Below are 141140 nucleotides of genomic sequence, written 5' to 3'. Positions count from 1 at the left end.
GGAGCGAGACGCAGGCGCCTGCCTACAACAACAACAACGACAACAACAACAGCAACCGTAACAGCTAGCCCATGCAGTCTTGGCTCGTATCAATTGGCCAGCTGGAACCTCGGTTGCCACAAAGTCTGAGAGGCTGCGGCTGCTGTCGTCGGGGCGTATGAGTGACGCGACGATCGCTTGTTGCCTGTTTGGCCAGCGAACATAATCGTAAACAAATAAAATTATTGCTGCCGATCATGCACACAAATTTATGCACACAAACACACACACACACATAGTCATGGAGCCTACTTTGCACTAATTTTGTAGCCAAGCCTCGGCTGCTGCTGCTGCTGCTGCTGCTGCTGCTGTGGTCCACTCGACAAGGTGTTGCCGCAAGCTGTGTGTGAAATATGCAACAACAGCGTGAAAAACATGAAGGCAACTGCTCGGCTAGGCTCGACTCTGGCTCCAGCTCTGGCTTGACCACGCCACACAGCGGGAAATGTTGGCTGGATTTTCGCGTGTGCAGTTAACCAAAAAGTTGACTCGGAATATCGATGTGGATGTGGCTCTGGCTGTGGTTGCTGGAGTCCAGGCGAGGCTACAGCTGGAGCAGCTAATACCGGTAGTCGGGCCAGACAGCGACGAGCATTAGGCACAGTGTACCAAAAGCTATTGATAATCGAGAATATGAAGTAAGTAGGAATGAGAATGAGAATGTCTAGAGCATAGAGAAGGCATTATAAGTGTATTAAATATTAGAGCTTCGCATAGATATAATATATTTATGCACAATCAAGGATATTTGATAGAGACATAGGTATATATATATATTATTTACAATTTCAAATCGTATACTCTGCTGCAGTCAATAAGAACTGAACACGCTTACAATTCCCAACTGGCTTAGCTAACTTAACAGTTCGATTGTCTCTTCGATTTCTAGCCAACTCCATAGATTCTAACGCGCACCACAGTGCCTTCAAGGTGTCTGCTGTCATTGTGAGAGACTCTGGCTACATAGTAAAGCCAGAGCTGCAGTTCAAGCTGAAGCTGAAGCTGAAGCAGGAGTTGGAGCTGAAGTTGGAGCTGGAGTTGGAGTTGGAGTTGGAAGTCGCCGCGTGCTGTTTGGCAGTTAGACACGTTAGCGCGCGTCTGGGCAATTTTCGCGTTGGCCGCATGCTGATGATCATTATGTGGGCAATGTGGCTCGGATCTCGGCCAGGCTTGGCTTTGTCTGGCTCTGTCGGCCACTTGAAGACGTCGCTAATGAAGACTTAAGCATGACGTGTTGATAAAGATCTCTCGCACATGAGCATTGCCGTGGCGACTCTGACCAATGGTCAGTCATCATCAACATCATCATCATCATCATCGCCATCAGCTTGGTATTTATGCCACATATTAGCAAAAGTGTAATTTTTAGTTGCCTGGGCCGTTTGTTGTGCGCCGTGAAATGAGCTGATAAACGCGCCACTGGGCACACATATTCAGCCAGTTGTCTCTCTCTCCGTCTGTCCGTCTACCCGTCTGTTCCTCTGTCAGTCAGCTGTCCGAACAAATTTCCCAGGAGAGTGAGTGAGTGCTGCTCTACATTGCCAAAGGGGTTGTTGTTGCATTTGCACCCTCTTCTACGGCAAGGCGCGTATCAATGACCATCCCAAGCAACATTGACAGTTGTTATTGTTGTTGCTTGCCTGCTTGACTTGTTGTTGTTGCTGCTGTTGTTAGCTTTTAGCATAATTAAACGACACATGCCACAAAATGCACTGCTAAGGCTTAAGCCGTACCTCCGCTCAGCTCTTCAGCCGTGCCCCAAAACATCATCATCATTCGACACGGCATCCATATGTTCTATTAGTTCGCTCTCTGCATCGGCCGTATGGCCAAAAAAATGAAGGAAACTAGGAATGTGGGTTCCAAGTGAACATAAGGTTTCATTATGTTTTATTTTGCTGGTCCGTAGTTATCCCTGCTCCTGCCCTGCCCCTGCCCCTACCCCTACCGCTACCCCTGCCTCTTCTAATGCCATGCAAATGAGCATGGGACCTGATGGATTGGTTTTCAAACTCGGCTTTCGCTTTTCTGCGGCTTTGCCACTTTGGTTTCTTGAACAGTTTCCACGTTGATTGATGATCGCTCGCCATGTAAATTTTATTTTTTCTTTAATTAAAAATAAATATACAAAAAAAAAAAAAACACGCATACACTTATTAAGTCGACGCACAGGTGTGCCCGGGGCTTGTCTCTGGCCCTCTGCGCAAGGGTTATGGGGAGCGGCTCAGCGATAATGAATGATTTGCTTTTTGTTGCTTTTTGATTGATTTTCTGTGTGAAGTCTGAATGAAAACTATGTTCCTCTGACGCCCAGGGGCGTAATTCGCTTGCTATATTTTTTTTCCTGTTTATTTATAATGAGCTAGAGCTTAGCGCTCAGATTATAATGAATATTTGCAGATCATTTATCTTAAAAAGGGTTGAGCTCGAAAGATTTAGTTAGGGAACATGTAAAATATGAAATTGTTAATGTGTAGAGGGAGGTAGAGTTTTAATTTTAAATAAATAATTTAAAATTTTAAATAAAAAAAAAAATTTATAAATATAAAATGTAATAGATATAAATATAAAACTTGTTTTCAAAATATATATAAATTTATTTGTATTATTTTTATTCGTTCTCAATGAACAAACTTGCTGCTATACGAAGACTTTATTGGTATACTGTATATATCCTATATATACGAATTTTATGTCATCTAATATTTAACATTAAATGACTCAAATTGGACTAAATTTTATTAGATAATATAATATATGTAAATATTAAATATAATATATGTATTATTTAAATATTTTTAGACAATCCCCATCTATTCTATATGTGTATAATCTCTATATAACAAAATACATAATAAAAGTGCCCAAAAAAATATGAGAAAAACAAATTTAAATTGAAAATGAAATGAGAGAAAAAAAAAACAATTAAAATATTTGCAACGCCTCTGATTTTTAATGATGTTTTATTGTCTGCTTCGACGGCTAGACAAACACACACACACATGCACACACACTCAGATTGGTTGTAATATATACTCTTAGCAATGCGATGTGATGATGTTGATGATGATGATGACGATTTGCGACTAAATAATTGAATGCAGCTGGTTGGCGGTTGTCGCATTAAATTTAGGTGTCTCGAGATGGCGTCTGCAATTGGTAGACACTGTGACTGAGCCAACGACCGCGACAACTGACTGACTTACAGACTAGCAGACTAACAGACTGACTGATGGACTGCGGACTGTGGAGCGGCTGGTGGGGTAGGTGCGAAGAGGCAGCCAGCAAGTCGCGACAATAATAAATGAAGCGATTGCAAGTGTAACAGAACAATGACAGCAACAATTGCAGTGTTTGGCATTTGCCAACCGAAGCAGCAGCAGCAGCAGCAACTGTTGCAGTTGCCGTAGCCAAGGCAGACAAAGGTCTATTAATAATTTTTTTGTTTTTGGTGCAACACACAGCGATCGACGAGAGACAACGGCGCTGGCAACTAACGATCGACAACTGCAACGACAACTGCAGCAGCAACAGCAACGGCAACGGCAACTGATTTTGAGGCAGCAGACAGGCTGGCAATGCGTCGCGTTGGCTTTTCCAAAAATAAAAGCCAAACTAATGAGCCGGCAACATGCAATGCGGCAGCGACGACGACGCACGTGCAACACAAAGCACGACCAAAAAAAAAAACACACACACACATTCATACAAATAATTGATGGCCGCTTGCAATTGTTGCTGTTGTTGCTGCTGCTGTTGCTGATTGACGGCAACTGGCGACAAAAATCAGCATCTGATTGACAACTCAATTGCAACTGTATGCGTATGCGTGTGTGTGTGTGTGTTTGTGTTTGTTTTTGTTAATTGATCTTTCGGCTGTGCAACATTTCTCTGTGGCTGCCACAGCTGCAAGCTGGCAACTTGCGGCCCGATGATTTATTGCAACAAATGTTGCATGGAAACCATTCGAGTCCAAAATAGACAAACATGCATCTTTAACTTAATTTCCAATTGGAATTTCACCTCAAAATATCCATTTGTCATTGGCTCCTCCTGCTGCTGCTCCTGCTCCTGCTGGTGCTGCTGCTGCTGCCTCTGCTCCTCCCACTTTCTTCTCCAACCAGTCCCGCACAAATTGCAGTTGCTGTCGTCGCGTGTCTATTTCGATTGTCAAAATTGCTTTGCGGCTTCTGTTCGCGCTGACAGTTTATTATGTTTGACTATTTTGTCTGTTTGACTTTGGTGCGGGCAGCGCTGTATATTTTTACATACATAGTATATATATTTGTTTTTGCTAGAGATTTGGCCTAAGCATCCAGACAAATCGTTTCATCAGCGCGCTTGACCTCTAAACTTTAGCTGAAGATCATAGAGAAAGCAACCCAGGGGGCGGCAAACAATAAAAGCTGCAGCAATAGCTAAAAGTTTGAGATGCATATAAGTCGGTTGAAATATTACTGAAATAAATTTGTTAAATAAACAACAATATTAGTGAATTATTTATTATAATTTATAATATTATCAATTGCCATTCCTATAAATATATACAATATCTCTTAATCAGATCATCATTAAAAAATATTTGTTTTTACTGAAATATTTGATACTGGCTTGATACTGACTTGGTCGCTGCTCGCAGTTCCATAAGTAAAAGAGTAAGTGAAACATTTTAATATAAAGAATTATATTCATACAATTATATAACATAAATTAATGTCCTTAAGGGGACATAAATAATAAATAGTCTCAAAAAAAAAAAACAAAAAAAAAATTAAAAAATTAATTGAAACCTTCATGCTGAAATGAAACCCCAATTAATTAAGTTGAAATAATACAAATTAAATTAAATTAAAAAAATATAAATAAAAATACAAAAATAAAACTCTCATTTCCTCTATATGAATCACATTATGCATTGATCGCATTGGATCATTGATCCCATTGGATCCCACAGAACTCTCCACTCAGAGCTAAGCCCAAACGATTTACGATTTACTATTTACGTAAGCTGTTGCCATATTTGTAAATGCAGTTAGCAACATTTTGCCCCGTTTTGGCGCTCGTCTAGGCAAACAATTGCAACATATTGCCTCTGCAGCAACAGCGGCAGCAGCAGCGGCAACTGTTATCTAGACAGCAGCAACAACAACAACAGCAACAATAGTTGCCAATAAATAAACATAATTTCTGACAAAACGTTTTGGTAACAAGAGGCAGCAGGCGCATCTTCTTGGACTTTCCAAGTGCCACAATGCCACAAGAACTTGCCCCAACTGCGGCCCCTTTCGCCCTTTTCGCTGCTCCAATGAATTACAAGTGCAACAGCAACAGCAACAACAATGTTGTTTGCATGCTGCAGCTGCAATATTGCCGCTGGGCAATGTTGCTGTTGCTGCTGCTGTTGCTGTGGGCCATGTTGTTAGCTGACTGACCGGCTGGCTTGGCTTGGATCGGCTTGGCTTGGATCGGCTTGGATAACTTGGCTAGCTGGCAGGTGTTGCTCTCTCAATGCCTGACTGGCTGCATAATGAATTCATAGTGCACCCTCCCTCTCTACCTCCCTCCCCCCGCGCCCAGAGGCTATCCGGCCTGGGCATATTATGCACCCCAGAGCAATGCTAGATCCATGAGCAATATTTCATTCATACATATTGTCTGTATACAGCCGGCCACATGGCATTCGCATATTCAATCAGCGCCTCGTCTATGAAAAAAAAAATTTTATAAAAAAAAAATAAAGGCAAAACAGGTGCAATTTCTTGCCATTTTCTAATTATTTGCAGTTGAGGCGCTTTTATCGCTTTTCACTGGCACTAAAGCGCGCCATTTGCTATCTCAGCTTGATCATAAATTTCATTCCTCGTTTTTATTGCACAATTCTACACACTCGCTTGTTTATAAACAAATGCATTCATTGCAGTGGGCGGGCCATTGCGGCAACAGCAACGGCAGGGGGATGGGGATGCAGATGGGGATGGGGCAGCTGGGCATAACGGCAATGCAAACAGATTCAATTAGCGAAAATGTTATAAAAATTTGCCATAGTGCACCTGCAGTGCATCCACAACTGCAGAACACTAGCCATAACAACAACAACAACAACTTTAATAATAACAATAACAATAACAGCATCTGCCTCAATCAACAAAAAAAGTTAATAACATTACTCAAAGCGATTGAGAAATTTTAGGCGCCAGCTTTGTTTATTGAAGTAGAAGATGTGTGTGTGTGTGTGTATTATTGAGTGAATACAAACTCATATTGTACATTCTAGATAAAGTTTTACAAATATTTAATTAAGAAAAATTGCTCTTAAATTTTATCTTTATTTGAAAAAAGTCAAGAAAAACACAGGAAATATATAGAGTAAAATTTAGTTACCCAACCATTGATCTACATAAGATTAGACTAGGTTTTATAAAGCTTGCCAGAAATATGAAATATAGATCTAGATCTGCATGTATTTTCCTAGATATTAATCTATTGCACATGATCAAAGGAAGATATGGAATATAGATCTGCATTTATTTACCTATATACAATGAAACCCCTCTAGTCAAAGTATCAGATCAAAGTGAAGTACAAATACTTTTAGCTCTATATCAATAGCTACAAACACCTCAAGCTGCTTACTCAATAACCGAGAAGCGACTACAAAACTATTCAACATAACTCTTTCTATCCCTCTCCCATCTCCCTCTCTCAGTCTTCACGACTCTCGCTAACTTTTGTTGACATTCCATATTTGTATTTGGGTAAAATTTCAGCTCTCAGGCTGTCACGCATCATTGCACAACCTACAAAGGAGCTGTGGATAGAGCTGAACTGATGTGCCTTTCGCCAGGGCCACAACCTACGGCAGTCTCACGGCGGCCACCTGCCGCTAGATGGCGCTTGGCGCAGAATGTGGAGCCAATGGTGAAAGTGTGCGTTGGCATTGTCTCAGCGCTCTCAGCCATTTAAGGGGCGTTAGTCTTACAATTAGTTAGTGCCATTTAGACAAATTGCCGCCAAGCAACAACAGCAACAACAACAACAGCAGCAGCAACAACTATGCAAAAAGCTCAAAGTAAACGCCCCGCAATTAGACGAAGTGGACGTCAAAAGGAAAGGCCATTAGATGTGCATGCAGATGCCGAAGCTGATGCCAAAGCAGAGCTGCCGCTGCTGCTGCTGCTGCTGCTGCAGCTGTTATCGCAGTCAATCTGCATGCAACAACTGGCAGCAACTGCCTGCAACTGCAACACGACGAGGCCACTGGCCGCCTTGTAACTGTAACAAACTGGCGACGGCCCACGGCGTCTGCACGGCTCCAACACTTACGACCAGAAGGGGGGTGAGAGGAGAGCTGAGAGAACTGGCTAACTGGTATTTCCCAGCGGCTGACTAACCCAGCCGGCAACAACAGGTGGCCTGGCTAGCTGGCTAGCTGGCTACCTGTCCAAAACGTGCACCGGCTTAAACTGGAGCAGTTTTCCAATTGGCAGCGACGAGTTTTCCGAAGTGAAATGCAGCAAACGCCAACTCCAACTGCAACTGCAAGTGCAACTCCAATTGCAAGTGCAACTGCAACTGCGAATCGACTCCAGTCCATGTTGAGCGATGATGTATTTATGCTAAATTGCAAGTTAATTAATGTTGTCTTTTAATTCAAACGTTAAAGTGGCAAAATGTTTGTTGTTGTCTATTTTTATTTGTGAACTGCACAGCTGCTACTGAAAAATTGCAGCTGGAAAATGGCCAGGAAATTGGGCAGTTGCTGCAGAAAAAGGTTTCACAGGCGAGAGAAATATCAGCGGCAAAAAAAAGAAAAAAAAAGTAAAGGTAAATTTGAGTCTAGCTTCAAATTTATTTATGGAAATGAAGCCAATCATTTGCCAGCTGTCTGCTGACTTTTAGCAATAACTGTTATGCAAGAGCAAACACTCAATTTATGCTGAAGGTATAGTATAGGTATATATATCAATGTGTATATATTTCTATCACACTACTGAAAGTTCCATCATCACTCATAAATTACAGGGTATCTGCCAGCAACTAATAAAAATTGATGACTAACGTAATTAAATCTTTTCATTTTATATTCAGCTTTAATTATTTCTAGTCGCACATCTCAAGTAGTTGGCAAGCTTTAGGCCAAGTTAATTTGACATTAGCTTGTTTATTGTTTTAGTTATTATTAAATTATGTCCAAGTATTTCGCTGCTCAGTTTTGATTGCCTTTTGTGCCTTGAATTCGCTTGGCTATTTCTTTATTTTTTTTTTTCGTGGGCTTTTTATTTTGTTAATTTTTTATGAATGCCATAAATTATTGCATGAAATATTTGTGAAATGTTTCGGTTGAAAATATAAGAGACGGAAATTTCAGTTTGTGCGGCGCATTTTTGAATTGTTGTTAATTTGGCGCGCAGCTGCTGTCGATGTGTCTTTCATTGGCTGCCACAAAGCAGCAGCAACGGCAGCAGCGGCGGCAGCGGCAGCGGCAGCAGCAACAACAATTTGTGGCATGTATATTAAAAACTTGAAGTGTCAATTGTTGTGACAACTCAAAAACGCGTGAAAATATTGCAAATGAATGTCGGAGACGGACAGCGGGACAGAGAGACGGATAGATGGGCAGAGGACGGAGAGACGGACAAATGGACAGACGACGTCGGTCACAGGTGCGTATGAGTAACATTGAAAGGCGGCCAAGCAAACTAGTTGAGCTACATATAATGATATATATACACACATATACATACACACATACACATACACTCATATACATATATACATATGTATATCTGCTCTGCCATAAATCTGTTGGCCATTTAGCGTTCATCAATGTGAATGTGGTTAGTCATCGGACGGACGGACGGACGGACGGGCGGACAGACGGTCGGGCGGACAGTCAAATGAATTGCCGTCGGCCATTTTGAGCGAGCGCTTGCTGTAAATTTGTCAACTTTCGGCGGACGGACGATCGCACCTGCAGCTGCTGTGCTCATTTCACGGCGGCTGCCATTAGCTGCGGCCCGCTAATGGCCGCCCAGCAGACAACGCCCCACCAACAGCAGCGGCGGTGGCAGCAGCAACATGTGGCGCACAGCTGCAGCACACATCATTGACAGCATATTGGCCAGAGTTGCCACCCACTGCTGCAGGGCAATGCGGCGATGCTGCAATGCTGCGGCAATGGTGTCATCAGGAGGCAGCCGCGATTCCCTGCACTGCGGCCTGTCATTTAGGCTGCCGCATGTTGCATGTTGCACCTGTTTTCAATGCATTGCGCTTTATTGATTGCGCGCTATAGTCTTGAGACAGCAACTGTTGCTGTTGCAGTTGTTGCTGCTGTTGCTGTGGCAATTGCATTTGCATGCCACATTCCGCCCTCTCTTCCCTCTCGGTTGCCGCCTTGATTCGCGGTCATTGAGCCGCTGATTTGTAGCGTTTCTAAATTGTTTTTCATGTTCGATGGCAGCAGCAGCAGCAACAGCAGCAGCAGCAACAGCAACAGCAGCAGCAGCAACAGCAACAGCAGCTGCATAATGTGCACACTTTATGGAGCAGCATTTCGGTATGGGGCGTGGCACAAAATAGCACTCGATGACGTGGGCGAGCAGAGCAATCTGAGACCCAAGGGACTGACTAGCGATACGGGGCCACCAGCCAACGAACGAAGCCTGCGTCATCGAATTGCCACTAAAAGCAACAGCAACAGCAACAACAGCAACAGTTGCTGATAAGAGCGCACAAAGCGAGTACTCACAGTACTATAAATACCGCTATTCAAGTGCAAACAAATGAATTTTTGTATGGCAAGTTTATCAAACAGGCGCAACAGCGGAACCAGCAACATGACCAGAAATATTCGTTGGACCCAAGCGATCGAGGCGACGGCGGAAGCAGCGCCTTGGATAGCTGATTAGGCCGTTGGCCCGTTAGCCGTTAGCTTGTTGGCCGTTAGCCTAGTCTCGACTCGGCTCGGCTCGGCCAAAATGCCGAGTGCAACCAGTGCCCGAGTGGGCGTGGCCAATGCCCACCTGTTGAACAACATGCCAATATGACGATCTCCAGCGCATTAGGCATTTTTCTTTTTTTTTCATTTGCTCAGGTGTTATGCACTTGATTCCAGCGCGCTATCAGCGAAACGGCCATTGAACGCGCTCATATCTATATAGACATACAGACAAAGATATATGAGTACATATATATACGTGTGTGTGTGTATATATATAGCTGAGCTGAGCAGCCACAGCTGGGGGGTCCCAATGTACTCGTCGCATTATGGCCCAGGTAATTACTCAATCCAATTTGTTTGTGTGTGTGTGTGCTACGCTTTTGTTGTAGATAGTTTTATTTGCGCTTCAATTACCACAGCTTATGGCACACAGGTGACTAGCCAAAGGTGTGTGCATGTGTGTGTGTGTGTGTGAACACATACAAAATGGCGACAACTGCTGCTCTCTTGCCTTGATTCACTGTCGCATCTCAAAAGGCAATTAGTCATATTTATATATACATATATATATACACACCTATTTCCTAGTATACCTAGCTATATGAAATATAACTAGCGGACGGACGTACCGAACTGTACTAGATAATAAATGGATTGATTTGCACCCAAATCGGAAGTGTATAGATAATAAAATATTAATGGATTTTTGTGGCTTATTTGCGAATAGATAAATCGAAGTGAAGATATTTCGGAAACGGAACCGATAAAACAAAGGAAGCTTTTTATGATAGCATTAATTATAATTAATTAATTGAGACTTTTGATATGCGGATAGGGAGAGTTTTATTTATTTTGTTTTATATAGCTATGAATATGGAAGTAGGTTAGCAACTGATAATATAGGATAAATGCATGAGCAGTGTAAGCAGTGCAAGAAATATTAAATATAGGGGAATGAAAGAGAGGGAGAGAGTAAGAGTGAGAGAAACAGAGAAAGAGATGTAATTCTCTTCTGTTAATGTGTAAAATATCTTCAGTTACATACAAATCTTATAGCCCATATTTATGGTAAACATATAGACTTGCTATAATCTTTAAATCAGTACGTATCTTTCCACTAGAGACGTTGTCATAAGTATATATAAATATATAATACCTAATCAGAAGAACGAATGGAATCCAACCAGCCAGTTTCATCTAACTGTCTGCCTATTTATATGCTCTTGAAATCAACAACAAATATATATCGTTTTAATCATTTTTCATCCCATTCTCTTTTACATAAATATTCGATTGACTTGTAACTTGAAGATCTAGTCTGAAACATAATAAAACTTAATATCTAAGATGTTGAATCTCTCATTTCAAATAGTAATCTTTAGCTAAATCCGAAATCCTAAATCTTATAAATCTTATAGAGTTCTTAACTTTGAAACCAAAGTAAATGAGTTTATAGAAAGACCAAATTGGCCAGTATGGGGCGCCTGGGATACCCTGAATTATGGCTAGATATTCTGTAGCAATAATTCATCATCATCTATATATATTATAGTATATACACATGTATGAACTATATATACTATATTAAATATAGATGATGAATAATTGCCAAATGAACTCTAAATATTATTCAGGGTATGCCATAGTCAGGCAGTCCCTACGCTTACTCTCTCTCTCTCTCTCTCTTTCGCACTCTCTATATATACGTTTGCATGTGACATTACAGCTCATGTTATTTAGCTGCTGTCTCTATATATTTTGTAGTTTTTGCTGCTGCCAAAATGCCATTAACATATTTCACAATTTTCTAAGCGAACATCTGCCACCTGCGTGGAACTATTCACAAATTGTGAACGAGCGAACGCTTCAAATATGCATATACAAACATACATACATATATATATGAGTATATATAAATATATATGAGTATATATAAATATATATACTTTAAGCATTTAATGCGGATCAAAAAAAAAAAAAAAAATAGAGAGAAAGAAAGAAATGAAAACACAATTGATCAAATGGCTAACAGGTGTGCAAATGACAAATAGCAGGTGGGCATGGTGGGCGTGGCATAGCTAAATATTGTGCACTCGCAGATTTATGAACAACAACGCGAAGAGCTCTGGCAATTTGTGCGACAAATGGGCAAACAGACGTAATAATAACATCAGACGGCCGAGCCCAGCGAGCACTTAACAAAAGGGATCAAAAATTGTCGAAAGGGGGTGGGGTACTCAAGCACTCAGCACACATTTACACCCCTTGGCCAACTGTCGCTGGGGGTTGGCTTTTTGTATGACATCGAGTCAAGAGGTTTTGAATAAATTTAACACAAGTTATAAGGCAGATGATGAACTGCTTAACAGGGGGAGGGGGGTAGCTGTAGAGGTCTGCCAAGGGGGTGTTGAGCCGACAAATATTGTGTGTTCTCTGTGTTTGTGTGTGTGTGTGTGTTTGTTGAGTGTCGCGGCTTTTGTTTTGCAATTGGGCTGCTGTTTGCATTGCCTTAATTTGTGCCGTTCATAGGCCATTTGTTCCATTTTATGTCATCATCAGCGTTTCTCACAAAAATGCTGTCAGCTGCGAGCATGAGAGGGCCACACACACACAGACACACACACAGACACACACACAGACACACTCACACGTGTGCGAATTTGAATGGCATAGAAACTGTAAAAGTGGTATGAGCCAACGCTTTTTGGCCATGGCCGCAACGCGCAATGGCCCAACAGGTAACAACAGGTGTGCGGCGGGCCATGATTTGAATGGGCCAAGATCCAAGACGCTGACAGCGATGCCAACTGTTTGGCCAAAACCAAAAAAAAACAATAAAAAAAAGAGCCAAGCACTAAAAATTCATTTGGCCATTGGCATTGTCATAACGCATACGTCAAGTGGTGTGCGTGTGTGTGTGTGTGTGTGTATCCCCTTGCTTATTTAATGGCCAAGACGTGTTTAACACATTAACGTTAGCGCAAAACCTTTAAAACTGTGTGCTTTATATTTATAACCATTTTAATATTCCAACATTTTGCCAGCTGCCGGCGCAAAATCTTGGCTCAAATCAAAATGTAAAACTACAGCAACACGGCTAACCGGCAAACGGCAAATATATGCGCAACTATGTAACACAAAATATACAATAACAATAACAGTAACAACAACAACAACAACAACAACAACAGCAATAACTATTGTTAACAACTTGTTGTACAACTGAGTATTTGACTTTATGCTTTGCTTAATTGCTGTCAATCAGATTCGAATTGTCGATTTCGTTTGTGAGATGAATCGATTAGAGATCCTTAAAGACATTACTTTTATGGATTACTAAATAGACAAATCTGTTCTATGTGACAGTTAACTAAATGTGATTTAGTTATATATTTTATATATATCAATCATTTCATAAATGGAATTCAGGCAGCATTAGAAGACGTCTTTATAACTGATAACTCCAACTGTTATATATAACTCTCTTAGTAGATGATGATGATACTTCAACTGATATTTACAACTCTCCTAAATAGTTAGTGATGAGCAGCAATGATAAGCTCTTAAGATAAGACAACAAAATAGCCTATGAAAAAGTTAGTATGACGGAATTCATATGTAAGAAAAGATATGATGCTTAATTTGTTGCTAGGCATACAGCAATCTTAAAATGTTTAGCTTTATAAAAACACCAAAAAAAAAAAAAAAAAAAAAAAAATTCTAAATTTAAAAATTCTTCATTAGTATAAAGTTGGAAACTATTCTCTTCTTCTAGATAGGTTAATATTATCTACATGCAGCAATCAGTACATCAAAATTATCTTGAATCGTCGAACATTTTGCTTCTAGAATTTTCATTATTTTGATCTTTCATTTGATTTCTGACTTCATTGAATCTTTTCTTTATAATCTTAGACATACCAAAAATTATAAATTTAAGCTTTGCCTTATGAATATTGTATAACAGAGTCATAAATCTATGCTTCATTATCTCAAATAGAGTTGGGATTGTGGCTTGACCAGTTGATTATTTTATAAGATCTCAACTATTTAAAATAAGAAAATTCAACTTAAGATTTCAACTATCTAAAATTCAAAATCTTTACTAAACTATAAAAATATTCTATTTAAGATTTAAACTATGCAAAACCCTAAATCTTGACTTAATTATGAGAAAATATAACTTAACTTTCCTTAATATAGCCTTTAGCATCTATAAGAAACATACAAATCTAATATGGAATATAAAACCAAAATACATGAAGTATTTTATATAAGAAACCACTCCTCTAAAAATGTGATGCAATGTACAAAAATAATTTCATCAAACACTGAGCTAATAAGAAATGCATAATCACTCTAGAACATTTCAATCGATGCACCTTTCATTACGCTTGAGTAACAGCAAAACACTCGAAACATCGAAAATATCACGCTAGTGGTAAAACTCTTTAACTTCCGGCTCTCCCACGCCCCAAGGCAAAGCAGCCAAACGCCAAAGCGCCAAAGCGAATTCAATCAATGGCAAAGGCTATAAATTAATTGGAGCGACTATCAAAGAAAAATTATTTTCGATTAGTGCAAAACACCTGTTGACAAAACCGGCCCCAATGAAAAAAGCCAGTTTCGAAGACGCAAGCACAAATGTACCCAAAATAACGAAAAAGCTAAAAGCAAAAAAAAAAAAAAAAAAACAAAAATCAAAAACCAACACGAAGCCAGATAAAAAACAGATTAGAAATTCAAATGTTCAAACGACACGCTTGTAGCTTTTGCTCTACCACCGCCTCTACTCGCACCTGTACCTGTACCTGTATCTGTACCTGTATCTGTATCTATATTTGCACCCGTTCCCATTGCGTTATAACTGATGTCTATGTATGTATATTTATAGACGTCGCAATGCGTGCCCATTCGCGTCGACACCTGTGCCCACTTGGCCTTACCTGCCCATCTAATTGCACCTGGGCCGCCCTCAACCAACTTTAAGTGCAAAGCAATTCCAAATTATGAACAAAACGAGTGTGTAAACAATATTTTGTGGATTTTTCTATCGTTTTGCTGTTGTTGTTGTTATTATTGTTGTTGTTGCTTCACTATCAGTTTGCACTGACAGCTAAATAATAAAAAATAATAAAAATGAAAGGAATTTCAAACTTGATTCATAGGCCTGCCGTTAGTTATATCTATCTTGGGTGCACTCTAGGTGCCTCCGCACCCATTCAGCACCTTGGCACTCGTAGCTCCTCTTATCAGGCCACGCATTACGCCCGCACAGTTGCCGCTGCTGCTTATCAGAATGTGACCAGATGGCCAACCCACAACGAACCCAGTGCGAACCTCAAATCGTCAACGTCGTCGTCGTCGTCGTCTTGCTCGTAACAATGTTGTACTCCATAAGTAAAAACCACAAAACGTAGCAGACAGGCGCTTATCAGTGTGTATGTGTGCGTGTGAGTGTGTGTACTATTTGTGGGCTGACTGCTGCTGCTTCCCCATTCAGCCCCACTCGCCAGCCAACAGGTGGTTGCACCGAGGGCCCAAGGTTTTGCCATTAGTGATCGTAGCTTCTTATCTGCCGCACGCTTTCAGCATTATGTTATTTTGTGTTCTTTTTTTTGTTTTTGCTTTCCCTCTTTCGCGTGCTGCTGCATTTGTTTTTGCCATTTACGTGCGTTCATATTAAGTTTTTTTTCTGTTTTTTGTTTGCGCTTGTAATTAAGGTGATGAATTTATTGTAATCCCCTGCGCCCGCTGACGAGGGCTCCACACACATTGAATTGCGCCCGATATGGGTAGAGCAGGCTCGCATGCATGTCTCAAGTGCGCTATGTATACCCTGTAAATGGTAGAGCAGAAGAAGAATGATTGAAGGTGAAGAGCTGAGTTGAACTCTCTTTGGGCTAGCCTTATCTCATATATCAATTTGGAACTTTACGCTTTGCATGCATGTGCCGCATGTGTCAAAACATGTCACTTTTATAGAAGAACAACTGATGGTATATATATCATAAATGCCAAGTGGATATATAAGTATTAGAATAGATCAAGGAAGCCCAGTTCAAGCTAGGCTTTCAGCAAAGCAAAGTTTTGACATGCTTGCATGTTATATGCAGTCAAACTTTAATTATAAGTAACATGTCTCGAGAATAGTAATGTCATTCTATACCCTATCTATGTGAATAGTTATCTATATTGTCATAAGTACATATGTATATTTGTAAACTTATACTTAAACAGTGAATTCAGCTAGCTACAACTTCGCATGCCCTTGCCTGCATGCATGTGACATGCAGCACAATTTTAGTTATGCAATACATAGAACTTAAGTGTGCTTAGCTCAGCACATGCGCATGCCAAATTATAACATGCATAGGTATGCATATACGATAGGATTTATTCCTTTTGCACATGTATTAGTGTTCTTTCCCCTATCAAAGGGTCTGCTCTAGGCTAGACTATATACAGCTTTCGGCTGACCCAAAAGGACTTCAAATCGAAGTCCTCAGTAGCTAGAGAGATTGTATATTAATGTGTGATCAAATTACAGCGCATCTCTTAGTCATTTATTGCTCTCTACTCAGCTCGTACTTGCTTCATATATTTATTATAATTTTTTTTGCTGTATGATTACGAAAGAAAGTAAAATATAAAAATAAAAATAAAATTAAATAAGAAATTAATTGCACTCGCATGAATCTCAGTGTTGGGCGACGTTTTCAATTTTCGCCTTTTCGACAGCATTTCCATTGATTTTGTTTTAGCCGCACTCGAGCGGCTGTCCGAGTTGATAAAGTGAGAGCAACGCACATACAATTTATAGGGCTTTTAATTGATATCGAAGTGCGACCCGCCGCACCGCCAAACCAAACTTATCAATGAAAAATGAGCATCGGAATTTCCGACAGCGGACATCGAGCCCGAAATCGCGTTTCCCCGAAAATGATCTCAGGACATGCACTTAGTTGTATATCACAACTGAGCTTTGTATGTCATCTGAGTGGAGTTTTTTTTTTTTTTTTCAATTATTTTTTTTTTTTTATTAATTTATACTCTGTTCTGATTAAACGTTGGCCCAGCATCCTGGATATGGATGTAGATTTGGATGTGCATCTGTAGCGGATATACATACATACAAATGTGCGGCATGTCGCATGTCGCATGTCAATGTTCAGCTTTTTAGGTGGCGAAATTTGTGTGCGGTGTAGCACGAATGATTCGATTTATGGTATTGCCCGTAATTGATTCATTCACAGCACCGGGAGCCCAACAAAATTAATATTATTCTTATGCTAATTCTGATGCGATGCTGCGCGAAGATATATTGGAACAGCATTTAAGGCTGGCGAAGAACATTTTTATTATATTCTTATTTATTTGGTGAGCGTAAATGCTTTTATTTAATTAACCAAGACATTAATACTTTAAAGCGAAATCAGTGTTGGTAAACGAGCATATTTATACCCATAAATTTGTTGTGTTTAGTGTTGATAAACGACCAATTATAGCAATTCTATTGGTAGCCTAGGTTATCTAATAATTTAAATGTTTAGTGTTGGTAAACACAAAATTTTATGCTATTTCTAATCTAAAACTTTGCAGTGTTGGAAACCCCTAAATTATATAATAAATATTTGTAATCTTTAAACAACATATATTATGAAATAACTCTAGTGCACTTTAGTGTTGGTAAACAACATATTTTATTGCACTACACTAATCAGCTCCACCCAACCCACCTTCCAGTTTCCCCATGAACAAATGTAACCACATTAATACACATTTACATATATTATTCACTCTCATATCTTAATTGTTAGTGTTGTCTCTTTAAGGAAAAAAAAAAAAAAAAAAAAAACAGTGCTGTTAAGTCACATAACAGATCTTTCAATTACAACCAGCCGGAGAGCATTTAAAAAGCAATTCCATTGGGGCCTAAAAAAATAAATAATTAGTGGCCATTGCATAAAGATAAAAACTAAATTAGAGGCTAATTTTCTAGCTGACAGAGCTGGCCATAAAAAGCGAGTGGAACCAAATGCGAAAACTGGAGCAAGAGCCTAGCTAGACGACGACGGGGGGTAAGAGGTAGGTACTGGATGCGATTCGGCTATCGGGTAAATAACTCAATTGAAATGCCAACGGAACTGACACGCGGGCGACAAGAAATTGAAAAATTAAAATTGAAATTGCGCAAAGTAGACGCAAAAGAAAGAGATAGAGTGAGACGGTGAGAGAGAGAGGGACATAGACAAAAGAAACAATTGAAAAGGTTAGCTACCACAGCTCGTAAACTAATTAGAAAACGACAGCAGCAGCGGCTAATTGCTTGCAAACAAAAACAACATAAAAAAGGCTAAAAATAAAGCTAAAAACTAAAGCTGAATTTAGATTCATTTGAGGCCAGAAAGAGAGCGAACCAAACGAACGAGCAAGCCAGAGCGAGCGAGAGCCATCGAGCGGGAGCGAGCGAGAGAGCGAGAGAGCTGGCGAGCAGCTGGCGATTGGCGATTGGCGCAGGTGCAGGCCGAAAGCTTGGGACTGGCGCTTAGCTGACGTCGCAGCTAGGCGCACAGGTGGCTTACACAAGCTCAAGCCATGAGGTGAGGTGACTCAACAACAACAACAACAACAACAACTGCAACAACAACAGCAACAGCAACAATTATCGCAGTTGTGTTGGCAGGCGGCTCTGGTATTGATATTTGTTTGCTATTTGCCGCTTTGCATTAGCCGACATTTAAGCACGGCTATCGATTTAATTTGAACCCGTCGCATAAATTTCAAACGATTTTTTGTGGGTTCTTTTTTTTTTTTTGTTTTTTTTTTTTTTTTTTTTTGCTGCTCTCCAAAAGTTCCACCCGCGTGCATAGCAACCTCAGTTGGGGTTACAGTTGCCAAAATATCTAGGGTACTTCTAGTGCTGAGTAAAAAATTAAATACAAAATTAATACAAAATTTTGTATTTATATATTGTATACTAGTAGATAAGCTATAAATATGTAAATATGTAACCATCTGGTTATTTATAGTTATAGTTTAAATATTTGCTTATTGTTTTGTACAAGACAGATTGCAAATAAAAAATGTAAAAAAAAATATAAAAAAAAATATATATGTATTGTATTTATATTTATTATATTTACAATTTTTTTTTTTAATTGTATTCAGTCTTTAGTTCATATTTAAATCATTTCTGCTTCTATTCTCCTATATTTAATTTAATTTTCATAGACATTCATGGACATTCAATAAATATTTATCTTATTATGTTTGTTCACTGTTTTAATTATTCGTAACGCTTTATTCAATTTAATTCAACTTTTATATTCGATTTTGCTTCACTTCAACAATATTTCACTGTTTTTGTTTTCTTAAGCAGCGAATGTAGATATACATGAACAAATATTTTGATCATATCAGAGAGCAATAAATTTTATTGATCATTAATATATATGTACATATAGATATATGTATCTATACGATTAAAGTATTTATTCACATATCAAATATCAATTCAGCTTTCTTATATGCATTTTTAATGTTTATACACATTAAAACTTATGACTAATTTTGCTCACTGTTTGCCATATTCTTAAGCAAAAATCTCATTCATTCACTTTCAGTGCGTCGTTCCCTCTGCAGCATCAAGTCGTCACTGATTTCGCTCAGTGTTTGCTTTAGTTGGCATCCATATTTGAACAATTTGTTAACTGCACCTAGTCGCGAGTGCAGCAGCCTCTCGTAAATCTTGGCCCAGTCGGCAGGTTGACAGATTCGTTAGATTTTATACATAAGCGACGGCTGGCTGCCACTCCCCTCGCCTTCCCGGTGACCCTGCCCCTGCCTCTGCCGCTGCCTCTGTCCCCCTGTTGCCTGAGGCTAATTTGCGCTTTTTTGTTGCGTCAAATGTCGCCGAAATGTTGGCCACATGTAGTTATTGTTGTTGTTGTTGTTGTTGTTGCCATGCGCCATTTTCTGAAGTTTTTATGAGCGCAGAGATCAAAGTTCAGCAAGCCAAATTATATGACGGCGTGCGCTATATATCTACTATTTGTTGTAGGCGTTTATAACGCGTGTCTCGCAGACTGCCAATCGATGCGATTCGCCTCGATTCGATTCGATTTGTATCTGCAAAAGGCGGGCAGCCAATTAGGCAATACACAAACATAGACTCCAAACTTTCGAGAGTTATTTAAGCTATAATTGAATAGTCGTGTAACGGCTTACAGGCTACAAGCGAATGAATTATGTGCGAATGTATATATCTCTCTGATTATCTCTCTATCTGCCCATTGAGCCCCCGCTCTATATCTGTCTATCGTTCTCTCTCTCTCTCTTACTCTTCTTTTATGCTGTTTCTTTCTCTCTCTCTCTCTATCTCTCTGAGTCTCACTCTCTCTTTCTCATCCCCTCTCTCTCTTCCTCTATCTTTCATTTTGCTATTATTTCCATTCTCTCTCTCTCTCTAACTCTCTATAATTTCCTTTCTGTCTCTCTCTCTTTCTCACTCCCTATCACTTTCTCCCCTTCTTTAGCTTTAACTCTATATCTCTCTATCTTTCATTAACTCTATATCTCTCTATATTTCATTTCCTATTATTTAAATTTTTTTGAAATACTAAAGCACTGTAATACCCACCCTAATTGGGTAACCCAATATTATCTAAAATATGTTCAACGCCAACGACAGCAATGCAACTATATAAGATAAAAGTTGATCCTAAAGTCTCCAGAGTTATGTAATCCCTCTGAAAATCGGTCAACTACACTATGCCCAATGCCCAAGGAAAATCTGTACTCCGCTTCTGTCACACCTCGCATGAGTAATAACAACCGCAGTCAAGCTCAGTCAAGGTTTTGATACACCTCAGCTTCCGCTGGCAGCTGTCAAAGACAAATTGTTCAATTGGCCCCGCTCAAAAAAAAAGTAAACAAAAAAGTGAAGCGAGACGAACCACAAAGAGAAAAAAAAGCAAACAAACAAAAACGTGAAAAACCTATAAAAATAAAAATGTCCAAATGAAACTTGATGTTTCTTAAAGGCAACCTTCAAAATGAACATTCAAACGAACGTGCGATGCAGTTTTCCGCAATGCGATGCCGCCGCCGGCTGAGCGAGCGAGGGAGAGAGTGAGGCAGATGCTGCCAGCGTCAATGACAGACAGAGAGGAAGAGTGGGAGAGGGAGCAGAGCAGAGGGAGATGACGAGCAGCTAGAGACGAGTCGCGCAAGTTTTTGGGGCGTGGGTTGCAATCAACAACAACAAAAACAACAACAACACAGAGCTAACAAGCAGACGGCAGCAGGTGTGTGCCACAATTATTGACTGACTGATTGACTGACTGACGGACTGAGGGACAGACGAACAGAGAGTCGAATAGTCAGACAGATATGACATTGCAATGCCGTTTCATCGTAGACACACAAGCGAAATGGATTTTTAATTTTTTTGTTTTGCTAAGCTACTTAAAAGACAACAACAACAACGACAACAGCCATCGCAATAGCAACAATTGTGAATAGAAAACTAATATAAAATATGGAAAATTTTCAGTTCATATTTTTTGTTGTTTTGCGCAACAATAGATAAACAAAACAATTAAGGCACGTGCACAGCCAGAGCCGGATAGCCGGAGAGCCGGAGAGTCGGAGCGTCTCGTTCGGGGTTAAACCTCATCGATAGCCCTGAGCCGGACCGAACAACCTAATCAAAGTGTTATCTGGTCCAACAACCACCACCCCAAGGATCTAGACGTTTAGCTCAATCAAATTCTGTTTTACGCTCTTAACTGATGGCGAACACGTTTTAGCATTCAGCTGAGTCCGTGGGGAAATCTTGTGCCGCATCTTCCTGCCCGCTGCATAATTCATAAATGTGACGTAGTTTGGGGGATGTTGCATGGGCATGGCATGGGCCGTAGCAACACTTTTCGTTGCTATGCCATATGCCGCAAAGTGTTGCACGCGGCGTATGCGTAATTTAAGCCCTGCTTTAATTGAGTTGGCAACATGCAGCAGCACAACGGTGGTGCAACAGCGGGGCAACGGCGGGGCAACAGCTGGGCGACCATGGGGAATTATTAGGTTACAATTTGATGCCGAGTCGCCTGACGATTATGACAGATGGCTGCTGCTTGCTCTTGCTCTTGTTGTTGTTGTTGCTGGAGTGGCAGCTTCTCAAGTGCTTGGCTGCGCTTTTGGCATGTGGCATGCGGCCTGTGGCACGACAGGCGCGGCACTACGTCTGCCTCTCACAGCTCCAGCTTGAGCCTCAATTTCAGCTTGCTTTTTGCAGTCTCAGCCACATGTCATGATTGCTTTTTCGTCGTGGGTGTATGAGAGAGTGTGTGTGTGTGTGTGTTTGCTGTGTGTGTGTGAGTGAGTCATGGTACGTGCTACTGTGCAAAAAGTTATTAAATTTTTATATGCCGTATGTGCGCCTTTCTTTAAGCAGGTTTCCTCTGTTTTATTCCAGCCACTCCTTAATGGCTGCCTAAGTGGAGCAGCGACCGGGGCTGAGCTGAGGGGGGAGCCTTGTGAAGAAAAACAAAAAAGGGTTCACGTGTCGTACGTGGCCGCCATTAGCGTAAACATTTACGGATGCGTTCTTGAGTGCCAGCCAAATTGCTGGCAAAATTATACGAAATTTACTCAATGGGTCAACTAAATAAGTTGAATTTGCCAATTTTACACAAATGTTGTAAATTTTCCATTTAGCCAAAGGCAGTGGGTCGGGCACACAGAAGGGTGGGGGTGAGTGGATGAGTAGGCAAGACAAATAGAATCTGTGTGTGTTTTGTGACTTGAACCAAGGCAAAGTACAGTGGAATGAGCTGATCTGAAATGATTTTTAGGGTGGTTCAGGTAAAGAAGTAAAGAAGAAGATGTAGAATATTAGATATTAATTGTAAAATAAAAGCTGAACTCTGTCAAACTGCTTAAATGCTAAATACAATACTTTAAAATAAATTAAGTTTCGTTTCAATTTTTTTTTTTTTTTTTTATTTTTTTTTTTTTTAGTTCACAGTTCATTTCACGCTTCATCATCTTTTTAAGCTCATTAAAAACTCAATTACTATTTCAATTACCTATTTAAATTACTAACAACTCTCATATAGAGTTCCTGATCTCCCCATTTGACCTTGTAGAAAAATATATATGCCACAGCATAGTTTTTGTGCACTGATTGCCTGGCTGCTGCCCATGGTGGATGTCAAGTGACCCACTGGTCGGTACCAAAGCAAACAGAGCCACAGCCTTAGCCGCAGCCACACGGCCACACGGCCACAGCTGTAGTCGAGCGATATGATCAAAGTGAACAGACAGTTCGGCTTCCATATGTTGTTTGCCAGCCGCCAAATGGGAGGTGGCTGTGGGCGAGTGGTGTGGTGGGGTGTGGCACACACTGTGGACTGTCAGGTTGGGTGGGGACTGTGGTGCATCAACGTCAACAACATCATCATAAATGGCAATGCGATGCGATGCGATGCGATGCAGTGGGGCAACCTACTTACTGCACAGTTGCAGCTGCTGCAGCTAAAAGCATCAATCAATGGCTCAGCTTTGTCTATGCCACTGGCTGCCTGAGTGAGTCTGTTGCAATGAGAGCGCCATCTATTGGCAGCTGGCTGACACTAAACAATGATGTTCATGAGCAGCGAGATCAGTTCTCGCCTCGACGCTCTGCCACTCAATGAAATTTCCATTCAGCTTGACACGCGGCCTAATGAATTTCAATGAAACACACACACATGCACACTCAGACACTCTGTTAAATTTACGTAACGTTAAATTTCGTATAATGAACATCTGTGCAAACAGCGCTCAAATACACGTACACACCCCAGCCCCGGACACACTCTGGCCCTGGTCAGTTGAACTGCGCTTCTGCCGCAGCAGTAGGCAGTAGCACATCCGCATCTCATCTCGCTGCTGATAGTCGTCAGCATCATCATCATCATCTTTATGATCGTTATGAAGCATCCGTTGTGATCCAATTTTCACAGCTGGCCGTTTTGGCGTGCTAATGAAATCGAGCGCGTTTTTATTAGTTTTTATGGCATTTGTCAGCGCCGCGCACGGACGGACAAACAGTCGGACGGACGGACGAACACTCGAATGTATCGAGTACAAAAGTATCGAGTATAAACTGTATGCAATGCAGCTGTAATTGAATCGCGGCGTGTGGCTTAATTGAGTCCAAGACACACACACACAAAATCAACTGCAAAAAAAAAAAAAAAAAAACAACAGCAAAAATCAACAAAAAATCGAAACAACAACAAAGCCCACTGACAGACTTGTCCGTCAATTCGCCGCACGCTGTCCATTCGCCGTGGCCACCAGCGTCGATCGGCACTCAAAGATCAAGCCGGAGCCTCGCAAATTAGCTGAATGTGTCTCGATATCGCGATCTACATAGATCTTGGCGATCTCTGCTGTCGATCGCATGCAAATTTTCTAATTGTTATTAACAATTGCCGCTGGGCATAGTTAAGCAATTAAAAGACACCAGACGTAAATGCAGACGGTAATAAAAGCCGTTAGTTTTGCCTTTTTTGCTTTTGGCCGCTCGAACACAATTTGTCGGACTTTTGATTGGGCTGAGTAAAGAAAACTAAATGGCATGACGGACTATGTGGTGTAAGTTGTAACAGGCTGGGAATGGAGAGTGTATTTAAGATTATGTATTGTATTATAAAATAAAAAAAATTACTATTAACACATTAATTGCTCAACTGCTCTGATATTTTTCTTATTTTAAATAGAGCTTTAAATATACTATTATTATTATCAATTTATCCTAATTTAAAATAAAAAATAAAATTTAAAAAAAATAAATTTATATTATCTCGTTTATAGCATTTACTCCAATAAACTACTCTATTTCAGCGCAGGGTATTTCATAGTGACATCTTTACTTAGTTTTCTGTCTTTTTGCTTCTTTCTAGTTTGCTTTTCGATTGAGTTTTCGTTTTCGAATTAGCTGTGGATTATGTCATGCAATTAACAATGGCACATTGCGCATTGCCTTTGCTGCTGTTGTTGTTGTTGTTGTTGTAGCTACCGCATTTCGGCTTTGTCAGTGGCACGTTTTGCACTACGTTGCAAAACAAATGCTCGCACGGGCATTCGCATTCGCATTTGCCGTCGCACTCGCACTCACAGTCAGTTCGCTATTCGCATTCGCATTCGAATTCGCACTCGTTCTCAAATTTGGCTTGGAATGGCAATTGCAGTCGACGATGTGTTGCGTGCACTTTGTGAAGTTTTGTGGTTGCCATTTGTGCAGCTACCGTTGATTAACAGTTGTTATTGTTGTTGCTGTTGTTTGGTGCGGCATGTAATTAAGCAGCATTGACATGTCTAGTTCGAGTTCGAGTTCGAATTCGACAACTGAGCTCTGAGCAAATTGACGTAAGCGCATGCGTCAGCGTTGATTGATGCGGGCATTTATTATGCACAGCAGGAGTGAGAGAGTATGAAAGATAGAGCGGGGCGAAGAGAGAGGGTAGGTGTAACACGGTTCGGCAATCTGTGATCTCCGCAGCCGCCGGTAGAGCAAGTGAGCTCGACATCTGACTGGGCGTGACTTTGGCATTGTCGTCAGCTAATGCTAATGTTGTGTGACAAACGCACACTTGTGAGTGAGAGAGAGAGAGAGAGAGAGAGAGAGAGACTATGTGAGCATGCGAGTGTGTGTGTGTAAAGTTATGTCAAGGCTATTTGTAACAGCGCTATCATCAACACCATCTCATTGTCTGCCAGTGACACCTGTTGGCGAGAGTTGGCGATTCCAACTAGCTGAGGATAAGTACATATTTTAATTTGAAAGATATATTAAATATGTTATTATATTACATGTTTTACAAATAATATTGACTAAATGTGAATTGATTTGTATTTGGCACGCTGAATAATGTAAAAATTATGTGCAAAAATCTTAATATCAATTGACAGGCATATTAATTCCCAATGTACTTGTTTGTTATCTCTCAGAAATCAAATTTATGTAACAACTCCACATTCTTAATTAAAATGAGCTAAGCAAAATGTGAACAAAATGCGAAACGGCTTAATAACGAGTTGTTGCCTTATTAATATTCAATATAACATATACTATAGATATACATATATATATGAATATATTTAAATACCCTATAGAGAGATTGCTGATAATCAATATCCGTTTGAAGTGCGAGCTCTTCACACTTGCCACACTTTAGGGAGTGGTGCCACCACATCGCAATTAGTGTAAAAGATGTTGGCCAGATATCTACGATATGGAGAAATTCAGCTAGAACTAATACCACTAATTGGCCCAATTCTCACTTTTTTCTCCTGACAGAGACAGAGGGAGCCCACGCAGCTATCGAGGTGGAAACGGACCGGACAGCTCATAAATAAACAAAAAACTAAAAAAAAAAAAAAAAAACAGCAGCGTGCAACATGAGCAACAAGAAACAGAACAAGCTGGCAACATGGGTGTCAGACAGGCCGAGTAGGTTTTATATGCAGATGCGATCAAGACGACGCCTGCAGATCACGTTGCCAGTGGAGAGAACGGGGATGGGATGACTGCAGGGAGGAGAGAGGAGAGTGGAGAGTCGTTCCGGTACGTGTGAGCTGATATGTTGGGTGGTCTGTTCCAAATCAATTGCGGCCCTCCGTAGCAAAGCATAACGAAAGCAGCAGAGCGAGAGAGTGGGTGAGACAGGGTGAGAGAGAGAGAGGGAGAGAGAGAAGAGGGAAACGAAGCCCACAGGATGGGGCAGTGTTGTTTATTTTGCATAAATGTTGCCCCAAATATTGCAGCTGTAAACACATATAATGAATGCCAGCGATCGAAGCTCGATGATGATCAGCTTGGAGCTCTGCGACTTTTTGCTTCAATAAATATTTGTTTAAAGTTCCGCACTCCCTGGAGCAGAGGCTGAGGCAGTGGCAGTAGCAGAGGCAGGGGCAGGGGCAAGTGGCAACTGGAGAGCGGCAAGTGGCCGAGCGCTCTGCATGCGCCCACACACGCCCAGTCATTGTGGCTTGGAGTGGACCACCAAGCAAGATCGATGGATGTTGCAGCTGCTGCCGCAAATATGCTAAGTGCTCAGTTCGTCCTCTTCTTCTTCTTTCTCTTCCTCTGATTGTTGCTGTTGTTGTTGGCTCTTTCTGTAAACAATTGGGGGCAGACGAACTGCAAACATTTTATTGGCTACGCTTGTGCTGCTTCATTTTTATTGAGTTTACTTCAAACAGTCGGCACTCCACACTCCACAAGCCACATGCCGCAAGCCGCACGCCACTTCATAGTGCCACACAACGCCCACAGCCAACAGCCAACAGCCAGCAGCAGCAGCCGGCGCATCTCTTTTTTCAACACCTTCTTATAGGCTGCCACACATCTGCTGCCGAAGACGCCGATCGAGAAGTCTCTGCCATAAACAAGAAACTTTTCATAATTTCGATTCCACTTTGATTCCTTATCGATTAATTGTATACACACAGATACATACATACATGCATATGTATGTGCTATAAGAGGCATATACATATATGCATGATTAACATGTCTTGTGTAGTGGCTGCCCCTTCGTCAATGCGTGGCATGAAGTGCTGCCCTGTGTTGATGTTGTTGAAAATTCAACAACATACAAAAAACGTTTGCTGCCACTGCGATTTGTTTGGGTGGCATGTTCAGCCTCAGCCACAGCTGCTTGAAGCTGCCACAAAAAAAAACCTTTAAAAAAAATGAAAAAGCGGAAAATCGGAAATCTGGGCATCGTAGCTGTCGGCACAGCTCTGGCCATGTGCTTTATCCACGTTGTTGTTGATGTTTGGCTTCACTTTTTTCACTTTTGGCTGAATCATTTTTGACAGAGCTGTGAAATGTTTATAAGTAAATTTCCCGGCCAAAACAATCAAACGAAGTTGCCTTCATTAATAAAGAATATCTTTTTATTTCTGCTTAAAATTTACTCAAAGTCCAAAATATAATGTAGAGAAACAGAAGAGCTTTAAAGTTAATATAAGCTATGTTTATAGTATATGCAAATTTTAAAATTTAAATAAATAAATATTTCTGATAAAAATAAATTATTTAGTTGACTGTATAAAACTCATTTTAAAAGTTCTCCCAACAAAAAATCAAATGTTTTACATTTTACTCACAGTAAAAATATTTTAAACAACCTGTAACACACGCATTTTATAATAAATACGCTTCAAACCATCTTTTATGTTACTTTTATATGGTCAAATTATTTAAAAAAAAAAATAAAAATATTAGTCAACAGTGACCTGCTCCAGGTGAGGCTCGAACTCACAACCCCGGCATAGCTCATACACAATAGTACTGATTATAAGTACCGTGCGCTAACCAATTGCGCCACTGGAGCTGTTGCTCGATGTCTGCCAAATGCGCATCTAAAGCGGAGAGCCACTGAGAACTAGAATATTTGCTGAGCGAATTCTGACTCTCGCGCATTGCTCTCACTTTCGCTCTCTCGTTTTCTTACTCATTCTCAATCATTTTGTGGCACGCTGGTCGTGCGTGTGTTTGTGTTCTCGAGCATGTGTGTGTGGTTGTATGCATGACATTTGAAATTTTGTTAATGCCGTGTTAATTCGCCGCGGCAGCAAAGCTGATAAGAATGTATGCTTATATAAAATTCATTTTAAAACCGAATAAATTGAGTCACTGAGAGCATGTAGTGCCGGCTAATTGATGCAATAGACTATCGACAATCGGCAATCGGCATGACAACAATATTAATTATAAATATGTATTAATGCATTGAAAAGTGAAATTAGTTTAGTAACAGTTTTTACTTTCAATGGACCGGCGATCCAGCCCTTGCACAACTAAAGTAAACAATGTAAATTTTATGCTTTTCACTTTCGTTGCGAGAACAGGTGCAGGTTTAGCGGCGATTACGAAAAGCCCGTTAAAATTGCAGCGACATCAGATCCAGCTCCCAGCTCCAGTTGGCACAATGCGAAACGTTAAACAAAACAAAAACTGAAAAGAAAAAAAAAAGAATAAAACAAGAGCAAACAGCAACAAAAAAAACAGTTACAATTCGATTTCAAATGAATTGCAAAATGCAGCGAAAACAATAGAGTGTGCGGAAAAGTAGAGCGAGGGAGAGCGCGGCGAAGCGGGGCGAATAAGCTCAAGCTCAACTGTGCACTGTGTACCGAGCACGGCGATTACTGAGAAAATCAAGCTCGGAGTCAGTCAGGAAATGCAAATTGCGCTAATTACGTTGGGCATAAAGCGTTGCGATATTTACTGTTGTATGCGCTGTACTTGCTGTTGTTGTAAGTGTTATTGCCATAATCGTTTCTAACTGAATAAAAATAAAATGCAATGCAATGAACATAAAGTACCCTCACACACACACACACACTTCCATATGCATATGTATAGCTAAGTGCAACAACAACAGCAACAGCTGTGACAAATGACCATTGTATGACATTAATAATAATAATTTAATGCTGGAAAAACGATTTCGCAATGGAAAAAACTTAGCGAAGCGCGCAAAAGCCAAATCCCTTGTCATGTCATGCTGCAATTAAACAAAAGCAGAAAAAACACCGACGACAACAACAAAAACAATTATAAATGAAAAGCGACAACAGACAGTCGGACATTAAACAGTTAATAATACTAGCTGACAATTAATGATGTATGTAAAATGTGACCTCAAAAAAAATATATAGAAATAAAACTGTCTGTGCCACATCGCGTGGCGCCTTACACTTGTATAACTGTAAGCGTAAACGAAATCGAATTAGAGTCCAATCAGAAAACAGACACACACACACATACACGCGAGTCTAAGCGTCACATATCAGCTGCAATGTTTTTCCATTTCCAAGTTTCCATCTCCAGGCAGCAGCTTGTAGGTGGGCGGTGGGCGCGGCCGGTGACTGGCGCCAATGAAATCAAAACAACGATAGGAACAAAAACAATTCGAGGAAAAAACACCAAGCTCTACTATAAATAATAATAATAAACAATAACAACAAGACTCAACAACAAGATCTTAGAATATGAAATGAAACATTACAATATAACAATACTATATATAGCTAGATAAAGCAAGAAATCTTTAAATGGAATTAATGTTTATAGATACGATCGAAAATCAAGTTATTTTTAATCGAACTTTACTGTCTTTCAGCTGAACAAAAAAAAAATCCCCTTAAAATTCGCAGAAATTTGTATTAAATGCTTTTAAAGGAATATCATTGCAATCTATATTTTTTTTTAAAAAATTATACTAATGCTCTATGAATAGATCATAAATTAGGTCTAACAATATAAACCGTAAAATGGAATTAAAATTTTATAGCCGAATACAAAGAACTTTTTGTTTGGCATCAAAATAAAAATTTCATTAATACAAATTTTAATTTTAATAGAAATTTATACATATTTATAAAAACCATTATGAATATAAATAAAACGCAATTACTAATATAAATAAATATTAAATTATCAAGTCATTAAAATTTGAAATTCAGACTTTAACGCTCTAAAAATACTTACACGATATTTATCTTTAAACAAAAACGTATTCAGCTGTGCTTTTATTTATTTTGTCAAAATGTGCTTTTAAACCAATTTTAAAATTATTTATTAATCGCTCTTTGTTTTTTCACGTATGTATTATATGAGTCATAAAAACTTATCTTAAAATTGCTGTTTATCAATGAAATCATTTAAGCAACAGCGCCCTCTTTTGTCTGTCTCTCGCATTACTTCTTATCAATTCCAATTGCAGTTCCAGCGTGGAAATTAAGATAACTTCCAAGCCCACGCTGCACAGCGACTGATGAACGTAACTTTACTCATGCATGCTCACATGAATACATACATACATATATATGTACACAGTACGTACAAACACATATTTGTATGTATGGGTCACCCAAAACCCAGCTATGTAGCTTAATCTCTTTGAAGTACTGCATTAAGATTAGACCTTGTTTTTATTGTCTTAGCCACTTGCATGCCTATCATTGTTGTTGTTGTTGTTGTTATTTGCTTATCAGCTGCAGCCGCCGCTGCTGCTCCTACTGCTTACTGCACTTGTAGCGCCACTTTCGGTTTTATTTGCTAACGCTGCAGTTCGAGTTCGAGTTCGACTTCGACTCTCCAAGTTCGCTTGACTTGAATCACGGCGAAATTGTTGCTGTGCTGGAAATGAAGATTCATTGTGTTGTTGACACAGCTGCAGTTGCTTTTGCGCTGTTGAACTTTGCAATGTTTGCGCTGGCAACGACTTTTACCTCAGGGCCAGCCTTCGCTGCCCACTTCATCATCATCGTTCCAGCCGCAGGCACTCTATGAAGGCGAAAACAAAGCAACAAAACTAACGTAAAATGAGCTTTGGGAGAACACGCCTGCGTAGCTAGCTCGTTTTGCTTGGATGCTCTTTCGCTCTGTCGCCCCCGCATGGCAACTGTCTCGCTCGCTCGCACGCATACGCACATCTACACGCACTCGCACACAGTTACAGCAGACACTTTGCATGCTATTTGTTTCGTTTATTTGACTTTCTCATTAACTTTTGCTTACTCTGCGTCGCTCGGCTCTTCTTTTTTTTTCTTCTCTTATATTTTGTTGTTTTTGTTTAACTGAAAGTTGCCGCAAGATTTGTATGCGCACCTGATCAAACTTCACGTTCACGTCATTTTCATTTTGCCGGCTTGTGGGAATTATTTTGTTGATCTTGTGATTTGCCAAGTTTACACGCGTATTAGTATGTGTATTTGTATGTATGTGTGAGAGTGTGTGTGCTGGTATGTGTGTAAATATTTGTTACGCCTAAGCTTAGGCCTAGACTTTGAGCCTAGACTTTGAGCCTAGACGCAGGTGCCGCAATTAAAGTCTATTAAGCTGAATTTATAACTTGCAGCCGCAATGGTTATAAATTAAAAAATTTAGTCAAATTAGCGCAGCGACGACTGCAGCCGCGTAAGTCACTTTAAAAAAGTGCAAAGCAAGGCGTCTAGCGGCCCCAACGAGTGCGAGTGCGAGTGCGAGTGCGAAGGCGAGTGCATTGCAGGTGTTTGAACTCAAATGTCAGCCAAATGTCGACGCGTCGCTGAGGCGAATGCTAAGGCAATGGCGAACGGGGCGAATTCGGGGGATGGGCTAAATAATTGGGCGACAGACGCTGACGTTGCTTCGCCGCTGCTGCTGCTGCTGCTGCTGGCAGTAAACATAAAATTTGCGAATGGCGATCGCACGGCGCGTGCAATGCGAAATGCAAAACAAACAGTTTTTCGATATCACACCTACATACCCACAAACACACACGCACACACACACCCAATGTGAACAATTGAATGCGTTCAGGAGTAAAAGTATGTCACACTCACACACACGCACGCTTGCATACAAGCGCGCAGCGCCAGAGCGTGAAAGCTCTCTTGAGAGAGCACAACTGGAAAGCAGCAAAGGTCTACATTCCAATTGGGGTGCAGCAGCCGAAGGGCGTTGACATTTCGAGGGCAAAAGCAACATGAACAGTGACTCTCAGCAATCTCTCTCTCTCTCTCTATCTCTGTCTGTCTCTGTTTCGCTCTCCCTCTGTTATGGATTGCAATTTCCAGTGTCAGTTTCCAGTGCGCTGATTTGTGCCTGTCGGTTGGCCAATTTTTGTCTGTGCGCCGCATTTGAATTTCAGTTTCGTCAACTTAATCAAAACGGCGGCCCAGTTGGCGCTGACGCTGACGTCGGCGCCGGCGCTGGCAAAACGAGCTGGTGACAAATCTGCAACTGCAGCGACAGCGGCTGCGGCAGTGGCAGCGACAGCCGTACCCATTGTGTTGCACCGCCTGCCACGGCATCTGCATGTGGGCGTCGTTTTGCGGACGCCGATTTTGAATTTGATTTTTGGGCCTGCCTCATGTGTTCCGTGGCGATGGTGGGTCAAATGCCTGGCCAAAAGGGTGTGACGTTTGTTTCATTTTATTTGGTTTTGTTGTTGTTTTTCTTTTTTTTTTTTTTTTTTTTTTTTTTTTTTTTTTTGGTGACTGTCTTTGGCTTCGACATCGAATTCGAATTTCGAGCTGCGGCTCCGTGTGGCCGCATGTGGGCTTAATTTATTTTGACTTTTGGCCATTTAGCTTGAGATTTATCTGGCCTAAACTATGCGCCGAGCCAACAGCAACAATGACAACATTTCGGAGTCGCCTGTTGACGCGTGGATTTAATGTGCCAAATGCGAACTGCGAGCGGCTGTTCGCTCAGCCTGTTAACGGATTAGAGCCTGGGTGGGTCTCCATCTGGCACCATAAACCATTTCTTGACACGCCCGTCAAATTGAGTTGTCACCCATAAGAAACAGCTCTCAGTTCTCAGTTCTCTGTTCTCGGTTGTCTGTTGTTCATGTTCTAGGGATTAGCGATAAGGGAATCATTCCAGACCCATACAACAGCTCATAAACTCTGCATTATTTATCATAAATTTCCAGTCTGTGTGCGTCAGCAGACGGAACTGCAAAGGTTGGTTGTGATTTTGGCTAAAATAAATCAAATATTCAAATTTTTTGGCTATTCATGGAATATTTCTTCAGTCATTGGAATTTTTGTCTAAATGGAAAAGTTTGCTTAGTTTTTATAGTTTTTTAAATGGAATATCTAAAATCTAGGTAAAGTAAGCTCACTCAACGTCTTTCTCATGCGCTCTATCTGTTCATCAGATTCTATATGTTTTATACTAATATAATGAATATTTTATATCTACGAAATATCAACATACGATAACTACTTAGATAAGCCCTTAAATTATAGTCCTGGAATATTCCATGTAATATAAGTTAGGTTAGATTTCTTGAATCATTCCAGTGGTTCTTCATGTCAGCTGAAGTTATTTAAAAAATCCATATATGTAAATTCAATATAACATCTGCTTTCCATCATTTGTTAACTCTTTTTCACAACTCATAAAGTAAACAACCATTTTTGTCGCATTTCCCTTCCATTTCAACTCAAGTGCCTTAAACTCTTCAAGTCTTCCAGTCTGGAAATCTGGCATTTTTCAAACAACAAAAAATTGCTGACAACTTGTGTATCCGCTGTCTGTTTGTTGGGCTCTGGTTGTTTATGCAGCTAACTGCGGGTGCGTCTAATGGTTCAATCAGCGGCAAATTTTCCAATCAGTTCCCACATTAATTATGCCACAATTAAAAGACGACTACGAATAGGCCGGAGTCTGCAGAGTTTGGGCGCGGGAATTCCACTTGAATGGCTGTCAATAGGGCGAACAATGCGCCACTTGAAGTAGGCACAGCAGTAGAAGAAGCAAAAGAGAGAGATAGAGAGAGAGAGTGAGAGAGAGAGATCTTGAACCAAAATGGACCCTTAACCCGCATTTGTGAGCAGCTATTGACGCCCTCGCTTTCTACTCCTCTCTCCCTCGCTCTCGCTCTGTCTCTCTCACTCTGTCCCTGTCATTGTCTCTGCTGTTGACCTCCAGCGTGGACAAATGCCCACACAGCTGTGTAGCTCTGCTGGCTGCTCTGCTCCGGTCTGCAAAGTGTTTGCAAACTGTGCACAGAGAGGCGGCTAATTTCGTAGAAATCACAGAGCGTGATAGACAGAGAGCGAGCGAGCGAGAGAGAGAGAGAGAGAGGTAAAGTAGAGGCAGACAGACAAGAGCAGCGTCAGCAATTGGACTGGGAACGGGTGGGCATTGTCAGCGTTACGCATTTCCTCTCAGGTGTGCCGATCTGTCCGTCCGTTCGTCCGTCGGTCCGTCTGTCCGCCCGTCCGCCCGTCCGTCTGTCTGTGTCGGTGCCAAACAAAAGCGTTAAAAAGTAGGTGCAGCTGGGGCAGCGGCCGTTGCGGCTGCGGCGGGATCGCAATCGGGATTAATGAGCAACAGTCGCAGACAACAGCAACAACAACAATAACAACAGCTACAAAGTGAGTGGGAAAATGGAAAGGCCGCTCATTGAGCAAACAAACAGCAAATAAGCAACATGTAAGAGAACCATGTGAGCGACAATATGCATAACGTTTAAATACCCTGTAAAATATGAAATATGTATGCATACCTATATAGAGTATATACGTATATGTATAAATATATATGAAATGAAGTATATACATATATTATATAGTTCCATGTATTTAATTTATATACATATATTATGTATGCTTCTATGCGATTCTCAGTAAAATGAGGAAATTCAACATATGTATGTGGATGGCGCTATAACAGGAATGAACATTAGATCAAAGAATATTGCTATAGTTAGAATAGAGAACTATAGAATGAATTGATAGACAAATGGAAGATTCCAGATGAAGTAACTACTAATAGAGTTCAAAGAGAGTCACCTATCCACGCTATCCAGTCAATCTGTGCCAAGTGTAAATCTCTACTTACAACAAATCTCAACATTTGTAACTAGAACACCCAACTGCATTCGATTACAGGGTATCATTACAGCAAAGCCGTGTCGCTGACTGAGCTGCGGCTGCTGGCTGTTAGCTGGTTGACTGAGGTGAGCTGGTGGTGCGACTGGGACTGAGCTGGTGGCTAATGATGCCGCTGCTACGTGACGTTCGTTGCCAAGTGGCAGCAAAAGAATTGTTTCTGATATTTTTTCTCATTATGAATTGTGCCATTCTGTGGCAGACGTCGCAGCGTTTGTCGTCATGACTGCAATCGCCTTATCTGCCACTGACTCTTACTCTCTCCCCCCCTCTCTCTCTCTCTCTCTCTCTCTCTCACTGTCTCTCACTCTTTATCTTCATCTGTATCTGTAGCTGCAACGCACCTCGTTTTCCGGCTTACGGTAAAGTCTGTTGACTTAGCCGAAAATAAAATGAGAGATAAGAAAATTGCCGAGTGTAGGGCGGCTATAATAGGCGGGGCAAGCGGCATCTTGCATGTTGAGTGTTGCATGTTGCATGTGGATGTGTGGCAGGCCGCTTCTGTTTTTGCTCAGCTTTTTTTTTCCATATCCGTCATTTAATTGACGGCTCGAGGACTTTTCACAATAAATCATAAAGCCACGATGATTTGTTTGCAATTTAAATGCAAATAGCGACCACCCAACTAGCAGGAGGAAGAAGAAGACTCCGCTGGTGCAGAGCAGCAGAGGCATTGCAAAATTATAACTTAATTTCGAGCAACGAAAATGTTGGCAATCGCTCGAATTGCACCAGAAATCGCCTCGAGCGACAACTGGAGCGGGGTACGACGCGAGAAGCGGGGGGCGGGCGACGATGAATGTGGCCAAAAGTGGAAGCCACACAATGCGAGCCAATGCGACCACGGGGCATGATTTGTCTTCAAAATCAACTCACAGACCAAAGCTAACGAAAAAAAAAAAAACTCTCAACTTGGAACAGAAATGAATGCGAAATTCGAGATTTGCGAATCGATTCCCAATGATCGACCGATCGAATGAGCTGTAGCTAAGATTGAAGAGATTGAAATGGACAGAGATTATGATTAAGTATGTTGCAAAATGCTAAAAATTTATCAAATGTATAAGGGGTTTGCTATGGTGGTTATCGATTAATATCGATTTATTTTATCTCAAATAATACAGTTAGCTATAATTAATGTGTTAATCATCGAACTTGGATGACATCAGCATAAGTTCAATCAATAGTTCTATGAATATTTTCCACTCTAAGTTATCGATAGCAATTTTTAGTCTGTTAAAGAATCAACATGCTTAGCTAGTTGCTTCTTTTTAGACTAAGAAGAATATTGATATGTATTTTTATAATAATTATAATTTTAATAGCATTTTTATGGCTGTTTTCCATATGAAAAATAAGTTATCGATTAATAATAAGCATAATTCTTATCGCTCTGGCCTATCGTTTGTCGACTTAGGTACATTAATATTTAACTATTCTTAGCTAAACTTAAAGAATCACAGATTAACTATTTTTTAGCATTAGCTGTAAATATTATCGATATACGCATAAAATTAGGTTGACCAGAAAAAAGTGAACTTTCAAGTGATCTAACTTTAGCCCTAAACTGACAAGAACATAGCTCAATATTCGTTTCAATAAAACTATCACTACAATTATATGTATGTATGTATGTAAGAACTCTAAGGTATTTCAGGCTATCTTTGCTCTCAGTCCAATCCACCCTGCAGTTGGCGTGTAGGGCATTTGGGCAAAGGCCTGACTAAGCCCTGGCTGTAAGGGCAATTCCAAGAAACGCATTGCTTTGTTTGACGTCTCCGGCTGTGGGTCTCAGTCAGCCGTTGGCAGATCAAGCTACACTCCAGGGCCCCAACCAAAGCCGAGCCCCAAATATTAATAAAAGTCGTCATCGTCCAAAGGAAGCGCAGTCGAGCCCAAAAAATACAAACGAAAGACCAAACCACAAAGCACACAAAAAATAAAAAAAAAAAGGCAGCCGAAAGAATGAGAAAAAAAAGTTATGCCACGCCGGTGTTCAACAAATTTCAATCTCGGCTCAAAGGCAAAGGCAAAAAGGCGGCCAGCAAGCAAAAGAAGCAGCGGCCACAGAGGCTGGGGTTGGGGCAGCGGTAGGGGCAGCTTTGGAGGCAATGGAGACTGCTTTTGGGGCAAGATGCACGTGCAGCATTGAAATGCGCAGCGCGTTGTGCCCAAAGGATCTGCGCTAAATAAAAAGCAGGCAAGCGAGACAGACGACCGAAGAAAGAGAGTCGAAGAGAGAGAGCGAGAGAGGAGCAGAGGGAGCGGCAAGGAAGTCGAAATGAATTGAAAGAATTCCTTGCGGGGCAGAAACGTCGACGGGCAACGCGTCTCGACGCTGATCAAACGCAAAGATAGCCACAGCCGGGCAGACAAAGTACAGGGTATACAGGGGAGGAGGAGGAGCAGGAGACGGTGCACAGGGTATCACAGGGGTATCTGGATTTGAGGCTTGGTCATTCGTTTTGACCAAAATGCGCCTAAGAATTTCTGTGGCTTCGTCTGCGCCTGCGCCTTTTGATTTCACAGCGTCCTCTTCAAAGAAGGCTTCACTGTGTCTGTGTGTGTGTGTATGAATAGTTTTTGGTTGAATTTAATTTTTTTTTTTTATATTCATTTTTTTTTTTTTTTTTTTTGGGCTTTTTCAAGGCTTTTGTCGTTTGCCTTTGTTCTGGCAAGCGAGCTGAGGACGGCCACATTATATTACGATTTGAATTTCAGATTGAGTTTTAATAGCACCAGCAGCCACACCGCCACAGTGAAGTGGAGAGCGAAACCACACCTGCATTTGATGTGGTTCTGTGTTACTTTTCGCAGTTCTGTTGCAACTGCTGCACACCTTCCCCCCTTCTCTCTCTCTATCTCTCGCTCTCCATCTATCTGCACTGCAATCTTGTTTTCTCGCTCTCTTTTTTTGGGCGCGTAGATCAGCTGCCACCGCCTCTTGCCACTTGCCTCTCGGCGCTCTGCTGCAACATTTCTGGGGTGTGAAATTTGCTCATAAAAGTAAAAAAAATAAAAATAAGCAAAATAAAATTCAATTTCACGCTTTTTTATTAATTGGCCCAGTCGAGTCGAGTCGAGCTTTAGCATCGGCGTTAATGAGATTTTTGCACAGCGATTATGAGGCCCAATCCTCAATCTGCAGTCCCCAATACCCCATCTCTCTCCTCTCTCTCTCTTCTGTTCCTCAAGCTGAGCGCAATTGAGCTCTTTTAGAGTTTGCCGACTGGGCTTGTTATTGCGCTTGGTGGATCCATTGATAGCGCTGCGCTAATTAGACAGCTGACAGCACGTTTATCACAGGGTATAGATTACATATATATAGCGAGAGAGGGTATACAATTCTACATAGTTACATGTATACATTCGATAAGTGAGCTATTTGCATTAAGGCTAAGGCAATTCTTAAAAAAAGTAGACATGAGCCTTGAGGCTAGGCTAGGCTAAACTCTAATAGGGTCTATTCAAGAATTTGGTAAAAGAATATAAAAAAGAAATTTTGATAAATATCATAAATTCTTATATAATATATAATTTTAATTATAATAAATAATTGAATAAAATGCCAACAAAAAATTAATTTTCTTATTAAAATGCATAATTATTATCAAATTTTATTTTTTAAATTAATTTTTACTTTAAATAAATTAATTTAAAATATGCTAAATTCAGAATGAATATTTTTAATATTTATAAAAAATTTAGTAAGCTAAAAATACAACATAAAATAATATTTGAAAATGTTTAATCATAAGTGTATACATCTAAAAATTCATTTATATGATATATACATGTATATAAAATATAAATAATTATTTTAAAATAAATATTATCAAATATTATTTGTATTCTAAAATAGAAATAATTCATATTATAAAATATTAATATTTTTTTTTAGATTACATATTATCAAATATTATTTATTATATGAGATTTAATCTGAATGTCATTTTTGTCATTAAAAATAAATAATTCAGTTAAACGTTTTTGATTTTTTTCTTGTGGCCATAAAAATGGCGTGTGTCAAAATGCAAATGAAATAGAATTGTGCATAATTCTTATCAGCGACGGCAATTGAATTGTTTTGGCCAGCGGCTCTGACTAATGCGCCACCAAAGTTGCTATGATTGATATGCGATATGCAAGTTGCAACTGCAACTGCAACGCGCTGCATGCCGCACGCTGCACGCAAAACAAAAGACAGCCGCAGCAGCTGCAAAACGAGGCAAAGCCAAAGCGACTTTGATAAATGCCATCCCACGCCTAGGCCAAGCCACAGCCTGCAACTGGCTGCGACTCCGGCTGTGGCATGCTGCAAAAAGCCATTTTGTTAGCCGCGTTTCATTCATTTTCATTTCGGTTTTGGTTTTTACTTTTTATTTTTATTTTTTTCGCGTTTTGCTAATTGATTCATTGATCTTGGCGATAGACCGCGCTCGTTAAATAATTCTTGCAGTCATTTGCACACCTGCCCCTCTCTCCTCCTCCTTCTCCTCCTCCGGCTTTACCTGTTGGCAGCGTCCAGTTTGTGGCCGTCAATTGTGCACAAAGACATTATTAGAGCCGTCTAAGGAATTCAATTCCATTTCCATTGTGTGCAGTGGGCTTGGTTACAGTTGCTGCTGCTGCTGCTACAGCTACAACAGCAACAGTTGCTGCTGCTGCTGCTGCTGCAATTTGTTAAATTGACAAAAACTGTGCGATAAAACATTGCGCGTTATTAAATTCAATAAATTTTCGTTACGTTTTCGTTATCGCCGCCACGAGATCAGCAAATACAAATTCTATTTAAGATACAATCCACAATTTTGTGATCGATAACCATGTTAATTGCCCGCAACGGGGCGTGGCCGGCGGACTCATGAAAAGGCAGTCGAGAGACAACATCGAACCAAGTTGTCAGTTGGCCAAGTTAGCCAAATCAACAGAGAGACAGAGAGAGAGAGTCTCAGAAGAAGCCGCCAAACATTTGTCTTTAGGCTTTTGCCAGCCCCCTCCCCTTTCCCCTCCTTTCTTGACTGGCCAAAATAAAGGCAGTTGACAGTTGCCTCAATTCGCGTATAATTTACGATAATGCGCTGCGCTTTGATTTAGGTATTGCCGTGCAGCCTGCACTCAGTTCGTGTGTACCACTTCCAGTTCCAGTTCCAGTTCGCAGTACCAGTTCCAAGTACTTGACTAACTTACGAGCTGCGCAGCTTGATCTGTCTGCGTTTGTCTGATGGACGCACTTAAATGCGCTGCAAATTTATGTTGACATTCAGTTGACACACACACACACACTGAGCACACACACACACTCGCAGTTGTCTCTGCTGTGCCGTCCCACCTTTTGCCATTTGTTTATGACTAGCTGCCTAATTATTTTATATGGCTGCCGCATATTCACACATGCCACCAATGGTTGCGGCGCTCTTGTGGCATCGTTGGCGTTGGGTGCGCCAAAATAGACAACAACAGCAACAACAGCAGCAGCAGCAATAGTTGCTGCCAAAAAATGGCAATATTCGCGGCGCCGTTTGCTGTCGATATGAAAATTTGTTTGCCATAAATATTGTTTTTCACGCGCCGCGCAGTAGCTGCGGCCGCATGCAGATGCAACAGCGGCAACAGCAGCAGCAGCAGCTGGCAACGCCAACGCTGCCGCCTCCTCCTTGTCATTGGCTCTGTGATCCGCAGCTCGGCGGATCAGCATTTTGGCCACATTGTTGTCAAACGTCAGCGCCCAAAAGAAAACCTGAAGCTAAAAAAAAAAAAATTTAAAAAATCGCATCCAGCAATTGGCAACTGGCAATTGGCAGCTCCTATAAATATTTGCGCTCTGCTGCATAACATTCAATTTTTTGTTTTTTCTCTTTTTTTTGCATTTTCCGTTTTCCATTTTATTTTTGTTTTTCCTTCCTCTTATTTGCCGCATAATTTATTTAACGCTTTTCGCAATTTATTGCGCATATTTTTATGGGCTTTAATGAAGTTGACTTTTATTTTGCATATTTTGACCAATTATTAGCTGCAAGATTAAGTATCCGGATTTCTTGTGTGATTTATAATTCAATTAACCCATCAATATGGCAACAATGTTGCATTACAATCAAAGATTTAGCTATAGAGTATTGGATATATACGTAGGTGGATAGCTAGATAAATGTAGATAAATAATGGATATGTGGATAAGTAAACGAGATATGGAGATAAAAGAGTAGACTTTTGAAGGTAGATAAGTATATATTGGTAAATAGATCGATACATAGATGGATATGTATGTATATATAGATAAAGATAGATCTAGGTACATGCTCACCTTAATAGACAGATCTAGCTGATCTCAGATCTCAGACAGGATTTTGACAATTGGATAAACAGGTATATGAGGTATAAGCTACTTCTCTTCAAATAAAAAAGACTAACACTGTCAAATTGATATCGATTCATATATCTTATGATATATAACATATATATCTTTTCCAGTATTCAATCTATTGAATATAGCTTAAAGGTAATGAAAATATCTCAAATATATTTAATATACCTATCCTACATTCTTTATCACCCATTCACTCTTAAAGATAAATTTACTATGGCTAAGATACAATGCAAACTTTCCTGTAAATGTTTCAGATACATTAGCCATCTTTTAGATATTATTCAAATTTATCAGATCTCTTTGAATATACATTTAATATATCTTAGATACAATGAAAACTGTTCATATAATGCCAAAGCTAAATTCCATAAATATTGCAATCAATATGTACCTCTCATATATCATTAAAGTTCATTTAATATATCTTAAACTTTTCATAAAATGCCAAAGAGACATTTCAGAGAGATCTGCAATGGAAAAACCTCTCAGCAGCTGCTTAAGATACAATTTTCGATTGTTTAGATACAAAGTTTAAGATGCAATTTTTCAAGCTTTTATCTTTTTACGCCTTCTCAGTTTTCATTTTCGTTTGGCATGTGAAGTGTTGGCAGACAGGAGCCGTTGCAAGCGATCTTAATCAGCGCCTTTTGGCAGCGGCAGTGGCAACATGTGGCATGCCACACAGCACAGTCTGTTCCACTGTTTGAAGTATGTGCTTCCGCAGCAGCGGCTGGCTTTCGATCAAATGTCTGAGTTGCCGTTGCCAATGCAATTGTTGCTGCCGCACCTAGCCATTGTTGTTGTCGTTCCACTGGAAGCTGAAAGCTGAAAGCTGGAAGACTGAGGGCCACTGCTGCGGCTGTCATTAGGCAAACATGTGCGGCTGTGCCGGCTGCAGTTGCCACAAAAGAAGGTGACGCAGCTGAAATCAATGCGCTGACCAATTGCCACACATGCAACATGGCACACATGGCGCATAGAGCAGTGGCAAGCGGCGCCCATTTGCTGCCTGCGACATACATACATGGGGCATGAGGCATGCTGAGCGCGACAGCTGCTGGCCCAAAAGCTTCCGCCAGCTGATGTTGCCGCTTCCGATGCAGAAACTACGCATAACCGATAGATACACATGTCCAATATATGTGCAACATGTGCACTTGCACCTGACTCAAAATGCCGCCCCATCAGTGCTGCCTGGTGGTTTCACCTGGTGGTGGTACTCCGCCGCCCCCTTTACGGCTACGCTTCGGTTTCGATTTCCTAACACAGTCAAGAAAGTCAAAAGCTGAAAACTCAACTCGCTGCCGCTGCTGCTGCGGCTGCTTCAATTACACAAAGTCATGCAGAGTTCCAGCTGGAACCAGGCCCCCTCCACTTGCCCGGCCCCTCAACTCATTCCACTGCGCTGCAGCTGAAAACCCACGAAAGTTGCCGAGCCGTGTCCGCGTTGCTATTGCTGTTGTTGTTGTTGTTGTTGTTTCTGGCGTTGGTGTCTGACTTTGTTTTAGTTTTTTGCTGCTGCTGCTGCTTAGCAAAACAGGTGCGTTTGCGTTTTGCAGGTGTTTCCCAAAAGCCACCACCAGCAACAACAGCAGCAGCAGCAGCAGCACTTGGACTCGGCTCGACTTCGACTTCGACTTCGATTTCAGCTTCTGCTCGAACCCCTTCCACTATGTCTATGTCTATGTCTCTCTCTTGCTCTCTATGTGTGTGTGTGTGCTTTGCTGTCTCGCGCTGTTTAGTAGTTACGCTTTACCGCTAGTTGCACAAATTGCCGCCCGCCGTGCTGCTCAGCTCAGCTCAGCTCGGCTCGGCTCGGCAACCAGCAACTGGCGCCAGTTGCTCATGCGCTTTGTGTTTCGTGTGAAAATCACAATTAAATGCAATTTTTATGCGCACCTACAAAGACGTCGTCGTTGGCTGTCGCTTCGGCTGCCGTCGCTGCCGCCTTCGGCTCCGCTTTCCCATTTTGCTAGCTGTGCGCAGCAGCTTCGGCTTTTCGACTCTTCGGCCTCGGCTTCGGCAATGCTGAGCTGAGAGTCGTTCGGCTCGGCTCAGCTGTCAGCTGCGCTGTTCGAAATGTCAGCTTGACAATTATTATGTCAAAAATTGTTTTTGTTTCTGTTTGCCTTTTTTCAACGTTTTTCGCCGGCTGCGCAGCCGCAGCTGTTGACTGTTACACGAGTTTTTATGGTAATTCAAGTTTCACTGATTTCACGTTCCATGTCGCACCCAAAAAACAAAAAACACAAAAAGACAAAAACATAATAAACCACAGCGGCAAATGGGTGAAAATCGAGCTAGGCGCGCTAATTGCCAAACGTCGGAGCAAGCGCTATAGTTGCTGCTGTAATCGTTGCTTGAGTCGCAGCGTTCCAGAGACATGTCCATTGGAAGCCATTGGAAGCTGTTGCGGGCTCGAGCGCGAGCTTCGTGTTGGCATTGCAGAATGCACAAAAAAACAATTAGCGCATACCAGAGAGAACGCACCACAATGTGGGGGAAACAATTGCAGCCACAATGCATGTGAAACAAAAGCGCAGAGATACCCTGTAATGTTTTAAAGGGGTATGTTGGGGTATATAAGTTAATTAGAATATATAGTTTATATGTACATACATGGATGCATTTGAAATTTGAAGCCTTTTATAAGTCTCTGACACAAATACATATTTATATTTATCGCTATTCTGTACTCTTCAAATTTTAATCAAATATCAGTAATAACAAGAACTGCTAACCTAATCCTTACTTACACAAACGTATTTCCTCTTTCCTCCTCTTTCTAGCTACTTCTAGAAATCACTTATAACTCTACCGCATACAAATGTGAAGTACAGGGTAACTCCAAGTCACGCATTGACAGTTGACTGCGTTTGATTTGGTTTGCGGGCAGCCAAACTGACATTTGAATGGGGCGACTGGCACCGAGTGGCCCCACTCTCAGTTTCCAGTCTCCAGTCTCTGCCTCAGTCGCAGCCCCCAAGGCAATTGGTCAATTGCTTTGTAAGCTGCAATCATTAACGCTAATAGGCGACGGCGACGGCGACGCAGACGCAGATGCTGACGCTGGCAGCGACGTCAGCAACTGTGAGGCAGCTGCACTCTTCTGGCTCAGTCTGCGTCTCAGCCTCAGCTGTGGGTAAAAACCCAAAATTCGAAAAATTTCTCGAAAGAGAATTTCTTTATATATATCATTTTTGCACACGTGCAACTGCAGTTGGGCGTCTACCTGAGGCTGTGGCTGGGAAACCCTTAATGGGCAGCGGCAGCGGAGACAATGACAATGCGTGAGAAAACTCGTTCGAGCGCATTATCTATGTGTGTGTGTGTGCTAGAGTGCTACCCTAACGGTAGTTGTTACGTTGCACTTGTTTACATGGGAAATGGGTTTTCACATCGTTAAGCCAACAGTCGTTTGTTTTCCACATAATTTCGCCGCCCAGGTAGCCAATAATTGGAAGTTTTCCGAGAAAAATCCGTAACAAAACTAAAATCAAACAAATTGCACTTTGAATAGTATTTTTAAGTAATTTATTTTGTAATATCTATAATTCATTTTTTGTTGCTTCTCTTTTCTTGCATCATGTTACATCATGTTTGGGAAAATGTGGTATGCCCGATTAGAAAATGTTAAAATCAAATAAAAATTAATTCATTTTGTTTGCTTTTCTTTTTTTTTATAATTAATTATTTTCGAAAAAATATATATTTTAAAACGCATAATTATGCTAAATAAAAAACACTTTGTACAAAGTATGCTACAGATCACAGAACATAAATATATTTATATATTTATTAATATTATTATTATTATTATTCAAGAGTTAAAAAGGAGGAAAACTTTTTGCTGTCGCTTAAACTAAATGATAAGAAAATTGTTCCTTGAGGTTTTTTCCATGTGTGTGTATAAATAAATGAAATAATAATAGGATAAAAATTTCTAGTTTGCTTTTGTTATGTATTTAAAATTAATAGGAAAATATTTAATTGAGAAAATGAGAATGAAAATTTTTGCTTTATTTTTTAGTTTTATTGCTGTTGTTTATTTTTTTTATTTTTTTATTTATTTTTTTTGCTTTGCATCTTATTATTCGTAAAATTATTAACATGATTTTCTTCTTTCAATTAAACCAAAAACTAAATATATAGAAAACAAAAATTATTCAGTTTTTCATTTCATTTTATCAAAGGAAAAATTAAATTGTTTAAAGCTTTGCCAAGTTTTTCTTTTCTTCTTCTTCATTCGTCTGCTACGTCTGCATCTTCTTCTACTTCTTAACTGCTGCTAATAGTTAAATGTTAAACGTTAAATGTTAATAATAATAATGTATTAGTGCTTACATTTTGTTTTTAATGCTATTTAGGTTTTGTTTTGTTTTTATAGCTAAACTCTTTCAATGTATTGGTGTGAAATGCTTTTACAGCCACACGCCCTGTGTCTGTGTGGGGATGAGGGTGTGTGGCTGCAGTGTCTATGTATTTGTAGATATAATTAATTCATTTTTCATTGATGTTATTGTTATTGTTTGCTTGTTGTATGTTGTTGTTGTTTGTGGAGATCTTCACACGAGTTGGTTTCTGAGTGGAGTTGAGTTTTGAGTGGAGCTGACTGTACTACACTGCGACTAACATTAATTAATATGATTTCTATAGCTTTAAATGTTTAGTATTAGTTGTAGGTGTTGATACTGCTGCCGCGGCCTCTGCTGCTGTCGGCTGCTTTACGATTGCCTGCTGTCCTTTTCGCCGCTGAATTGCTGCAATGAGAATAAGCGAGAGAGCGAAAATTAGTCAAATTTGAAAAATATAAGTATTCTTTATAAATGTATGTGTATGTGTATATCGACGTACATATAAGTGTGAGCAGTAGAGGCAGATGCAAGCAAAGCCTTAGTGTATAAGTGTATGCATGTGTGCTTAAGGCGAAGTCTCAAGTATAAGAATTGCGTATCAGTGTATGCATATGAGGCTTGAGGCGAAAGTCGTAGTATAAGTGTATGCCTGACTTGCACAACAAATCACGAATTATCAATTAATTTGCCGTTGTTTTCGTTCTTTATTTTACAGCTCTTCTTCTTGCTTTCTTACTTGTCTCGTTTGTTTACGAAGCGCTCGAGCTTCGTGTGCAATTTGTTGCTGCTTTTTTATTATTTATTTTTATTTTATTGCTCGGACAGAGAGACGTATCAGGAGAAGGGCCAAAGAAGAGGCGCCAACTGAGCGCCAGCGCAAGACTAAGAAAATCAAATGAGCTTGTAGGAGAAGTTGTTGTTGTTGTTGCGTCTTCTAATGTCGTTGCCTGTTATGTTGACTGACCGCAGTGCTTTGTCGGCTACTAGAAGGAGAGGGACAGACGTAGAGAAGGAAGTAGGGCAACGTCAGGGGTGCGCACAATGTAGAAAGCGACCGACTGGCGACTGGCGCACAGCTGCGCGGCGCGAAAAAGTACAAAAAAAGAACAGCAACAGCAAAGCAACACAGCAATAGCAGCAGCAACAACAACTACGTAACGAGAACATTTTGAACACGTGCATTTCTTCTTACGTCTTATACATACATACATATGCGCATATGAATGTACACACACATGCGTGTGTGTGTTTTTTCTTTTTTCGCTGCTGCTGTGCCTTTACGAAGGAATTTGTTGTTTTGCAGCCAGCAGAGTGACACATCATAACAGACCCACACACACAAAGCAGTAGTCGTGGAGAGGGTGGAGAGTAGAAGGGCGGCGAGTCTGAGGCGTGGGCAGCATGTCTCAATCTCAGTGCAGATGTTTTGCTTGCTTGCTTGTTTTTTTATTTTTTTTTTTCATTTGCCAGAGCAACACAGCCGTTCATAAGGCCTGAATGACCGACTAATTGTGCTGTGGGGTTTTTTACTTAAATACTTTTCTACACGAACAAAAAGATGCAAATGCATAATTAATCAACTGCACAAAAACAAATGCCACCAAAGAAGTGTGAAAGAGGGAGAGGGTAAAGATGGGAAATTTTATTGGAATTGTTTGAGCACGAATTGTGAAGAAATACATACATACATACATGCATGCATATACAAATACATCAGATTCATAACCTGTTGTACAATTTTTGTATTATTTTTTATACTTTTTATATATTTTTGTTTTTGCCAACATCATTTATAATCAATGCTGCTGCGGGCGGGCAATGAGAAATGCCAAAAACTGCGCTAATGAAGTAAGCAACAAAGTAACAGCAGCAAGAAGAAGAAGCAGAAGAAGAAGGCGTAAACAGACACACAGAAATAACTGAAACGGAGGCTGACGGATGATTCTCCAATTCTCCAAATGTCGAAGTCAAGCTTAAAGCTGCGTTAGCCTCAGTGCGTGTGACTGTATATAATATGTATGCATGTGTGTGTGAGTGTTTAGTTGCTTACAAACACACACATATGAAATAAATTTAAGTATCTGCAGGTGTTCATTTAAAACATCACAGACAGCAACAAAATGGAAGAAGAGAGGAAGACAAAAAAAAAGGCCGCGAGAAAAAAACACAAAATTAACAGCTACGCCGCAGTCGCGGTCGCAGCTACAACAAAAGAAAGAAAGAAACGGCGACAGCGAAAAATATGTGAAATGTCTACAAAAACAAAATGAAATTGTGCGAGATTTATTATTGTAGTAGTAGCTGTTGTTGTTGCTGTTGCAGCGAAAAGAAAGCAAGGCGAAAGAATGTAAATTTCGCACACTCACACACAAGCGCATGCAAATAAAATGAATTATATTTTTAAGGCGAGAAATGTAAATGCCGACAAACGAACAAACGGACGGCCGAAACGTCCTTACGCTGCTTAGCAGCAAATGAGGTCACAAAAACAACAATGCAAAAAAGTCGCGCTATCGCCGCTTGCTTAATTCGCTTGCATGTGTAAATTTTGTTCGATGTTTTCATTTTGTCTCTTTATTTTTGTTTTTTGGGACGACGTCAAAGCTGCGACATTTCATTTGCAATGCAAATTCAAAGCAGAAACAGAAAACCCAATGTGGGTGGGTGGGGACGCAGGCGCCCAACTTACCGTCGCTAAACTGTTGGGCAGCGGCTGCTGCTGCTGCTGTTGGGGCGCCGGTGCTGCCGCTGTTGCGGACGCCAGCGTTGTTGCTGTGGCTGCGGCTGTTGGCAGAATTGTGTTGGGACTCTGACGATCGGCGAGCGGCAGGCGGGCGGCAGCGGGACTAGAGATTTTGGCTAGCTGCTCCTGCTCGGCGGCCAGGCGCTGGGCCAATACATCATCGGCTGCGTCGAGATCCATCTCATCGCTCTCATCCTCATCTTCGGAGCCGCCGGCAGCTGCTGCTGCGGCGACGCCACTCAAAGCGGCAGCAGCATCGAAATTATTGATCTCCGGATGGGTTTCCAGCTCCGTTTGCAGATCGCAGATGTAGTCGATGACGTGCTGGATGATTTCCAGTTTGGAGAGTTTGCGGTTCTTCGGCATGAACGGCACCAGGTCTTTCAGCTTCGAGAGATACATCTTCATTTCGGCATTCTCGCCGTCGCCGCGATGCGGTGGATGGCGGGCGATGCGGCCATTAGGATTCATTGCCGGCATCGAGGCACCTGTTTGGCAAACGGCCGTCAAGGACTTCATTTTTGAGATGATCGCTTTACGCTCTTTGAGTAGAATTTTGGCGGCTTTTTACACGGCTTTTACCGGTTACTTGCGAGGTTTCAATAAATCGAAGTTAACTTCTTTCAAAATTCAACTTTGATGTGTTTTGGTTTAGCTGCGAGTTTTGTTTGACTTTGATTTTTTTTTGTTTATTTAAATTTTTGTTTTTCCACTTTACACGCACTTTTTGCCCTGTTGTTGCATTTGCATTTGAATTTGACTTTGATCAACAAAACAAAACACTTTAATCCAGCGTGTTTTCTATTGCATTTGTTGTCGAGTGTTGCTCAATTTTGCGTTTGCTATGGGTTAAATTTATTTGATTTCTTTATTATTCTTTTCTTCTTGCGCGGAGAAGCAACAACCTCTAACGAACACGATAAATTTCTATTTGGATGTGAGAGCGAGCCGAGTGTCGCTTTTATACCCGTGAAAGAGCCGAACGTCGAGTACTTCGTGTGTAACAGATACGAAGACGACGCTCGCTCTCGTGCTAACGCTCTCACTCTCCGCTCTCTCTGACCAAACAAAATCAACCAACCACCAACAGAGTCAGCAGAAAACTCGTTCCACGCAGCAAAGAGGGGAAACGCATTGTCATTTTTTTCCCCTTAAAATATAGTTTATATTTATTAAATATATACATATATAATTATTTCTTATTAAGTACAATATACAAAGTTCTTAAAATTTCTAATAAAATTATTTCTTATGATAAACTTTGCAATCAGCCCTCTCGAAGAGTGAAAATACGAACGTTCACACGAGCGCGAACAAAATGGCTCCGCCTATCGCAGAGCGGGAGAGTGAGAGAGCACCAGAGCTGCGTTGGAAAATTTCTGTGGATATAAAAGGGGCAATGGTGTGTAGAGCCTGACCACAGGATCTCAAACAGTTGGAGAGTAATTCCGTGTCGAATTGAAGTCAATCTCAGTTGTGGCTCTCATGTTGGCGGGGTAATTCAGAGGTGAGATGTGTAGAGCAGCAGCAACTGTATGTAGAGTCGCATCTGTGTATTATGAATGCTGAAAGGGGCAATGCGCCACCTTGTGGATGTTGTTGAATTGAGATGGATAAATAAATGTTGACTGATAAATGTGTGAGTTTTAATATGTGTGAGTTTTAATAAGTGGAGTGCAAATATATACATGTATGTATCTGCAAAAAGTCTTTACGGATTGAGCTGTTTCCCCAGCTTCCAACAGCTTAAAGTTGAGGTGCCAGCTCTCAACTCTGTGTAGAGTCCATTTGGCTTCCACTTAAATGCCACAACGCTCAACATTTGTGGAAATTGTGGATGCTACAACTTCTGTAGAATTTCCCCAGCTTCCACAACTGTGCTGCGATTGGTCGGCTGCAATGCATGCACTCTCTGGATCTACATTTCACTCAGCAACTCTCGCAATCATACTCTCCCTCTCTGCACATACGATGTGATTTTGTGAATGAAAAAGATTCAAAGTATGAGAAGTTATATTCTTTCTTTCTTCGTGGCTTATCTTAATTTGGGTTTATGGTATCAGCGACCAGATACATTCATCTCTCTGTGTATGTGTGTATGAGTTGCCCCGTCTCTCTTGACTCCGCTCCCACATAGTAGAACAACTTGTAGGGTTTCTGCTGGGCATGAAATCACGATCATATTACACGAGACCACGAACCACAACGACAATGACAACGACGACGAAGGCGACAACGACGCCAGTCGAGTGTTTGATTTGTGTTTGTATTTGACTGTGGATGTTGATGTGGATTTGAGACTGCCGCCCATTGAGGAAATGTGAGGGAAATGCTCATTGAAAGTGAGGCCTGTTTGTGAAAAATGACACGTCTGGCAATAGTCTGCGTTCCACTGCAGTGGAGCACTTCAAGAGCTAATTGAAGCGCAGCATTCATTCACTAAAAGGCAAGAGTGAGCGAGACGCATTACTCTCCAAAAATTATATTCATTGACTCAAATTAGCGCCAATCAGAGAAAGAGCGCGAGGGGAGCATCTGGAAGGAAACTGTAATCTTCGCTGTGGAATTTCGCGCGAATTTCCAAGTAAGGCAACGAAGGTGTTGCATGAAATACACAAGAAACCGTGTCGAAAATCTAAACTGCAATAATTAAAAAAAAAAAATGGAAAACATAAAAAATGCTAGCAAAAAATAATATAACCAAGCCAACAAACAGTTCAAATTTCCAGCAAAAATACCGATCATAATTTTATGACTTCGCCAAGAGTTTTTTTTGCCTCTGCCTCCTCTGCTGCCAGGCGGGCAGGACTTGCTTTACGACTCTTTAGTGTTTCGCATGAATGACAAATGAGCAGCGACGAAGACGACGCAAGCAGATGCAACAGGTTAAGCACAGAGTGGAAGCAGACTGGAAGTGGCAACGGGCAGGGGACAGTCGGGGGAATAGAACTTGCGATGCAAAGCGTTGCGATCACATGTCAATCAGTAGACCTAGAGCTGAAGCCAGAGCTGTTGCTGAAGCTGAAGCTGGGAGTCTGGCTAGACGGAGCAGGGGCAAGAGGCACCTTGCTAGATGGCGTTGCAGATATGCATGCCGCATGCCGCGTGCATAGCATGTCGAAATCCAATACGCGTCACTCAACCAGTGTCCGCGTCTAGGCCATTAAAAAGAAAACCTGAAGGGTGACAACCCCACCTCTCCTCCGCGTAAATTCCCCTCGCACTGCTGCCGTCCCTTTCTAGCTTGTTGACATGCTGCATACGCGAATCTCATTAATGAATTCGGCGCGACAATTTCTGCGCTAGCCGTTTGTTTCATTTCATTTTTGTTTCATTCTTTGACTTATTTTTAGCTTCACACATATGTGTGACTATCTGAGTGTGTGTGTTGGTGCACCTCTCTCCTTTCCCAACTGGCATTCAGCATATCATTTGGCGACTTTTCGCTGTAGCCTTGTCGCTCGCATCCGGCCTTTGGTTGTTATGGTAACTGAATACTAATTCAAGCAGTCAAAGCGCTTCCAATAAGCGGCACTCGTAGAGCTTTTGTTTATTTTGTCTGTTTGCGCAAAAAAAAAAAAGAGACAAAATCAACAACAATCAGCAGCAATGCGTGGGAATGAGAACTTCAACTGGAATGGCCTTTTTGCTTTGTTTACGCAAATGCGTGAGCATGACAGCGGGACGGAGAGAGTGAGAGAGGGAACGTTATGTAGAGTTAGCTTCACTTGTGCTAATGTGCGCATTGGTATGCGTTGGAGCATCTGCTGAGTAACTCGCTCATTGAAAAGCTTCCATGTTGGAAAGCAATTGTTTGATTGTTTTTTTTGTCGTCTTTCCAATTGTAAGTTGATCAGTTATTCAATCAAGGACAGATGACGAAGTGTTGCGGCATTGTAACCGAATTGTAATTGTAAGAAAACAGAGCTGTGAATATGAGCTGAAAATGCTTCGTATGTAAATTAAATTGAAAATGTTAACAAGCTCAAGTGTATTAGCAGATCAGAAGCAAACAAACTGAATTGATTATTGTTATTAATGAGTTAACCACTAAATGGCTGCTAATTTACCTAAATGTAAATACGCATTAGTCAGGCGTCTCCATTTATCCTAGAAGCCACAGAGACAGCAACGAGAACAACAGCAGCAACATAATGGAAAGGGAAATGCAGCCGCACATGGAACAAATGGGACTGGAAGCCAAATAAAAGTCGACACATTGTGAAACGGAGCTCACTCCAAATGTTTGAAACAGCGAGGATCAGGCGAGCAGTTGTCTCTGTGTGTGTATGAGTGTGTGTGTGTGAGTGCGAGTGTGTGACAAATGTCAATGGCATTGCAGAAGGCAGAAGGCAAATGAACTGCTGTCAAAATAACCCCTGCCTATTATAAAAGGACGGCGACAAAAAGGCGCACAAAGGACGCGTCGCGCTATTTGTAAAGCTGCCAAAGGATATCGATGAAAATGTGCAGCCGTCACACAGAAACACACACACAGAGAGAGAGAGAGACAGAGAGAGAGAGAGAAAGAGAGGGAGAGCAAGAGCGAGTGTGCGGCAACCAGGTGAACAGATCAGATGCGATTAGGGATTATTATGCTATTACGCAGGATACGATTAACAATGCCAGCAAGGATAACAACTGCGCCGCACGCCGCGGCATATGCTACAACATTTTTTCTCGCCAGTCGGCCAGAGGGTTGCAGGGGGTGAGGGGCTGGTAGCAGGGAAATATATTTAGGCAAATGTGCGCAGCCGCCTCGATTCTCACTATTTTTGCTACCCTAATTGAGTGAGAAAACGCAGCAGCGAGAGAGAGGGTCCTGCAAGCGTCCTGCGGACGTACTGCGTCCTGTATTGCATCTGCACCATTTATGTTATTTTTTTTTTCTTTCGTTGGCCGGCTGCCGTTATTTGTATTGCATTTTTACCGTTGCGCTGCAGCCGCTGCGTATCGAGTGGCGGCCAATGACTGCGAGCAGCGGACCAACGGGCCACCGGGCTTTTAATACCCTGTTAACTAGTGCATGGGCGCACATACTTGGGGTAGTTTACTTTGGCAGTGTGTTTGCTAGAACTGAGCGTGTTTGAGAGGCAATCAAATTTGAGATAATTGATGAATATTTCAGCTATCTCATTTTAAATGCCCTGTAAACAAGAGATATTTTATGGGAATTACTATGGATAACTAGGCATGTAATACCCTGTAAGTTAATTAGTCTAGTCTATAGTCACAGTTTAGCATATTTCTCTCATTACACATACTCTACATAAACAAGTTCTATCACGCCTCATTTGCATAGCTCACATATTTTTACAGGGTATCTTCGAGCACATCATTTGCGTACACTTCAGCGTGTTGTTTATAGGTGAGCTGCTGGCGTGTTAATTGGGAGCAGCTGGGCGTTGGATGAATATCCTGTCAACGTGGCAGGACTAATATCTATGTGGCATGTGGCATGCGGTTCGTCCTTGCATTATGCAGCGCCGCCGGCTGTGCCAGACGCTGTCTAGACACGGCTAACGAGCTGGCTGAGAGAGGCAGAGCTAGCTGAGTTCTAGATGCTGCGCAGATTTAGCTAAGCAAAAAAAAAAAAAAAGGGGGAGAAGAATAATAACTGAGTCATTTAGCTGTTGCGACTTCATTAGCCGCCGTCGCGACGACTCAACAGGTAGCGAGCAGGTCGATTGGGCACAAATATTATTGCCACAAGCCACTTGGCCAAAGCCAATCACAACATCGGCAACAACAACAACAACTGAAGAGATTTTCGCACAAAAAGGCCACAGCAGGTGGTCCTTAGACGAAGGATTCGATCCTGTGAGCTCGTCAATTTGTCGCCAGTTGCTAATTGCCAGCTACCCAAAATATGAGTAGGCAAACCTCTCGATCAGCTTAGCTAGCTTACATATACATAGATGCATATGTACATCCATGTATATCTGTCTACATCTATATGATGGATGATGTTTGCATAGTGGATGCACCTTTCAGCTCAGCTAAGCCGACATTTGATCTCTGAAGGCGATTCGCTTGCACTTTTGCTTCTCTATTTTTAACTCAAAACCAAAAACCACAAAAATTCGAAAACTGAAACCTGAGACGGGGCGCAGCTCAATTTTATCAGATAAGCCAAGAAGTTAATCCGTTCATTTGGCCAGCCATTATAACAAAATTGTCGAGATTGAATTGTGTTATGTTTGTTTTTTATTTCGATAGCTTGCAATACAAAATATCTCTAGAAGACAGATAGAGAGAGAGAGAGAGATGCTTGCTGTACTTAGGCTTATTGCTCTCTTATCAGGGATTAGAACCCGTATTTCCATTGATCTCTATTTGCCTCTCGCTTTGATTTGTGTAATTTTATCAACTTCTTTTAGATATAATGAAATATACATATGTTTTACAATATTTACATTTATTATTATATTACATAAATATGATAGATATAATAGGTATATGTATAAATAGATGTATATATATTCACATGGATATGATTGGATATATATATTGATATATACATAAATACATACATATATAGATATAGATATATATAGATTTCTTTATCTTTCTCAGCCTCTCTCTCCCTGTCTCTCACTTCCTTCTCCATTTCTTCTTGATATTTTTGTAAATCTCAGGAATTCCATACGTTTTTCCCATGTTTCCCATATGAAGAAAGCATTTTTCTCAAGCCCACATAAATCGTATGATTGTGTGCATGCCACAGTCTATTGCGGATGCGGGCAATCTCTGCCTCTTTCGCTACCTCCCTCTAACGCTCTCCCTTTCTCTGTTCATGTAGATTTGGTTTATCAGCAGCAGACGCGAACTTGCAACTTGCGACTCGCGACGCCTAGTGACACATGCGGCACGGCGCAGATAAGAGGCTCCGACTGTGGCACAGCTGCCCGAGGCATTCGACGCACATGTCCGCCATGTCGCTGGCTTGCCGTGTTGTACTTAACACAAAAGTTCAGCTGCATTCGTTGCCCGCTTTTTGGGGTTAAAAATCTTGTGAAAAAACGCAAATGCCGAATGCCATAAAAATGATGCGGCAATTGCCAAGCGAGCTGCTAGCCGGCTGTCGACGCTCGACGCTCGACGTTCGAGTACCGATCTCAATCGAAGACCATGCCCCTGCCTCTGTTCATGACTTCTGTTGCCGGCTGTGTGGCATGTGTGAAACAAAGCCACATATGTATGTCTGTGGCAAAGGCAAACGGGGGCAACCAGGGTAGGCCGTACGCAGAAGCAGGCAGAAAAAACCGAACGTCCTTGCCGGCAGACCGCAGCAGCAGCAGCAGCAGCAACAGCAGCCGCGGCAGCGGCAGGAAGCGCCGCCTGTGCCCAATCATAAAAACTTGAAAGAGTCACAGTTGCAACACGATTGCCACGTGTGCTGAATTTCCGCGCAAACGAGGAAAAACTGCGGAAAACTGCGGCACAAACATTTCAAATGTGGCAGCAGTTGTCGTTGCCGCTGCCGCTGCCACTACCATTGCCATTGGCATTGCCACATTGATGATGATCAACACGCTGTGCCGCATATGTCGCACGCAGCAACTGCAACCAGGCCCCGGGGGCAGCTGTTCGCAAACGGTAGCTGGCTGGCAACTTTCTATGCCCCTTGCAATCAAATTGCAACAGCAACGGCAACAGCAGCAGCCGCAGCCGCAGCAGCAACATCAACAACAGCTGCCAATGGCAAAGATCGAGACGGGATCTGGACTATGCGGCGGTCCGCTTGACTTTCATTAGCATTTCTAACGGCCACGCAGCTGCCAGCAGTTGTAAATGAAACTCTGCTCTACTGCTTGATCTACTGCGTAAGCACATATACAGATACATGCATACATACATATGTCTGTATGTACATATTGCTGCTGGACTTGGCACAGTGGCAATTGCTTTATAATAAAAATCTTCGACTCACTGATTTATCTTAAAGTTCCATAAAAAAGTAACATAAAAAATTAGTTAATAGTATTTTCAATTTTTATTAGATCGTTATGAAGACTCTGAATACAGTTAGTAAATATACATATATACATATATCTGATCATATAATAATATATTTAAATACCAATCACACTTCATTTTTAAAGCCAATTTGTAGTTAAATTTCCAGAGATGTAGATATAAAAGTTTAAATAATATCCATTTCTTGAATTTAAAATTGAATTGCGAATGGGCTTTCAAAATAAAGGAGCTTCAGTTTAATTTGTCGAAATTGTACAAACTTAAAGAAGAGATATTCAATTAATCAGCAATGTATAGATAATAATATTTATTCTTATAAACATTTTTTCGTTTGCCATTTCAAATCATTAATCTAAATACTTTAATTTATTTGAGCTAATTCAAAATTATTCGCCCTAGCTTCATTAATTATTTTATTAGCCTAGCAGCCTAAGCAATCAATAGAAATTATTTACCTTTCTCTATATTTGAAAAATATTTTTTAAGGTTTATATATATTTTTGTAAGTCTTATATTCTGTTTATACTATGTATTAAATCTTTTTATTAGTCTCTCGAATTTGATTCTCATATTTGTCGCTCATATTTATAAAGTAAACACTGTGCGAATTGCCAGCAACTGTTGCTGTTGCTATTGCTGTGACTGTTGTTGGTGAAATCAACAAAATTTTGAGCCATGGAGCAGCTGGTGACCGATCTGTCGATCAGTCCAACTGTCCAACTGTCTGGCTGTCCAGCTGTCCAGCTGTTTGGCTGTCTGACTGTCGATTGGCTTTGGGTCCGTTGCATTTGCGTTGTAAATATTTTTAATTGCTATTGGAATTTCTTCGTGTGCGCCTCATGGACACATCTTTCAATTGAAGCCGCAGCTGGAGTCGTGTGGGTTGGCGAACTGTAACACAGCGGCAACGGCAGCAGCAGCAGCAACAGTCGCAGTTGCAGCACTTGTTGCAGGTCCGGTTGATCGAGCTGCAGTTGCTGCATGGCGCATTGCCAAACTGCATTTGGCATTGGCAACATGTTGCTATAGTTGCTGTTGCCATGGCTGTGGCTCTTGCTGCTGCTGTTGTTGCTGCTGCTGTTGCATGACAAGTCATTGGCAAATGTTGCTGCCTGACCGTTTGACATAATAACTGGCCACATTAGCAGCAATTGGCATTAGCCAATTAACTTTTTTTGTAGCTCAGCTGCGAGTGCTTTCCTCTGTCATGGTTTTCCTTATGCGCCGCATTCATTGACACCTGCAATTGTTGCTCGCAATGCCAGCAGCAACATTGTGTTGTGTTGCTGCTGTCGTGTTCATGTTGTTGATTGGCAATCAATTTGTTGTCAGTTTTTATGATTCGCTGTGCGTCAAATGTAGATAACTGTGTTTTTTTCTTCTTCTGCTTCTTCTTCTTCCGCTGCTGGCAATTTGATAATGTTGTTGTTAGTGTTGCAGCCAGCCGAATAGATGAAACTTGTTTATGTTGCTGACATGGCCTTTGCATACCTTTTGTTGTTGCTGCTGCTGTTGTAGCTGACTAACAACAACTGCAACATGTGGGTGCCAACAGTGACGATTGCCAGCACGCGTGTTGCTCAGCCCAGCAGCAATTCAACTCTCAGCAACAGCTACAGCAACAGCTGCTGACAATGTCAAATCTTGCCGGTCTGTCAGTTTTGCTTGTGTCTGCCATTGACTAGACATATGGCCAAGATAAGCGGCATAATTATGCAAATTTGTTATTATAATCAACGGCAGCAACAGCAACAACAACTGTGACGACGACAGCAACATTTTATGGTCGACTTAAATGCCGACAACGGCAATAGCCAAGTGACGCTTATGGAGCGTTAGAATTAACGATAGCAACAATAAGATTAACTGTTGTTACTCTATATATTATATATATATTAATTATATTTTACTGCTATGCAATTTAAGCAACAATTAAACTGAGACTCAAATAGATAAAGCAAAATTTCAATGAAATAATATTTACTTCCTTATGCTATAAATGTATATCCCATATGTTTATATGGATTATGGCTTAGTTATATATAGAGATACATAAAAAAAAAGAGATCTAAAGCTCTAGCTCTAACAATTACTTAATCAACTCTATATCCTAAGCACTACTAGCTGCAGCTGCTAGTTATATAAGCAAAGATTTTTTATTTTATTTTTCTTGTACTCGTAGTCCCAGACAAAGCGCTCATAAATCGCGCTGGCTTTAGGCAGACCCGTAAAGTAACATTGTGCATAAGAGATCGAAGTTGGAAATTTGAATACAAACATTGACGAGCGAGAGAGAAAAAACAGATTTGGAGTCGGATGCCAAGCTGCGGCTACAAATCAATTGAGCCAGTCACAACAATCACATTGAGAGGCGATCGAGTTGGCATGGCTGTCCGTCAGTTCGCCCGCCCGTCCGCCTGTCTGGCTAGGCACAGGTTCCACAGACAAGATCGATGGTACGCATGCATAAATGCCTCCATAATCATTTTGTTGTACGAAATTTAGACGTCACTTAACTGTCAGTCGCTGTAGCTGAAGCGCCTGACGAACTGGACGAACTGCAGCCATGGAGCATATGGCATGTGGCCTGAAGGGGCGGTATAGAGTGTAGCGGGAACGGTCGGGCAGACAGCGCGCACATTGCGCGACAGAATGGAGGAATACAAAAACCCAAACGCGGCACAGCTCTCGGCCAGATCATGTCCATATTTGCATTTTTGAAATGACACATGGAAATTTTTGAAAGCGGAGCAGCCAAAATGGCCAACAGATTGACAGCAGCTGCAACACACACACAAACACGCACACATACATACATGCATACACAGAGGCAGAGACAGACAATATGGAACGGAACGCTAAACGAAAGTCGTGCACAAACTCAAACTGGCGACATATGGATATGGATATGGATATGGTATATGGCTTTATGTATATCTCTGTATGTGTTTGTGATTGCGCTCGTTGCCAAAGATAATTGCTGTCGCATATTTTTGGCGTCCACTTGTTGTCGCCGCAACTGTAACTGCAACTGTTAGTGCAGCCAACTGTCGGCAACATGTGTTGCCTGCTTGGTGCTGCCTTTTCGGGCAACATGTTGCAATCGGAATGCTGGCTGCCAAAATAAATTTAAAAAATATCGCTATCGAATTTATGAAAACACATATTTGAGCACTTTGCACCACTGTGCGAGCCGATGACGTTGCCGGTGCGCCAAGTTCAATGTCTGGAACGACGAAGCAAACGAACACAGAGAGAACGTTGCGATGCCAACGAACGAGAGAGCAATGCAAAAAAAAGAAAACAATATAGCAACAACAAACGCGTAGGCTGTAAAGAGCAATGAGACAAGAACGAAAACAAACACGAATAATAGAGATAACGGAACTTGTACCCGACACTCTAAAGCCAATATAATAATGAAATGAAAACGAGGTTGAAGTTTGACTAAAAGAAGAACAAAGGCAACCATTAAATTCTAAATGAAGGCAGCGCCACTCTAAATACTCTATCTCAATGTAAATTAGTCTGCTATAGGTTTAGTTGATAAATATATAGCTTGAATTAACCTAATTTCTCTCTATAAATATCTGTCGTTTTCCTTCACATTTACGCGTATTATATAATTCAAAAATTCGCCGATTATCATGCTGCTTGTGTTACAAGCGTTTTGATGAATTCGCTAATGTCGGCTTTCGAGTGTATAAAGCGAAATATAAATGCAAAAACAATAAGCATTGCCATGCCGAGAGAGCGCGAACGAGAGAGCAAGTGAGCGAAGAAGAGCAACAGCAAGAGAGCAAGCACCAGACATTGCGCGTCGCCGGCAAATTTGTTCTCTTGTTCCCGTGGCCTAGCCACATTGTTGCTGTTGTTGTCATTTTAGTTTTGTGATAAAGACGCAGGCAAATGGACATGCACAGGCTGATCAACGAGGTTAAGCAGCGCCCGGCCCTGTGGGACGCCAGTCATCCGGAGCATGCAAACCGCGTGGAGACGCTACGCCAATGGCGCAGCGTGGCAGACGCGCTGGGCGTCAAAGGTGAGTCAGCCGCCAAGTCAAGTCGCGCTAAAAGCAAAAGCTGTAACTGTAAGCGCCGTAAATGTCGTTCTCTCTTTCTCGCTTGCTGTTGCTCTCTGACGCACAGTGGAACTGTGTCGCAGTAAGTGGAAGAACTTGCGCTGCAGCTATCGCCGGCACCAGCATCGCACCCAGCACCAACAACAGCAGGTATCGCCATCGCATCAATGGTCCTATGCGGAGGCCATGAGCTTTCTGGACGGGCACCGGCTGCGCGCGGACAGCAGCAACAACGAGGACGACGATTGCGATCTCAACATGACGGAGCCCATGTCATTCAAGACGGAAATGCTATCGGATGAAATGGAGGCGGACAACGATGAGCTGATGCAGCAGTTCCAAAGTATGGCCACGCCTCAAGCACTGCGCCGCCTCTCGCACAGCATTTCGTTGGCAAGCGCCGCCGCCGAGGAGCAGGCGGTGCCACCAGTCAATTCCAAGCCCATGGGCGGCACGCAGTCGGCCACGGCAGCCGCAGCGGCAAGCAGCTGCCATTGCGCCAGGCGTGTGGACGAGCAGGTTAACTTTCTGGAGAGTCTGGAGCGTGAGGAGCAGCAGCTGATACAGTCCACCAGTCAGGATTTGGCGCGCTGCAAGAACATCCTGCACGTGGGCGACTCCGATTACAATTTCCTCATCAGCTTTTTGCCGCTGATGAAGCAAATGTCGCCGTTGCAGAACATTACCTTTCGGGCCAAGATGGGCGAGTTGCTGTTGCAGACGATGCAACAGCCACAACAGCAACAACAACAGCAACAACAACAGCAGCAGCAACAACAACAGGGGCAGCCGCAAATGCAGGAGGAGCAGCCGCAGCCGTCGCAAATGTTGTTGAACCAGCAGCAGATGGCCTTGGACCAGGCCCAACAAGTCAGCACTAGCACCACAAATTGGAATTGAGAGCGCGGCTTTTCGCAGTGAATTGAGAGAATAGAGCGAATTGTAAACGAATCAGTGCGCATGCTCGCCGCACAGTGGGCGGTGTGTGCTAAAAAAAGGCTGAGGAATATTACTTACGACATAAATATAAAATGTTTTCTCCAAAAAATATGATGAAATATTTTTTTTTCCAAATATATGTATATGTATATATATATATGTTTATATATATATGTAAGGTCCCAAGTGTTTGAGATTCGTACAGTTTGCACCATATATGTATGTATGTATTTAAAGCTGTCAATTAAATAATACTCGCTCTGTAATTTTAAAAACTATGCTATAAACAATCCTTCTAGCTGTTACAAATTGTAATTGTAAAAGATTTTATTCGTCTGATAAAGAATATGTTTGGCAAACTGTAAAACGTTTTGAATTTCCGAGTGGAGATTATTTAATCAGTTGATAATTTATACAGTAACCCTTGACTTTAACTGCTTCACTTGTCCGCCCGGGCAAACTGACTCATCAAAACACCCTTAGCCAGACCGAGATCGGAGGTTGTTGTCGTTGGGTTTGCCTTTTGTAGTGCGAAGAAAACATTTTATTGTTAGCATTTGAGCCCTTGTGAAGGGTTAAGCAAAGGGTGCGTGAGAAAATTTGTTGATTTGATCATCAAAAAAACATGGGTTTACGTGTCTTTTTATTTGGTTTGAAATTGGGTTTTGCGTTGATCTAAGATCTCGCATTGGGTTTTTTTTTTTTTTTTTTTTTTTTTTGGGAATCTGTGCGCATAATTGAGAAATGTCACAAGCAATAAAATGACTGAAGGCAAGCAAAGATCGAGAGGTTTTTAATTTGATATAATTATGAGAGAATAAGTGCGCAAAAAGTAAAGCAATAAAAAAGGTGACAAAAAGTATAAAAAAATTTAAGTAGAGATGATAAAAAATTTTATGAAAATGTTTTAGATAACCTTCACTTCAATAGATCAAATTTGTAGTCCAAAATTTTAAGTTAATATTTGAGGATCTCTAATCTCATTCTTCAATACATGACATTAAGTGTTCTTACCCCACACATAAATAGCTAAAACGTAGAGCCAATAAAGCTACAGCTCACAGCTGCCAAATTTCGTCGAGTATCAAAGTTCCTCTCTCTCCCAGCTAGGTGCGCCGTCTACAGTTACCATATAACTGTCTAAGCCAACTGTCATATTTACGTAGCCCCAATCGCAGCTGCAGGAATAGCGCTTCATGATTTCCCATTTGTAGTCATGATCTCATCTCGGCTGGCTTCATCATCGAGTGGAAAGGGATAGCAGATATGCTTGATAGTTGCGTGGGCGTACAACAGCTGCAGAGTGGAGCTTAGGCTGTCTTCTAGACGGCCCACACACTCACACACACACGCACGCACACACACATGTTCAATAAATTACAGTAGAATGAACCCCATGTAACAGGCTATGGCGGCGAGCGTTCAATGGTCAACGGCGGTGGTCCTGTATTAAAAGCCAAGACCAAAGTTAACATGGCCATAAAAGCGGCTACAAAACAAACAACAACGGCAACAGCAACAACAACAACAACCCGATTGGAGAGGTCGCCCGAGAAATCAACGCAGCTGCGGATGACGAATCGAAATTGACATTGAACTGCAGCCGAGGCGACAACAACAACAACAACAGCAGCAGCAACAACAACTTGTTACTTGCCTGTAGCCTGGTTGCCAGTTGGCCAACACACACAGAGACAGGCACACATACAAGCAAAAGCCAGTCAATTGTAAAGGTAAACAATACAAAAAGCGGGCCAAAAAAGTTTAAGGTGTGTTCTTGAGCTTGAAAGTGCTGCTGTTGCTGCTGTTGCTGTTGCTGTTGCTGCTGCTGCAGTGATTGCAGCAGTCAACACTCTTAACTGGGCCCAAACTCAATTGCAAATTAACAGCAGGCCCAGAATCGAATGCAAATTGACATTTGTCACTCGAACGTGCCCACTTGGCAGCTAAATTCCAGCACGAGTTGCTGCTGCTGCTGTTGTCGTTGTCGCTGTTGCAGCAACATGTGTGTGCACATTCCATTGGCCATTTCCATTTCCATTTTCCATGGCCGCGCTTTCAACTATTGCCGCAGCAGAACGTTTATTTTTTCTTTGATGGATTTTCGCACCGTTTTGCTAATCCCCAGCTGAGTTTTTGGTCAGGCATAAACGTGTTAATGACAACAGCAACAACAACAACAACAACACCAACTGCTGCCAAGTCTTACCTGTTGCGCGTCTTTTCATTTGCCTTTCTTTGGTTTTCTTTTTTGTTCTTTTGCCGACAAATGCAAATTTCTCAAATCTATTCTGCTCACGTCAAATATTTGTATAGATTTTCAGGTCCGTTCGCTGGCGTTGCAAGTGCATTGTGGCACACAGGTGTTAGAACTCACAGCTCATTGTTAATGCGTGTGTTTGCATTGTTATTTTATGGCTCTGGATGCTGTTCGTTTGTTCGCTTGGCTGTTGGATGGCTGCAAGACGTTTGCATATTGCGGAATTTCCCAGCATTTGCTCGATTCATCGAAAGGGTTTCCGAAATACCAACCGAAAACCAAATGCTGACGCCTCATGCAACACCTTTCGCATATTTGCATATGGCCCAGAACAAAAGCCGCAACAGGTGCGTCTCACCTGGCCAACAACAAATGTAGTTGCATGCTAACCGATTATGGATTAGAATACGTTTAGTGTTTGTTCGGACAATTGGTTACGCTAGCCGAATCTCAATTGAACAATCCAGAAGTGAGAAGCGGTACGTGTTGGTCATAGACCAAAATTTCATAGGTAAACGAATCTCTAAGAAGTCTGCATACAATGGAGGCATTGAATAGTTAGAGCTGTTCTCTCGGAAGCCGGAGTTGTATAATAGCTAAACTGTATTCCGAAAACCCTTTGAATGGAAGTCCGACATCTGTTAGCTTGCGTCAGTAATTCATTCGTAATTCCCAAATAGTTAAATCAGAAGACTGAATTTTAGAGTATATTTACTGTAAAGTCTTTGCATATATTAAATACCTCTACAGCATATTAATTCAGAGATCTTATAGATCAACATATGTACTCTATGATATATAATTCCCATCGAGTTATATCATGCTTACAACTCTACAGCTCCCAAGCCAACTTAATCTCATCCAATCAAACCATCTAAGTACTAACATTAAATAGTTGAGTGCTATGAAATGTAAGCTTCTTGCATTTGCCACACTCTCTTAAATCAGAAGTCGGCGATCTCATTAATCAACACGAGCTCCATAATATTCAATTCCCAGCACTTTTGTATTCCCAATGATTGATCGGGTGTATTTTCAGCTTTTGCATGTTCGATTCCCATATTCGCCAACGCCTCAGTCTCTCAGCCTTTAGCGCTGCCTCCGCCCGCTCCATCGGCTCCAACATAATGATCCGTTTCTCAACTCTTGCTAATGTTGACTCCAATCATTGACCATAATATCGGAGTGCAGACTAAACAGCGATCGCTCAAACCAATCAAAACAGGCACTTAACATTTGGGCACCCAAAATAATATAAGACGGAACACACAACAAAGCAGCAAATGCTCGTTAGTTGCTAAAGAAATAAAGAAGATGATGAAGAAGAAGAAGAAGCAGAGAATACGCTGAGTCATTCAAACATGGCCCAAAATGTGCGTCCAACTATTCTGTTCACTTCGCTTTGACTTCAACTTCGACTGCGACTGCGACTTCGACTTTGGCTTTGGCTTTGAGTCTCCCGTTCGCAATCAACCCAACAACGACTGCAACTATCTCTTTCCCTCTGCATCGCCCGCTCCCTCTCTCTCTCTCGTTCCAGTATTGCCTGGCAGCAATCAATGCTGTATGACAGCTAGGTTAACAGTCGATCCTACGCGCTTCCTCTTGATTTCGTTAAGTAAATCTCCAGCTTGGCTTGGGCAACCTTCACGTGCGCGTCGCCATCGTCGTCGTCGTTGTCGTCGTCGCCAGCTGTCCGTGATTCCCCTGCCTCTGCCTCCACTTCCCCTCCTCCTCCTCCACCTCACCTGTTCAGTTTTCATGGCTTGGCTGTCGAGATCATGATCATGGCTTTAACTGGCTCTTGGCAAGAGGCCAGAGTACGTGTATTTTTAACTTGGCTGTTGCTCTTGGCGTTGGCAGCGACTGCGTTTATTGTTGTGTATGTCTCGACAGACGACGGACAGATGGACAGACAGACAGACGGACACACAATGTTGGCTCTTTAGGAGCAGCCTATGCGAGTCTACCCGTCCCTCGGCACCTCCACACTCAAGCTCCATTGGCATCGGCTTCGACTCCGGCGTCGGCATCGGCGTCTGCGTCGGTTTTCTTTTTAAACGCTTTTAAACACCTGAGAAACTTGCTTTTTAATGTGCGCACATGTGTGCGGCTCACGATGATCATAACGATGATCATGATGATGATCATCATCATTCGAGTCTAGGCTCGGACTGTGGCTCGTTTGTGCGATGATGAAGCAAATATAACAAATCTCAAAGTTATCAGCCCGACACGTTGCCTGGGCCACGCAGCTGAGTAAATCAATTGACGCGCACAATTCTAGGAATTCAGCTCCAAGTGCAGGTTCCCTCTTTGCTCTCTCCCTCTCTCCACCTTTCCACCGCCGCCCCCAACTCCCCTAGTGGTCTCTCCCCTGCCCACGCCTAGCTGGCTGCTCATTTGAATGCGATCGCGTTGGCCGCTGCTCGTTAATGTGTTTGGCTGCCCCCACGGGGCATTTGGCAGCGGCAACATTTGTCAGACGATGCCTCCAGAGGAGGCAGCCGCAGCCGCAGCAGCAGTCGCAGCAATCGAGCAGCAACCGAGCAGCAGTCGAGATTTATACCTAAATGATTAACCATTTCTTACTCTAGGCTGGGGAGCCCGGATCGCTGCAGTTGCTGCCAGTGGGTGCCACTTGGTGTGAATTTGTAATGCGCCCGCTTTTTACTTGGCATTGACTTTGGATTTGAGTTCTGTGTTTTGGGCCCGACTCAACTGAGCTCGGTTTGGTTTGGTTTGGTTTGGTATGCTGCCTGCTTCCTCTGCTGACCATTCTTTGGCTGCCTGGCGATTGACACCTGCATGCATTTCTTGTTTCTCAGGTGTGCGACGGCTCCGCTCAGCGCAGCTCAGGTGTCTCTCCCCTCGTATTTGTGTCTGTGTGTGTGTTTGTGTTTGTTTCTTTATTTCATTTCTTCATCTTTTGCCTCTTTTTATTTTGGAGTTGAGTCATCGACCATTAACAATGTTGTTGTAGTTGTTGTTGCTGTGGCTATTGAAAAGGATTTCATTGCTCATCTCTTTTCATTTATATTTGTTGTATTTTGTGGCTCAGGTAGTTGTGTTGTTATGGCCATGTTGTGATTGTCCCACAGCCGTGCTCACAATCACATTTTGGCCGCCTCGGAACGGAACTCGCTTAATGCATTTGCTCTGCGTTTTAATTAGGCAAAGTGCATCTTTTATGGCCCTCGCCGCATACCCTGTAGAAGCAATGAAACAGAAGATAAGACATGTAATGTTTATTTTATGAGCGTGGCTGTTTAATGGTAGCAAAGCAACAGATAAGAAAAATGTGAGCTGAAAGGATTATTGGTATTGGGCAAATATTTAGATTGCTTCTAAAACAAAATTTATGTAGAGTAAGCAAAAGCACATCAGAGTGTAGAGACATTGTGCTAACTCTACATAGACAGCAATCAATCCCTCTCTCTCTCTCTCTGTCATTCCTATTACGTGCAGCCTGAAGAAAAGCTCTCTTCACATTGTTACTCCACTTTATGGTAGCTGTAGTTGTTGTTTATTGTTTTTGATTTTTGATTTTCTTTTTCCTTTGTGCTGGTTCGTTGCTCTCTTAGCTGCTGACCAGCAATTTCCGATTGTCTGATTAAGTGACAGAGCAAAAGGCAGAGCCATTACATAAAATCCACTGCAATTAGTTGGCGCATTCATGTATGCATGCATGTGTGTGTGTGAGTGTGTCTGTTTGTGTGAGTGTCAAAGCGGGTCACAAGCATTTCGCCAGCCGAAAAGCAAACAGAGCTCCAGAGCTCGAAACTTTTGTAGTTGGCAGCCCAAAAACGAGGGTACTTTACCGTTGTGTGTGCAGGTGTGCGAAAGCATTAAAATTCCACTCGAAAAGAGCTGAAAATTTCACAAAACAACAAGCAACAACAACGGCAGAGCAACAACAACAACAACAACGTTGGCGCTGGCGTCTTCCAGCCGCAGTTCCAGCCAACAGCGACTCAAGTTCCAGCTTACAGTTAACAGCTGAAAGCAAAATTAAATGACTGCACAAAGTTCAGGCGTAAGTACGAGTGCTTAAAAAAGTCGCACGACACTCAAATCACGACTAGAAAACTGAAAAGGTTTTGGAGCAACAACAGCAACAACAGCAACAACAACGAATCTTCCAAGTTGCAAGTTCAGTGAAGTTCAACGCGAAAAACGTGCAGGAGCAAAAAAGCAACACTAGTTGTTGCAGCTGCCAACAATAATAATACGCCCCCTATTCAACCTCCTGCCCCTCCCTATTCCACCTCACAGCTGCATTGCCATCCTCAAGTGGCAGCCAATCATAATCAGAGGCAGGCAATCAAAATTTGAAAATTTCTGCTGCAGCGCCGTTAATGAGCGACTCAATGAGCTTTATCTGGCGGAAGCTTCAGCCTCTGCTACTGCCAGGGCCAGCTGCGCAGTCGCAGTCGCTGACGTCGCGACGTCGACGACGCTGTTGCTGTCGCTGTTTGCAGGTGTTCGGCAAACGAAACAAAAGAAAAAAGCTGCGTCATTGATTAGTACGCAGCACAGAAAAAAAGCTAAAACTAGACTGTGTCAAAGAATAGTGTAGCAGAGAGAGGGAGAGAGTGGAGAGTGGAAGCTGGCTGGAAGTAGCATGAGCAAAGCAAAGCTTAATGGAAATATGCGTAAATTAGGCTTTTTGCTTTGAAGCACGAAAGTATAAAAATGTTTGTATGATCTATAAATATAATATGCCCTTTGTGGCATTCGTTATTGCTGGGTATTTTGCAGCTGGACAATTGCTCGGTTCGTTTGCGCCGCCTGCGACAGGCAGCTGCCAAAAAAACATAAGTCACGATTTTCGCTTTTGTTAATTCATCAGCGAACAATTTGCATTTTTCTTGTGGTGCGCCGCTGTGCATTTCTTTGCGATTTCTTTGGCTCGTTAATCTTTCTGGTGCGACCCTTTGCTGTAGCAGCCACAGCGGCTTACAGCAACAGCCACAGCAACAGTAACGGCAACAACAATTGGCAACAAGCAACTTTAATTAGCATTTTTACGCCAACAGCAACAACAGCAACAACAACAACAGCAACTGAGAACTGCAATTATCGAACAACTGCAACTAGTTCGCTTTGCTCTGGATTGCGGGTGGTGCAGCAGCAATTGCCAGCTGCAACAAACGCGACTCTGAGCTCCACATTTCCCACAGCCAATGCCGCAATGCTGTCGCCTTCTTTTTGGTTGCAGCGAATTTCAATTAAACGGCACGTCAGCAGCGATAAGCACAAAGACGCGAAGCAGCAGCAGCAGCTACAGCAGCAACTGTTGCAGTTGCAGTGACAGCAATGCGTTAACAATTTTCGCGCCACAACAGCTGCGACTGCTGTTGTTGCTGCTGTTGCAGTTGCTGCTGTGCACCATCTGCCAGTAGCCTAATTACGGCTCAAATGCTGACATTGTTGGCAGACGGTAGCCGTTGCTTCTGCACTTCTTCTAGGCCCAAATTGGAGTGCTGGAGTTGCTGCCGCCCGGTTTCGTGCCACATTCTCATCAGCTTCGCCTTTTATTGCTTGCTTTATTTTATTTTTTATTTTTAACACAAATCAAATTAAGCGCTCGTTAGCTGCATAAAAATTTCACCACGACATTAAGACACCCTTTAAAAAAAAAGACATTTTCCAATTTCGTGTTGCGTTTTATGTCCTGCGACTGTTCACGCAACATGATGCCTGCCCAGCCTCAGCCCCAGCCCCCGCCTCCTGTTGGGGCAATCAGAGTTCGCGTCGCAGAATGAGGTCGTCCGAAGAACGGGGCAACGTCACCTGCGACGTTGTGGCAAGGCGTAATTACATTTAAGTACCGGCAACCAAGCCCAGTCAACTGACAACCCACTGAGCGCTGCAACCCAAAAAAAGAGAGAGAGAGCAGAAAAAACAAAGCAACAACAACTGCAAATTAAATGCAACGTAGCCTGGCAGGCATAAGGTGCTCGAGTCCTGCAGAATCTCAACGCAAAGTGAATTGTAATTGGGAACACGGCGCATGCAGTTGTTGCTGCTGCTGCTGCTGTTGCTGTTGCTGTTGCTGCTAGTGGCAGCTGTGACGGCAACACTCGAAGCGCGACTAAATGCGCAAAAATGTTGCAAAGACGGTAATTTACAATTGCAACAAACTGTTGCTGTTGTTGCTGCGGCACCACAACGCCAACATATTGCCAAATTGACGGAGCTGCTCGACTGTTGTTGTACCCTGTTGTGGCCGCAGGGCGACGATTTGCTTATAGCTTGTTGCACCTTGGCTGAGTCTCCTGTGCGCATGTCTATTAGCGCGAGTGCGATTTTGGCCAAGTGTGCCCAAAGCTGATTCTAAATTGGCTGTAAGTGCAGGCAAATGAGTTGCATTGACTTGGATAATACTTAAGGTGTATGAAGAGGAGAGGTAAAGGCAGGGATAGAGTGTCAGGAAGAAAAAGATACAAACACGTTATAGCTATATATACAGATACAGATACAGATACAGAGACAGATACAGATACAGATACAGATACAGATACAGATACAGATACAGATACAGATACAGAGACAGATACAGATACAGATACAGAGAGAGATACAGATACAGATACAGATACAGATACAGATACAGAGACAGATACAGATACAGATACAGAGAGAGATACAGATACAGATACAGATACAGAGACAGATACAGATACAGATACAGATACAGATACAGATACAGATACAGATACAGATACAGATACAGATACAGATACAGATACAGATACAGATACAGATACAGATACAGATACAGATACAGATACAGATACAGAGAGAGATACAGATACAGATACAGATACAGAGACAGATACAGATACAGATACAGATACAGATACAGATACAGATACAGATACAGATACAGATACAGAGACAGATACAGATACAGATACAGATACAGATACAGATTACAGATACAGATTATTACAGGGTATTCGCTAGTTGTTGCAGCCACAAAAACCCTCAATTCAAGCTATCTGCAACTTCTCTAAAAGGCTAACAAAGCGCAGCCGCGTCGCATTCAGCAGCCCATTGGCTACTGTGAGTAGCTGTTGCTGCATCTTCTGGTGCTGCTTCTGTTGCTGTCCATGGTGAAATCGAAAAGTGTTCTGGACAGGAAATGTGGCTGCCACCAGCAGCAACAACAGCAGCAGCAACACAACGAGGCGCGACAGAAGCCCAAAAGGAATGCAAACATGAAACACGATAATTGAGCAGCGTGGAAAAATTGCCAAAGACGCGAAATGGACAAATACGAATTACAGTATCCAAATCAGTGTCTTCCACTGACTGCGCAGCCCCCTTTTGGTAGTCGGCTAGCCCCCTTCCCGCTCGTTGGCCCTGGGGCAGCTCCCAGCAATTTCGTATGTGGCGGCAGCTGCAAAATTCATTTGACAAAAGCAACGAGAAACAAAACAGCAACTGACCAAGCAGAAGAAGAAGAAGGTGAATGTAGAAGGGCTCTCGTTCTCTCTCACCTCCCTTTCTCTCTCTCTCTCTCTCTCTCTCTCTCTCTCTCTCTCTCTCTCCCTCTCATCCTGTACAGGAATTCAAATAACTTGGCGTTTAATTTATGAGAATGCGCGGTAGCTGTTGCCGTAGCCCCAATGTTGCCCCAATGTTGCAGATGCTGCTCATGCGCAGCAGCAGCAGCAGCAGTGGCGGCGATAAAAATATTTTGGCCCAAATTGAAGTTCGCCGCCCGCTGTCCTCTGCCCGCTGGTGCTCCCCCTTTTGGCCCAATTGACTCGCCTCGCCTCGCCTCGTCGGCGCATTTTATTAATCATGTGCGTAATTTATTTGGGCAGCCGCGCACAATTTCACCCAAATGGAAATTGCCACAGTCCGTGCTGCACAGGCATCCTGCTCGCTCCTTTGATTGGGTTTGCGGCTCTGTCTGCTGCGCCTGCGCCTGGGGCGGTCATCGGACTGCGCATAATTTACATATTTTTACCGCTTGGCCGTCGAAATTGTCACAGGTGAAAGATGCGCAATCATTGCATTCATTACACACACGCACGCACACACTTACCCAGGCCAGCCACGCCCCTCTATTTCCGCCTCATTCGCCGAGTCGTTTATCATTTCTTGTTAACCAGCCAGAGACTCGCCGTGTAATTTGTCGAGGCATGCTTATCAGTCGCCTCGCCTGCCTTAGCGATAATTTTGGATGCGGGACTCGCACTCGCAATCGCAATCAAATGCCAGAGCAAACAAACATTTGTCTCTGCCCGACCAGCAAGAGTAGGAGTAGTGGCAGGAGTCGGAGCAGGAGCAGGAGCAGGAGCAGGAGTAGCAGCAGCAGCAGGACCACCATTAAGACGCCTTATCTTATCTGCTGCCGCCGCTGATGAGTCGACAATTTACTCATTGGGCACTTGCTCCCAGGCTCGGGTAAAGCATATATATAGAGTCAGGCCACCATTGGGTAATTATCTGACAGAGCCAAGCGAGGGCTGCTCGAAAAGTAGTGCAAAGAAATTGTGTGAAATGTGAAAAATAATCGTAATGAAATCGAAATAGTATGAGGGAGGCATGCTCTTGTGATTAAGTGAGACTTAAGATACACTCCATCTGGATATCATATAGCCTAGTATTTATTTAGGGTATTTTAACAATTATTTTATATATAAGCCAGTAGAACATTTTCCTTAGAAACCTGCTAAATTAATCTCTTAAATTTCGATCATATTATTTCTTTTTACTTTCATATCCCATATAACATTTAACAGTTGCAATTTTTTCGACTTCTAGGCAACTTTTCGGCACACCCTCGCAATCCCTATCGCTGCGCATGTTTGTGTTTCTATCGTCAACATTTCCCACTTTGCGTTGTCCTTATTTGTTTTTCTGTGTGAAACTCCCTAGAGAGAGATGAGAGAGAGAGAGAGAGAGAGAGAGAGAGAGAGAGAGAGAGAGAGAGAGAGAGAGAGGCAGAGAGGGAGACAGAAAGAGAGTGTGAGTCGGCCAGGCAGTCAGGTAGACGTACCCAAATTGATAGGAACCGCTTCGAAGGGGTCTCTATCTTCCTGTCGCCCGCTCGCTGTATCTATCTCTGGGCAGCTATGTGACCTCCACTTGAGACGAGCAGCGCGTTGCACGTGTGCATCGTGTGTTAATCTCTGTTGACATTCCTGGAACTCTGGATCTTTGATTTTGGCCGACAAATTGTTGCTGTTCTTAAGTTGGTTTCGCGTTACGCACGTACGACCGTTGCTTTCCCTCTCTCTCTCTCTCTCTATCCCTCTCTCTCTCTCTCTTTCTGTCGCTTTAATAAGCGTTAAGTTGGCAGGACTCAGCGACAAATTATGCTGGGGAATTTTTGTGCAGCGACTCAATTTGCCTGCGCTCCTGTGTTCTCTTGTTGCATGCCCCGCGGTGGCAGCCAACCAACCAGCTAGCCATCCAGTCAGCCAAAGCCAACAAGTGTTCAAATTAATGATCCACAGATTTGTTAAATTTCGTGGCTCATTTCTGATACAAATATGGGCGTGGCAAACACACACGCAGCCAAGCCGCAACCATACATTAATCGTGAATCAAACCTCATCGGCCGAACCCTGAAAGACCATCATTTTTATCGAATGGGTCGCATAAGCCGCTAGCCCCTGAGCATATTAATGGCTTTTGTGCGTTAAGATTGAGGAATTTCAGCCAAAGAAAGGAGAATACAAAACAAGGGGCATAAATATCGTTTCGTAGAAGCAAGTGCAGCGCACAGGGGCTGCCATTGTTGCTGATGACGATGATGATGATGATGAGGTACAGGAAGAGGGAAAGGGGCAAGCGGGGAAAGCCGAAGGTGCAAAGGGATCAGGATCGAGGTTTAGGCAAACAGCGTGAGGTTTCTACAGGTTCTCATTCTGAGGTTTATTGTCGCTCAGGATGGGGGCGCGCTTATTATCATACAATATTCCATTTAATTATTTCAATTTGAATGCAAACACTTGTCGACGTGATTACCATACCAAGGAATAGCTGGATACCTGGAATACCTGTCTCTTTTATTTACCCAAACAACCGCCATGTGGGCGTTCGCTTCGAATTTCATTTGCTTTTGAACATTTGTCTTTTTCCATTACAAAACTTACTTCTTATCGGAGTTGCCTTTCCCTTGAGTTGGATTCACCTAAGAGCAGACAGCGAGCTTATCAGTAGCGCTCAGCCATAATCGGAGCAACTATTAGCTTACATTAGGTCATCGAGCAGCGATAAAACGATAAAGAGAAAAATTAAAAGTGGCTCAGCCCGTCTTGAGGTCTGAGTTCAGTTCAAATATAAACTGTGACAGTGACAGGAAATGCATTCACATTTTGTGTACATCATATTTCACTTGATAAGAAATGTAATTCATGACAACCGCAACAACAACAACAACAACAGCAGCAGCAACATGGATCAACAAGTGCCCTGGCCAAAGCAAACGCACTTGTAGCTGAACCTGGACTTGTGTGTAGACATAAATTTATATATATGTATGCTAGTATATACAGAGAGAGTGTCAGGTTTGTCCATAACCAAATCCAAGTGCGGCGACTGTATCGCATTACCCACTCGACTTGGCGCTGTTTATTTTTTTTGCTTTTCCCAGGCGCAGAACTTTCAGAAGAGAAAGAGACTGAAAGTCACGTCGCATTCGCTGCGGAGAATGTCTTTGCTAGATGGAGCTGTCGGGGTCATCGACGCATATACATATACTGTATATATAACTATACTAATATATGTGACTGCTGTGACCATTATGTTTTATGTTTTGCGTTTCTTTTCATACCCATTGCAAGTGGACACAAATGGGGTATTTTAATTCTAGCTAAAGAAATTGAGAATAGTTGAAGAACCAAGTCAATTTACATATGAATGGAGAACAGTTTGAGCTGAAGATGAGCGTAGGTGTACTAAAGAAATATCTAGAGAAATAAATATATTTTGTTTTGATATTCCTCAGTGTGAACAAGGTTTCATTTTCATATGATAGAGGAGGATATCTTCTTCTTCTAATACAATGAATCCGTTTCAGGCTAGTTATATGATGCTAGGTATCAGAGTATCTAGTACAGACTATATGGGTTAGAATATTGAATAAAGAGTATCTAATATACTAAGATACAAACAATTACAAAGTATCTATTATTCGTTATCTGGTACAAGGTATCAGAATATCTGCAACCGAGTATCTAATGCTTCTATATTAGATAGGATCATTCGATTAGTTCACTTACAGTCTAGGGTATCTACTAGTCAATCACTCTCCAAGCGTGCACACTTGTTTTACTTATATATAATTCTTTAAATTTAAGCGTCTGTGACAGTTTTATGGCGCATTTGGTTGCATTGATTTGGGTTCCATTTTTAACACTTTTCGAAATTTAATACAAGCCGCATTCATATCGATAGTGTAATACGAGATTTATTGGACGAGTATGGGTATTATCGACCAGAATGCGCCACAAATGTGAAGCCCACATCATTTTCGGTGCGATTAACGCGCTAACAGAATTTCCAATTCGATTCGAATGAAGAAGAGGAAGACGCTTGGAATCTAACTCTGAAATTTCCGTTGCCAGCTTAATTGGAGCCCCATTGTAATTGTCGGTCGGTGTGTGTGTGTGCGTGTGAGTGTGGATAATAGGCTGGAAATTATGTTTTTATTGAAATAAATTAAGTGCACGTGCGTATATGTGGGCTGAACGTTGCTCGGACTGCACCAACTATACGATATAATAATGGACAGCCATCAATTGGGCCCCTCGGGCAGGGAGGCGTGCCGGCAGTGGGATTTCTCGCACTCTGCCCCTATGACAATGCAAATGTTAATCCAATTCTAATTCTAATACGCACTGAACTAATCAAAATTTCGAAACAAAAGACAGCCTTGAGTTGGTGTGGATATAATGAGGCATATGCCCAGCTATGGGTAGCACAACGAAATTGGAAATTTATATATTTTGATATATAAAAATTGCAGATATATCATATTATTTAATATGGCAGGTTATTTAGTTTGAGTTCATTTTAATCCTCAATTTGTTTATATGAGCTTCTATCTACCTGTACCTTCGTCCGATTGTCTGTCCGTCCTTCTACCTATCTTTCCGCCGATCTATCCATCCGTTTGAGAGTACCCTTCCTCTTCTTCTCAAATTTCGATAAGTTAGTGCCCAATTATTGGGCTATTATAGCTAGGCTTTTTCCTATAATAAAATGTTATTAATATTGCTATTCAATCATATATTCATATTTATATAGATTTTATCATATATCAATACAAAAAATACCTATTAAAAAATATCATTATAATATATAATAAACCGCATAATTTGACAAACCCCCTAAAAAAAAGGAAATGAAAAATAATAAAATAAATAGCTGTTAAAAGGCCTGTTCATATGCATATGCGCTGTACAACATAAGTCTGGGCCAACAATTTATTTAGCACACTTACAGCCTGCAGCAGCAGCAACAGCAGCAGCAACAACAATGGACTAAAAGTTGTCTGTGCCATAAACATAACATGAAATTTATTTAATAATATAAACAAAATGTGCGCCAAATTGCGTATCAACAGCAGCGACAGACACATGGACACACTCACCTACACACACACACACACACACATAGATACACTTGGAGGTCTGGAGTAGCTGCTGGCCAAGCAGTGGCCAAATGGCCTGTTTGCCTAGGCTGGACATTAACAGGTCGTAAACCTTTTGGCAGCGGCCAAACAAAAGACAAGCGCTGAAACGAATCACAGACCTCTAGCCCAATGCCCAAATGGCTAAGAGAGCGAGAGAGGGGGGCACTGCGGCTGGCGGTGGGGTGGGGAGGGCTTCTTTTTGTGGCTTTTGGAAATCGGAGCCAGGCTACAAAACGGCGCTCTGTCAAATAAGTCCCCAAAATAGCGGCGCAAATTTGACCAGAGACATAAATAAGTTTTATTGTTGTTGTTGTTGTATTTTTTTTTTTGTTAGCTGGGCAGCAGCAACAGTTGCTGCTGCTGTTGCTATTGTTGTTGTGGGTGGCATAAGAGCAACAACAATTGCCGTTGGCTGAGCAGCAGCTGAAGCTGCGCATGCGCAGCCAGCAAATGGATAAAGCGCAATTGTTGTTGCTGGTGCTGCTGTTGTTGTTGTTGTTGCTGTTGTTGCTTGGTTTATTATTAAATATTACGTACGTTTGTTGTCCGTACATTTGTTTATTGCCTCGCAGCGGCATTCAGCATGCGCCCAGTTGTCATAATTGAATTCCAGCAGCGGGCGTTTACGTTTGCCCAGTTACCGCTACGATCGAGCTGAGATATAGATATATATAGGTATATATATATATGCAGCATAGCCCTCTCTCTCACTTCAGTTGCTTCTCTCTGTCTCTCTCTCTCTCTCTCTCTCTCGCAGCCTCTGGCTACACTTGCGTGCTGAGAATTTGATCGATTCGTTCGATTAGTTTGCGGCACATGCAATCGACACGCAGCATTCTCTTTCAATTGAACAGCCTAGCTGCCAGAGTAAGCCAGTCGGCTAGCTGCCCCTAGGGCGTGGCACGGCGGCGTGGAGTGGAGCCAAGCTGTTGATTCAATTTGCCGCCAAATGCTGCTGCTGCTGCTGCTGCTGTTGGGCCAGCGACACTCCCGCCAATTGGGAAATTGTCTCATTGCAATGCCAGACAGCTGACTTTGGCTTAAATGACAACTGGTAATACGCGCTATTAATATCGCCAGCTACATGTGTCCCAACTGCCAGGGGTCGAGCTGCGCGAGAGTGTTAAAAAACTCTGTATGTGTGTGAGTGTGTGTGGCTGTGTGGGTGAGGCCTATCGTGTGGTTCAGGAAGTGAAAACAATAGAGTGTCGTATTTAGTGGAGCATTTTGATATCAATTAGCAATATCAATTGCGCTGTCAAATTAGTGGGTGTCTAATGGCAAATCAGAGGAGAGTCTATATATTACATAGAGTAGATTATATTTATATATTTAAAGGTTACATATAATATGTAATTAAAGCTAGCTTATAGAGAGACCCTTGGATTATATATTAATTGTAGTTTGAATTTAGCTAATCCATAATTAAGGTAAATTTAAAGCTGTTCTATAAAGTTAAAGAGAAAAGCTTTTATAAGAAATATAAATCATATGATCATCTTCCGACTCTTGCTCAGAGACCTACATCAAAAGTCTAAGAATGTTCCATAGCAACAATACTTGATTCTTGATAATCTTTCCGCTTGAATCAAGGTGCGCATATTTGTAACTCTCGCTCTTCTATGTGATTCTCATGCAGGCAATAAGCCTTCAGCTTACACTGCACTGCTAGCTGTATTTATATCTTGGCTTTTCTTCAAAGCCCTGGTCAGACTATTTAAGTCTTATTGTGTAGTCAACCCAATTCTCGAACAAAAGCTTAGCTTAAATTACAGCCCACACACACGCACACACACACACATACATACACAAACATACACATACTCCAAAATGGGCATCTCTCTGACAAGTGGAGCAAGTGAAATGGACAAAGCTGGAAGATGCTCAGCTAGACGGAGCAGGTAGCCTGAACGCACTGGGGGTCAGTGCTTCGTTTACAAGATATTCAAAGAGCTTTGCATATTTTAGGCGCGCTTGGCGACATTTGAATGAAACAGCTAGAGCAGCGGCAGCAGCAGAGATAGATAGATAGAGGCAAGTGCTACGCAGCTCCACTGGCTGGAGCTGTGGCTGGGTCTATCCAGCTGTGGAGAGCTGGTCTGCTCGTGGTCTGCAGGTGGTCGTCGTACAACTCTATTTTTTATTTTGTCGCGTTCGTTGAAGTCTTTGCAGCGGTGGTCGCTCGTTTATAAGTCGGAGCCAGGCTGCTTGGCTTTAGCTGCAGCATTTGCTTTGTCGGCCCGCTTTTCCAGTCGCATTTCCAATGGAAAGCCCCGTCGGGCAGCAGGCAGCAGGCAGCATAGAATGCAGATAGCACTCTGGCATTGTATCTGTATATCTGTATCTGTATCTCGATCGTTGTTTGGCGTGCGTCCATTCAGAGTGGGGAATGGGGCATGCGGCATGGGGCATGTGGCATGGGGAGTGTGGAGTGGAGGGGATCGCCCGATGGCGACTTCTTTTTTGCATTTTATGCGGCTTTTTGGTATGTTCATTGTGAATTTATTGTAGGTGATTTTATCGCTCAAACAAATGTTGCATTTTACAAGTGCTTCAAGTGCTTGCTTGCCAACGTTTGCTAAAGACGGCGCTTATTAATGAGCTACAGCTAGAGCTGGAGCTGGAGCTGGAGCTGGAGCTGATCTCGATCTGGCGCTAGTTGTACGCAGCGGGTGCCCGGCAACTGCCAACAGGGGCAGTGGGCGTTGGAGTTGGGAGTTGGGATCTGGTACTTGGGCTTAGCTAAGCAAACGTACCTAATCGCCGTCACATGGAGTGGGCTGTTCCCGAGTTGTGCGCCCGTCCATAGGCCAGCTGGCCATTGGCCAATTTCAGCTGTTGGCCTGGTCAAACAAATTGGAATAATCATTCCTTTCGACTCTACTCAGACTGAATAAATTTCTGCACAATTAATTTCGAATTAAGCCTCCAGCTCTTTTGGTGTTGAAATTTATGAAAATTGCCCGAAAATTGCTCACGTTGATTTGGTTTTGGTTTTTTTTTTTTTCCAATATATTTTTGGTCAGGAAATCGAATCCATAGCAATTTGACGAGCAGCCAAACCACAGCATAATTTAAATATATTGTTAAGTTCTGGACAGGTCAGACATATAATATGTGTATATGTGGGATATTTAGGAATGTATTATATATGAAGGAGGCCTTACATATTCTCTGCAGATATTTGAGATGGACTGTGATAATTCGAAAAACTCTATAGGGGAGAGAGAAAGAAAGTGATAGAAATTAAGAAAGAGAGAGAGAGAGATATAGCGCTAGAGATACATAGGGAGAGAGAGAGAGACTGAAATTGATAGCGAGAAAGAGAGCGAGAGAGAATTACATATATGTGTTACTTTATAGCTATACAAAAACAACATATGCCAAGAGATGCCTAGGTTTCCTACTCCTTTTCGTCTGCCTCTTCTCTTTTAAAATATTGCACCAATAAAGTGAAGGAATCTTTCTTGAAGAGCTTCTAGTCTTATATAAGCCAAGGAGCTAACCATTTGAACTTTTCCTTAAGAGCTGTTTGACCTCTGAGTCATACATCTATAAATAGCTATTACACAATATCATATAGTATGTATATATTTGGCATTCGACCTGAGCTTGAGCTTAATGTACCTGTACACATTACACTTCTTTCATCCAATTACGGCCATCAATCATTCCGCACAAAAATCAATGGAAAAGTACTTAATTGAATACTATTGTGGGCCACAGGGGAAACAAGCACGCAACGAGGTCAAAGGACTTGGTTGGAGTTGGCTTTAAGAGCGTACACAGGTGCGTCGATTAGGGCTAATCAATGTTTAACACACGGCGGTCAAACATCAATCAATTGATTGAACAGGTCACAACTTTGCTGCATGCCAGCGATTAAAGACGCGATGCGCTGTCCATTTGTGAGTGAGTCGACAGGTGAGTAGCTGGTGGGCGAAGGTGGGCGGAGGTGGTAGGCAGCTGATTGCTGGGAATACCGGCAAATTGCTGTCACAAGCGCCAAATTATGCGCTCGCTCCACTAGCTGGGGACTTAATCGAAGACAAACATCTAATTGACATAGAGCCGACATGGTAAACGAGCCAAGGAGCCAACGAGCCAAGCGGCCAGCGATCCGCGGTCGCCAGGCAGCCAAATGAAGACGAGGCGCATATCTGGCATTCACTGGGCATATTTATGGCAATGGTTCAAGAGTTCAACAACAACGGCCAGTTGCAAGTTGCTAGTTGCAAGTTTAATCAAGGCTTAGGCGTCTATTAATTAGCGGCTTACAAGACTTTGCGCTGAGGCAACTTCATTCGTGGTGCGGGCGAGCAGCAATGTGAGAACCTGTTGCACGCATGCTAGAGGCTCTCTCTCTCTCACTCTGTATCTCTTTCTCTCTGTCTCTTATTCTGTTTCTGCACAGTGAAAGGTGCTGTTGGCTAGAAGCGTTTTCTGTGGCCCTCGGGCGGAGCATGTCAAAGTGACGACCATCAAATAAAACACCTGATGGTCGAGCCAACAGCCAACAACAATAACAAAAAATATAAAAAGAAATACTCGAACAGAGGTCGACATTTGGCAACACTCGCGGTCATAAAGCAAGCAATTTAAGGTGAAAGGTGCTCAGCTGGAAGACTTTGAAGACTTGCAGACATGCCAAAAGAAATATGTCTGAAAATGGCTTGGCTATAATTAATTTGCTGTTGTTGCAGTCGTTGCTGCTGCTGAGGCTGCTGGTGCAACAAACAGCAACAGTTGCTGGCAGTCAAAATCGAAAAGTCACTTATGACTGACACTTTGCATATGAGGCGGTACCGGCCACCTCCCCTCTTCCACCTCTTTCTCAACGTCCTCCGCATCCTCCACTTCCTACACCTCCTCCTGCTGCCGTTGTCTGCACATCAAGTTGGAGATGAAGATGACGACCCAGACATGCAGTGACTTATGATTTACCTTCTTAACTCAACTCGACTGGGGCTCAGCTTGGCTCACGTTGATTTCGCGTGATTTAAGCCAACAAATGTTTGCAGAAAAAGTTATGAGCATTTGATTTACGATGTGCTGGCCAAGCTGGCAACAGTGCAACTGGGAACGGGCAATGACAGCGTGCAACGTGCAACAGTGCCTCCTCCTGGGCGTGCGCTGATGGATTTGTCAAGTTTGTGGGTCATGCATTACGTTCTTCACTATAGACATACATACATACAAATATATTTGTATATACATATATTCTTTTTGAATATCCGCCTCACGATGATTACTCAAAATCACAGCTAAAGTTGCGTTCCATGATCGCTTGGCAGTTGCCTCGTGTGAATCGCTGCGCAGTCGGCTACTAATTGCAAGAGGCAACAAAAAATTTGAATGTTTAACAAATATTTATGAGTGCTTCAGACGTTAGTAGTAGTTGCTGCTGTTTGACAATGATGAAAAACTTTTCTTGCAAATCATAAAATCAGTAATTGAAAATTTTAAATATCCTGAACATTTACGCATAAAACTAAGAGTTTAATAGATTTCCAAAAATGCAATCAATAAAGTTTTAAGCTGCTGTTATTAAAAGCTGCTGTTAACTCTAATTAGACTTTTAGCAGATTTGAAATGCTTCAAATCAGCAATATGCTAAGCGTCTGTTATTTACAGCTCTGTTATTAAGCTTTTAGTATGACTGTTAAGCAGAAGCATATAAAATGCATTAACAGAAAACATAGCTTTGCGCTTTGTGTGCAGGCTTAAAATATACATCAATCATTCATTAATTAGATAAATGCGGGCATATATAAATATATATGCATTCATTTATATACATATTTACACATCTAGATTTACGCAACCTTTCGAGGCGTTGCCCAGACAGTAGAAAGTCTTTTGTGACTGTGCTCAAGTCAAATGGTTTGGCCAAAGAAGGCGTTGAGTTGCCCTCATCATTAGAACAACATTTTTGTTCACAGTAATGCAAATATTGACGATGACGGACAATGTCACAGCGTGTCATCGACGGGCATGCAGCCCAACCCCTAAACGAGGCGCAACCCTCGATCAAGGGCAGGCGCCAAGGACGCAGAAAAACTGCGCGAAAAAACTGCAGCTGATTTGATTTCTATTTTTTTTTTGTGTGTGTGTGTGTTGGTTTGGTTTGGTTTTCATTCTGCTGTCAGCATCGTGGGAATGTTTGAGCAGCAACCCTGGAGGCAACCCTTCGACTTGGACTTGGACACAGCTGCAACAAAACGCAAGTCCGTAGCTGGTCAAGAGGCGGCAGCAGTAGCAGCCGCCGCGGCAGCCGCTGTAGCAGCAGCTGGGAGTACAGTCTTGGCTGGGATTGATGATGGCCTAGGATGATTGGCTGGAATGGCAGTCGCTGCATATGTCACTGGATACAAATGTATCTATAGCTCGAAATCAGTCCAATTAAAAATAATAAAGGCGAAACGCAGCTTGTTAGTGCGCTCTACTCGACTCTACTCTCTGGCTGCCAAGATGGCAGATTGCACCCCAAAAATAAACAATAGGACTCCACATTTTTCCTCTTTTCCTCTCGTATGTTTCTCCTTTTTTATTGTGGTTAGCTCAATGCGCGTGGGAAAGCGTCGTTCCATCCATAAGCAGGCAACCGGGCCTGGGCACCTGCCGCGCCCCAAGCGTCAGTCGACCATATTTGGTTTACATATGGCCCAGACTCTGCAAAAATCGTGATCAAATCAAATGCCCAGCCATAAAATTGTGGAATTCTAACAGCAATTTGAGCGCAACACGAACAAGCTATCTGCCCAGACAGCGGGTCAGCAGGAGGGGTGCCGGGGAGGGGAGGGCAGTGTTACCTAGGCGCCTGACAATTCTATTTGGCACGAGCTCATTAAGCACCATTTATATGCAACATGAGCCATGACTGGACCAAAACTGCAGTCGACTACCGATCGACGATCGTCGAATGTCGAATGTGGATTGTCGATTGTCGATCGTCGGACAGTCAACAGCGAAAACCTCTCCAAGCTCTCGTTGCGAGTCAATGGCTTTTGCTTAGCTCGGCTTGGCTTGGGTTGGCTTGGTTTGGCCTGCTGACAAGTTGTTGACGCTGGCAAATGATTTACTGCCTCCAGTTGGCTCCCGGCCAGCAACAACAACAACAACAACTACAACAAGAACGAGCACTGCTTTCGGTCACATGCCAAATTCAAGCAACAACGCACAACAAGTGCCAACACGTGGACACCCACTTATCTAACGATGGCGTTCTTACGATCATGCTTGATCAATAACTGTTTAGATTATGAAATAGTCGAGAGAAACTAAATAATTGTCCGCGTAGCATATATTGATCGTTAGCTAAAGACTTGCTCGATCGTGGACTGATCAGATATTGTAGCGATCAAGTCTTATATTTATTGCTAAGCTAAAAGATTAATAGTACGGAACTCACTTGAGGTTTATGATCATAAAGAATGGCTTGATCGGTGACTGATCAAATATTGTAACCTCACTTTATCGGTCAAGTCTTAAGCTTACAGATAAGCTGAAAGATTAATAGAGCGGTTTATATTGAAAGCATTCAATCGAAGTTTATGATCAATAGATCAAAGAATTGGTAGATCGGTAGCTGTCTAGACTAGATTTGGATCAAATGAGTATTGCAAGAGGAGACAAAGTGCAAGCCGATCTGCACGTCATGAATACATTAGATCAGACCCTGCAATTAAGATCAGTTAACAGTAGTCTAGACCTGATAATTATTCATACAGCATATTGTGAACAATTGCATATGAAATTATAGGGGCACAATTTGCGATTAGCATATAGCACTCTACTCCTCGCCAATCGGCTGACAAAAACTGTCAACGTTGGCTGCCATCCGATTTTAATCAGTCTGCAACAGAAGTGTGCCAGCCATGTGGCTCGATACGAATTGAAGTTGAAGTTGGAGTTGGAGTTGAAGCTGAAGTTTGGGCTCAAGGATTTTGACAGCTAAGCTGACATGGCAAAAATGCATAAGTGAGCATGGTGGACACATTATGACGGACTGTTACACGACACATGTATGACCATGTTTAGGAGGGTAGGGGGAGTGGCCCAGGTGAATATGGCAAAAAGCTCAAATGCAATGAAACAATCAATCAAATCGCTGAAAAGGGGCTTGTCTAGAGCTGAGCTTGGGCTTAAGCTGAGCAGGAGGGAGGGAGGGACAGTAGTGAGCGTAACGGTAACTCCAAAAAGGCACAAAATCAAATTACCAGCAATGATTAATCAATCAACAGTTGTTTGCTTGCCATACAGTAAAGCCTCAGCTCAATGCGATAGCCAACACGATCTCTGCTTCGCTTGGCCTCGCTAGTGGGTGTGTGTATAGCTCTGTCTCCGGCTGTCTGTGTGCGTGTGTGTGTGTGTGTTGGCCAAGTGGGTGCGTTCTCACAGCTGGATGCCAATACTGACAATCACGATCACACACACACACACAAACACACCTGTGTTATAGACACCACGTGTGCGTTCCAGGCAATTGCAAATCAATGCTTCGCTGTGGCAGGAGCTTGCCTTTAGCTGTAGCCTCTTCCCAAAATGGTGCGATCTTACCTGGCCGGGTCGTGCCAAAAATGGGTTTGCAACTGGAATTCGCTTTTAGTCAAACAGCCGCAGCTGCAGCTAGCTTTGAGGCGCAGGTGGCAATTGGCAAGCAGCTGGCAACAGGCAACAGGCAACGGGTAACAGGCAACGGGCAACGGGCAACGGGCAACGGGCAACTGGCAACTGGTGTGAACAACTAGAAAGTTTTTTAGTCGAGCTGGAGCTCGTGAGAATCAGTGCAGCATAATTTATTGGTTGCGCGACCAATTCAATTTATGGCCGACTAATGAAAATTTGACAAATAGCAAATGGCCAAGCAATTTCATTCTAGCCCAGGCCAATAACATTCATCATGCCGCTGCGCAAACGTTTCCGCATAGAAATTGATTGACAACTCGAGGAGGAGGAGCTGCAGTTCGAGTTCGAGTCGGATTGTAGCTGGAGTCGCAATCGGTGAGCCAAAATGGCAACGGCAGCCAAAACACGTCAATTTCGAGGCCTGCCGATTTATGGGCGCCCAGCTTCAAACCAAGTCGTGACCCTCGTGCATTGAACTTTGTTGTTGTTGTAGTTGTTGCTGTTGCTTTTTGTTGTCCGATCTTGTCTGGGGTATGAAACGAGACGCTTTGAAATCTACCAGCACGAAATGCAATTTCCAAAAGAGTAGAAGAAGGAGAAGAAAAAACGTTATTGTGGGAGCTGAGCATAATGAAGCCGTTGGTCATTGGCCAAAAGGTTTGTTTGCTCTGTCAATCATAATTTGTGTGCTTCTTTTGCAGTTGAATGTGTGCGCTGCACTCGTTTTCCCACATTTTATGGACGGCTGCCCCTATTGCTCTGGCCCTGGGAAAATCTCTGGCGTAACTGGAGGTTCGCTTGTTGCGCAACAATTACTCGGCTTTTGGTTTGGTTTGGTTTGGCTTGGTTTGCCCTGGCCGAGTCCGTCAACATGACCAATTGGCAGTCCAGTTGGCAGTCACAACCCCCACGCAGCCGGCGGCAACACCTTCGCTCTGCTTACGCTCTGCTGCACTCGCTTCCTAACCGAGGTGCAAATGCAACTGTCGAGGGGTTGACTGACTTTTGAATTGTTTTACGCTTGTTTTTCGGTCAACTCGAAAACGGAACTGCGCTAGATTGGCCAAAAAATGTGTGCTCATCCTCTAACCAATTTTCACACATTGTGTACGCAGGTGCTTAACAAATATTCAGGTAATATGTTAATTTTTTTATGCTAAACAGCGGAAATTAAATTCAGTATTTTCACTTGCTATGCTTCATTGAACTTTGACTTGGAAAATTTTGTGTACCCATTCACATAGACCATATCTGGACATTTAATATAGTAGCATCCAATTAACAGCAATTCATATTCAAATATTTCATTGGCTGAAGGCCAGCTCAATTGTTTCTTCTAATCATCCCCTAGATGGCGCCACTTTAGCCAACTTCGCCTAACGGCAAAGCGACAGCCGTCTCTGTGAGTTTGCCTGCGCATAAGTGTTGAACTGAACGAACATTCTAACTGAACGAAACAAACAAATATTTTGTTGCATACTTTGTGGCCGTTTCTGACGACAGGTAAAATATAAATAAATATTTAATAATAAATAAATTTAATAAATTTCTATTTATGTTAATATTAAAATTTAAAATAATTACAATCATTCAAAAAATCTTAATAAAATAACGGTAGTTTCAGTATTCAAAATCGATCTTTTAATACCTAAATACACAAATTTTAAGCCGCGTTTAGCTTGCATCGAAACGAGTAATAGATTTTCTCACATAAGCCATTAAGTAAATTATTATATCTATTTTATAACTTATAATAATAATTAATAATAATTTAATTTATTTGGTACAGGCAGGTATCTCTCGATTGCAGAGGTAAAAAGTAGCTGTACGGCAACGCCGGCATCATACAATCGATATGTGTATCGCTTAAACGAGTTGGCAACGCCAGCATCTTATCGATAATGTATTGACTGTGTGAAGAAGCATTGGAAGCACTATAGATTATCATATAACTTGCAATTTATACATCAATACTCAAAAGTGTGAAGATAATGTCGAATGCAACTTTACACATAGTTCCTGCAGCGCCTCGCGGCGATATTATTAGGTTGCAAAACATTATATCCAAAATAGAGGACGATTTGAGGAGCACAAATGAAAAACTTGGCAATTTGCGGCAGCTAATCAGAACCGAATCGAATATAAAATCGCGAGATATTTACTTAAATAAGGTCTGTGATATGGTGAAAGAACAACATAGAATACGGAGCATACTGCACAGTCACAGATCAAAGTTGAAAAGATTGGAATCTAAAAAAAAACTGGTAAGGATAGGCCCTTAATAGGATATTCTACGTACCTAATTATTTTTTTTATATCTTAAAGAAATTTGTTACAAAGCAAATTCCACAGCAAGCAAAAAATTCAAAGCTGCTCGAACTATTCCATAATTATGAGACGAAAGTAAGTAAAAAGTTGCTTATTATTTGTTAGAAATGAATTCTAAAATATCTTAGGAAACCGGTGTTGACACTCAGACTGCTCGGAATTCTGAAGCACCAGTAAGTAAAACACAATCCATAAAAAATTAAATAATAAAGATTTAAATATTATATAGAAGCGAAAAATTTTGGATAACGAAGAGACTGTAAATGGTGAAGACAAGCCAGCCAAGCAAATTATCATCGACAATCATGGCAGGACAATGAAATGTTTGAAGGCTCATGTAAAAAAGCGCATTACTGAGGAGGAACAGAAGCTTGTTGTTCCACAAATTGTAAAAGTGGAGCAAGCGAAATATTCAGATGATGATACCTTAACTTTGGAAGAGACGAAACCAGAGACTGAAGAGCTTCCTATATCGCAAGAAGAGAAGCTTGTAGTTAAAATTGAAATAGATGAGGAATCGGAATATATAAAAGAGACAGAACAAATAGAAGAGGAGAAACCAGAACTGTCTGTCGAGACTCCCCAAGCAAATACTATCGTGATAAGCAATCACAGAGATGCGATGCAATGCCTAAAGGCTCTACAGGAATATGCAATGTTAAATGAAAACTATAGAGCTATAGGACTTTTAAGTGAAACTGAAAAGGCATTCGTAAGTCCAGCGGACGTCACAGACTTCGAGCTCTAGCATTAGTATAGAGTATGTACCATATATTTGCATGTGTGTAGGCTAATTATTTTAAGTTGATTTAAGAACTTATGTACATTTTATGCCTTGTGCTAGCAAGCATTCTGCAATTGATTAATTTTAAGTAAAGTATTTACAGAAAACATTTCGTTATATATTTACCTCAACTTAGTGTCTATAGCAGAAAAGCGACCGGCAAAAGGAAATGGGCAAACGTAGGATTTAGTATTTTTCGAATCAGATGTTCCTCATCCAGTAGATTATGTTCATCAGCTGTTGTTCTGACAACCAATATTGTTTGGTATTTTTTAGTTTATTCTGTTATTGATAAACGGGCACATGCACGTTTCACAGCTATAAACAAATTCTGAAAATTCGACATTTCTGCAAAAATGTGAGTATGCGTCTAGAAGTGCATTACAGTTAGGTGTTATTTCTTTTTTTTTTAATTTTTGTTTCAAAAGGAAGTAAATATTACTCGAATTGCATGTAATATATATGCAGTTTGTCGATAAGTGAATATTGATTGAAAGCAGACTATAACAAATGGATAAATCAACAGGAGACGAAATTGTTAAGCCGCCGGCTCCCCGCAAACGTCTCGGCCGTCCGCCCAAGGCCAACGCACAAGAGTCTGAATTGACTGAAGAGATGGAACCGCCAGCCGAGGAGCGCACTTCGTCGTCATCGCCAACAAATTGTCGGCGAAGCACGCGCAAGAAAATCGTAAAGTTCGATGTGCTGGATGTACTCAACAAGAGTCGCAAAACTCACAAAATACAAATCGAGGCACGAATTGATTCCAATGCACCAACAACAACAACAGCATCCACAACACAATTAGCAACGAGCTCTGCTACTGTGGCAAAACCAGCAATCGAGGTCAATCGCTTATTTACACCACGACCGCCTCTGCCTGTGATTTCGCCTTTGCTTCCGCTGGACATGTTTACCAAGCCAAAGCCAACGCCCAGCTTGATTGTTGCCCAGGTGAGCAGTGATAAGACGCCCACTGTCAATCAGCAACAGCAGCCACAGCAATCACAGCAGCAACAGCAACAGCAGGTGATACGTAAACGTGGACGTCCGCGCAAATCACAGATCACAGATAATGCAACTGCAGTTGATTGCTCCAAAGTGAGCATAGATTCTACCAAAGTCTTGCCGAGCGCCAAGGAACAAGCTCTTACTTTAAAAAGGGAATCGCCTGACTCGGATGAGTCTCTGAAGAGTTTCTCAATCATTGTTGATGATGAAACGAATGTTGAAGCAGTGCCTGAGGAAAACGATGCTTTGGATGACACAATTGAAGTGATAGAGACTGATATTATATCCGTGGCATCCGATGAGGATTCAGATTCGCAAATTATATTTGTGGACATAGAAACGGCGAAGATGGAAGCTGAAGAAGAAGCAGCAAATGACGTGATCCAAATTACAGCTGAAGAGACTCGTAACTTTAAGTTAATTTTTCCTAAGGAAAATGAAAACAAGGAAACAGAAATGCCACAGCAGATTAGTATTGTGGAGGAAATACCAGGTGAAGATAATATTGATGACAAGGAATCAGAACTCTTGGCTGAAGTGTTAAGTGAGCCGGCAGAGCTTTGGTTTACTGAGGATGAAAGGGATGAAGGAGACCAAGAATCTCAAGACGAGAAGCCAGAAAAGAAATCAAATATTGAAGTAGCAAAAGAACTGCCAAATCAAGGTTTAATTAAAAATGAGACTCCGGTACAAAGCGTTGAAAAGGAGACTAAGCTAACCTCTGAAGCAGCTATAAAATCCTCTAATTTAGAAACTAAAGTTAAAATTGAAGTACAGCCGGTAAAGAAGGAGCAGGAATTGCCAGCAGCTATGGATGACCTGCAAAAGAAAGTCATCATAAAGAATGAGGCTTCGTTACCAAACTCTTCATCCATGATAAACAACGTAGATAAGGCAAAGGTGAAGAAAGAGCTGCCAAAGGAAGTAAACATGAAGGAGATCTACTCATCGAGCTCATCAGCCACCATAGATAACGAAGATAAGATTACGATTAAAAAAGAGTTGCAAAAGGAAATCAAAATGACCAAGGAGGTCTCTTCAGTCATACAAGAGAACAACGATGAACCACATGAAGCTGTAAAACAATCGGAACAGTTAAAGCAGAGTGCAACTCCGACTTTTGCAAAAGAACCTGTCGAGAAGATGAAAGATGCCCACTTCGAATTGGAATCTCTGAGGCGTGCTGCAAAAGCGACAGGCATTGAGTTAAAGCTTCCGATGACAATGGAAAAACTTTTAAATGCCAACTCTGTAACAGAACCAGTACAGGAGGTCGAAGCGAAGAAGGAAGCTATTAAGAAGCAACCAAGCTTGGACACGAATGAAACATCAGCAGCGACGCTTGAAAAGACTGATTTGGCTGCAAAGCAACTGCAGCAGCACTCAGATGCAGTTAAATGCGAAGAGACAGAGTTAGATTCAAAGCTTAAATCAACCAAATCCGCTCCAGAAGAGCACAACTCAGAATCGGTGGACACAAAACCAATAGATAGTGAGAAAGGGAAAGCAAATGAAGGCGCCAAGTTAGAGAAGTCGTCAGCCTCCTACGCTGCGTTCGTAGAGTGTGATGCACTCTTTAAGGTCTTGGATAAAGCAAACGAACAGATGCGTCACGAAGAGAAGGCCAGAAAGAAGTCGAAGCTGGCCACCAAAAAGCAATCAACCGAACAGCTGCAGGAACGTGCCACGCCTCAGTCTCGTGGGAAAAAGCAAACATCAAAGGAAAGCAGCCGCCGTAATACCATTTCCGAGGAGCGTCACGAGGACGTGAAATTGCCGTTGAGCAATAAACGCCGTAACTCCGTGCACCCTTTCAAGCCTACGTTGAGTCCAGAGCGAGCTACGGAGTCAGAACCCAAGCAAAGCGCCAGCAGCAGCAACAAAAAGAAGTCAGCTCAGAAAAAGCCAACGCGCAAGTCAACAAAACCAAAGCAGCTGCCAAGCAGCCAGGATTCGATGGATTCTAGTTCGAGCTCCTCGACAAAAGCTGGCGATTTGCCGAGTCGCAGCTTGCCGACGCCCACTTCTGAGCTAGAGGCATCCAATCCGCTACACGACATAGCCAAGTTCATAGAGGATGGCGTCAAATTGCTCGAGCGCGACTACAAAGTAGAGGAGGAACAGCAGCAGCAGCCAGACCAGCAGCCACAAGAGGAGGCCACTGAAGATGAGTTAGCGCAGCGTGTGGCTAATTTGGAAACGCCTGTTAACACGCCAGCTCCTTCACCGGTTGGCAGCACAGATGATCTGTCAGCGGGTGTGCGCCGCTCGCATCGCATCAAGCAGAAGCCGCAAGGAGCCAAATCGAGTTTAGGTCGTGGTAGCAGCAGCCAAACGCCCACCATTAGCATGGAGCAGCAGCTAAGTGAGCTTGCCAACATAGAAGCCATCAATGAGCAGTTCCTGCGCCAGGAGGGCCTAAACACGTTCCAAATACTTCGTGACAATTACTATCGCTGTGCACGCCAGGTGAGCAAGGAGAACGCGGAAATGCAATGCGATTGCTTTGTCACCGGCGACGAGGAGGGACAAGGGATGCGCTGCGGCGATGGCTGCATTAATCGCATGCTCATGATCGAGTGTGGTCCACTGTGTAGTTACGGTGACCGCTGCACCAATAAGCGATTCCAGCAGCATCAGGGCTGGCCCTGTCGCGTCTTTCGCACGGAGAAGAAGGGCTGCGGTATCACAGCCGAGCTGCAAATTCAGCCTGGGGAGTTCATCATGGAGTATGTGGGCGAGGTGATCGACAGCGAGGAGTTCGAGCGTCGCCAGCATCTCTACTCGGAGGATCGCAACCGCCACTACTACTTCATGGCGCTGCGTGGCGAGGCGATCATCGATGCGACCACGAAGGGCAACATCTCGCGCTACATCAATCACAGCTGCGACCCGAATGCGGAGACACAAAAGTGGACAGTGAATGGAGAGCTGCGCATTGGCTTCTTTAGTGTGAAGACCATCATGCCTGGCGAGGAAATCACATTCGATTATCAGTATCAGCGCTATGGGCGCGATGCGCAGCGTTGCTATTGCGAGTCGGCCAACTGTCGTGGCTGGATTGGGAACGAGCCGGAGTCTGATGAGGGCGAGCAGCTCGATTCGGAGACCGAAAGTGAGCCCGAGTCACTGGTAGAGGAGCTACGCCCAGAGCAGGAGGCGAAGACCAAAACACCCAAAAGTAAATCTAAGAAGCAACTTAAGCTGCCAACGGCACGTAAGCAGCGCAAAGAGCAGCCCAAGGCCAAGGATCGTGAATACAAAGCGGGCCGCTGGCTGCGCCCTTCCGGCGGCGTTGGAGGCGAGAAGTCGGCAGCCCGTAAGCTCGATCAGCTCGAGGACACAGACGTACTCGAGCAGTTGACGCTGCTAAGTCGCAGCGGACTCAAGAATCAGCTGGACACATTGCGCCTATCGCGTTGCATGGTGCGTGCCAAGTTACTGCAGAGTCGCCTTCAGCTGCTGGGCGTGCTAACGCGTGGCGAGCTGCCATGCCGTCGTCTCTTCCTTGACTATCACGGGCTGCGCCTGCTGCACGCATGGATCAGCGAGAGCGGCAGCGATAAGCAGCTGCGTCTGGCGCTGCTCGAGTCACTTGAATCTCTGCCCATACCCAACAGGACGATGCTGAATGATAGTCGCATCTACCAGAGCGTAGAGCTATGGGGCAACCAGTTGGCGCAGCCAGCGGAGGCAGCAGCAGAATCACAATCTGATGAGGAGGAATCGGTGCGTCAACGCATTGCAGCGCTGCTACAAAAATGGAATGGACTGCCCGAAATCTTCCGTATACCCAAACGTGAACGCATCGAGCAGATGAAGGAGCACGAGCGCGAGGCAGATCGCCAGCAACACGTGGCCACTGCTCTAGGGGACAGTAACAATGCCTCTTCCGTGCTCAGCACCGATCGCTATAGACAAGATCGATTTAGGCGCGACACCAGCAGCCGCTATGAGAAATCAAAGCCGCCCTCTAGAATGAGCGGCAACAATACCATCTGCACGATCACCACACAACCCAAGGAATGGCAAGGCTCTGCGGAGGGCAGCAGCGGCAGCAAGTCTGAGAGTCGCAGACGTTCAGAGTTTGATCCGCGTCGAACTATATCCAAAGAGCTGCGGCGATCGCTCTTCGAGAGAAAGGTAAGAGGACCACAAAAGCTCAGGCAGAGGTTTTACTTTAAAATCTGTATTCCTTTCATAGGTGGCTCAAGATGAGGCAGAGAAGCGTGTGGGCAGCGAGGATTGGCGTGAGCATGAGCTACGCTGCGAATACTTCGGTGCAGATTTGAACACAGATCCAAAGCTGCTGCCATTTTACCAGAACACGGAGACCAATGAGTGGTTCAACAGCGAGGATGCTCCTGTGCCTGCGCCATTGCGTTGCGGCGACATTGCGGAGCCGCCATCTCCGGAACAGGAGGAGGATGTGGAGTATAAGCTGCCCGCTGGCGTAGAGCCATTGCCGCCCTCATGGCACTGGAGCATGACACCCGAAGGAGATATCTACTATTATAATCTGCGTGATCGTATTCCGCAGTGGGAGCCACCGAACGCTGAACAGCGTTTGCAACAGCTGGTGGAGGATTCTCCAGAAAAAGAATTGGTACCGGATGAGGCAGCCAGCTCATCGGATTTGGTTAACATTGACATCGACTACGTGGGCAGCCTGAGCGCCAAGTCTCTGGCCCAGTACATTGAGGTAAAGATACGGGAACGACGCGAGATGCGACGCAATCGCTTGGTCTCTGTGCGCGTGATAAGTCCACGTCGCGAGGAGGATCGTCTCTACAATCAGCAGGAGTCACGCAAATACAAGGAGAATAAAGAAAAGATACGCCGACGCAAGGAAATTTATCGACGCACACGCAACGAGACAAATACTGTTCAACCAGCACCTGGAGAGCCCAGTGATTCGTTACCCATTCATGGGTATTTATACTCCTCCGATGAGGATGGTGCCACTGAGGGCGCCTGCAGCCTGCCGCTGCTAGACGCGGCAGTTGATGGTGATAAGGAGTTGCCGGAGTCACTTAGTCGTCGTCGCTCACTGCGTGCATCGTCGCCATCGTCCACCAGTTCCACTGACGCTGCAGAGTCGTTGCCAAGCGCTAAGCGCAAGCTACTTATGACAGAGAGCCAAAAGAAGCATCGGGACAGTAAGCGCAAGAGGTAAGCATACCATTCGTTCATTAAATTACTTTATACTCAAATCCTCTGCGAATCTCTGTAGTTTGACAACCGGACGCGAAGCCAGCGATAAGTTTCACTTTGAGATTAGCGGCCATGTGGCCGAGTTTTTGCGTCCCTATCGCCAGGAGAATTGCCAGCTGGGCCGTATTACAAGCGACGAAGACTACAAGTTCCTAATTAAGCGAGTAAGTGTGATTGTTTATAATATTATAAGCTATGTCTAATGGGCTATTCTTGCAGCTGAGCCACCACATCACCACCAAGGAGATGCGCTACTGTGACATGACCGGCAATCCGTTGGCCTGCACAGAATCGGTTAAGCACAAGTCCTACGACTTTATCAAACAATATATGCGCAAAAAAGGGCCCGTCTACAAGAAGCCGGTTGATAAGCCCGATTAATTCATTGACTTTTTCATACAACAATATTTTCCTTAAAGCTTTTGGCTTATAAACATTAGCATAAGCAATATACAATGTATATCAAATGGATTTTTTTTTTTAATTTTTATAATTTTACCTCATGTTGGGTAAATTAACTTTGAAGTTAACTTTAAGTACTTATGCATAAAATGTAACTGAATACATTTTTTTTTTTTTTTAATTTTGATATGTGCCAAAACTAATAAATTTATTATTGGTGTCAATGAAAGGGCACTCAGGTATACTACAATGAATTCATGAAATATGTATGTTTAAGTTTATGTGTCTGCTGGAAAATCTGGACCATAGTTGTTAGTTCTTAGGTATACATTATTGAAGTTAATGAAAATCTGAAAAAGAAATGAAATAAATGAAGTTTCCCCTCCCTTACACTGAAAACATGTTTATTTTATTTTTTAATTCTACAAACTTTTTTTTACTGTATATAAAAAACTTGCATTTCATTTATTTTAAGTTTGCCTAAAATTGACAGATTGACAGCAATCTCACATCTTAAATTTATTTATTTATAACAAATGCTAAACAAATAGCTTAATGTAAAGTGGAAACCAATTATCAACTCGATTACGCACTTTCTTGAATTTTTGCAAGTACACAACAAATAATTTAAATGCATTTGTTTAAATAAATTCAGACCTGCGCTCTCTGTCGCCCCCATTCGCAGCTCGTGTACGCTCTGCTTACACACTAAAAATAGCAACAAAGGCAAGCGCGCACACACACACACACACACATAGAGGCCGGCACCTGCGCATGTATGGCACACATTCACGATCAGAGAGCGACATAGAGTAGACGAGAGCGAGAGAAAACAGAGCAGTGCGCTCTCTCACTCTCCGTAAACAAGTTTATAGAACTCGCCAAACCTGATTTTCCAGCTGTCTCAGAGAGATTGCAAACCTCGTCAGTTGCAACAAATTGCTCCTACGCTCCACACGTTGTGAGCGGAACGTTATTTACCGGATGGTTGGTGTGTGCCTAAAAACCTGCTGCAGATTTCGATATTAGCAGGTAAGCGTAGGGCTTATCTGAAAGCAATTGGATAAGCACGTCAATTACTGAACTATAAATGAAATTGAATTGCTTTTTTATTTCGTATAGGCGTTGCCATATCAGCGTTCGACTGCGTTAGAGAAGAGCCAAATATTGGAAGTGAGAGAAAGAGCAAGAGCGTGGGCGAGAGCGAGAGCGGAAGCGAAAGAGTAAGAGTGAGAGTGCGAGCGCATGAGAGTTTCCGTTAGCTGTTGCCGTGTGTGCGTGAGCGTACGGAACAGAGCAAATGTCTGACGTAAGTACAAAAAAACAAACAAAAACAGTTCATCAAATTGTTAGGCGGTAATTTCCTACTAGAGCAGCTAGTAGACAAATTTATCTGATCAGGTTTAACTGGAATTGCATTGAAAGGTTCGCATTATATCTAATTTCAAACGAAAACAAAGGCAGTAATGTGAGAACATACTAAATGAATTTGAGTCTTTCAATAACATAGCGACGTTATGCTTTCAGGACGACGCCAGTTCACTTGGAGCTGGTTCTCAGCGCATACGTAACGTCTTGACCCTAGAGGAGCGTGTGGAGGTTATACGTCAATATGATATCATGCCCACGTACAGCAAGCTAGCTAAGAACTTCAACTGTAGCTGGGAGCAGATCAAGAGCATTGTCGCCAATCGAGAGCCCATTATGGAATTCTATGAGGCGACGCGCCACAACAACAAGAAGCCACCGAATTCCAAGTTCGAGGAGTTGCGCAGGCGAAAGATCAATTTTCTGGGCCATTGCCTATATGAGTATATTCAACGCGCTCAGTTCTATCTGCATGTAGACATCAACGAGGAGCTAATACGTACTAAGGCTCTAGATTTTCAGACTCTAATGGGCTTTGAGAACTTTGTGCCCAATAAGGTGAGATCTGGAATGATGGTATATTAATTTGATTGAGCTCATCTATTTCTTTCTCTCGTTCTCTCCATTAAAGTCCTGGATCAATCACTTCAAGGCAGCCTACAACATCACACTCTCAAATCGTCAGATTGTCATGACACGGAAACCACCTCGCTCTCTGGATCTCCGGGATATAATGTCCTATTGTTGCAAGAATATGCCCTCGGACTTAGGCAAGTTGCCTGACTTGCCTGCTCCTGCTCATGTTACGGCCAACAGCACGCAGCCAGCGGCAATGCCGCTGCAGGGGAGCGTGCCAGCCACAACTGGGCTGGAGGCCGTGCAGCTACCACGAAAGCGCGATAGCTGTGGAACGGCTAAAGACATACGCTCCTTGTATCGCACCAAGACTTTGGTTGAAGCATCTACTCAGAACCAGGCCACATTGGATGAGCTGCAGCTGCGGCGCAAGCGTAAAATTAACTTTTTGGAGAAGGCGCTGTTCGAGTACATTTCGCGCTCGCAGCTCCACCACAAAAACAAGGGACGCCTCGATGTGGATCACCTGCGCGAGGTGGCGATCAATTTGCGCGACATACTCAAGATCGATAACTTCTTTCCGGATCGCACGTGGTTCAATCACTTCAAGAGTCACTACAACTTTAGCTTTTCTCAGGGCGTGCACTACGGCATGATGCTGCGCCGAGTGCCCCTCTCTCTGGATCTGCGTGACATAGTCAGCTACTGCAGCAGGCACGACCAGCGCGACCAATCGATGGGGAACATCACACTGACACCCAAGGAGCCAGAATCAGCCCGCTTAGTACAACTGCCACTGGCAGACCCGAAGCCGGCGGCATCAGCCAATGAATCAAATACAGCAGTCGAGAACGACGATGACTGCATAGCTATTGATGAGCCTCCTGAACTGATCGAGATCAAGGATGATGATGAGGAGCCAGACAGAACTGAGCTCAAGCGCCATGCTGCACAAGATTCCATACCTAGTCTACCTCTAAAGATACAAAAGATTGAATCATTGAATCCCGGTGCGCATAGCCCGGGTCACTTTTCCGAGGAAGGCGCCGATGCGGAGTCATTGCCTCGGCGCGTGACTAACTATAAGGATGCACTGCGTCTGCTGAAGCCACTCGAAGAGTTTGCACTGCTGGAGGAGAACTATCGTGCCATTGGCCTTCTCACTCAGCTCGAGAAGATCTTCGAGGGTGCAGTGCAACAGGTGCAGAACAACAAATAGAGTTTTGATACTTGCAAATGAGAACTTTAACTGAAATTCAAACCAAAAAATGAGAATGTTGGCTTAGCTATGTATAACAGATCTATATATATATATATATATATATATATATATATATATATAAAGTATATATATGAGGAGTATATTCACAATGTATTATGAGCTTTGCTCGCTAAAATTTGGGAACATTAAGAATTAAACTATATTAAAAGTTTATTTTTGTTATAAAAACCAAAGCTTGTACATAGTAATGAGAGATGGGGGAAGTTTGATATATTCTAATTTCAATAAATTATAGACATATATTCCAAGTCTTAGTCGTACATTTCTAAGTCTGCGCTCGTAAATAATTCATTAAACGTTAAGTAAATCGAAAAGTCATATTTTGGGCTATAACCGGTTGGGTTCACAACTGGTTTATAGTATTTTGGCAGTTTGCTTTATAGTTGCGTTCTAATTCTCATCGAATCTTGTTTCTGGTTGCCATTAATAGTCATACATATAACATCTATATTCGATTGATTAATGGCCTCTTTAATGACTTTGGCTCAGCGAAGGTCAAATGATTTGAAATCAGTGAAGTGTGGCTTACACCCAACATTCTAGATGAGTGGTTAGCCCATATACCTGCATATAAATTTGTGTTCATCAAGCATAATTTGATAAGGGAAGTCGTTTGAATATATTGTGGGATTTACATGGAAATATAAGTATATGTGCATATATTGAATATACTATATAGACCAGCTAGACTATGGCTACTCGAGTGTCTCGTCACGTGGCCCTCTGCTACATTCACTCACCAAGGTGAAATGCACACATGCTGCTCGGGTTACATAAACCGTTTGGCCCTTTACGAACGAAACATACAATCAGCGCTTAAACTTTACGCTCATCCTGTAAAACTTTACGCGTCCTGGCCATTTGTAGATGGGAGCAGAAAATGACCTGCGGTAGCGATGGGCGGGCCAGCTAGGGGGCTGGGCGAGCACTGCCGCAGGACTTGGCTTGGCTGGGTAAGTTGATTTGGCGGGTGAGCGAGCGAGCATTGAACGTGCGTGGAGCGGAGCGCTGTAGGTGGTACATCAATTTCAGATGGCTAGAATATCGCAGCAGGCAGCGGACAGTGGGGAGTGTCTGTCCGACACTCCAGCAGCCCGGTTAGGAACAGACACACTCACTCACTCACTCACACACACACACACACACACACACACACACACACACACACACATAAACACACAGAGATACAGCTATGCTTACATAGATGGAGCTACGATTACACAACCGTCCATATAGCTGGGAGCATTGCACAGAGGATGCCTTCATCGCACTCCGTTGAGCCAAAGTTTCGTTTTTCGCTTTTGCCTGCAACCCTCCTAAGCGAGCAGGACTTTCATTTCAAGGATTTCCGAACCGACGTCAGACGTCAACCAACGCTCCGACTATACACGTTAAGAGTATAGAGAATGTAGCTATAGAAAACCCACTAGTGTTTGGTTGTAGGTGCAGCACAGGAACCTTGCGGCATTAAGGCGGTGAATGTAAGGAGGTGGTGGAGGAGGACGCGAAGGAGGAGGCGAAGGAGGAAGAGGTCGAGAAAGCAAGGTGATGAATACGAAGCGGAACAGAAGAAGCAACATCAATGCAAAAACGACAACGACAACTGGAGTCGACTCAGGTTACGGCTTGGAATAAAAATTGAAGCCCCAACCAGTTCGAAGTTCTGACATAAAACCCCGCTGGCCAAAACGAAAGGGACTTAAAGGCATAAAACTTCATATACATACATATAAAGCACATGTGAAGGGTAGAGCTACCTGTACTTAGGGGTGGGCACAGCTGTTGAGGATTATACTGCGAGGATAGTAAAATAAGACTTAAGCCGAGCCAATTTCAGAATATTGATCAGTTTGCGAGAGCTATGACGGCGCTAGCTGAAAGATACTCTTCGATTCATAGGTATTGTGGCATTTCCTGCATAAACTATTACACAATACTTTCATGGAAACCTTAACTGGTTTTCGTGAATAATATAGCAAATTGACTCATATTTGCATTTCAGTCATCAACTTATTTTAATGCCCTTTATGTCTATATAACATTAGTCATTCAACAAGGAATATATGTATATGTATATATCCATAATATAATACAGAGGAATATTATTTCTATATATATCTCACTCAATCGTCTACTAAATAAATAGATTTATTGTGCTATATACTAAAGTCATTTCTGATTGTATAATCCCTGATTCATAAATCTTAAATAGATAAAAGATTTAACACTTAACCAATAAAATCCTAAAAATTATTGGCCAAGAAATTCATATACAATGTGTTCAAAAAATCATTTAAAGAGGTAGACTGGTTTTTACTTTTTGTGTATATAAGACTGACTCATAGCTCCGACATTCCATAACAACTGTGCTATCTGATTGACTTTTCAATTGATTGTATATATATGACTCGGCTGCTATTTATACATATACTTATTTGGTACACTCTCTGTCTCTTTCTGTATGTGTGTGTGTGTGTATTTGTATAGATCATATCGATTTTTCTTAAAGGCAGCCCATCTACAAACATAAATCTCTTGACGCTGCTGTCGGCTCAACTGAGCTGAACCGATGTGAACTAAACGAACGGACCCCGTAACTGAAAAGTATATCAGCACTCGAAATCGAGCCATAATCGATGACATTGTATACCAAAAACGAACGAGCTCTCTCGCATATAGAGCCAAAAACAGTAAATCCGAAACGTCGAACCCCGTTGTCATGTGTAAGAGCAGAGCAGAGCAGAGCAGCGAGGTTATCGTGCAAGACTCTATGAATACGAGTACCAATACGAGTAGAGTCGTGCGTCGTACTCGTAGTTTTATAGATATAGATACTGAGAGATACATACAGAATGGGAAAAGATGAGAGGAAGGGGCATGGCTTTGCCAATTGGTGGTGAGTGGAAACGAGTCTCAGTCTGAAACTTCGACTTCGCCTGACACCGACACCGACACAGAGACGCAGACGGAGGCCAAGACTGAGTCTAAGTTAGAGTTTGAGATTCTCTGTAGCCTCGACATGGGCAGACATCGACGGCAGCTGCTCCGGTTGACGATGCTCAAGTATTTGGGTTGTAAGCCTCTTGGGCTCCTCAAATATATATACTTATATATGCATGCATATATATAACATGCTGTTGTTGCTGTTGCTGTTGTTGTTGGCATTGCTTCAATTCCATAGGCATCATTGAGACCCAGAGCCAGACGATGATGGCACTTGAGCATCAGCTCCAGCACAGCCAGTTCTCGACTGGCTTAGACTCTAAGGGGAGGCATCGGGGCTATCAGCCATGCCATTCTCCTTCAATGCTGATGACGATGTTGCTGCTGCCGCTGCCGTTGCTGCTGCTGAGGCTGATGATGATGCTGCTGCTTTCAGTTTTCAGAGTTCAGTTTCCAGCTTTCAGTCATGCGCCCGAGCGACCCGCATTCATTCGGATTCGCTCGGTCGGTCGCTCGTTCGTTCTGCTGGCACAGCTTTCGATAGATGCTAATCTATCTTTATTGTACAAAGATGTCGAGAGGATGTGTATGCGAATTGTGGATTGGGGATTGGAGCTTGGGGACTGGGGAATTCGCTCACAAAGACGACAGTCGGTGCGACAGTCAGTTCAGTTGTTCAGTTGTTCTGACTCTCTTTTTCGGAGGGGCTGGCTATAAATACAAATGGTCTTTGGGCATTTGTATGTATTGGATTTCACTTGGGTTCGATTTTGGTGTGAGCTACGTTTTAGGGAAGCCAAACGACTTTTATATATGCTGCATACAATACACACATACCTTTTTCGAAAGGTATTATTAGAGTTAGGTGGCTCTCAAACAGTACAGTTGCGTTGCTTTCAACTATATGTGGAAATCTCTAGAAAAATAGAAAGGTACTTTTCTATTGATATACATAAAATATTAGATGTATGTTCCTTGATGAGCAATTATTAGTTAAATGTATTGATTTCATTTATTTTAATTGATGGCTTAAAGTTTTTTCCCCTTTTCCGATTCCAATTATTTATATTTTAGCCCAACTAACTATTAAAAGTGATCTCATGTCCGTAAAATGAACATTCATTGCAAGATCATTAACAATACTCTGATTCATCAGTCTAGAAAAGTCCCATGTTATTAGAATAAATCAGTTACTAATTTTTGTATACAGTAATATATTACCTCGTACCTCTCAGGTTTTGGTAATGGCAGGGTATATGGCAGTCGTATATGACCCATGTCTAATATACAAACACAGTGTAAAGGATCAGCATCATTCATTCATAATCTTTGGATCGGGTTTTAAATGATCGTATATACGACACGTTCTTTGAGTTTTTCGTTTACTTCTTTCATTTCGTGTGCTTTTTTTTTTTTTATTCAGTTTTCCAGTTCCAGTTTTCCAGCTAAGCCAATCGAATCGAATGGCGGGCAGAGAATACAACACGAGAGATATAAAGCCCAGATATGGAAATGGCAATAAACTCGTATACATAGGCGACGAGGGAATTGGGATTACTAACTGACGCTGGCAGCGACGTCAACGTCGACGCCGACAGCACTGTGAAGTGGCTGCCAACGAGGCCACTGGCACCGACCATAGGAAGAAGCGAATGGCACAAAGGAAATTACGAGGAAAAATTCAGGTCCCTATAGACTGCAAATAGAATAGATACGCACCCATACATATATATATATATTTATACACACACAAATGAATATATATATATATATATAGAGAGAGAGAGAGTGAGCTGCATATAGATTATAGGGCACACAATGGACGAGATGTAGAGATACGAGAGTCGAGAGCCGGGAGTCGGAGATACCTTCAGCTAAAGCAACTACAATAGCAGTAGCGGCAGCAGCATCCGCAGTTGAAGCAGCAGCAGCAGCAGCAACATCGCAGACCCGGACCTAATCAAAAAAGGTAATGGAAAAATACTATCTGGTTGCTATGGCTATGGCTATGGCTATGTCTACGTCTACGTCTACGTCTGTGCCTCCCTGTGGCATATCGTGTCTGTGAAAAGGGACGAGCACTAAGGACATTCAGAAGTTGTTTTGTGGATGCGGTCGGTGGGTTAGCGGTATGCGGGCATTTCAGTTCAATATAATACATGACCATAATAAATTCTATGGCTAAATCCCCGCTCTGTAGAAAAAGGTCATAATAGATGAGCTTTTGTCAAGGACTGAGTGTGCGTGTGTGTGAGGGAGAGAGAGAGTGTGGGAGCTATATATATAGATATAATGTAATATATACATATATATGTATATACATATATACATATATTTATATATGTAGCTCTGCATCTGTGCGTTTTATCCTAGTCGTAATCATTCGGTTTTCGTGCAAAACGCACAAGGAAAGGTCATTTTCTTCGCTCGTTTGCCATAGCTCGTTTTTTGGGAAAGGTTGCCAAAGGGCTTACGGCTCCCTTAAAGCCTGCCCCCTACCGTCGGCCCTTGGCTCCTAGCTTCTAGCTCCAAAGGACAACCCCAAAAAGCATTTGAAAACTTTTGCCGGACAGTCGATAGCTGCACAAAATATAATGTATATTAATGTCGAGTCATCGTCGTCAACTCTAGAAACTTAAAGCGTAACTCGAATCACCGAACCACCGGACCACCCACCCGCCCATTGCTTCTGCTGCTGCTGCTGCTGCTGCTGGATGCTGTGTGGCGGATACTGCGTGTGGTTTAGCTACCTTTGCTAATACTTTTAGCTCGCATTTATGCACACATATAAAATTGCTAATATTTTCCTAGCTACATACTTATGCATTTACACATACACATATATACATCATATATAAATATATGTGTGCATATAGATTTTTCAACCACCATAACGAATCGTAATCCAATCCAATTCATTTGAACCGAACTGAACCGAACCCAAACTGCATTAACCAGCAACATTTCCACTTCGAATCCGACTTCGACTGTTCTCTCACTATTCCGACTCCTCGTATTAAAACTAATCCATCAAATTGCTTTGGGCGACCCACAACCAACAACGATAATGGGTTTAACTACAACACGTTTATAGTGTGTATATTTGTTGTTGTTGTTGTTGCTGTTGTAGCTTCTGCTGCTGTCGCTGCCCGGGCAGAGCAGAGCAATACTTCAAGTTACAGATATACACACGTCGCAGTGGTATCAACTTCTCAGCATCTTTTAGATAGCTCCATGTATGCACGAGCTTGTTATAAGTGTTTATATGCGTGATGTGCGAGTGTGTATGTGTGCGTGAGTTGTGTATTGGAAAAGATGTTGGCGTAGAATGGATTTTTCTGTTTATATAAAAATATATACATATATATAAATATATGTAGAGCTCGTATTGAAGTTGCTTTGGCATTTCGTTAACGGATATGTATAATATATAATGACCTGGGAACCGAAGCAGCAGCTACAGATACAGATACAGATACAAATGTATCTTTTGACTCACGATTGATTGAAGACGCATAATGTGGGTAGCATACGAATACGAAGTACTCGCTATCGTATCAGACGGAAACTTGTTTAATTTGGACTGATGCCGAACCAAAAAAAAAGAAAGATATATACTATATATGTGTGTCTATATATCTATATAGATATATGTACATATAAATGAATATTATTTCTCGCACTATATTTGCCATTTGGCTGGACCAAAAAGATGTGCTAATTATATGGGATCTGCTCAGTTGACTGCGATATTATGCAAAACTGTTAAACCAGAGAGCAGTTGCTTATAGTATTTAATGGAGTTTTATAGCACTAATCAGAGGTAGTTTTCTATGCAATGATCACGAGCACTCGATTCGAGTTACCTGAGATCGGTGGACTGAACAAATATCGGATAGATACGTGGCAAGTAATTCCAACAACGTCGTCTTTAGGTAAATTTACTTAAAGTGCTTCAGAGGAAAATGGTTGAATAATACTCTAATAGTCGAATGATGTCTATAAAAATTATATCACACATAAAACGTATTTACGGTATATACATATAACGAGCACATAAATAATATAATAAAAGAAAATATACACATACATACATATATGAATATACATATAGATAGACGAACACACCCTATATCATTAAAATAGAGAAATTTACTCGACGGGCGGGCTTTACGTCTCGACACCTTCAAAATCCCATCAGTGTTCGCTATAGACGACGCACATAAAGTCCCGAACCCGGGTAGCACGACTAGTCGAGACCTGCAGCAGCAGCCCTCAGCACCCAGCCCCCAGTCGCAACCACAACAACCACTCCAGCCCCCCTCAAACCACCTAAATAAAAAGTCTTAGCGTACCACCAAAGGGCCCAACAGAGCAGAGCCAAAAGCACCCCAAACATCGGATGAACTTCGGGTTTTTGCCATTGCCGGCTGACGAGCTGACGAACGGACGCGCCGACGAACTGATTGAATGACAAACGAACAGACGAAGAGGCAGACGAGCAGACAGACAGCCAAACAGTTCACCTCTGCTGCTGCGTATTTGCACTGCACGCCCGACGCCGACTGCGACGTCGACTTCGCAAGATATTCTGCCCGTCCTTGCCGACTGCCTTGCCCCTCACCCTGCGCTGCCCTTCCATGCCATGCCATGCCTAGCCCTGCCCTTCCCAATGGTTAGCCCATCGTTTGGCTGGCTGCTTGCTCGGTTGGTTTTGGTTTGGTTTGGCCTGGCTTGTTTGGGATTAAATATTTCCTATAGATGAGAAAAACGAGTCGGTCGGGTCGGTCGTCGAGTCGCTTGGCGATGTTGTCGCTAGTTTCGTATATTTCACTTTGTGCTGAACGTTCGTCCGAAGCGGTTCTCACAGCGCGGACAAACGCGCTTCTTGTTAGCCAGGCGCGGTATTTCGATTCGATACGATACGATTTGATTTGATTTGATTTTCGGCTTGGCTACAGACCGATTATTATATATACATACATAAATAAATATATACATATTTAGATACGAATATATAAATAAATACACAGACTATAAACGGCATCGAAAATCGTGCAAAGTTTCATTCAAGAATCGAATGTTTGTGCTCGACACGGCTCACGCTCCTTAAGTGAGTACCACTGTGCGAATGTGTAATGTGTGTGTGTGTTTATGCACGTGTGTGTGTATGTGTGGCGATGTAAACAAACGGGGTCTTGAGATTCTGCCTCGGCCCAGCCGCTGCTACGGCTGCTACGGCTGCTCTGTTGTCATTGTTGCCGTGCTCCCGTTGCTCTTGCTTTTACTCTTGCTGTTCTTGTTGTTGCTATTCTGTTTGTGTGCAATTAAAAATGCGGCGCAGCGCGGCACCGCTAACGTCGCTGCCAGCGGCATCGTCATCGGCATCGGCATCTCCGTCGACGTCGACGTCGGCATGGGCATCGGCATTTGCATGCCACACGCGGCGCCATCTGCCAGCTGCGGCAGCAGCAAGTGTTTGCCCGCCTGTCCCGCTATTTAAAAATGTTTGCGGGTCGCGTTTGTTTTTGTTTGCATACAGTTAGACTGAGCGGCGGCAGCGACGTCGACTGCGAAAGTGTTTTGGTCTTTGGGCCGTTGATTGTTTTGGTTTGTTTTTGTTTTGTTTTCATTTTTGCTTCAGTTTTTTTTCTGTTTTTATTTTGTATGTTTTTATCACGCTTTCGGTTTTCGCGCCAGTTTCCGTGTTGGCGTGCTGGCGTGCTGGCATTTCGGGCTTGTGTGAGAAAGTACCGTAGCACTGATAACAGGACATTGACACTGGGCTACCAGCAGCTGATAAACATCTAGTTTGAGTTGTGAGTGCATGTGCAATTGGAAACTGAAGCGCAAATAACATAAACATAATTATACAAATTAGCGTTATGGATACAAGCTTATAGCCCAGATAAATATATTCATTTATGTATATTGGAGCTGAACTCGAATCATATAAAAGAACCTTATGGATACGTAAATAAACTCTAGTCACAGTCATAAAAAGAAATCACTTCTATATTGGATTAATATATTGCATCAGCTATTGAAAGGAAATCTTTTAATATATTGTATTTATTTTAATTTTTAATATATGTATATCCTCAGGTTTGTGTGAATAAAGACAGCTAAATATATAAGAGGTCAAATCGAAGTCACCTTGAACTATCACGACTTACTCATACGACATAAATAGCTCTACATACAAACATACATATATATATATATATATATATATATATATATATATATATATATAAGTATATTTGTACATCTACCTAAGCATGACGAAAATCAATCTAAAAAGAAAAAATTACCTGACAATATTAAAAGATATGAAATCGACAACAACAACAAATATGCACACAGACTTGGAAATCTGAAACTGAATTTGGAATTGGAATGTTAATGCTACGAATATTTGAAGCATAAAAGGCAAGAACGGGCAGTAGGTAAAGTGCCTGACGGAATATATACAAGCAATAGCTGGGTTATACAAAGATAGACAGATATCGAGATACAAAAGATACGTACCAACAAAAGGGCGCTCGACGGGAGAACTGTAGACGTAGCTGTAGCTAAGGCTCACGACAACGACGACGACGACGACGAAGACGAAGATAATAATGATAATAATGATGACGATGCACGAAATTTCACGAATCCCCAAAGCAGCCTTACAGCTAAAGCCGACAACCTTAGCCAGTTGTAGGCAACCATTATTCAGGGTGTGTGAGGAGGAGGATTTAGGGCGCGGAACAGGGACGATGTCTCAAGGCGATTAAGATAAAGTGCCAATCGATATAAGGGAAAGAAAGGCGAGCAGGGCAGCCAGCATCAGCATCAGCAGCAGCAGAGGCAGCGGCAGAGACAGAGGAAGCAGAGAGATGAGATGAGCTGAACTGAACTGAGCTCAGCTAAAGCAGAGCCGAGTTAAGGCAAAGGCAGAGCAGCAGGGGCAGGGCAATATGTATTCGTATAGCAGAAAAACATCCACAGCCACAGCTCGAACGCTCGAACGCTCGAGCAGTGTATATAGCTCAGCGACGACATAAAAGGAAATATAAAACCATTTATAAAGCAAGTCAGTCAGGGGAGATTTGAATTGGAATTGATGGTGTAGTGCACTCGACTACAAGTATATATATATGAGTGTGTGTGTGTGTGTGCGTATGTATGTCTTCGACTGTCTTTTGTGTGCGTGTGTGTGTTTGTTTGTTTTTGGAATACGAAGCATAGACGAAGACCGAATCGTTTTATTCGTTTTGTGTCAAGGTGCGCGACGGGCTGTGTAGAAATATCTTGAAGATGCTCAGTGGAAGGGTTTTTTGGGCTATGAAACTTTTGCTTGCCAACTAAGTTTCCGGCACACAAAAAGTTTCCGCCAACAACAGCTGCGACAGTGAACAACCCCTAAGCTAGCTAACTGCTAGGCTACCTGCAGTTGAACTGAAAGATAAAACCCAATTCCGTAAATCCAACCCAAGCAACAACTTGGGCTGCGCTGAGAACAGGAGAGGGGGAACGGAGAACGGTTTCGAAATAGTAAATCTTCAACCGAGCACGAACATTGCTTTATGTATTAAGTCATCTTATTACTCGAAAATACCGGCTCCTCTGACTCAGGCAGGTGGCTTATTCAAAAGGGGGCATCGCAGCTATGTATCTGACTCAGCAAAGTATTACCCTCAATCTTGAAAAGGAGGAGGAGAAGGAGGAGGCGGAGGCGGAGGCCCGACCAAGTCGTTCACTTTAGTCAAGTGCTGCTGTTGCTAGAGCCGAGCAGAGCTGAGCTAGTAGCAGCAGCAGCAGCAGCTATCTTCGTATTTGTATCTGTATGCGAGTGTATCTGTATCTGTAAGTGCATTAGTGTGTATGTGTGAGCTCTGCCGATATGGGTATGGGCGCTTGGGTGCTCCCATAATGGAGCGTTCGACGTACGACTGGTTCTGGTTTTGGGGGCTGTGACTTGGGACTGGAAAACGTATCGATTTCTGAAGGCGTACGCATCGTTGCCTCAGCAGCGGTTCAAATTTATCAACACTCTTATGTGTGGATGTCTGTGTATGTGCGTGTGAGAGAGATGTTTTTAATGGTGCGCTCGTATCTCTAACTTATAGCGGGCATCACGCTCGTCGTACTGCTCTTATATATATTCAAACTTTCTGAAGTACCTACATAACTAAACGCGTTCATAGACAGGCCTGCCCTCGGGTGTGTGTATCTCTATTGTGCGTGTATGTGTGCGTGCAGATGGTATTTTTCCAAAAATCCGAGGTCGAAGCTATTATAAATACAAATGTATTATATAGATATATTTATACATATATACATATATAAATATAATGCGTCATGTGTTGAACCCCCAGAAAATCTGGTTTGTTCACAGATTTCAATATAATTTCGTGGTAGTTTTTGTCCTTCGATGTAGACAGTATTGATTCACATTTCATAAGAAGTCGAAATCAATTTTTATTTTACGATTTCATACTAAGAGTTTGTCTTCTCTTCGAGAAAAGTACTTCTCCCTAGGGCATGGCTTAAAGGAGTTTGGCTGCAACAAAAGTTTCTTAGTTTTTGATGTTGATTAAGCACAGAAACTTTTATTGAACTTTCTTTGAAATTGTTTTTCTTTTTTTTTTTTACTTTCTGAAGGGTTGCCTGGAAATTTCTAAGCTTAAAGTTGATTGCGCTTTTTGCAATTTGAAGCTGCTTAACCGTCATACATACATATATTTCTATATTATACTTAACATATGAGGGTGGACTAAAAAGATATTATTGGTCTTAATGTGCAAACATTGAAATATCAAAAAATATATATGTATGTATATATATTTATGCATTTATTGAAATTAACATTTCAAATAATTGACATTGCGCCCTTCCAAACCAACAGGCTAACTGTATCTCCAGTTTGTAGCGTTGCCATCCTGTTTGTTTAAAACGCGGCGAAATTCAAAGCAAAACGAATGACAGAATAGAAAGAAAATAATGTCAGTAGAAAGGAAAACAGAAATCAGGATTGAAATAGCATAAAGTTGTTCATTTGTGAATTAAAATTAAATATATTAATTTTTTTTAATTCATTCAACTAATAATTTAAATTTGTCTTCTCATTGCAGCTGATTGTTTATATATTTATGTTCTGATTCGTATTGGCGGGCATTTATTTGCAACGCCAACAAAATTCATTAACAATTCGGGGCGTAAACAGTATACCAGTTACCATGCCGACTATACGGCGTTGCTGCATCATTGGATGCTTGTCGAATTCGAGGCAGCACCCAAACATGCAGTTCTTTGCCTTTCCACGGCCTGACAATCCCTTTCACAAGCTATGGAAGGAGGCGTGCCATGCCTCATTGCGGCGCATCATTCCATTCAAGAAGCCGGTTGTATGCGCATTGCACTTTGATCCCAGTGTGCTAGGCGGGCGACGACTGCAGTCGAATGCCTTGCCCACTTTGCGCTTGGAGGTACCCTCGAATTTGGAGGCCGTGGAGCAGCAGGCCATGGTGGAAGAGATCGAGCGCAGTCGCAAATGCGCTTACATCAATGCCGTCGTCTATGAGTGGCTGGTGCGGGCCAATATCAATCCACAGCTGAGAGGCAGCATAACCCATGGCATGATCAAGGACAAGGCGGAGAATGCGCGCCAGGTCATTGGAAGCACATCGTTTATAGCGGACAATCGTTGGCTGAATCGCTTCCGCGAGACGCATTTGCAGGGCTTTGCTCAAAAACTGGCCACCAATCAGCTAAAACCGATGGGCACATCGCTGTGGATACCGGACATTGTGCAGGATTTGCAGCATTTGTTCCCGCCAGCCAGTGCAGAGCGTGTTGCCAAGCTGGAGGAGATGCCGGAGCAGTACATGAACTACATGCAACAGTATGGCGAATATGAGGAGGACGACGATAGCATGGACAACAAGGAGCAGAGCTATCAGGAGCAACAACAACAGCAGCATTACGCACTGCAGCAACAGCACCTCCAGCAGCAACAGCAACATCATCAGCAGCCGCAAATGAATCAAGCCTGGCCGCCTTTCCCCGGCCATCCACACGGTCATCCACATCCGCATCCCGGCTTCAGCTTTAATGACTACTACTTTGAGCGCCATCAGCAGCAGCTGCAACAGCAAATGCAGCAGCAACAGTTGCAGGCACAGTTCCCACCGCCACATGTGGTGCCACCACCACCAGGCGCAGCGCACCCGCCGCGTGAACCCTTCCAGCCACAATTGCCCCCAAATCAGTCGCAACAGCGTGTCAGTCCCTTCCAGCCAGTTCAGTTGGCCAAGCGCCCCAAATTGGAGTCCCCAGCCGATGATGAAGTTCAAGAGATCAATGCTTCGGCTGCCGCACGTGGATCGCCATCATTGCCTCTGGCCGAATCCACAGCCACCGCACAGCTGGACCAGCACTCTCCCAGTCCCAAGGAGCAAAACAATAACAGCGGACGCGACAGCGCCAGCAGCAAGGAAAATGCCCCTAAGACTCTAACTGACTGCCACAGTGGAAAGTCGACACCTGTGCGCTCAATCAAAGGCAGCAGCCCACCCACAACTGTATCCGCCCCAGCCTCGCCAAAGAAGCTAGGCGGAAGTGCCGGCAGTCAAACAAATGGTCACAACTCGCCGGAGCCGGACTCAAGCTCCTTGACAAATGTGTTCAAGGAACTGGATAGCTATACTCAAGCATTGGAGTACCTAAAGCCTCTAGAGGATTTTGTGCTCGTGAAGGAGAACTTCCGTGCCATTGGGCTGCTGTCGCAGCTAGAGCTGGTGCTGCGCAAGGGGGACAAGGCCACGCTTATAGAGGGTTAAATTCTGCTCAAAATAAACAAAAATACAAGAAAATACAGAAATGTGATGAACAATGTACATACATACATACATATTCATAAAGTAGTTAATTAATGAAGTAGTATTATTAATTTGTCTTTCCACAACATTTGGTTTAAGTAACATATATTTGAGAAAACAGAAACTGTGGCGAGCGAATGGTATTCGATGAGATTAAAATAAAAACTATTAATTTATTTCAGAAAAACGAATTTTTATTCAAAAAGACTAGTTGAGTCCGATTGCACAAGTCTGGCAACGCCCATGTTTGCACTTTACAACACTACTGTGTTCGTTGTGAATGGCATTTGGTGACTGAAATGATAAACAAAACAGAAGCAGCAAATTTGTAAGCAGATTTTTGCAAATTGACAAAAATTTAAGAGCAATTTAAATAAAACACAAATGTCGCTTCTTGAGCAATATGAACAGCAATACGCAGCGCTAATTGCCGAAATAACGGCACATATTGGTCGTCTGCAGCAGAACGCAAGTGAGTGCAACTCAAACATATTTTTACAAGCAGTTTGATAAACCCCCCAATAGCAGCCGAACGCAATGAACTGTGCACCAAAATCGATGGCAGCCTGTCCGAAGCACAGGAGCTGCTCGAGCAAATGGGCCTGGAGGTGCGCGAGCTGAATCCATTGCAGCGCAGTAACTTCAATAATAAAATCCAGGTCGCCCAGGCGGAGCTGAAGCGCCTGCAAGGGGAGTACAAACAAACGAAAGACAGATTACGATCACAGGCAAACAGTTTCACGACCCTCGATTTAGCTGGCGGCGGCGACTACTACGAGGATGTAGCCATCAGCAATGATCAGCGCCAGCGATTGCTCGAAAACTCCGAGCGCATTGAACGCACCGGCAATCGACTAAATGAGGGATATCGTGTAGCTATTGAAACAGAAGCACTAGGCGCACAAGTTCTCAATGGTATTTATATTTGTATTAGCTTTCATTTAACTTTTTGTCATACGTTTCCCTAATCTTGATAGATTTACATCATCAACGCGAGACGTTGCAGGGCGCACGCGCTCGTCTAAGGGAAACGAATGCCGATTTAGGACGCGCCTCCCGAACCCTTAATTCGATGATGCTGCGCGCACTGCGCGAAAAGGTCGTCCTCTATGGCGTTGGGATTTGCTTCGTGGTTGCTGTTGGAGTGAGCCTCTATTTAACATTTGCACCCAGCTCCACAGCGGCCACATCATAGTTTTGCGGCTATAAAACACATTAGCGCATTCCTTGTTGAGTTAATTGTTTATTTATTATTAGTTTCAAATGTGAGTTAGTTATGTATATTGAAGAAACTTTAAACACTAAACTACAAAGCTTAATTTACTATGACTTATGCCCCTTGTTCATGCACATATGAATGTTAAATGTATTTAAAGAATAAATTGTTGGCTTTTGTGTCTGGGCGCATATAAATAATAACTATATCATATTGAATTTATATAAATATATCATTTTAGGACGTTGTAGCATTAAATTCGCAGTGAATATTTACAAATAATAATAAAACTAACCAAGTGTTTGGCATTAATAAATTAAATAAATTATTCAAAATGCATTGAGTTCAGCGTTAAGCGCCAACGAATTAGCCAAACTCAATGTTTCCCAACTGCTAGCAGCTGCACGAGGAGGTATCCTCGTTGATCTCTGCCTGGTTTGTTTTGTCCACTTGAAAGCTTTGTCGTTCGAGTGCCTGAAGCTCCATTTTGGAACGATTGGCTTGCACCAGTTGACGTGAGATGTCCTGGAACATTTCCTCAATACCCTTGCCCGTGCGACAGGATGTCTTGTAGGTTGCACTAATCAGGCTGTGGCACTGCTCACAAAAGGCTTCGACTTCCTCATCGCTTACCTCTGGCTCGCGTCCTTCCAGATCGCACTTATTGCCGCATATAAAGATTTTGGCATTCTCCGCATATGTGACTATATCTAGCAAGTGCTGCGACAAGGAATGAAACGACGCCGCATTGTCCAAGGCAAATACCAGTATAGCACCCTCTGCAAATTTGTAATAGGATGAGGTCACAGACGCCACGCGCTCCATGCCGCCAGTGTCCCACAATTGCAGCTGCCCAGATTTTATTGAAATCAGCCTTGTGTTATATTAATACACAATAAAACGTACCTTAATTTGTTTTTCGCCCACATTGTATTCGCGGTCTATGTGATCTAGGCCCAGCGTCGACTTGCGGTCCGTCTCAGTGATAAATGTATTGTTTGTGAAGCGTCTGAATAGGGAGCTCTTTCCTACGCCATAATCACCGCAAAGTATAACCTTTTGCTTTGGTATGCGCACCGAAGCCATGTCGTTGATGGATTGTAAAATATAATTTAATTAATACCCACCCACACCTGCCGCCAGACACAAAGAAATATAACAACACAGAGAGAGCACCAACAGCTGTTTTACCGGTGCTGCCACTGATATTTATTTCGCTAGTTTAATGTTGCTGTTATCGATAACACATTTTAAAGTAGCATTGCGAACTGGCAGTTTTTTAAACGATTAGCTTCTGATTGTATCCTGTAAACATATTTTCTGTATTTTTCATTCTTCCATTATTGAGTAAGTCGTTTACTTATATGCTCGCTGAGTCTATGTCAATTGATAATTTGCTATTAGGTTTGCTAATTGTTGATAATAAATCGATTACAGTAGCGCGCTTTAAACTGCACTACTAAAACCGCTTATCAAGATTGACAGGTATTGACATTCCTGATAAGCCATTCCATTAAAATGGTCATCAACGCTCTAGCGATCGTCAAAGCGCCGTGAGCTGCTGGCTTTAACGGATGATGGCGTCTGCAATTCCAATGTTAGCAATAGTTTTGCTATGCTACGCAACTCTGGCACTTGGTAAGTTTAAACAAGAAATAAAATACTAATTTTAACTGACAATATCGAAAATATTAGGTAAGCCTGGCTATGGACCAGGCGAACAGGACTGGGGCTATGTGGATGTACGTCCTGGCGCCCATATGTTCTACTGGCTATACTACACCACAGCCAATGTCAGCAAGTATACTGATCGGCCCTTGGCCATTTGGTTGCAAGGTGGTCCAGGTGCCTCATCTACGGGCTATGGCAACTTTGAGGAGTTGGGTCCGGTTGATTTATATGGCGACTATCGAGAGTGGACATGGGTAAAGGACATGAATGTCCTATTCATTGACAATCCTGTGGGTAGTGGCTTCAGCTATGTGGATAACACTGCTCACTATACGGCTACGAATAAAGAAATTGCGTTGGATCTGGTTGAACTAATGAAGGGTTTCTATGCCCTGCATCCGGATTTTGAAACAGTTCCGTTGCATATCTTTTGCGAAAGCTACGGCGGGAAAATGGCCCCAGAGTTCGCTTTAGAGCTTTACTACGCTAATCAACGAGGAGAGATTAAAAGCAATTTGATTTCTGTGGCTCTAGGAGATCCTTGGACGTCGCCCATTGACTCGGTACTGGCATGGGGTCCATTTTTGCTCGAAATGGGCATCGTGGATCATGATGGCTATAATGCCATCATGGAGGCGGCAAATTTTACTGCCGATCTGGTGGCCAACGAGCGTTGGATACAATCCACTGCACAGTGGGGCAACACTCAATGGGAGGTAATGAAAGCCTCAAAGGGCGTTGATTTCTATAATGTGCTCAAGCAGACGCGGGGTGATCGCTATCAACGCCAGATGTTGCAGACGCCCACAGGTGAGTAACGAAAATATGATCAAGTAAAGTTGAGTACAATGAATGCCTGTTTACAGACCGCATGTACCGCACCATTGTGAAGTACGACATCGATGAAGATCGTGATGAGCTGCTGCAGAATCTAATGCGCGGACCTGTAGCTGAGACTCTAGGCATACCCCCCAATGTTAAATGGGGCTCACAGAGTGACGCGACTTTTGATATTCATAAAACTGACTTCATGAAGCCCGTTATACACATTGGTAAGTAATAGTTGTTTCTAATAGAAAACTAAATTATATAATTCTTCATATATTCTATATGCAGTTGATGAGCTGCTGGACAACACTCCTTTGAAAGTGGGCGTGTTCTCGGGAGGCTTGGATCTGATCTGTGCCACGCCTGGCACAGTAAACTGGATAGACAAGCTGAACTGGTCCAGAAGAGAAGAGTATCTGGCTGCTCCACGTGTTGCGATCAGTGTGGATCGCATTTTGGAGGGCTACCAGAAGTCGGGCGGAAACTTTACCATGTATTGGATAAATAGATCTGGTCATATGGCGCCTGCCGACAATCCCGCCGCCATGAGCCATGTCCTGCGCGAATTCACAGGTTTCGGATAGAGTTAATTAGTCTTGCAGAAAATCAGCAAATAAAGTTAATTGAAAACTGAAAGCCCCATTCAAGCATGACTCCGATAAGAAAAAAAAATACGTAAACGCAAGTGCATTAAGTAGCTAACTTATTGGCCTTAGTTAAATTTATGAATGCAGGTGATATGGTAAGCACTTTAGAAAATATCAGCCATAAATAAATAAATGCCCACGCTTAACTCATCACTCGTGCAGACCTGAAGACATATCTGCACATATCCGCAATTACGATCTGATATGCTTCTCTTGCCCACACGTCACTCAAGCAAAGAGTTGGAATATGTTTACCTTTGTTGTGAGTGGATTTTCCTACGATCAGACGGTCGACACAGTCCGAACAGTTCGGTCGCAAGTAGTGCAAAATGAGTGGACTCTTAATCAGCTTTGCCGTGCTTCTAGCACTCTTCAACTCTGGGGCCGTCAACGGTAAGTGGAACTGTAGCAGTGCGACCTCAATTTGGCAGACATCCAACTGTGTTTACTCGTTGAAAGAACACTTTATATGCGTATTGGGTGTTAGGAATTCGAAGAAAGAGCATGTGTTTTAAATGAATTTGATAGAATTTTGCATATACCTATCCAGTACCTACTCGAGTAGATTATGTAGAAATACTCAAACAGATCCTACAACAAAAGATCCTAGAACAATTTGAGATCTTCAATCAAACTGATAGTTATCTTATCATTCCAGCTGCTATCAATATATATAAAGAACACTCAAACAAATGTAACTCTATTTAATTATATATTGAAAAACGTCGACTGATTGTCCTCTAAATTGTTCTTACTGCATACTAATTTAATTTCAATAAATTCTCTTTATAGCCCGCGCGGGCTATGGGCCAGGCGAACAGGATTGGGGATTCGTGGATGTTCGTGAGGGCGCCCACATGTTCTATTGGCTCTACTACACCACAGCCAATGTCACCAAGTATGCCGATCGGCCCTTGGCCATTTGGTTGCAAGGTGGTCCAGGTGCTTCTTCCACAGGCTATGGCAACTTCGAGGAGCTGGGACCCTTGCAGCTAGATGGCAGCTATCGCGAATGGACTTGGGTCAAGGATATGAATGTTATATTCATTGACAATCCCGTAGGCACTGGCTTCAGCTATGTGGATGGTTCTTCTTACTACACCACCAACAACAAGCAAATCGCTTTGGATCTGGTGGAGTTCATGAAGGGCTTCTATGCGTTGCATCCGGAGTTTAAGCAAACGCCTTTGCATATTTTCTGTGAGAGTTATGGAGGCAAAATGGCACCGGAGTTTGCTCTGGAGCTGTACTATGCCATACAACGAGGTGAGATCGAGAGCAACTTCCAGTCAGTAGCTCTCGGTGATCCCTGGACATCCCCCATTGACTCTGTGCTTTCCTGGGCGCCTTATCTGCTCCAGTTAGGCATTGTCGATCAGGATGGCCATGATAAAATCGAAGCTGCAGCTTTGAAGACCAAGAACCTGGTTGATGGTGAAAAGTGGACACAGGCCACACTTCAATGGAGCCTCACGCAATCGGTGGTACTCCGTGAATCGAAGGGCGTGGATTTTTACAATGTAGAGACTCCCACACGGGGGGATAAGTATCTGAGGCTGTTGGTAGAGATGAATCCGGAAGGTGAGCTACAACTTTCCAACTGAATAACTGTTTTTAAAGCTATGCATATTTATAGAGCGCATGTATCACACCTTGGTGCATTTTGATATTGATGAGGATCGAGATAAACTGCTAGAGGATCTGATGCGGGGACCCGTAACCAAAGCACTTAACTTAACCATCAAGTGGGACGCGCAAAGTGGGACAACTTTTAACAAACTTATGGGCGACTTTATGAAGCCAGCTGTTCATATTGGTAGGTCTTGGTACATATATGCATATATATATAGAAAGTATATAAAATTTAATATTGTGTTTGCACAGTTGAGGAGCTCCTCAACAGCACAACTGTTCGAGTTGGTGTCTTTTCGGGTGGCTTGGACTTGATATGTGCCACGCCCGGTGCGGTCAACTGGATTGACAGTATGAACTGGAATGATAAGACCAAATATTTGAGCAATCCTCGCGTCGGCATCACGGTGGACCGCGTGCTGGAGGGATACCAGAAAGCAGCTGGAAATTTCACCATGTTCTGGGTAAATCGCTCTGGTCATATGGTGCCCGCTGACAATCCCGCCGCCATGAGCCACATCCTGCGTGAATTCACAGGCTTTGGATAGAGTTAGAAGTCATATACATATGTTCCAATATAGCAACAAATAAAGTTAATTGAAAACTGAGACTCATTAAAGCACGACTCCGATAAGAGACTAACGCAAGTGTGTATTAAGTAACTGACTTACTGACTTCAATAATAATAAATGTCCACGCTTAGCTCATCACTCGTAAAGAACTGAGGACAAATCTGTAGTTACGATCACTATTTATCGTGATATTTGTTTATTTTTAATGCCTTGCCCACACGCTATAGAGTTGGAATCTGCTTACCTTTGTTGTGTGTGGATTTACCTAGGATCAGACGGTCGATACAGTCCGAACTGTTCGGTCGCAAGTAGTGCAAAATGAGTGGACTCTTAATCAGCTTTGCTGTACTTCTAGCACTCTTCAACTATGGGGCCGTCAACGGTAAGTGGAACTGTAGCAGTGCGACCTCAATTTGGCAGACATCCAACTGTGCTTAGGCAGTGATAGAATCCAGTTTATTTGCCAATCGGGAGCTAGAGGTGGAAGAAATACAAAGCCAATAAATTCTCTTTGTAGCCCGCACGGGCTATGGGCCAGGCGAACAGGATTGGGGCTTTGTGGATGTTCGAGAGGGCGCCCACATGTTCTACTGGCTTTACTATACCACAGCCAATGTCACCAAGTATGCCGATCGGCCCTTGGCCATTTGGTTGCAAGGTGGTCCAGGTTCTTCATCCACGGGCTTTGGCAACTTCGAGGAGTTGGGTCCGGTTGATTTATATGGCGACTATCGAGAGTGGACATGGGTAAAGGACATGAATGTGCTATTCATTGATAGTCCTGTTGGCAGTGGCTTCAGCTATGTGGATAGCTCTTCTTATTACACCACCACCAACAAGCAAATCGCTTTGGATCTGGTGGAGCTCATGAAGGGCTTCTATGCGTTGCATCCGGAGTTTAAGCAAACGCCTTTGCATATTTTCTGTGAGAGTTATGGAGGCAAAATGGCACCGGAGTTTGCTCTGGAGCTGTACTATGCCATACAACGAGGTGAGATCGAGAGCAACTTCCAGTCAGTAGCTCTCGGTGATCCCTGGACATCCCCCATTGACTCTGTGCTTTCCTGGGCGCCTTACCTGCTCCAGTTAGGCATTGTCGATCAGGATGGCCATGATAAAATCGAAGCCGCAGCTTTGAAGACCAAGAACCTGGTTGATGGTGAAAAGTGGACACAGGCCACACTTCAATGGAGCCTCACGCAATCGGTGGTACTCCGTGAATCGAAGGGTGTGGATTTCTATAATGTGGAGAAGCCCACACGCGGTGATAAGTATCTGAGGCTGTTGGCAGAAATGAATCCGGAAGGTGAGCTATGACTTTCCAAATTAATAAACTATTTCTAAAGCTGTATTTATAGAGCGCATGTATAATACCTTGGTGCATTTTGACATTAATGAGGATCGAGTTAAACTGCTAGAGGATCTGATGCGGGGACCTGTAACCGAAGCTCTTGACATAACCGACATCACGTGGGGCGCGCAACGTAAGACAACTTTCAACCAACTTATGGGCGACCTTATGAAGCCAGCTGTTCATATTGGTAGGTCGCTTTGACATATGTACATATGTATGTAGAAAGTATGAATATGCATATGTACATGTATTGTATATGGAATTGATATATTTTATAACAATATTGTGTTGGCATAGTTGAGGAGCTGCTCAACAGCACAACTGTTCAAGTTGGTGTCTATTCGGGCAGCTTGGACTTGATATGTGCCACGCTCGGTGCGGTCAACTGGATTGGCAGTATGAAATGGAATGATAGGGACAAATATTTGAGTAGCCCTCGCGTTGGCATAACCGTGGATCACGTGCTGGAGGGATACCAGAAAGCAGCTGGAAATTTCAGCATGTTCTGGGTAAAACGCTCCGGTCATATGTTGCCCGCTGACAATCCAGCTGCCATGTCACATATTCTGCAACATTATACGAAATTTGGTTTAGATAGGCGAGGACGTTTGTAATGAATCAAATAACGAATTCAATTTAAACATGTAACATACATAGTATATATATATATATGATTTATACAAATATAAACAGACAGTTAGTTATGCATGCTAAAGTTTAAATCGTTTTGATGCGATCGAATTGAGTCTTAAACAAGTTGAGTCAAATGTATATCAAATTCGTGCTGCCGTTCGTAAAGTTCTCGCATGCGCAATGCAATGCGAGAGCGAATTGGTAAATATAAATGGAAAATTGCAACCCTCTCTCGCTCTAGCCTTCATATACAAACGTGAGTGTGTGTGTGTGCTTGCGTTTGCTGCTGCCATTATCTGACGTTGTAGCACACACACACACATCAATACTCACTTACATACACGCACACAAGTTAAAGTGCGCGCTGCTTGGACGCTTATCACGAAGCTCTCCGCCGGCGCAGAAAAGTACTCTCAATGCGCATTCGCGTTCACACAACGAACAAACACACGGAGCAGCAGAATGAAAACGGCAGCCGCTGGCAGCGGGTGGGCAGCTATTTTTATACATATAAAACGCTGTTCTAGTCGGAAAAAATTTATAAACAATTGAACACGTGTGCGCATGCATTAACTCTGCTTCTAAACAACAATAAGAATAAAAAGTGTAAAGAAAAGTGCATACGAAACTACAAACAAAACGCCAGAAAAGAGAAAAAGAAAAATCAAGAACAGGCGACGTTTTGTTGCTGTCAACGCGCATAATCGTAGCCATCTCACACGGACGCACTCAGTCACACACAGACACACGCATACATATGTAGCCCACGTATGCATGTGTGCCCATAACAGAATCGTGCGTTAAAGAGAGCGCAGGGAATAGGTTGCAGTGCACAGGGTGAGTCAGCGCAGCAAAACAAAACAATAATGCTTAAAACAACAACGGGCAATAACATTTAGCGTATCGTTTTAGGTGCAATTAAATAATATAATTTTGAAGGAATTAAATAACCGCAAATACGGCAATGCGTGTGCGCGACAAACGCAAGCAGCACAAAGAGCAAAAGGCTCAAAAAGGCAGCGATAAACAAAAGGTAAACAATGTTATTTTTTTGCTGTGCTGATATTAACCTTGATGAGTTTGTCTTTGTAGCCAGTTACAGCTGATGTTGAGGAAAAGCCAATTAAACCAGCAACAACAGCAGCAGTGGTAACAGCAGCATCAACACCAATTGCAACAGCAACCAAAGCAACAGTAACAACATCCAAAGCGATAACGACAACAGCCAAAACACCACCAACAGCATCAAAGGCAACAGTAACGCGCCAGTCGCCACCATTGCCGCCATTGAATCCTTCGGATAGGATTGCTTTTGATAATCGCATCAAGCGAAAAAATGTCTTAGCGCTAAATGAAAAGGTGGCTGCTCTGCGAGAATATGATCGACAGCCGGTGTACAAGCATGTGGGCCGAATGTTCCACTGCAGTCCGGATCAGATCAAACGCATCGTGCAACAGAAGGAGCAAGTGATGCGGGCATGGGAGCAGCGCACCAGACGCTGCCAAGACAACAAAACGCAAGAACTGAAGGTGGTGAGGGTATCGATGCTGGGCAAGGCTGTCTTCGAGTGGATACGCCGCATGATGTACTACAAGGACTTCATCATATCGGATGGACTGATACAGAAGATGGCATTGCAATTCAAGAGCTCTATGGGCCTGAACAACTTCTTTCCGCATCAGGAGTGGTGCGACAAGTTTCGTACCACCTACGGCATACACCACAACGATACGAAACTATTGAAGTTTGCGTACTTGCACAGCTCCTCGGTGCAGATCAATGATATAGTCAAGGATGTGATGTCTGAGTGCACGCCAACTAAAGACGTGGCACCGGATCTTATGGACGAGGATGAAGAGGACGAGGAGGACTTCAACGCTACCGTCAGCAACAGCAGCCATCTGGACGACGACGAAGGTGACGTTGATATCGATGGTGGCGGCGATAGCTGCGATCTCGAGCAGCAAGATGTGAAGCCTTCGCTCAGTGAATTAAATGCTCAAATACTGCAACCGCTTCCACAAATTGTGCGACTGCCACAGGTGCCACCCGGCACTTCGCAAAAGGTGCTGCTGGCCACGCCTATCTTGCCACCAGGAGTAGCCCCTGCCGGGGCACAGACCATGACCATCATACCCCTGGCTACGTTGGCGCAGAGCATTACGCAGCGACCAGTGGTTACGCCACCGAAGAAACCAGTTATACCACCACCCAAGGTAGACATAAAGCAGGAGATCAAAACGGAGCCCACAGATACGGACGATCGGGAGGTGGAGCTGACGCTGGAGCTAGCGAAGCAGCAACAAGAGCAACAGCAGTTGCTGCAGCAGCATGCAGAGGAAGCTACTAGGGGGCAGCCAGTCGCTGAGCATGCAGCTGTGTGCATCAAGAAGGAATTGGACAGCGATGGCGAATACATCGACGATGACGATGATGACAACGGTGGCCGTTCCAGCGTTACATCCTTGGCTGAAATATTGGCCGCCAATGTGGATGATGAGAAGCAGTACATTGAGCAGACACGTGCCATGCGCCAGCACAAACGAAGTCGTAGTCCAGCGAGAGAGATTGACACGCCCATGATCACGTTGCCGCCCATGCCCACGTTGACTAAGGCGCCATCTCAGACGCCGACGGCGACTCCGCCTCCGCAGCAGCCGAAGCGTCGACGGCTGGAACAGGAGCAGCAGCTAATGCTGCAAACGCCGCAGCCGCATGACAAGAACAACAATGGTCAATCGATAATTAGCTGTGGGGAGGCTCGCAAGTACCTGAAGCTATTGAAAGAGTTTGCCACGTTCAGGAAAAACACGCGGCTTATTGAATTAACAACGCGCGCCGACGAAGTCCTGTGGGAGCTGGACGACGATAAGGATTAGAAGTAGTCATATATGATGGATGAGTGTACGGATATATGATACACGTGTATATTTAAGAGCTAGTAGCACATCTCGAAGATGCAAATGGATGCAATCAATCATAGAATACTTGTATATTTTTAATTACGTGTACTTTTACCAAATACAACAAACCAAATATAGCACCTACAAATTCAGATCAACTGTTGCATCTCTATAGACAGCTACTACAACTCATGCAAATAATCAAAAAATCAGTCCAAATATATGCGCTGCTTGCCAGTGCGCATGTCTGCCCTTAGTTGGTGGCCGCCGTTGTTGTTGCCGACAACAAGGCGAGGTTGCCACTCTCTTGCATTCGCTCACAGAATTAGCGTGCGCTCACCAATACGGGTACATGGTGTAATTGCATTTGTGTGTGCGTGCGTTTGTGCGGTGGGTGGCAATGCACGCAAGTGCTGTGCACAGGGTGACATTGTAAATAATTGTCCGAAAAAAATATGTTAATTAGCAGTAAACGTGTATGTAAATATCTATATGTACATATATGTATGCCATTAATTTACCAATGTAAATATTTAACATTACCACTTAGTGACATTACGCATGCAGCTTCAATTCACAGCACTAAATGCAACTGATTCAACTTAGGATTTGTCATTGCAATTGTGCTTGCTGTGTATTGAAACCCATGTATTAATGCATAGCCGGCAGCAAATTAACTAGTTTGCTTGATTCTTAGTGCGCATGTCTGCCCTTAGCTGCAGACTTAGCTTGGACAGGCAGCAAAACGGGCATTTCAAACATTTGTATACATACAAACGAACTTACATCCGTACTCATCTACGTACGTATGTGTATATACATTTGTATATATGTACATGTATGTATATACATATGTACATATGTACATACAATCAAACTTGCGTTTTGGCCATGTGGCACAGGGTGGTGTTGGTTACGCCGGGGCAGTTCATAATAAACATTCAAAACAAAACTTTCCATACAAAATAACGTTTTGATAGCAATCGTAAAGTTGTCTATACATTTGACCAATATATACATAACTGACTTGTATATAAGTAAATTAATGAATACATATCGTACCCATTACCTACACTCATGCATGCGTCAATGTACATACATATACACACACTCTCACACGCTTCCACGAACGTCTGTTGATTGATGGACAGTTTACCTAGCCGCACACAGAAATAAACGCAAAAGCAAAGTAACGCACACATACACACAAACATGCTGACACACAGACACGAAACTAATCAATCAATCAATCGACAACAAGCAGCGCTCACAGAGTCACACATCCACCGTCATCGTCGTCGTCAGTCTGTGATTGGTGTTGCCACGAGGAGGTTGTCCAAGTATGTGCATATTGTACATTTATTTAATACGCATTTAATAAGCTAAAAAGTAAGTGAATGATATAAATTGAAAACAAATCAAACATTTACTAAACATTTTCATATTAATAATATCCGCCTTCTGTGTAGTTTGCGCAAAACCTGTAACTCTGTTAACTTACAGAGCTCTGTTAACGCACATATAACGCGAAGTTGGCCGCACAAAATGTCAGGGCTGCTAGATCGATTTATTGCTAATAAGCGACAATTCTGGCGCGAGTTTTTGAAACTCTATCAAGACATGCCAGAACTGTGGGACGTTCATCATCCGGATTATAGGAACAAGGAATTAAGAAACGGATCATACGATATTTTACACAATAAACTAAGAGAGATTCAACCGACTGCAACTAAAAGCGATGTCGGGCGTCGCATAAACATTTTTCGTACAAACTATAGACGCGAACAGATGCGGATTTGGAAGCAACAAGAGTTGGGACTGCATGCGGACTTGTGCAAGCCCACACTATGGTTCTACGACAATATGAGTTTTCTGCTGACGCAGGAGTCCTTTCAGCGCAGAGCACGCAAGATGCGTTGCAAGCCCTATAATAAACCTCAACCAGCGTTAGATTTAAAATATAATGTAAGTTGCAGTTTGTGTATCACTATATATTGTATTGTATACTGATGTATATACTTTTGCAGTACATGATGGATCCATTGGACACTGGTGCAATGAATTCATTACCCAAGTTACCCACCAATGCATCCTCTGAACCTCCACCAACCGAGTTCAGTGAGAGCTTGCTGCTCAGCCCTAAGATTGAAATATTTGAAAATGATTTGGATACCATGCAGGCCGAGACTACGGAATCGAATGATGTTGGCAAAACGGATAATGTCGAGACAAGCGCTTCAGATCTTAACGAGCCATCATGTTCCACATCAACCACATTGACTGTTTTAAAGGGTTCTGCATCGCAGAAGTCAAACATTTCGTTAAGCGAATCCTCCGAGACGTTGGCCAAATCTTGGGCCATCCAATACGAAGAGATGGCCCCCACCCAGCGCATCCTGGCGCGCAAGGCAATCGCCGACATACTATTCGAGGGCTGCATGGGCAATCTGCGCATCAATCGCAACGAGCGATCCACTGTGGATAACTACTTGTGAACATGGACAGGCCGAGACATACTGTTAGTTAAGCTTCTTACTGTAAGAGAGCGTCAGGTCTATATTTGAATCTTGCCCATCAACAAGATTTATGGATATCGTCGCATTTCCGCGAAATGATCGTATGTTTATTTGCCAAATATTACAACTGAATTCGCTCTAGTTTCGAAAACAAAAAATAAATCAATTTCAATTTAAGCGTATGTATACTAACATACCATAACAAAATTAGAAGAACAACTTCTGTAAAGTTACATTTTTCGACAAAAGATCATTTCGGTGGAATGCGACGATATATGTATATCATATGTATCTAGAAATTCGCTAAGCCAAAGAACTTATTTGAGCTGTCATCAACTATGTTTCAGATGTCACTTCCTACAATTTTCTAAACACTAATAAAAAGCGAGTTGTAAAATCTTAATTAGCAAATTGTACAGGTGAGTGAAGCAGCTATGTATGTGTGTGTGAGCAGGTGTGTTGGCCACCCGTTCGTCAAGCAGGCTGCCGCCCATCCGGTGATGCACTTAACGCGTTTGCAAATGATTTGAGCAGCTGTTGCCACTGCACCTGTGCCTATGTCTGTGCCTGTCTCTGTGTTTGTGTGTATGCCTGTGTCTGTGTCTGAATGCCGCCTGCTTTGCCCATTTACCAGCCCAACCGCATGGAAAAATTCAAATCACGGCGAACGGGTTGCCCGAGCTGAGTAGATCAAGCTGCCTGCAACGGCTGGGGTCTAAGTCATTGCAGCATTTTGCACCTGTCGTCCTACGCATGTGAAAATCAAGCACAGCTTTAATTGATACAACAACAGCGGCTACAACTGACGAGGGGAGCCCACAACGGGGCCGAGCTGCTTCTGCCCAGTTGCTGCACGTGTTTGGCTACGACTAGGATACCGAAGTGGGATTTGAAGTAGGCCCAGGGGCTCGAGTCGCGGCAAAAATGTTGTAAAAAATGCGTTGAGCTGCGCAGCTGCTAGGCTGTGAGGTTGGGGCCAAGACTCTGCTTGGGGGAAAAACTGAGCCCTTGACAACAACAACAGCAGCAACAACAGCAACAGACGAATGCAACAACTGCAGCAACAACATGGCAAAGTCTCGCAGCCTTAAATGGGCATTGAAATTAAATGCAGCTGCTTTAATGACGCTGCTGCCTGCACTTGGGCTGCGTATCAAAATGGCCTAAACAAATCTGGGAATATGGCACAGAGACTGTTGCTCTGTTGCTCTGGCTCTGACTTCGGCTGGCTGGTGGGCGTTGCATGTGGCAGTTGTTGCATGGGCGTGGCGCCACAAACATGAAATGCATACAAGCGACTGCGCCGGTGGCCGCTGCAGCGTGGTGGGCGCCAGTTAACAAAGAAAACACTAACAGCAACATCGGCAACAACAACAACAACGGCAACAGCAACTTTTGCCTTTTTGGGCCGTTTAATGGGAGTTGCCGTTGCCTTTTTTGGTGCAACGAAATCAAGAAACAAAAATCTTTTTATCTCAAGTTGCTGTTGTTGTTTCTGCTGCTGCTGCTGCACAGATGATGTTGATGATGTTGTTTGCTCAGGTTTAACGTATTACGTTTATAAAAATAAATTCGAATTGAAATGCAATGCACACAGCAAATATCAAAAGACTTAAGCAACAAACTCATTATACCCGTCATCCATTGAAAATTGCTCTTAAAATGGTTTTTGTCTAAATTTAGGTAAAAGGCAGAAGCTGCCATGCCAGAGCTCCACCAAATGTTTGATCAAGACGACAAGCATCAATCCATGGCCGTCCACTCAGCTGTGTCTCAGAGAGAATAAGTTGCGCTTGAATCTAGCTGGATGCCATGTTCTAAAAATTTAATGTGAATTTCCTTTATGTATAGCTATAGTTAATCAATAACTTATTATCCCTGCAGGCAGGCGCACTGGAATGCAATATTCTATTCTTCAGCTGCAACTGTTGTTGGGGTAATTTGAACGAAGCCCTTCAGGCACGACTGGAGAAGCTTCAAATGCCGTTTAATAGCCATAAAGATGGCAGCAATTGAAAGCCTATATTTTCCAGAGGGATAAAGAGAGAGAGAGAGAGAGAGAGAGGGAGAGAGCGAGGTCAAGGCGAACAGCTGCCCGAGTTGCTGGTAAACTTAATGGGAAATTTGTAATATTCAATATAAATTGGCAGCTATTCGTCGATCACAACGCTTGTTGCAATCTGTGTAAACACAGACAGAGTAAACAAAGCGAACATTAAACAATAACAAATTACATTTCTCACGCGCGGCACGCGTCAGCAGTAAAACAACCCCCATAAGCATGGATGCAGGTGCAGCACACGCTTCCAGCGCATTTTAGGGGTGGCATTCGAAGAGCTTACCCACGAAGCGCTGCGATTCCGAAAAATCACACGAGAACTTGTGCAGTTGGCGGCAATGCGCCTGGGAACGCGCAAATCCATGGCCATGGCCAGGCCGATCATCGCCAGCATGTGAACTGTCCCTGGTAAAGTTGAAGTGAATAGAGAACGAGAGAGAAAGAGAGAAAAGGAGAGGTAGTGCGGTTGGGTAAATTGCTGGCCATCCGCTAATGAGACTGGGAATCAAACACGCACAGCGCTCAGAACCTTCTCTGGAGCGGAATGTGGGCGCGCCGACGCGTTTGTACGGCGTGACGAATAATGTGAGAATGAGAACTTTATTAAAACACACTCACTCTTTCGCTGCGATTTGTCTGCTATGCCCTGCAAAAGAGCAGAGCGTGGGGTGGCCTCTGCTGTTGTAGCTCGCAGCAAATACAATGGAACTTCAAATACAATGCTCGTTTATCTGAAATCTGTTTTGTCTTTTAAATAGCAGGAATGCAGAGTATGTGAACTCCTATGGGATTGCTTATCTATAAAATGCATGAAAACTTGGAGATTGAGATAGATAGATAGATGAATGGATAGAGAAATACATAGCTTATCTTTAATTATTAGCTTCATAGAGAGTAAATATGTTTTGAATATTACATATAAGGGTTTTAGCTCTGGGACTGAGTCATTAAATCAACATATATCTCTGCTTGATTTGGGTATTTCTTAACTGGTTAAGACAGAAGTTAAGGCCTTAGAAGATTAAAATTCAGTTCCTATTCCATTTCACTGAACTCCATTCTCATTCTATATATAAAACTTATTAATCTATTTACTACAGGGTATCTCTTGAGCGCTCACTCTGCTTTCTTTCGCATTACATTCGCCGAAAATTCTCAGTCGCTGCACATTTAGAGCATTCTGAAAATCGCTGAAATGCTTTTCACACGGACAGCTGTGTGTGAAAGAGCTCTCAACGTGGGACTGTGAAAATGAAAACGTTGAGGAAACAGAACAGAACTTTTTACACACACACACGCATACGTGGACAGACACATCTGTATATGGGTCACTGCGTCTGTATATGTTAATGAATTGGTCAACCATTCTGCTGGCTGTTGCTGCTGCTGGTTGCTGCTGCTGTTGCTGCTGCTGGTTGCTGCTGCTAAATGCGCATTACAATTAAAAATTAAAGCATAAGCTCCATAAAAGTTGACAAGCTAAACGCACAATTTGGCAGCAGCTGAAAAGTTTTGTGCTCTTAGCGGGTAGCCAAGCTCGAGCAAGAAAAAAACTGCAACAGAAAAAAAAAACAACTAAAATTGATGCGTTAATTAACGAAAAAAGGATACGGCGCCTTTTGATTTTTTGGGCGAAACTTTTATGGCCAGTCAGTGAGAATATAAAAATCACAAAAAAATAAATGGGAGATGGCCATATGTGTGTGTGTGTGTGTGTGTGTATATATGAAAAGCAAAAGCTGGCTTATTTTATGGGCCGGCGACACCTTTTAAGAGCGCCAATCGAATCAATGTTTTAACACGAGAATACCATTTCCAAAAGCGGGCTCATTAAGCACAGCCGAATAACCCGGATGCCAAAAAAAAAAAGAAGGAAAACAGAAAAAATAATAAAAAACATTTATAAAGGATTGCTCTGAATTCTACGAATGCTACGGCAGCTGCAAATAAAAAAGGAATTGAAATTGGAATTGGAATTCATATTCGTTTGATTTCACAATGCTGCGAAAGTGAAACCAGGCAGAAGCAGCAGGAGCAGGAGGAGGAGCAGCAGCAACAAAATGCCTCGATGCAGCCAACTGACATACATCTACCTGTAGCTCCTCTTCTTCATCTTCTGCTGATGCTGCCTCTTTTTGTTGCCCCCAAAAACAAAAAACAAAACTTTGACAAGCAAAGGCACTGGACAAGTTTTGGCAATTTGAAAATCTCTGCGCTAATTACCAAGCAGCCGGGCAGAAGGAGCCATCGAAGAGCAGCTGCTGCTCCTGCTGGTGCTGCTGCTGCTTTCGTCTTGGCCTGGCTAATTGAACTCATCAATTTGGTAGCTAATGAAGTGGCTGCCAGTGGAGCAGCAGCTGAGATGCTGAACTGTCGCCTCGCATTTGCAACTGCAATTCGTGAGGCGTGCTCCGCTTTTGCCAACGCTCGCCGATTGTTGGGGCCTGATAAGAAGTCGCATAAAACACAAAATGCCAAGTGCTTCCTGCACATGGTAAAAGCCGCCAGCTACCGGCGGCCATTTAATTAGCAGGTTAATTGCCCATGAGGCGGCGCATTTTGACTGCCAGCAACTTCATTAATAACTTGACTTGAGCAGCAGACGCCAACTGCGGCAACAACAGCAACAACAGCAACAACAACAACAGCAGCAACAGCAATAGCAACAGCAACTTCAACTGCAGCTCCAACAGCATTTGTCATAGACAAAGACCCGTTTGGTGAGTCGCTATCGATACGTGGAGACAAATGACAAATGATATGTTGACAGCGTCGCAGCATCAGCAGTTGCTAAATTTTGACACTGGCTTATCGCGGCGGCTGAGATTGCGACTAACTGGACAGCAGACGCATCTGCCAATTGCTCATTGCAAAATATTGTGAAATTGCGATAACCGAGCAGCAGCAGCAGCGGCAGCAGCAACAGTTAGGCCCAGTCAATGCAAACAGCGAACAGCCAGTAGCAGCAGGAGCAACAGGAGCAGCAGCAATATTTCATTGTTATCTGGATCAGTGAAGGTCTTTAAGTGCCCTAAGTAGCTGACTCTTAAAGCTGCCCAGCATCGATCATCGTTGATGCAATTTATCAACAGCATAAGCAAAGTGATTCGCCGGAGCAACGATAATGCGGAATGTGAAGGATTAAGTACTTAATGTGTCGCATCTTCTTCGTGGGACTCAAGAGAGGGATTTAAATATTTATTCAAGCTTTTACCTGCATGCGATAATATATTTTTGATTGATTTATATGTTTATATTTTCATTTTTATTTATTTGTCAAATATAAACTAATTTATTGTGAAATATCTGTCTCCTGCTTCTTTTATATTATATATTTGCAAAATTTTGTTCTCTCTCGATATAAATTTTTCCCAACAATTTCTCTCTTTCTGATTTCCATATAAATTCTTTATGCTATCTCGTAATATTAATTAAAGTTTTTAAGCTGCTCTACTGTCCTCGTTTCCCCTGCTCATTTCTCCTCCCCAAGTCGCTTACCCCAGTGTAGAGTTCGCTGCCACCCCTCATAGCCCACACAGAGAGTCGAGTGAAACCCACCCCTCAATGCAATCCACAGAGAAAACTCTACGCTTACCCCTGCCTATTGCCCCTCAAACACCCCAGGCATTGCCCTTGCGCATGCGCGCAGTGCTGTTGCCCCTGCTGGGAAAATCCAGTGGAGAGTTGCTCGCAGAGAGCAGTGAGCGCCGACGCGACTCGGTCGGTCTTCAGCTTGAGAGCGAGCGTAGAAACACGAATGACTTAAGACACAAACGCGAGCTTCGGCTCCAACAAGAACGAAGCGCTCATAAGACTCTCAGCGCTTATGTGTGTGTGTGTGTGTGTGGTTGACTGGTGACTCAAGTGCCATGCCCAGATGCTATGGATAGAGCCTACGCTCTGCGCATGCCACAAGCAACGAATTGCATTTGTAATCATGCGGAAATGATCGCGTTGACCTTTCAGCAAGTTGCCGTCTTAACTCTTAAGGCTGAAGTCTCAAGACTGCATTCTGACTCTGTTTATCTGTCTGTCTGTCCGTCTCTTTGTATATATCTCTGTCTGCATTCCGCGGTTGCAATCTGCAAACTTATGATGACTGTTGGGCCAACTGCTGTGGGCCGGCTACCCGTTCTCATCTGCAGCCTCATCTGCTGCCTCATCTGCAGCCTCATCTTCGGCTGCAGCAGTTGGCCGCGTTATTTGCATGATGTGGCGACCTTTTGATCTGCATCGGCGTTCAGTCAATACAATTATTGATTTGCTCAGCCTTTCTCCTCAACCAGGCCGTGCCAGATCTCGCCAAGGTGAATCTGAACCCTGTGGCCGCAATTTGCGGCTGACGTGCCTTCGCCTTTTGCACTCTGGCAATCAGCTTGAACTGCGCCGCTGAAAGATTGGCCTGCCAGCCTACGTGCATCCACATCCATTGCGTGTTCATCCCTGGACCGCAATTAGTCACTCACTCAAGGGATTAACGTGCTGCAGCCGCACCGGCAACCCATGGATCACTTTATTAAAGAGCTGCGGCTGCTGCTGCTTGCCCGGCTAAGGCACATTTATATAAATGGCATTTTAATCAAAATTGTCGCCCGCGGTCGTTTATTAATATCGGGCATTATGAAAACAAATTGCACGGACAGCGGCGTTGATGGCCAGCAACAGCGAAGCTAACAGCAACAGCCGCAACAACAACAACAACAATGTTAGCGACGTCTACAAATTAAAGCTGCCTAAATGTTAAACAATTTACACCGGACACACACACACGCACACACACACACAGCCTTCTTCGTCTGGGCAGCGACGAGCCGGTGTCGTGCATTAGTCAGCCAGGGTTAAGCCAAAACTCGTCTCCATTCTGGCCAAGTGGCTCTTGGTCAAGTGGTCTGGCCAACTGGGCAACTGGCCAGCCTCTAGTCTAGTTGATTTAATTTCAACGTCACGTAGTCCTCGCCGTAGTCGTCGTCGTCGTCTTCGTCTGATTTGAATGCATTTTTTCTGTGGCCGAGCATCTGAAATTACATGCCCCAAACCTGACTGCCAAATGAGAGCTGCAAACTGGGAACTGCAAGCTGGGAACTAGGCACCGGATTTCGAGGTCATGGGAAAAACAGTTTTCAGTTTCTCGTATTTACTTAGCGTTTTTTATTTATTTTCATTTTGCATGCAATTCGCGAACTGCCGCCCAATATCTTCAACAAAGATCATATAAATAAAATACTTGAATTGCAAACATTTTGAAAATTACTTTTATGGATGTCAATATAAATACTCAATTTTTGATGATAAGATAATAAAGTTGTAGTTGCATGGAGTCGACTAGTAGGTTGACCTGTTCAGAGACAGAAGAGTATGGAAAGAAGGAGGTGAAGTAGGCATCAGGGAGGAGGAAGAAGAGAGAGAGAGAATAATGAAAAGATTTAAACGATAAACGATTGAGTACGCCGAGGAGAGGGAGATGAGGAGAAGAATGTGGTAGATTATTTTCTGTGCGATTCTCAATAGTTATATGATTATAGAGATAAGTGAATCAAACAAAGCTATCGATATATTTGTTCTACTTATATGTTTGTTTTTACCTAAAGCTTTCATTCGAACATTTTGTCTGCAGCTCTTAATTGTCTCCCACATTTTGGTCTAGAAATCAATCAATCGCAGCTGGACTATGAAATTGCCCTTGCACAATCTTGTTGTTAATTCGCCGTCGAAGTCGTTTGGGTCTGACAAACCGAGCTGCGAGCTGTAAACGCCGGCAATTGCGGCAAATTGAAATGCATTGAACCTTTCCAGAGACCAATTGAGCGCCCACAGCGAACAACAAGACAAATTTGGAGCTGTTAGTCGCAATTAGAGGATTGTGACTTGGACCTGGGCACATGGATTGTCTGTCTATCTGTCTGAGTGGCTGCTTGGCTGGTCGAAGCTGTCGCCAACGCCATTGATTTTGCTATTTCATTCCCACACACACACACAGACACAGACACACACATACACGAGAAATCTATCGACAAAAGCAAACACGAACAAAAGAGATTTGAATGCGTTTCCTGTTTCGGGAACAATTCAAATTAGCCAAACAAATGCGAACGTGAGAACTTCAATTGAGCTTGAAAAGTGTTAGATGAGCTGGCAGCAAGTGGCAGCAGGGATTACACATTCATTCAGTCAGCCGAACAAAGAAAGGATAGGCAAAAAGGACTTGAGATGGGCCACTTGGCAGCATCTGCTCTTGACGCACATGGCCCAAGACTTTGCCTGCGCCAGCTGCGCAGCTGGCTTTTTCTTAATAATAATCGAATTGAGCTTAAATATTTGTGCCTTTATGTTAAAATGTGCTATAAAAATGTTGATCGTAAAAGTGCGATAAAAGCGTATAATAAAATTGAACTATAAATGTAATTTCTTTTTCTTTTTTTCTTTTTTAGTGTAATTTCTTTTTCAATTTGCAGTTGGCGCTCGTAAATAGTTTTGTTAATTTGTGCTTCAAATCAAAAACAAATAATAAAAGCATGTGCAGCTGCGCGCATTTAAGATCAATAAAAAAATTATACACGTACTCATAAAGTAGATAAGTGTGTTTGTATGTGTGTGCCATGGCTGCAATTAAATATCAATTAAAAAATTGCAATGCAAATGCGCACGCACCCAAAAGTGCCAAAACGTAACGAAAGACTTAAGGCACAAACTTGACATGCGTGCGGTTCACCTTCAGACCCCTCGCAGCGTGTGTGTATGTAAATTATATACACATGGATACACCATACATATGTATACACACACACAGACATACAAGCAAAACACATTCGCAACGCACTTAAGACGCAGAATTTATGAGTTGGCCAACGGACAAAACGACAAACTTTATTAAAAAATTACGAATTCATATTTAATACACTAAGAAGCGAGTAATATGACTATGAAATGAAATATGTGACATTTAGTTATAACTATTAATTAATTTGTATTAATTAAAGTCAGTTGATATACAAGGGTAGGGTCTGACTTTACCTGCTCCAGCCTAGGCGACTTTAATCATTAGTGGAAAAACTTTTGGAATGCTGTATGAATCAGAGGGCATTACAGGTTTATTAAGAACCACAAATATGAGTATATATAATTTGGATTAATATAATATAGTTCAGATTATAAACACAAATCCAAAACTGCAGATAACCAATTAAAAATATGAAAAATCTGCCTTAAGGTCAAGTTCTTACAGGGCAAGTTCCTTCGACAAGGGCATTCAACAGTCAATATTTACACAGAATTGCCTTCTCTACTTGCTATATTTTTTGGCCTACAGTCACAAGTTCAAGTCGTTTGTCATTTGCACACCCTGAGACTGGGAGCTTGGGCACTGCGACTGCGATTCTGAGATTTGTTGTGGCATTTGCATAAATGAATGCATCTTTAAATGGCTACTGGCACAATGTAATGCTACAGCTGCTGGCATACGGAGTAATTAGAATCTAGACTTTTAATTATGTAGCAAATGCCAATGGAAACTAAAAGCTAAAGCCAAAGCCAAAGCCAAAGCGAACAGTTACTCATATTGCAGCTGTCCGAAGTTTAGCTAAGCCTCGCAATAAATGTGCTAAATGGCTTATGTAATTACCGCTTAAATGTTTAATTAAATGAAATTGAGTCATTAAACCGATTTCTGTGAGGCATTGCTGCATAAGTTAGTTAATAACTAAAGCATAAACGAGGCCGGGAATGTCGCTTGGCTAATCAATCTTTAATCTATTTAATTTATTTCAATATATATGCATTTAGTAAATAATTAATTGCATTTCGTAACCAAGCTCAGCTGCCTGACATTCATTTGAAATTAGCAATTAGTCAAACAAAATGTTAATTTCGCTCTAAAAATGAAGATAAATGCAAAGTTAGCTAACATATAGAAGAGCCGATTTTAACAGTTTTCTGTTAAGCTTAACAGCTTGCCTTAGACTTTTATAAACAGCGAACAGAACCTATTAACAGTTTGCTATTGAGGTTAACAGTTTGCTGTTAGATTCAATAAAAGTTAAATTTATTTAAATTTGAAGCACTTTTAAATGGCAGCTTGATCCGAGAAGTATAATCAAACCGATTAAATATGCATATAGATTATCTGTACAGTAATGCCAAAGCTTGTCGCAAAGCCATCAGTTGCCATTTAAATGTAGTTTACTGCAGCAAATATTTATGTGGAACTCAAGTTGAGCTCAGCATTAATTTTGATAGTTTTCTAGTTTGTCTGGCAGCTAGAGTTGCAACAAATGTAGTTGCGTATCGTTTTGCTTAGGCCGTGCTGCCACTTCGAGTTGCACGCCCTCAAGTCTCGAGTCGAGTCACGCTGCAGCAGCAGTCGAAGTATTTGGCTTTATCTGGTTGTCTATAACTCGTATCTTTGCTGCCAGTGGCCTGTGGCCTAAATGGCTGGCAAAACATTTTTGAACAGGCAAAGCCAAGGATTTTGTTGCGTCTGCTGCGACGGAGTTGGCGGCCCACGGCGCACATTTGGCGCCATTGAAATTTAACAACATGCAACAAAGAATTGGAGCTGCAACAACAAGCAGCACAGAGCAACAGCAACAGCAACTGCAATAGCAACAATTGCAGTTTTGTCTTACAGAGAGCTACACTGATCTGCATGTCCACGATTTGGTTTTCGGTTTTGGTTGTGGAGCTCTATTTGGTAAAGCGATTTGCCAGCTTGGTGCCAAGTTATGCGGCGCCACAGCTGCCACAGCATCAGCAGCATCAGCAGCAGCAGCAGCATCCAATGCTAATGTTGCTGTTGCAGCTGCAACACTGTCAATGCCAATGCCATTGCGTTTGTCATGGCATAGACATTGCCAAACAACGTCAACATTTTGGACAACCGGCAAACAACAAGGACACATTATCAAAAGCGCCGCATTTGCTTCCGCCATCATTAATAATATAAGTAGTTGCTGCTGCTGCTGCTGCTGCTGATGTTGCTGATGTTGGTGCAGCTGATGTTGCTCTTGTTCTGAATTGATGCTGTCTTCGTCCTCGTTTGCTGGCAGCAGCAACAGTTGCTGTTGCTGTTGTTGCTGTCATTTTGCAGCGGACTTTTAATTTATTTATGGCCGAGGATGACTTGCCAACTGTTTGCATTGCCGACATGCCGACAGTCCGCTCCTCCCTCTCCCTCTCTCTCACTCTCTGTCTATTGCTCACCCTCTCTCTCTCTCACCTAAATAGCAATTAAGCAAACAATTTATAGCTAAAATGTTGCATTTAATTAATGTTCGAATTGCACGCAGAAATTAGCAAACATATGTGAGCCACAAACCCAGAGACCTCACCAGCAAACCCCACGTTAACCCTCTAGCCGGCAGCCATACGTTACCCCCCACCCTCCCCTCATGCAAACTTGAGCAGGACTTTTGTTGAACGCCAGCAATTTAAATAAAACTTTTGCTTAATTGCATCGCATCTGGAGCTGTAAAAAACTCTCGAAATCGGTTGCATGTTGCATGCTGCTGTTTCACCTCCCTCCCCACTCTCTCTCTCTCTCTTTCTCTCAATCACGTTGTCGATGCTACCTACCCCGCCCTGTCGTAGCCCCTCTGGGGGCTAAAGCCGACTGCCGTTTGTGATTTTGCGCTGATCGTTAATTTAAATTGAACACATTTTGGACATGGACTCGGCCTCTCGGCAGTCAGTTGGCGCTTTAATTGCAGAGCCAGTCAGTCGCAGATGCACCTCCCCTCTCACTGCCCTCTCTCCCTGTTAAGCCACGTCTTAAGTCTCGGCTAAACGATTTCGTTTAATGCAAGTGCCCATCATTTTGGGCCACTGCACGTGCTGAAAGTGATTTTGTTGCTTGCTGCCCGCCGGATATTTTGGTCATGGCGAACCGGCAATTAAAGCAGCATCTGAATACTCCTACCTACCGCACCGCCCCACTCCCCTATCGGCTACCCCTACACCATGGGGCTGGCCTGCTGCCTAATGAGTTTTTAATTGGCCTGTGCCACATCGTCCTGCGCTTTAACTAATTTGTCGATCGTAGCTAAAATGCATTTTTTTTTTTGTATTCTTCTCTTTTATATCAAAGCGACTTTCTTCAGTTGCTCTTGGGTAATTTCGTTGGCAATCAGGTAAGCAGGTAACCCGACCTGATTGAGCCATCAGGCAGCTGCCATGCCTGATCGGTGCGTAACTCGAGCTGCTGCTTCTTTCTAAGCTTTGATTCGCACCTTGCACCAAACAGTAGATGCTCTGCCAGCTGTTTGAGAAAGCACTTTGAAGACACACAGGGTATGCCTATGGGTATGTCCGACTAGAGGTTATCCTGAACTCCATGATCTAGGTCATTATAAGCTGTACGTATGCTATTTGATTATGCCGGCCTTTTACAATGTAAGTATGAGTACTTCAATGGGGAGTGACAGGCTAATAAATACCCTGCTTATTTGAAATGAACAGTCCTTTATTATATTATTTAATTCTTCTTCAATTAAAATAATAAATTCATCCTCATTTTCTGTTGTTCGACTAGAATTTCTGTTAAATAAAATTCTTATTTGTTTATGAAATGGTTATTTCTGTTTTCTTAATGTGCTCAGCTCTCGCGTTTCTCAAATTTGGGATCGTAAAATACATTTCTTTTTCAACTTAAAAATCAAGCAAAAGTTTTACTAAATTTTAGCTGGCAAGTTAATGTTATGTCGTTGCCTCCTTCTGCTGCTGCTGCTGCTGCTTCTGCTGTCGTCTGCCAAGACTCAGTCTACCTTTGTCCAAGTTATTTTGATTTCAATTCCTGTCTGCAGCGACGATATGGTTGGGCTTTGAGTGCGTTTGCGTGTTCCTCATCATTTGTTTGCAATGAAAATAACACCAACATAAACAACGATCGACAGGGTCCAACTGGGTCCAGCTTCAGTTCGAGGAGCAGGCATTAAAATGCATAAAACCCGCTGCGCATGCGCTTCCACTTGGCAATGGCCATTGTGGAATGGCCATGTCCTGCACTGTCCCTGGCGCCACACCCTGCTGTGGCCCAGACCGAGACAAAAGCCGCAGCGAACGAGCCTCGATGCCGCACTCGTAGGCGGCAGTTGCGTTGATTTGTGGCAGTCCGAAAGGTAATCGGCCTCTAAGTTATGTCAAAGTCTGAGACAGTTTCTTAATTGCATTTCGTGGCCAGCCAAAGCTGCTTAACATTCACCTGAAATTAGTTATGCGAAAAATCATATTTAAAGTTCTAAAACAGAAGCCAGAGCAAAGCTTTAGCACTTTAAAATTAGTTAACATTGCAGTGATCTGGTTTTAACAGATTACTGCTAAATGTTGCAGCTGTCAATAAGCATAATTTCATTTGCAGCTCGTTTTATTATGATGAATAGTAAAAAGTACTTAACAGTTTAATAGGTTAACAGCAGTTATTGAAAATCTATTAACAGCATGCTGTTAGATTTAATATCTATTAAATCATTTGCAGTGCTCTCAAATCTTACATTACTTATAAATTTCTGCTAGATGAACATAATTTTTATTAGCTTTCTTTAGAGCTGCTAATAACATTTATATCCAGCATTTGCATTAGGATTTATTTGAATGCTGAGAGAGCATTTATTTGTATTTCTTTTCTGCAGTTTTATCACATTTTTTCTCATTTAATTCAACTTCCTACGTATTTTTTAATCTTTACAAAAAATGTTAAGCTCTTTCTTTTCAAAATTCTCATTTAATCCTTGATTTGAAGCACTCAGCCCAAAAGAAAAAAGCCTGGGCATTTCGCCTTCTCGAATTTCATGTTACGATCTCCTTTTTTATGACCCAAAATGCCGAAAATATTTTACAGTTTATTATGGCTGATTGAAATTTGTGGTGCCCCGTCGCGGCACCAAATTGCATCAGAGTGCAAATGTGTGTTTGATGCGGCTGCAGGTGTTGAAGCAACTGCATTTTTATGATAAGATAGCGCCCCAAAAAAGGCGAAACTTTAATGAGCCAAAGGGCAGAGGCCTGTCGATGGCCACCGCAACAGCAGGGGGCTAAACTTGGAGCTCGAGCTGGAGCTGGAGCTCGAGCTGATGACGCTGCTGCTGCTGTTGTTGCATCCCATGGCGAGGCCATAAAGATTATAACGTAAAACGTTTAAGTGCCGTTTCAATGGAATGGGAATTATATAACCAGGTGAACCAAAGATTGAAGAGAATATAATCGGGTAGAAGTTTTCCTCAGGGGCAACAACTGGAGAAAATTGCAACTGCAACCGCAACAGTGGGATTGCAGCTCAACGCCCACGCACGCACAACAATGTTGCGGCTGTTGTTTCTATTGGCTCGCAAATTGAGTTTGCAGTGGCTTTTGTTTGGCTTCGCCTGCCTAGACAAGTGCGTGGGCCTTGTTGCATGCCCCATTCCCGACAGCAATAGCAGCAGCTGCTGCCTGCCTGCCTCCTCTAAAAGGGTTTTCGACCAGGCTAGGAGCCGGCCTTACTCTGTGTCTCTCTGTTCCAGGCGACATCTGCGCCAGCAATCTAAGCCAAATGCGCAGACAACAACGTCGACAACGTTTGCTCGCTTCATATAAGGCAAACAGAGTCTACTGCCTCCACTCCGCGCAACCCTCTCACCTGTCTGCGGCCATTCCAGCCTCATACCTTGGCGTACATTGCTGTGCAGCTGCAGTTACTCGTAAAGTGCTCTGCCTTGGCTCATTTATGGCGTTGCCTGTCAAATCTGCAGAGGATGGGCAATGGGCAGTGGGCAGTGGGCAGTGGGAGAGTGGAAGGCGGAGTGTGCTAAGGCCTGCAGGTGTTCCATAGACTGATGGGCGCCATTTCAAATGCCATTGCTTAGCTGGGTGGGACGCAGCCACGCCCAAGCTCATTTAAAGGCGCC

At 42.7% G+C, this 141140-nt stretch overlaps 13 protein-coding genes and 1 non-coding gene across 19 annotated transcripts; 11 read left to right on the top strand and 3 right to left on the bottom strand.

Annotated features, from left to right (window-relative positions):
- Positions 1-28280: 28280 nt before the first annotated feature.
- On the bottom strand, positions 28281-28377 carry Trnai-uau. Its single transcript has 2 exons — positions 28340-28377; positions 28281-28316 (listed from the first exon to the last, which is right to left on the bottom strand). It is a non-coding gene; the product is annotated as a tRNA-Ile (tRNA).
- Positions 28378-46035: 17658 nt separating this feature from the next.
- On the bottom strand, positions 46036-49848 carry LOC6581868 (protein extra-macrochaetae). The gene is made up of 2 exons (XM_002007554.4): positions 48855-49848; positions 46036-46570 (listed from the first exon to the last, which is right to left on the bottom strand). The coding sequence occupies exons 1-2, from the start codon at positions 49425-49427 to the stop codon at positions 46535-46537; spliced, it is 609 nt and encodes a 202-aa protein (XP_002007590.2). The 5' UTR covers positions 49428-49848; the 3' UTR covers positions 46036-46534.
- Positions 49849-60688: 10840 nt separating this feature from the next.
- LOC6581867 (putative uncharacterized protein DDB_G0271606) lies at positions 60689-62275 on the top strand. Its single transcript, XM_002007553.4, has 2 exons — positions 60689-60930; positions 61037-62275. The coding sequence occupies exons 1-2, from the start codon at positions 60798-60800 to the stop codon at positions 61867-61869; spliced, it is 966 nt and encodes a 321-aa protein (XP_002007589.2). The 5' UTR covers positions 60689-60797; the 3' UTR covers positions 61870-62275.
- Positions 62276-87356: 25081 nt separating this feature from the next.
- Positions 87357-88679, top strand: LOC6581866. 2 transcript variants are annotated; one of them, XM_044009526.1, is made up of 4 exons: positions 87357-87724; positions 87786-87863; positions 87938-87961; positions 88018-88679. In XM_044009526.1, exons 1-4 carry the CDS (start codon positions 87452-87454, stop codon positions 88534-88536), a joined length of 894 nt encoding a protein of 297 aa, XP_043865461.1. In that variant the 5' UTR covers positions 87357-87451; the 3' UTR covers positions 88537-88679. The 2 variants fall into 2 exon arrangements, with proteins under 2 accessions (XP_043865461.1, XP_015017600.1); XM_015162114.3 differs by having other exon boundaries at positions 87358-87724; positions 87917-87961.
- A 153-nt stretch (positions 88680-88832) lies between these two features.
- Positions 88833-95598, top strand: LOC6581865 (probable histone-lysine N-methyltransferase CG1716). The gene is made up of 5 exons (XM_002007551.4): positions 88833-88930; positions 89001-93726; positions 93788-94755; positions 94817-94961; positions 95017-95598. The coding sequence occupies exons 2-5, from the start codon at positions 89083-89085 to the stop codon at positions 95176-95178; spliced, it is 5919 nt and encodes a 1972-aa protein (XP_002007587.1). The 5' UTR covers positions 88833-88930; positions 89001-89082; the 3' UTR covers positions 95179-95598.
- Positions 95599-95735: 137 nt separating this feature from the next.
- Positions 95736-98673, top strand: LOC6581864. 2 transcript variants are annotated; one of them, XM_002007550.4, is made up of 4 exons: positions 95736-96231; positions 96322-96508; positions 96727-97125; positions 97199-98673. In XM_002007550.4, the coding sequence occupies exons 2-4, from the start codon at positions 96500-96502 to the stop codon at positions 98360-98362; spliced, it is 1572 nt and encodes a 523-aa protein (XP_002007586.1). In that variant the 5' UTR covers positions 95736-96231; positions 96322-96499; the 3' UTR covers positions 98363-98673. The 2 variants fall into 2 exon arrangements, with proteins under 2 accessions (XP_002007586.1, XP_032586807.1); XM_032730916.2 differs by lacking the exons at positions 95736-96231; positions 96322-96508 and adding an exon at positions 96518-96624.
- Positions 98674-106148: 7475 nt separating this feature from the next.
- Positions 106149-112415, top strand: LOC6581863 (probable basic-leucine zipper transcription factor K). 2 transcript variants are annotated; one of them, XM_032731025.2, is made up of 2 exons: positions 106149-106481; positions 110491-112415. In XM_032731025.2, exon 2 carries the CDS (start codon positions 110596-110598, stop codon positions 112195-112197), a length of 1602 nt encoding a protein of 533 aa, XP_032586916.1. In that variant the 5' UTR covers positions 106149-106481; positions 110491-110595; the 3' UTR covers positions 112198-112415. The 2 variants fall into 2 exon arrangements, with proteins under 2 accessions (XP_032586916.1, XP_002007585.1); XM_002007549.4 differs by lacking the exon at positions 106149-106481 and adding an exon at positions 110315-110405.
- Positions 112416-112511: 96 nt separating this feature from the next.
- On the top strand, positions 112512-113655 carry LOC6581862 (vesicle transport through interaction with t-SNAREs homolog 1A). Of its 2 annotated transcripts, none has more exons than XM_002007548.4 (3): positions 112512-112708; positions 112765-113151; positions 113214-113655. In XM_002007548.4, the coding sequence occupies exons 1-3, from the start codon at positions 112621-112623 to the stop codon at positions 113429-113431; spliced, it is 693 nt and encodes a 230-aa protein (XP_002007584.1). In that variant the 5' UTR covers positions 112512-112620; the 3' UTR covers positions 113432-113655. The 2 variants fall into 2 exon arrangements, with proteins under 2 accessions (XP_002007584.1, XP_015017597.1); XM_015162111.3 differs by having other exon boundaries at positions 112513-112708; positions 112762-113151.
- Positions 113471-114626, bottom strand: LOC6581861 (ras-related protein Rab-14). Its single transcript, XM_002007547.4, has 2 exons — positions 114359-114626; positions 113471-114301 (listed from the first exon to the last, which is right to left on the bottom strand). The coding sequence occupies exons 1-2, from the start codon at positions 114536-114538 to the stop codon at positions 113846-113848; spliced, it is 636 nt and encodes a 211-aa protein (XP_002007583.3). The 5' UTR covers positions 114539-114626; the 3' UTR covers positions 113471-113845.
- Positions 114627-114983: 357 nt separating this feature from the next.
- On the top strand, positions 114984-116587 carry LOC6581860 (retinoid-inducible serine carboxypeptidase). Its single transcript, XM_002007546.3, has 4 exons — positions 114984-115090; positions 115148-115933; positions 115990-116175; positions 116240-116587. The coding sequence occupies exons 1-4, from the start codon at positions 115027-115029 to the stop codon at positions 116533-116535; spliced, it is 1332 nt and encodes a 443-aa protein (XP_002007582.2). The 5' UTR covers positions 114984-115026; the 3' UTR covers positions 116536-116587.
- Positions 116588-116871: 284 nt separating this feature from the next.
- LOC6581859 (retinoid-inducible serine carboxypeptidase) lies at positions 116872-118838 on the top strand. The gene is made up of 4 exons (XM_002007545.4): positions 116872-116991; positions 117391-118179; positions 118235-118414; positions 118483-118838. Exons 1-4 carry the CDS (start codon positions 116928-116930, stop codon positions 118776-118778), a joined length of 1329 nt encoding a protein of 442 aa, XP_002007581.1. The 5' UTR covers positions 116872-116927; the 3' UTR covers positions 118779-118838.
- A 234-nt stretch (positions 118839-119072) lies between these two features.
- Positions 119073-120871, top strand: LOC6581858 (retinoid-inducible serine carboxypeptidase). The gene is made up of 4 exons (XM_002007544.4): positions 119073-119184; positions 119320-120108; positions 120161-120343; positions 120454-120871. The coding sequence occupies exons 1-4, from the start codon at positions 119121-119123 to the stop codon at positions 120768-120770; spliced, it is 1353 nt and encodes a 450-aa protein (XP_002007580.1). The 5' UTR covers positions 119073-119120; the 3' UTR covers positions 120771-120871.
- A 342-nt stretch (positions 120872-121213) lies between these two features.
- LOC6581857 lies at positions 121214-123845 on the top strand. 2 transcript variants are annotated; one of them, XM_015162110.3, is made up of 3 exons: positions 121214-121626; positions 121702-121822; positions 121882-123845. In XM_015162110.3, exons 2-3 carry the CDS (start codon positions 121754-121756, stop codon positions 123667-123669), a joined length of 1857 nt encoding a protein of 618 aa, XP_015017596.1. In that variant the 5' UTR covers positions 121214-121626; positions 121702-121753; the 3' UTR covers positions 123670-123845. The 2 variants fall into 2 exon arrangements, with proteins under 2 accessions (XP_015017596.1, XP_032587123.1); XM_032731232.2 differs by having other exon boundaries at positions 121689-121822.
- Positions 123846-124619: 774 nt separating this feature from the next.
- Positions 124620-126612, top strand: LOC6581856. The gene is made up of 3 exons (XM_002007542.4): positions 124620-125082; positions 125163-125658; positions 125721-126612. The coding sequence occupies exons 2-3, from the start codon at positions 125239-125241 to the stop codon at positions 126186-126188; spliced, it is 888 nt and encodes a 295-aa protein (XP_002007578.1). The 5' UTR covers positions 124620-125082; positions 125163-125238; the 3' UTR covers positions 126189-126612.
- The last annotated feature ends 14528 nt before the right edge of the window (positions 126613-141140 follow it).

The sequence above is a fragment of the Drosophila mojavensis genome, unplaced genomic scaffold (assembly GCF_018153725.1).
Source record: "Drosophila mojavensis isolate 15081-1352.22 unplaced genomic scaffold, ASM1815372v1 contig_74, whole genome shotgun sequence".
Lineage (NCBI taxonomy): Eukaryota > Metazoa > Arthropoda > Insecta > Diptera > Drosophilidae > Drosophila > Drosophila mojavensis.
Note: the sequence above shows the minus strand (reverse complement) of the source record. Positions and strands in the feature narration are given on the sequence as shown.

Excerpts from the sequence above, each read along its gene's own strand:
- LOC6581868 (XM_002007554.4), bottom strand. The coding sequence starts at position 49,427 with ATGAAGTCCTTGACGGCCGTTTGCCAAACAGGTGCCTCGATGCCGGCA. Across the intron at positions 46,571-48,854 it reads TGCCCAACAGTTTAGCGACG|CAATTCAGCGGCGAAAAGGA; the intron begins GTAAGTTGGGCG and ends TTCTCATTGCAG.
- LOC6581867 (XM_002007553.4), top strand. The coding sequence starts at position 60,798 with ATGGACATGCACAGGCTGATCAACGAGGTTAAGCAGCGCCCGGCCCTG. Across the intron at positions 60,931-61,036 it reads AGACGCGCTGGGCGTCAAAG|TGGAACTGTGTCGCAGTAAG; the intron begins GTGAGTCAGCCG and ends TCTGACGCACAG.
- LOC6581866 (XM_015162114.3), top strand. The coding sequence starts at position 87,452 with ATGTCGAATGCAACTTTACACATAGTTCCTGCAGCGCCTCGCGGCGAT. Across the intron at positions 87,725-87,785 it reads TGGAATCTAAAAAAAAACTG|AAATTTGTTACAAAGCAAAT; the intron begins GTAAGGATAGGC and ends TATATCTTAAAG. Across the intron at positions 87,962-88,017 it reads CTCGGAATTCTGAAGCACCA|AAGCGAAAAATTTTGGATAA; the intron begins GTAAGTAAAACA and ends AATATTATATAG.
- LOC6581865 (XM_002007551.4), top strand. The coding sequence starts at position 89,083 with ATGGATAAATCAACAGGAGACGAAATTGTTAAGCCGCCGGCTCCCCGC. Across the intron at positions 93,727-93,787 it reads GATCGCTCTTCGAGAGAAAG|GTGGCTCAAGATGAGGCAGA; the intron begins GTAAGAGGACCA and ends TTCCTTTCATAG. Across the intron at positions 94,962-95,016 it reads ACAAGTTCCTAATTAAGCGA|CTGAGCCACCACATCACCAC; the intron begins GTAAGTGTGATT and ends CTATTCTTGCAG.
- LOC6581864 (XM_002007550.4), top strand. Across the intron at positions 97,126-97,198 it reads AGAACTTTGTGCCCAATAAG|TCCTGGATCAATCACTTCAA; the intron begins GTGAGATCTGGA and ends TCTCCATTAAAG.
- LOC6581863 (XM_032731025.2), top strand. The coding sequence starts at position 110,596 with ATGCCGACTATACGGCGTTGCTGCATCATTGGATGCTTGTCGAATTCG.
- LOC6581862 (XM_015162111.3), top strand. The coding sequence starts at position 112,621 with ATGTCGCTTCTTGAGCAATATGAACAGCAATACGCAGCGCTAATTGCC. Across the intron at positions 112,709-112,761 it reads TCGTCTGCAGCAGAACGCAA|CAGCCGAACGCAATGAACTG; the intron begins GTGAGTGCAACT and ends ACCCCCCAATAG. Across the intron at positions 113,152-113,213 it reads AGGCGCACAAGTTCTCAATG|ATTTACATCATCAACGCGAG; the intron begins GTATTTATATTT and ends TAATCTTGATAG.
- LOC6581861 (XM_002007547.4), bottom strand. The coding sequence starts at position 114,538 with ATGGCTTCGGTGCGCATACCAAAGCAAAAGGTTATACTTTGCGGTGAT. Across the intron at positions 114,302-114,358 it reads TGGGCGAAAAACAAATTAAG|CTGCAATTGTGGGACACTGG; the intron begins GTACGTTTTATT and ends AAATCTGGGCAG.
- LOC6581860 (XM_002007546.3), top strand. The coding sequence starts at position 115,027 with ATGATGGCGTCTGCAATTCCAATGTTAGCAATAGTTTTGCTATGCTAC. Across the intron at positions 115,934-115,989 it reads GATGTTGCAGACGCCCACAG|ACCGCATGTACCGCACCATT; the intron begins GTGAGTAACGAA and ends GCCTGTTTACAG. Across the intron at positions 116,176-116,239 it reads GAAGCCCGTTATACACATTG|TTGATGAGCTGCTGGACAAC; the intron begins GTAAGTAATAGT and ends TTCTATATGCAG.
- LOC6581859 (XM_002007545.4), top strand. The coding sequence starts at position 116,928 with ATGAGTGGACTCTTAATCAGCTTTGCCGTGCTTCTAGCACTCTTCAAC. Across the intron at positions 116,992-117,390 it reads CAACTCTGGGGCCGTCAACG|CCCGCGCGGGCTATGGGCCA; the intron begins GTAAGTGGAACT and ends TTCTCTTTATAG. Across the intron at positions 118,180-118,234 it reads GGTAGAGATGAATCCGGAAG|AGCGCATGTATCACACCTTG; the intron begins GTGAGCTACAAC and ends GCATATTTATAG.
- LOC6581858 (XM_002007544.4), top strand. The coding sequence starts at position 119,121 with ATGAGTGGACTCTTAATCAGCTTTGCTGTACTTCTAGCACTCTTCAAC. Across the intron at positions 120,109-120,160 it reads GGCAGAAATGAATCCGGAAG|AGCGCATGTATAATACCTTG; the intron begins GTGAGCTATGAC and ends CTGTATTTATAG. Across the intron at positions 120,344-120,453 it reads GAAGCCAGCTGTTCATATTG|TTGAGGAGCTGCTCAACAGC; the intron begins GTAGGTCGCTTT and ends GTGTTGGCATAG.
- LOC6581857 (XM_015162110.3), top strand. The coding sequence starts at position 121,754 with ATGCGTGTGCGCGACAAACGCAAGCAGCACAAAGAGCAAAAGGCTCAA. Across the intron at positions 121,823-121,881 it reads AAGGCAGCGATAAACAAAAG|CCAGTTACAGCTGATGTTGA; the intron begins GTAAACAATGTT and ends TTGTCTTTGTAG.
- LOC6581856 (XM_002007542.4), top strand. The coding sequence starts at position 125,239 with ATGTCAGGGCTGCTAGATCGATTTATTGCTAATAAGCGACAATTCTGG. Across the intron at positions 125,659-125,720 it reads CGTTAGATTTAAAATATAAT|TACATGATGGATCCATTGGA; the intron begins GTAAGTTGCAGT and ends ATACTTTTGCAG.